This window comes from Catharus ustulatus, chromosome 9, assembly GCF_009819885.2.
Source record: "Catharus ustulatus isolate bCatUst1 chromosome 9, bCatUst1.pri.v2, whole genome shotgun sequence".
NCBI lineage: Eukaryota > Metazoa > Chordata > Aves > Passeriformes > Turdidae > Catharus > Catharus ustulatus.
In genome coordinates this window covers 29099973-29222210 of record NC_046229.1, presented here as the reverse complement: position 1 = coordinate 29222210, position 122238 = coordinate 29099973, and the positions used below count along the sequence as shown (strand labels likewise).

The window sequence follows — 122238 nt, the reverse complement described above, 5'->3', positions numbered from 1 at the left end:
GTGTGGGGACAGGGATAACTTTGAGCTGGGTTTATGGAGTGGTCAAGAAAACACAGGAAATTGGCTGCAGCTGAAGGTCCTCCTGCCTGGAGACTGCAGCAGGGACGGGAAAATAGACAAGTGATGTGTCATGGAGGGAGCAGACAGCGCCCGATAGCAGCAAGGTATGGAAAGCCAAGGAGGGTGCCAAAGACAGCAGAGGGTTGTCCCAGTTTGATAAGGCTCTGGGCAATAAAAAATGGACTTTATGGGCTGTTGGAAACCTAAGGCAAGGAACCATGTGGAAATGCCAAGCCTGTTAGGAAGGAGAGCAAAGAAGTGGATACAGATTGCTGAGCTAGAACTGGATGAGGGATAAGGAAAATGCTTTCCAGGCCATTAGGAAAGGAGGATGTGAGACAACAGCTGCTAGAGAAGATATTTTAAAAATCCTTAAGCCTGGATAACTCACACCCAGGGGTCCTTTCAGGGCTGGCTGGAGCAGGAGCCAGGATCCACAGGACTGGGAGAGCTCTAAAGCAGTGCTCAGCACTGGAAAGGGCTGGGGTCCCCGGCACAGGGCTGGGAGGCAGGAGAGGAGCAAGCAGAGGGAAAGAGTGCAGCCACAGTTCACGCTGGCTGGAGGTCTCTTTGGACCACTGGGATTTCTCTCCTCATTGTGAGCAGCCATTTGGCTGCAGGAGCCCGTTCCGTAGCGGGAAGGGATTTCACGTGTTGCTTCATGTTGTTCGGATACTGGTGGAAAAAGCAGCAAAGGCATCATGCTGGATCCACAGCGAGCACATCAAATGGGCTGTGAACTGGGGAAGTGGCCAAGCAGCATCAGCAGGGGCTGCCAGCAGGTCTCATGTCCAGGCACAGGCAGGATCCCCATGGTGCTGGCAAGCAGACCCGTGTCCCTGGTACAGAGCAGACCCGTGTCCCTGGCACAGAGCAGACCCGTGTCCCTGGCACAGAGCAGCTGTGCTCCCTCTGCAAACCCACAGCAGGAACCCAGCTCTGTGCCAGCCTTTGGGTCCGTACATCCTGGTCATAGCTGACTTCTCTCAGGAACTCAGCCTTCTCCCAAACAGCAGTGCCGCTTCTCCTCTCCTGGAGCCCCAAGGATTAATCCCTGGGATTGCTTTATTTCAGGGTTATACACCTGGGACCCGAGCTGGCTGCATCACACCCTGCTGAGCAAGAGGCAGGCAGGAATATCCACAGAGCTGCTGTGCCAAACCCTGCTCTCCCATCGTCCCGGGAGCTGTTCTGCCTGCAGCAGAGCTGTGTTTGTGCCAGAGCTAAAGCTGAGTTTTGCAGCAGCTCTGTCCACCGGGTGTGGGAAGCTTGTAGGGCTTTCCCAGGGGTTTTTGGCTGGAGCAGGAGGCACGTCCATGGCTCAAGGAGGTGACACGTGTGGGCCACTGCCCAGGGGAGGCCAGGAGCCCTCTGTGCCCTGAGCCACATGCAGTAGGTGGAATCAGCATCGGGACCATCGGTGGTCTGGGAGTTGCAGGGACATCCAGGGAGATGTAGGGCGATCCTGAGACATTCAGAGAGATGCAGAGACATCCAGGGCGACGCAGAGACATGCAGGGCGGTGCAGAGACATGCAGGGCGGTGCAGAGACAGCCAGGGAGATGCAGGGACACCCAGGGATGCCTGGGTGATGCCCAGGTACATCCAGGGACACCCAGGTACACCTAAGCACATCCAGGTACATCCAGGGATGCCCAGGTATATGTAGGTACATCCAGGAATGCCCAGGGCCATTCAGGGCCACCCAGGTACACCCAGGGACATCCAGGGACACTCAGGAACGCCCAGGTACATCCAGGAATGGCCAGGTACATCCAGGGACAAACAGGCACACCCAGGGCCACCGAGGGCGACAGGCGGGGCTGGCGCGGCCGCAGTGCCTCCTCCCCGCGGCCAGGGGGCGCTGGCTCTGGCGGGCGGCCCGGAAGGGCGCTCCTGCCGAAGCCAAGAGCGGCGGGAACAGCGAGATGCGGCAGCAGCAGCAGCAGCAGCAGCGGCAGCAGCCCCGGGAACAGCCCCGGCAGCGGGGCCCGGCGCTGCCCGCCGCCGTCGGGGCGCTGTGCCGGGCCCTGCCGCCCCGCGGCCGGCCTGCCCCCGACACCCTGCGCCGCGCCAGGTTCGACCGGCCGCAGGCGGTGAGCGCCGCTCCGCCCCGAGAGCCTGCGGGGCACCGGCACCGGGCAGGGGGACCGGCGGGACGGCCCGGTGCGGCTGGGCCCGGGGACAGGGCCTGGTGCCAGCGCCACGGGCACTGAGCCTTGCTGCCGTGTGGTGCATGTTCTGTGCGGACCCTGTTCTGTGTGAGCCCCGTTCTGTGCAGTCCCTGCTCTGTGTGCTCTGTGCAGTCCCTGCTCTGTGCAGTCCCTGTTCTGTGTGTTCTGTGCAGTCCATGCTCTGTGCAGTCCCTGCTCTGTGCAGTCCCTGTTCTGTGCAGTCCCTGTTCTGTGTGTTCTGTGCAGTCCATGCTCTGTGCAGTCCCTGTTCTGTGTGTTCTGTGCAGTTCCTGTTCCATGTGGTCTCCGTTCTGTGCAGTCCCTGCTCATTGTGCACCACCTGACCCGTGTTAGGGAGCTCTCAGCAGACTTTGGGAAGGGCCGTGTCCTACTGTGGTTGTAACTCAAGCCCTGGTGACCTTTCCCAGTGGTGACCATTGCTGCCCCTTACCATACCCCAGCTGGGTCTTGCTGCTTTGCCTCCAAGGCTTCCAGCTTGCACACAGGGTACCTCCCTTCCTCAGCTATTTTAAGGATTTTGTGAGTGTTGACTGAAATTCCAGCTGTAAGAATCACTATTTGAGTTTGTCAGCATGCTGGCCTTGTGCGGCCAAGAAATGATTCCCACTTCCAGCTCCTCCTGTGGTGCCTCTTGTTTGTGAGTTTCTGGCACTGTCATGGTCAGATCTTACCAGTGTGTTCTTGTTTGACCAGGGGTGAGCTGTGCCCTATGTAGTTGTTTCAGAGCAGATTTTAGAACACTCTTCTCACGTGGGCCTCACAGTAGAAGTGCTGGGTGTACAGCCAGCATAGGCCCTTTTCTTTCTGGGTGCTCCTTTCTGTAGATTCTGTGTTCATGAGGCAGGTAATACATGAACCTGCCTGATCAGATGGTGCTGGCTGGGTCAGCAGGTGTGCTGTTCCATGTGTGGTATTCAGATATAGCCTTAATTGCCTAACTAAGCCTAAGTAATATGGCAGATATTTTTCCTGCTGATCTCCCTTCCACCCCTCTCTTTTGCAGAGCCTGGACTTCTGGAGATTGCTGTATGTGCTTCTGAAGCAGATCCACGGGGGCAGGTGGACAGAGTCTGATGCCATAGGTAACATCATTCTGGCTGACTGCAGTTTCCATCTGTCCTGGGGAAGGACTGGCACTGGTTTTGTTGGTTTTGTTGACCTTTGGCTCCCTGCTCCCAGTCCTTAGTGCTCTGTTTTGAACACCTGTGCCACCAACGTACTGGGTGTCAGGTTTACTGATGAGTAAACGTGCTGTGAGGCAGGTTTGCTACTCTTTTGTGTGCTTTGTCCTGCAAACTGGGATGTTTGCACAGGCTCTTGCATCCCTGTGACATTTTATTGCAGGTAAATCTCTGCAATGATGTTAGGCATTCTCAGTATCTGCAAAGACACAAGCAGGTTTGGTTTTCCTTTGGTTCCTCCTTTTCCCATTCCCATGATTCTGTGGGTGCTTTTCCATCCAGGCCTGTGTCAGAGCCAGGAATTGCAGTGTGAGAACCATAAAGGCAGTGTTTTGAAGTTCTGCACAAAACAAGAAATAGACTGTGTGTGATTGTTTTAGGGGGACTGTGAATAATGGCTTTATGGACAGGGCCACTGTTCCAGGGGGGAGCTGAATGCAGATTGGCTTCTCAAAATAGCAGAAAACTGTTTACTTCTTAAATGTATGTTATTCCAAGTACAACACTACTCCCCATCTTCTCTCTTGAGACATGTCTATCTAGGGCCTTTTCATTGTATGAGAATTGCATTGTGATGAATCAAGGTCTCCTCATACCAAATCCACTTAATATTCACTTTTGCCCTTGAAAGCCAAACAGCCTAAACAACGCTGTATAAGCCCCTGAATAGCTGTGAGGCTGGTGGCTCTGTAAATGGAGTTAAGGAAGGTTAAGCACTGTGGAATGCAGAGCAGAACCAGCATAGTTTTGCTGGTAGCTCAGCAGGAAGTCCTGTTACTCGCAGGACTGCTATTTTTCATTTGGCTATTTTTATTTTTCCACTCATCCACAATCTGCTGTGTATATGGCAAGTCTGTTTTATTGACTGTCTCCCACAGCATTGTGGATGTGGTGCTGCACATGTGCAACCTTATTGGATCCTGGCTGCTCCCATACTAATTGCCTGTAGCATTTGGGGACAGGATTTCCAAGTGCATGTGGCAGGTTCCTGGCTCTAGAGAGAGCAAACACAGCCTCCACTGGTGTACTGTGGGGGAGCAATGTGTGGTTCTGCTGAGAGCTGCCCAGCTGATTTCTGAGAAACCTTTTTAGTCTCAACTTGGTGATTAAAGCTGAAATTCAGGCTGGAGAGCTGTACTGTTTTTCAAATGACACTAATTACTTTTGCTTGGCAAGTGAATGAGTTGTCTGCTGTGAACACAATCAATATTTCACTGCTTTTCTTCTCTGCCCCAGCTCTGTTCTCTTGTGTATTTAATGCAAATGAATTAAGCCTTGGGCATAAGCACTAAATAACTTTCTCAGATTTGTGTAGGATCCTGTTACACAATAGAGAATTGAACAGATTCCTCTAATCTGAGTCTAGTGCCTTGGTCCACAGATCAAGCTTTCCTTTCCTTTGCTATTTTTGTACAACCTCTTAATTACCTTGGTTAGAACAAGGAGAGCAGCAGTTGCCAGACCCCAGAGGAAGGCTGTGAAGACTCCTTTGGTGTAGGGGTTCTGTACATACAAACAGCTTTCTGGAAAAGAGAAACCATTCTCCAGTGATCTTGTACCCTTCATTTTTCAAAAGGAAACATTGATCTTTGGCTGGTTCAGGAATGCCCCTGAAGCCTGCCAGTCAGTGGTTGTAAAATTCTGCATCTGGCTCCTGGTGTCTTGTTCTGTGAGAATTTTTTCTTCACACAGTGAAAAGCACTTGGCTGTAAACTCTGGTGTAAACTTGCTGTAAAATCTAGCCCTTTAAACATGTCACAGCAGTTTACTGGGCAGTGGAGAGTCACAGTAAGCTGTGTGAATACTTTGGGCATAACCTTGTTGATGAAATCATGGCTGAGGGTTTCATGCTGTTTGTTCTTCACAGTGGCTGATGAACTTGGGTAACACCCTGACAGCCACACCAGGTAGCAGTGCAGTATGCATTTGGATAGTTGGAGGAAACATTTCTTTGCTGGAATTGCTGTTCACTTTTTGTAGCATGGGAAAGAGGTCTGAAGCTGCAATAGATTTTTGTTTTTTTGACAAGTGTAGCAGCAAACATTCTGAAGCAGTGATTTCACATAATGCCACTACCTATGCATGTGTTTCTTGTCTGAGTGCATGAAGTAATGTATCTGTGTTTGTGCTTGTGCTTGCTTCTTTTCCATTTTAGCCTGCCAGGCTAATGCATAGCCCTTATTAGAATATAATCTTGTGAATCAGTGAAAATATTTGTAAGAACTCATGGTGGAAGAGCACAGCTTGTGTGCAGTTTGAAGTGAGCTGACCTCTGAGGTTCATCCCCAGCTTGATCTTACTTGCTGAATATACTGTTATGAATAATATCTGTGGAGAAGGGGATTAGTTGGAAGCCTTGTGAAGGTCTTTCTGTATAAATTTCCAAATCCTAATGCAATAAGAAGATATCACAGAGGTGTCTGGTGTTATCTTCCATCTGAGTGATGTTTTATCCTCTCTCTTGGTTGCACTTTACAGAAGAATCCATCTTGGTCCTGGGTACTCACATAATGTTTATTCCCTTTATACTTTTGCCTTTTAACTTGAGCATTCTAGAGGTGAGGAAAACTAAGGGACTTCTCTAAGGTCACAGGAAGGTTCTTTGAGACCAGTTCCAGACCCATGCCTTGACTGCTCACCCCCAGTTCCTGCCTGGTACACCTCTCTGTGAGGGCAGTGTGTTGCAGAGGGAGACATGAAAGAAGGAGAGATAAAGGACCAGAACAACACAGAAATTCAGGTGAATTGCCTTGGTGGGTCTGGCCTGATGTATCAGAGCAGGGAAATGGTGATAAAAGAAAAAAAAACAACACCTGACTTGCGCTCCTTTCCTCCACTTTGATATGTGTTTTTTTTGAGGAGCTCCTTGAACTGCAGATGGCAGCATGTGATGCTTATTTGCTTTGAAAAAGGAGGAAAGCATGGACTGATCATCCTTCCTTTTGGAGTATTTCTGCCTTTACCTGTTATGGCAGTTCCTTTCTTGACAAATGCACACACAAAAAAGGAAAGGAAGACATGAAAACCCTGCTCATGTAAGAGTGTTCACGAGTGATCAAAATAAAATCTGTAATACCTCTGTGCTCTTGTGCTTGAGGGACTGGAGTGGACAAATCCTACAGCAGGATTTTTAGCAAGCCACAGGCATTTCTGCCACCCTCACAGGGGGAAGGGAAGCTGCTTGTTTCGTTCACAGGGTTTGTGGAAAGAGCAAATTGAGTGATTTAGGTCTTTTGCTTTGTCAGAGTGCCTGAACTGCATGAAACTGTAGATTGCTCTAGCTCCACCCAGCTGTGACAGCTGTCAAAGTGAATGCCCAAGGGAAAGAAAAGAGCAAATCTAGAAGGATGCTTTCATGGCATGGGGGAATATTCCTTCAGCCTCCAGCAGCTCACATCTCAGACTTTCTGATCCAGAGAGGATATTTTTGTGTTTCATAAGTTTCCATGAGCTGCTGTTCTGTAAATCCAGTTCCTCCTTGAGCCCGAGTGACTCCTGGAGAGTCCACAGTGTCCCACAGTGAACAATTTCAGAATTTTGCTATATGTGTGAAGAGCACCTCTTTTATCTTGTTTTGACTCACATGCTTGCTAACTTTGGTGCCTCACAGTTCTTGTGCTGAGTGTTGTGCAAACAAATCATCCACTCTTCACCCACTGCACAGCACTCAGGATTTTGAAGAGTTCTGTCATATCCATTCTTGCTCATCTTCTTGCCCTACTTCACTGCTTCTTACAATGCAGCTGTTCTGGGCTTGTGATTGTACTTGTCCTTTCTCTTTATTTCTTTCCAAATTGTCTGTAGCCTTAATGGGAGTGAAGAAATAGGGGTCATGGTGGGTAATTGCGTTCTGTTCAGTGTCCTTGCTACGTTTCTCACACCGAGTTTGCCTTTGGATGCCTGTCAGAACCAATTGTGATACTGTCATTAAAAACCTTATCATCTGAGACTGTTTTCCTGAGTCTACTGAGCAGTTCCAGGTCCAGTCTTATGTTGTAAGTCAGTAAAGTTAGGAACATGTCTTTCTCTGTGCACGTAATTTTTCATTTTTTTCTAAAAATACTTTTATCTGTCTTTTTAAAGCTTGGGCTCAAGGTTCTGCAGTCCTTCATGATCTGCCTGCATTCTTTACTACTATTATCACATCAGCACCAAGTTTTCTATCACTGTCACATTCTCCAAGTGTCATTTGGAGCTGTTTGAATAGCAGCTGTTTAGCACAGAGCCCTCATGTGAAACCACTATTTGTTCCTGCCCTCTGGTTCTTGTCTGCTGGGCACTTGTCATTGATTCAAGGGCTTTTCCTCTCCCTCCACTGCAGTGCCTTGGTTTCTTTGTGCAAACTGAATCCCACTGGGAAGTCTAAATGGCTTGATTTGGTTGAATCTTCCTTAATCACTTGCTTCTTATTGCCCTCAGAGAGCTCCAGAAACTTTTTGAGCAGGTCTTCCTTTTACAGCTGCTGGTTCTTAGCCAGTATGTGTTGTTTTCACTGTCTCCCTAATTAAGTTCTTTATTCTGTTTTTGACTTAGTACAGAGCCAAGGCTTACTGGGCAGAACCTTTTTTAATAATAACTTTCTCTGTGTTTCCTCAGTATTTTGCAGTCCTGCAGTGCCTGTCTTGTAGCTGTCAGGTAACATTTGGTGGTGTGAAGGAATATGGATCAGAGCCTTCCTGAGAATTTAATAGCCCATGTGCTGTGCTGCATTATCTCTGCTCTCTGGTGCTCAGAGATTTGCAGCAGGCTGTGAAACTCCTATCTCTGAATTCCAGTTCAGTTCAGGAGTAAAGTGATTCAGAGTGTTTACTAATTCATAGCATGCTTGGTGACTCATAAAAAATGAATAGGTGAGTTGGAGTCCCATTCTAGTGGGGATGGCTAATTACCTTTGTTAATTTGTGAGAGGCCATTACTGGTCTTGATCCCAACTTTGAATTTCTTCTTTCCCCTGAGCAGTAGTTCCTGTAATCAGAACGGGGCACTTTAAAGAAGGCTTTTACCCTTGCCCTCCTGTCCTTCACCACTTGTTTATTGTTGCATATGGGTAAAACCTTATAAAAAGAAAGGCCTTATAAAACATGCTTTAAACCTTACTATTCTGGCCAAGCTAACCTGTAAAGTTCCCATGAGAAAAAAAAAAATCAGTTTACATAACAATCTATTCTTGCGAGAAAACAGTTCACACCTACTAAAATAAGAAGTCTGTCCTGTGAGATTCTGTGAAGAAAAAAAAATAAACTATCTAGAAAGAAAAAAAATTGATAAACATGTACACTAGCCATCACCAAACAATCAACTGAGTTTCAATAATTTGCTAACCTATTCAATTCAAACACCTTCTAATACTCTATCAGAGGAAGCTATGTACAATAAAGATTCAGCTGTTCTGTTAAAAAAATCCAAGTATCTCATCCATTTCATTTCTGTCTCTAATGAAAGGCTACAACAGTTGTTAAAGAATCCAGTCTTCCTGAGGCTGGATTAAAAACTCTGCCTGAAACTGGTTAGCTTTTTTTCTTTTGGGTTTACTCAGAGTTAGGATTGAATGTTTAAGAGACAGATTTTTTGTTTGGATTTGGTTGTTTATTAAATTTTATTTAAAGTACAGAGAGTTCTTTAGCTATTAAGCTAAAAGTGAGAAAATGGAGATGAATTTAGTTAGTTATAAGGTTTTTAAAGGCTAATTATCTAATTCAAAGTTAACATTTATATTATTTATACTTTTGACTTAATAACCAAACACTTCTGCCTCTACTGCAGTAATTTCTAACTAAACACTATTATTTGAAACTAAGATGAAGAAGGAACAAGAAGGAAGGGATAATGCATTTTGTTCTATATTTATTTCTGTTCTAAAATTCTAAATTCAAAACCTTTCACCATGTGAAAGGTGAATAATTTCTATTCTAACTATACACCAGTGATTTAAACTCTGTTAATTAAATTTGGAAGCCTTCTCCAAGGCCTCAGGTCAAAAGCAGTGTTCTTTTGGGGATCAGTGTCAGAAAGCACAGAAAGTTCAAAACTCCCAGGTTGGAACTTCAGGGCTCCAACATCAGCCCTCGGAGGAGGCTGCAGCTGTGGAGCTGGAGGGATGAAAGCATGACTGCAGGGTTCACTCTGGGCTGTTTTGTTCTTGCAGGTGACCAGGTGAGGTTTGTGAAGTGGGCTCTGTGGTACCACGGCTACGGGCGGCCCCAGCTGCAGCAGCTCCCTGCCGATGGCTCCGCGGGCAGCCGTGAGCTGCTGCTGGCCTTCTCCTGGCTGCTGCACAGCCTGCACCTCCTGGAGCAGCTCCTGGCTCGGAACAGGGTGCAGACTGGGGATGAGACCTCTGTGTGCATGGTGAGCATGTGTCCTTCCACCCTGCCCTGTCATTGGTAGCTCCTCACAAGGGTGTCCTGGTTTGAAAGACAGGTGTCTGCTAAGAAAGGTGGAGCCTCTCTTTGAAATTGAGAATGTAAACCCCCTCCCTCCAAATCATTATAATTTTGAAATTAAGGGCTCTTAGGCAAAGATATGGGAAATAAAGATAACAGTTCTTTATTAGAAAAATTAAAACAGAAATACAGTATTACAAAGAACAAATCCAACACACTGCCAGAGTCAGAATCCAGCCTGACACCCCGTCAGTCAGTCAGGGTGTTGGTTACAGTCCTATTCAATGGTGGCTGCATCCTCCTGCAGTGACAGATGTGGTTCAGTTGGAGCAGTGCTCCTGTACAAGGTGCAGTTTTCCTCCAAAGGTCCAGTGATGATGTGGAAGGGTCTGGTTTTCCTCTGGAATCCAGTAGAAAAAGGCTGCTCTGATGTTCCAAATCTCAGATTTTATCTGGGTAGGAAATGCTTGGCTCCTCCCCCTGGGTGGAGCATCTCCCAGTGGGATGATGGAATTTTATCAGTCATGCACTGGGACTCAATGGCCATTAACAGGAGAGATCTCCTGGAGGGAGGATGGGGTGTGGAAAAGATAAAGAACACTGCCCCATCTGGTTTAACAGATGGTGATAGAATACAGACTTTTGGTCATATCTTGTATTGCAGCCTAAGACAACAGGGCACCAATGTGTCCTTTCACCCTGCCCTGTCTGTTATTGGTAGCTCCTCACACAGGGCACCAGTTGATGGTGGTCTCCTGACTGATGTTAACCATCAGTCTCTTATTGTCCTACAGTAAAACCTTAATGCCTTCTCTCTGTAAACGTCCCACAGGCAGCTCCACACAACACTGATTCTTCCTCTGACAGCCAGCTCCTTCCTGTTCCTCACACAACACCCTAACCCTTCCTCCTCATAGCACCAGGAAACTTCAGCTGGCTAACTCACTCCTCTATAAAACCCATCCTCACTGCACATACTGGGCCCTGCTAAGGGCAAGGCTGCTTGCTCTCTTTGGTAATCAGTAGAGCTGTAACTCATTGGGGTGAGATTGCCTTCAGCACTGTCTCTATTCTCTTACAATCTGTCCTCCCATATCTGTCCACAAGTCACCTGTAACAGCAGCTGTGTTACCACCAGTGTGTGATGGGTTGGCAGATGGGTGATTTCAGCTTTAAAAAAGGCCAGCAGCTGTTTTCTTTCTCTTCTCTAAGCTTTCTGTGTGCAGCTCATCTGTGTTCTTTCTCTTTATCAAACTCCCACCCCTGCCTGAATTCCCTGATTTCTGTTTCCAGTATAGGTGAGACCACTGTGGAGGAGTGCAGGTAAGTGAATCTCTTCAATCTCTCTGCTGCTGGGTTTTGGGCTCCAGACTGAGCTGTGAGTGATTCTGCAGGGCAGGCAAACAGGTTAGCAATGAGTGCTGGGTGTGCTGGCACTGCTGGCTAGAGCAGGTAAGGGAAGGCAAACAACAAGGTCTCAAATGGCAGCTCCTGCTCTTGAGGTAACTAATGACCTTGTAACCTCTTTGAGAACACAGTGGAGTGTGTTGGTTTTTTCATTAATAAAAGCTGTTAGCACATAGAAAGTCTGTTTTGAAGTAACCATCATCTAGTCAGACACTAATTACTGCTCAGTCTGCTTCAAAATGACAGGCTCACAGTATTTTAGCTCTTTGGGAAAGGACATTGAAGGTGGGAAATTCTACCTGCTGATAATCCTGTGGTCTTTCATGAACCCATATATGCTTTTCCCCCGGTTTTCTAGAGCCTTTTTAGGGGGCAGCAAAGCAGGAAACAAAAGTTTGAAAAGCTGTAATATAAAAACAGTGTCTTCAGAAAGAAAACACTTGTACAAATGGAAAACAGTTCAAAGGAAAGAACCCTCTTTGAAGCAACATTACAAGAAGTATTTTGAGGAAAGGGACCACTCTTGCTGCACTACAATTATTTGCTGCACTGAAGAGGGAGCACAAGAGGCTGAGCTGAGTGACAGTGCCATCCACTTATGTGAAGGGTGCCTTGAGATTTCAGAAAAAACACTGCTGTAGAACTTTTTACTTTAAACTTCTCTTTTACCTTTTCCTTGTTTTTCATCTGTGGTAGCAAGGGTTTTTTTGTGTCCTTAATTTCTGTTATGAAAGAGTGACAAGTGAAATGTGACATGAATTCATGGACTGGGACAGCACCTGTATTATTTTCTCTGAAGGCTTTAAGTTTTGCATTTCCCAAAAAGGGATGAAAGAACTGTGGTAATACAATGTTATCTCTTATGGCCACACATACTGGTGTGTCAGTTCTCACCTGCTTTACTTGTGTTTCTCAAAAAGCATGGAATGCATATTAAATGTTTTTTACTCAATAACTGTCCAAAACAGTGTTTGAAAAGGCTTAAGAGTCTGATTTTTTTTTCAATAGACCAGACAAAAATTTTATAGACTGGAAGTTGGAGTTGGCTTGTGTATGTAAAGCTTGTGTGAATGGAAACATTTCTTGTATGGTTGTTCATCCAGCAGTGTTCATGCTCCAATAAAAACAGATAAAGGGGGAAAAAAAAAGAATGTAGCTACAGCATCACTAGTGGGTTTTGTGATTCTCCATCACAAGAAGGTTAAAACAAATGGAATTTTGAGTGAGAGGTCTTATCTTTTATTTGATCAACTAGGCATTGCAAAATCAATAAATTCAGCCTTTAGGAGCCAATCAAATGAAGATCTAGGGATGCAAGGAGGCAGTGGAGGGTGAGAAGGAGATTTTAATCATTTTAATCAGTGAATTAGCTCCTTGTAAACCACTCAGGAAAGCCTGTTGTTTGGGTCACAGAAGTGTGGAGTTTTGTTTTTATATACTGTTATTTGCTGGCTGTCATTATTTTGTGAGATAACCATGTGGGAAAGCCTGCTCATCATCCGGTGCTCAGCAATAAAATCCCAAAATCTCAGTAGGAGAGGGGGAAGGTGAGGTTGTCACTTTGCTACCTGTCATCATCTAAATTAGAGGAGAGTCTCTGCAGTCTTAACTCTGTTCTACTTCAGTAAAGTGAAGGAAAAAGGTAAAAGAAGAGGAAAAAACCTTCAGTCGGGAAAGATCTGTCTCAAAAAATAGAAGAAAGAAAAGGAAATACTCTTTAAAACAACTGAAATGAAATTCTCAGTTAATAACTTGAAAAATCTTCCACTGAATGGCATCTTTAATGATTACAAACAATTGAAAATATTTTCCTGAAGTGAAAATGTGGCAAAACAAAAACCCACACAATACATTTGGTCTTGTGCATGGCTGAGATCTCTGCCAAAATGAGCAAAGTGTGAAAGCCAGTATTTGCTGGAAAAGTACATCTGTTGGGCTACCAGTGAGAATAAATTCAGACAGAGCCCTTACCCTTTGTCTTCATTTAAAAGGAAAGGAGTCTCAATAACTGTAGGCATAGCTCTAGTTCAAACTGATATTCATGTGCTTTGCTTTTAAAATTTTGTCTGAAATCCACAAAGATGAACAGGGTCTGTTGTGTGAGAAAAGAGAATGGAGCTAATCCCTAAATTAAGTGTGCAATCATGTTCTGACTGTTCTTTCAACCTAAGTTTAAAACAAAGCCTGCTGAATTGCAGATAATGTGCCAAATACCCAACATATCAAGGGCCAATTAATTTTAATAATTTCATTTCAGGCTACCACACTCTGGCCTTTTTTTCCTTTGCAGTTCCTTAGCAACACAGTTTTCCTTCCCTGCAAATTGAACACTTCCATCAGCTCTAAAGGATTTTTGGAGGTACAAGGGTGTTCATGACACATGATGGACAAGCAGCTCAATCTCTGCATGGAATTCTTAATCTTGTGATCCTGGGCTGGGGAAAGCTCCCACAATCTGACTTTTACATGCACTTACATCTTCAGAATCAAAAGTTCAGTGATTGCTGAAATCATAAACTCTAAGATGATGGAAGGAGGTAGTGCTGCTGCAGTCAGAATTTACTGTGAGGTAGTTGTGGTGAGGACAGGCATGGTTGGTAGCCTGGGGTGGTGCTGGGACTTGGCTGCTTTGGTGTGTTAGGCAAGAGATTCCTTCCTTCAGGGCACCTCTAGCTCCTGTTTTTTTGGCAGGGCAGTGCTGCAGTCTGTCCTAAGCCAGGTTGCCCCAGTGAGCAGGGCTGGGGAAGGATCCTTCAGCCCTTCTCCAGCCTCTTCTGGCATGTGGAGTTTATAAACCTGGAGGGGAAACAGCTGAAGGAGCAAGCTGTGTTGCTGTGCAGGAGGAGGGGATCCATAATCCATGATAAACTTTAGAGCTGGGCTGCAGCAATTCAGGTTCTCTGGATTTACTGTGCTCATCTGTCAGCAGGTTGGTGACTCCAGAGGCAGCAAAAGTTCAAACCTTTCATTGGCCAACTCTTTAGAAGAAGTAATCACTAACTCTGTTAGATCTATAAAGACTTAAGTCCAATCTGAATTGGAGGCTCACATCCATCTACTGAAGTGTCTGCTTGGGAATTCTCCCTGCTAATTGCATTAAAGCACTGGGCCAGGCATTGAAGGACGTGGTTTTCAAAGGCTTTTGACACTCCTTGTGGTTTTCCATCTCAGATATGCATTGTTGTGATGTCTGTCTCAATGTCTTCTGTTGCTTTGGTGATCATGTACAGGCGGATTATTCTCAAGTGCCATTTATTGATTCCTATTCACACATAACAAATCCTAGTGTACAAGACACAGCTGAAAAAAACCTGTACTGAAACTGTCTCCTCCACTGAACTTGCAAGGCACACCTGGGGAGTTCTCATTCTCTCTGAGAAGCACATAATTGATATAAACTTGCCTTTTTAGCACATTCAGTATTTGACTAATTTGTATTTACCTTGCTTTTTACATTTCAGTGATCTTTCTCCAAATCTGTGATGGTTTGGGCAGGTTGTGAGCACGTGTTCTTTGTGGTTCCAGGGAGGACTGCTGCCTTTTTAAAATGCTTTTATTTCTACAGCTGCAATTAATCTGTGTGCACTGTAATTTAATTATGTGTGGAGGCTGTTGAGCTTTTTAAATGGGCCCAGTGATGTTAGATCCCTCATGATCATCAGGAGATGTTGTACAAACACTGGTTCTTGTTTCCACTAATTCCCTCTGTCTGCTTCTGGCCCTCTGAGTGAAATTGGATGCCCCTCCCCTTTTGTGAATTTGCAGTAATCAACAAATAGAACTATTATGCCTCTTGTGCTTGGAATTCATGCATGTGTCACTTGGCATGCCAAAGTGAACTCAATTTAATTACTTCTGGTGGGCAAAAATGAAGATAAACATTCCTTCTGACCCTTAGGTTTGCAGTTGGATTAATCTTTCGTTTGTCATGATCTAGTTTGGCTCACTTGCTATTTCCAGTATGGTCTAAGGCTTATGCTTGGTCTAATCTTGTTGTTGAAATGCCTTTCTTTAACAGAAAACTTGACAGTCACCACTGTTCCATAAACCATGTTATTAGAGAGTAGTTGAAGTAGCAGCCAAGCTCCCTGTTCCCCCCAGCAGAAATCCAGGAAACCTTGGGCACTAGTTTCAGTGCAAAGTAGTTTTCTGCATTTTTTCCCACGTCTTCATCAATTCCAGCGAGGATAGAGGAGGGAATTTTATTAACCTTATTGATTCTGACTCAGAAGCGTAATTACTTTCCAGATCTTTATGGGCTATATTAGTCTGTCAGCTTTCATTTTTTGGTTTTCCTCCCTTATTCCCTCAGCTTACGCGTCTGTTCTCTTTGTCCTCATGTCTTCCTAGTAACTGTCACCATTTATGTTTTTGCCCTTTTCCTGCTATTACTGTTGCTGGATTCAGTAGCTGCTAAGGAACATTCTTTTTTAAAAATCCATCTGTGAAACCTGGGCAGGATCCCTGAAGTTTCTCCTGCAGAATTTTCCTCACCTCAGTGTGGCTGACAAGTCTGTTGTGGCATATTTTGAACTTGTCGTGGTACCTTCTTCCTGTGCTGTGCTGGAAGATGTGCAGTTACCAACATTTGTCTTGGCTTGACACAGTGAATGCACAATTAAGAAGTGTTTTGTTTTTTGTTTTTTTTTTCAGTCAGCATGTCAAAGTAAAACACTCTAAAAGACAAGTCTGAACTCATCAGGAAGGCTTATAATTTATTGAATCTGGTAATGTCTGAGTTGCAGAATTTCTTGAACTTGACATTACAGCTGATGTGTTCTGGATGGGGTTCAGCAACAGGCACTGGAGCTGTGTGAGGAGAAGATGGTAAGGACTGGTGTGCTAGCAGGAGGGTTTACCATGGTCATACTCTGCTGAAATCCAGCACAGGGAGCTCCTTCCTTGGCTGCTGGGGAAACAGGAGGGATTCTGAGATGTTCCCAGTGCCTCTCCTGCCCTCCAGTGCCAGGGAGCAGCCAGTACCCTTGGTCTGTTCTGATCATCTTCACAGCCTTTGGAGTTCAGTGTGAACATCTGGTTTTGGTGTCCCACTGCAAACAAGCTGGGTTTAACTCACTGGAGAGGATCCTTTGGAATGAAGCACCTTTCCCTCAGCAGGATTTTTCCCTCAGGAAGGTGTGGAGAAGGGCATGGCAGAGCTCTGCCTCCTCCCTCCTGCAGGACAGTTGCTGTTCCCCTGTGCTCCTCCAGCTCCAGGTGTGCTGTGTCTGCAGGGAGCTGCATCTTTCTGCCTCCAGGGACTGCCCCTCTTGCCACAGGGGAGCAAGGGGAGCTACAGGGGCAGGCAGGGGGGAAAAAAAAAGCAGTGCAAAGTGATATCCATGTCTTGCATTTCATGAACTCCTCTCCCAGGTGAGGTCTACCCTGTCTTACCTATCTAAGGTCCGCCCTATCTTGGTCTTAGGGTTTTTAGTTTCCATGTTTTGTGTGAATATATAATGCAGTGAGCATTGAGATTTTAATGTTCTTTTAAAACCTTGCAGCTCCAAAGATCAGGCAGCACTGCTGAGCACTTTTCAAGGCATCATGCTTTTGCTGTACTGCAGAGCTCTAAAATAACCTCCCAAATGAGTGGGGAGGGATGGGATAAAGGACTGACTGCTCCAGTGCCTCAGGCCTGTGGCTACTGCCAGAGAGGCTTGTTTGAACAAGGCAGGCATGGGTAAGAGCTGTGTTCACATTTTCTGTCTTCCCTCAGCACCTTCTCTTTCTCACTCTTTGCCAAGAGTAAGCTCCTGGGAGTGCTGTTGTGAGTAGTAATTCTTACAAAAGGCACAGAAATTTAAAAGCTAAAAGGCCTTGCGGACACACAGGACTTCACTTTTTAAATTTGAATTGCTGGATGCGATATGAGCGTAACTTGGATGTTGTGAGCGCTTGTGGTTGTGGAAAACTCACTCTCCTATGCAAATATCTGTTTAATTGGTATGTGCACCATGTGGGAATGGGTTTTTACACCATCTATCTTTCCCTGCATAAATCTAATCTGGATCCTGCCTTGTCTAGGAGGAAATCCATTTAGTGTTGTTTATGATGCTATTAATGAAAATACTGCTGTCCCTTTCATGTTCATCTGTTCAGATGGTTCCTTTTCACATTTTCCCCTCCTGCAGATAGATATATGACTATATTAATTAAGAGAGCATGTCTGATACTGTTATTTCTGGCTATGGTGTTTAATTTAAAAAAAAAGGATGTTCTGTTTAAAGATGTGTAATTACAGAAGTTAACATATGTTATGTCACATCAAAACTACCGTGTGAATTATGAGCGGTTCGGAAGGAGCGCTCAGTAAAAGCTGCAGGAGCACTTTATTGGCTTGATTTATGTGATTGCCTTGCTTTTCCTGAGCCCTGCAGTGAGCATCTAAATATGCTCCTACCCACCTTTGTGGTACCAGACTGTGTGCTTAGTGTGGTTAAGATCTGAGTGCTAACTGAGGGAATATTTTCTGTCTGGTCCCAGGGTAAGCCCAGTGCAGGTGAGCAGTGTTGCTTTGTGTTGCTCTGCTCAAAGATTTGACCTAGTGCATCTATCCATGGGTTAAACACCTTATCCATGTTCCAGCAGGCTTGTTTCCCCATGGGTAGCACGAGCAGCAGATTGCTTGCTGCTTGTCCAGATGTGGAGGCAGAGAGCTGGTGCTTGGAGGGGTTTGGAAGATGCGTGGGAAAGGCACAGCTCGGTGGGGATGAGCTGGGGTCTGTCCTGGGCCGACAGGTGGCAGCTCACAGTCAGAAAAGAGCATCTCTGGGGGAGCCAGCCCTGCCATTGCTGTGTTTTACAGCAGTGCAGGCAGCACAGCCTTTTCTTTCCCATTGCCTGCACAAGGCACATGAATTTATTATGGTAAGGATTTATAAACCTTAAAGATTCCTATATCAGTAGGAATAGTACAGAAAGTCCAGATGAAGTTGCACAGCAGAGTGTTTCCTCTGCAGTCCTGCTTATGGCATATCGCCAGATCTGCAAGGAATTTTGCATTAAATCAGTGTTTGGAGTTTGTGTAATTCAAAGTTATGAACAGAACAACATCTACTCTGTACCAAGTCACTAAAATCCTCAAATGGAGCAAGTAGTTGAAAAATGCTCCCTTCCCAAGTCTGCAAACACACTGGTTCCCATGTTGTTCTTTGATGAAGTATTTATATGATGAAGTACTTGTTTAATTTATCTCCATCCACTGTTGGTACACCTGCTCTCTGATTTCTGATAACGTGGGATTGCTTTGTATTTCAAACCAAAAAGAATAGCTTCATTTCTGCTGTTGAAGTTGAAGCTTCTTAATCTTTAATTTCTCTCTAAGCACGTTGCATGCAAGTTGTTTCCTCAGATGTATGGAATGTGACTGAAAAGTGATAGAGCACCATGTCTTTTTCACACCCTCCTTTCTCCCACCCCTTATTCTTTTCCTCTGAGTACTTTCATATCTAAAGGCTTTTTTAGTTCACTGTATTTCATGACTCTGACTTGTCTGCTCAGAGAAATTCTGCCAGGAGGACTTGGGCAGTGTTGGGAGTTTTTTATGCACTTGCTGCACTGTCTAACCACAGGCCTATTCACACTTCTTGGGAATGATCTGACACCTTTTTAATTTTTTTTTAATTATTTGACTTGAAATAGTGTGGGATGGACTGTTTAGGGCAAAATGTGTGTGTTAAAAACTGAATTTTAGGCTGCCTTGCAAAAATCGTTAAATCTATGCTTTTGGGACATAAACCATGTTTAGGTCTGGCTAAACCAGAGGTGTGTTTGTGAGCCTGGGGCAGGTTTTGTAGTTTGTGAGCTACCTTAACTGGGATGGTGTTGGGTGTTGGCTTGGAATGTGTATTTGTTCTGGGGCTTAGCTGTTTATTTCTCCTGGATCTTTTACCCCAGGAGAGCTGGTTCTGCTGAAGTGTGGGCAGGGTGATGGTTCAGAAACTGGCTTGGAGAGAGCTCCTGTAAATATATACTTGTCACTTTGATCAGTCTTTTCTTAGTCTTGCCAAGGAATGGATACTGAAAAGTTCTAACTTGGAGCTTTTAGGATAGAAAGCTCCTTTGGGGTGAGTTATGCTGAGAATGGAAATGAGGAGCTTCATTCCATCTTCTGCTTAATCAATTTATTTTTATTATTTATTACTTTTTATTTTAATTATTTATTTTATCTTCTGCCTAATCCTAAGTTACACTGCTCAGGGGTGCTCTGGCAGGTCCCCATCACCCAGTTTGACCAGACCAGCTCAGGTATCACCAGTAATGGGAAAAAACCCAGCATGGTGATGAGGGCATTGATGTTTCCTTGTATGACTTTTGTACTGCAGATTCCTGCAGCTGACCCAGCCACATCCCTTCCTTGAGATGGAATCAAAGAGAAGCATTAATTGCAGCAAACAATGAATTGCAGAAAATGCTTCTCTGGGAAGTGGCTGTGGAATGGTCTGTTCCAAAAGTGTCCTGGAGCGTTCCAAGTGTGGGAGGGCTGCTGAGATCTCTGGGTGGTTGCCTTGGCTGCTCTCTTTGTGAACTGGACTGAAAAAATCTGCACTTCTGTATCTCAGAGTGAATGTAGGTGTGTACCTGGGTTGCTGCATAGATTAGATAAATTCACAGTGATATTTGAAGCAAAGCCTGTAGCTTGGGCTGGTGTTTTAGTGATTTTTCACCCACTGAGAGAGCAGTAAATAGTCTTAGATTGTAAAGATGGGACTGGAAATTGAGGTCACAGTATAATATGCAAGACCTTTTTTTTTTCTACCTTGTTTACTTTATGCCAGGCTAAGTATTTCATAGCAAAAGTAAATTTTTTGTGCAGTTTGTGAAATAAATAATGGAGAGATCCTGTTAAAAATGCATTGGCTGGCTTCCTTATTTTAATATTAATAAGGTAGGTTGCTACAATAAAATTAGCTCTGCATGGTGTTTGTCACTGTACTGCCAAAGCAATCCAGTCTAATGCCATTCCTTCCTGAAATAAATCCCCAGGAGAGCAGTATTTGTGCTGTTCTGAAACCTCTAACCAGGGAAGCTGGAGTAGAACTGTAAATTATGGACAATGCAGATTTTAATCTGGGATTCCCAGGTCTGTCTTTGGCCTTGTGGCTTTCTAGCTGCTTCTGTGAGGTTTTCTAATGTTCTTTACATGTGGGTTTTCTCTGCTGCTGTGACTAATGTCCAACAGCTTGGCTTATCATGCTAATGGACAGCTTGGTAATCATATCTGCATGGTTTCCTGGTCCCTCCTTCTTTCTTTCCCTCCTTCTTTCTTTCCCTCCTTTTTTTTTTTTGGTTAAAGATGAATCTGTGTCTTTCAAAGGAGAAGCCCTTTACCAGCCCTGCACCTCTGTGATTTATAGCACATGTTTATCTGAGCCACAGAGCAAAAGGGAACAAACCTGTAATACTGATACAGTTTGGTATGTGACCAGAACAGCATTTTTTTGTGCTTATAAATAATGGGAGCACTCAGTGTAATAGAGGCCCTGTCAGCTGGAGATATTTAGGGTAAAACAAGAGTTATGGAGTTATTTGATCATGGTTATGGACATACTTCTATTGAAATCTGCATTTAAGGCAAGATTAAATCTCTTCATTTTACAGTTTGCATTGTTAGTTTAGGATCCAAATTGGAACTGCATTCAAGCTTTGCCTGCCAACTGGATCCTTTTAAGGTTTTACTGAACGTGGAAATCTGTGAAGCAGGGAAGCACATATGTTTAAATACCATCAAGGTCTGTGGGTCCAAATATCTGCTGAAGTGTTTTCTTGAAAACAGTCATGTTTCAAGTAGGCTTGTTAAATTTCCACTTTAAAGAAATGTCTTGAGAGTCTAAGAACTGGGAGACACCTCCTTCCAGAATGGCAAACATCCATTCTCAATAACCAGGTCTTTGCAGTTCTGTGTTATTCCTATTTCTTGTGACATGTTGTAGTGGAAACCTTTGGAATGATGGGTTGTGTTTATTGTGTGTCATTCCTATGGATTGCATGAAATGGGAAGCTTCACTTTAAATGGTATTACTGGCATCAGAAGCAAAACTACCCATGGCTTCTTCCCCTTTGAATTTGCAATCTGCAGGAGTCTCAGCTGAAAAGGGAGAGATCTATCTGTACATGTGAATGATCTCTTTGTGCAAGGGGTTGGGGAGGTGGAATTCCCTGTGTTCCTCAGGAATGAGAGACAACAGAAATGTGCTGCAGGAATTTCATCTGAAGACGAAGGTGTTGGCTGCTGCTGGTTTTTTATCTGCAGCAGAGGGAAAGTGGGACAAGATGAACAAATGGAAACTCTTTCCTTCTCTCTTCTTTGTTCCAAATTACTCTAGAAAAAGGCAAAACAAGCGAGAGAGATGATACAGCTGTAGCTGGCAGTGCCTCTGTGGAGTCCTGGCCATTGCCAGCTGCATGATTTTTCCTTTTCCTCAATCCTGCCAGACGGGAAATGCTGGATGGAGAAAAGAAAATAGCTGGGTGAACACAGGCCCACGATTTTGTCCCTATATAAGTTATTGATTCACAAAATAGGGTCTCAGGAAGACACTGCAGGAGCTAAATCTGTTTTTTATGTTCTTTGACATATTAGAACCTAGTCAAAATACAATTTTTCCCATCTGGGTAAAGAACATGCTTGCTGTCCAGGAACGTCACATCTTCCTGGGTATGGAAAATGGAGGATGGGAGAGGAGACAGCTCACCACATCACAGCTGAGAAGATGATATTTATTCCACACTTCTCTACTTGTTTAGGCTGTTTCCAGTCTTATACTCTGATTTCTCTGTACTGCTGCAATCGGCTTCATTTTAGGGCGATTTGGCCCACATATCCTGTAAATTCACACCTGAATGACTTGAACGTGTTGAAACTCATGCAAACCAGTCTGGTATTGTTTCCTGCTTTCAGTGTGAAGATGCTGTGCCCAGCAGCCAGGAAGGTACAGGTGAAGCAGGAGCTGAGGACAGAGTGGATGTTCGGTACCTGCAGTGGTTAAACGGGAAGCTGAGGTTGCAGTGGCGCGCTTTGCACGCTCAGCACCAAGAGCACTGCAAACTTTTGCACAAGGTAAATGATCCTTTTAACTCACTATGACATAGTTTATTATTTAAAAGCCTTGTCAGCTAGAGCTAAACGTACAGATTATTCTTGTTTGCTAGTTCTGCATTTTCTGTAGATAAGAGTGAATTACTCTGAGCATAAGCACCTCTGTCTTTCCCCAGTGTGGCAGAACCATGAGAAAATGTAGTGTGTTCAGTGTTTGTAAGGTTGCAATTGTTTTGCAGGTTGGCACATTAGTCACTTCTGCAACCACAAGCTGCTGCTGTTTTTTCTCAGAAAATGCCTGGTAGAAACAAGAGAGACCATTCTGGATCCCCAGACAAGAAGTAGCAATGCAGAACTAAAAGTTCACTGGAAATGTGCATTCAGAATGTTAAGCATAAATATTGAAAGTAAGAGCAAAATGAAATGCAAAATCTCTTTGCAAAGTGCTAGGGTACATCTCAGCAGAACCCCAAATTTACCTGCTTTTAAATCAGGAATCAGTAATGGTGCCTGCACTGCTAAGGTTCCAGTTCTCTTCCCATTTATGAGTGTGCAGATGCCTGTCTAATCACAGACATCTGGGAGCATTCTGTGTTTAGGATGGAACCAGCCTTCAGTCCCAAAGTTGACAGTGATGGTGGCTCCAGAAACAAATTTAAAATTACAGTTCTTAAGACTGTATTCAGTTCTTAAGAATTGCTTTCCCTAGGTCCCCTTTCTCCATTTATATCTCTTTAGATAACTTAAATGGAGCCAGCTATTACTGTACTCAAAACCTTCACAGAAATCCTTTTTTTTTTTTGAGACTAAAAATGGTTTGGGGACATTTTTTCCCAAAATACACATCAAAAAGTTGTCAGAATCATCTTCACCTTTGAATGAAGATGCCTTCTTGGTTTTCATCCTGTGTCTGGCAGAGCAGTGCTAAAAACTATAATGAGGTTACATTTTGTTCTTTCCATGAACTGATTGCTAGGGCAGACGTCTGATTGACAGCCCTGGGGAAGAGGGCTCAGGTGCTGTGTGTGCAGCATCTAAAATAACCTTTTGCTTCTCACTGGCCACTGCTGATGTGCTTCCCTGCTCTGGGAACAAAGGTGGCAATTCCCTCTAAGTGCCCAGGCAGTCCTTGGCACTTTGCTCTGTGATCACACAGTAGGAGAGGTGAATCTCAAATGGAATGATTGGCACCTTCTCCCCCTGCTAAACCACCTCTGTTGAAGGTGTGCTGCTTTTTCTAGTAGGTGAGGCAAATGCCTCCATAACTCATCATCAGTGCTGTGATTTATGTGAGGCTTGACAGTAACAAATCATTAGGCAGCTCCAGTGCCTCAGCGTGCAGTTAATGAGGCTGAGGAAGAATTAAGAGCAGGTCAAACCTGGGAGCTGGAGCACAAACAGAGATATTCTCAGCAGTCCAAACAAGGCACTGAGGTAATGAAGACATGTGCTGATGGGGCAGCAGGCTAAACTTGTTGACAGGGGAGATGAGAGATGGTGACCCTCCTGTGGAAGTTGTACTTTGTGATAAACTTGGACTTTTTTTCCCCTTTGCGGCTATCTAAGGCAAAATGTGTGCTAAAGTTAGGACAGTCAGACAACTACAAGAGACAGATTAGTTGTAAAGGTGGTATCTGCACCACTTAATTAGGGGTTTGTCTGCAGTTTCTTCTGTCTTTACTCAGAGTCAGGATTAAAAACACGAAGGAGAAGAATTTCTCATGTTCGGGCTTGGTTGTTTATTAAATCTTATCTAAAGTACAGAAAGTTCTGCAACACTTCCAGCTACCAGCTAAAAGTGAGCAAAATGGAGCTGAATCTGGCTAGCTACAAGGTCTTTTAAAGCTAAACAGTCCAATAGAGAATTAACACCTATATTATTGATACTTTTACCCAATAACCAAACACCTGTGACCTGCAGTTCACTGCTAACTATCCAGCCAGAAACTATTACCTGAAATCATGAAGAGGAAGGAAGAACACAGAAAGGAAACAACACCCAAAATATTATAAAAACCCCAAATTCCAAACCATCACCATGTGAAATCACACACTTCTATTCCAACTACACACCAGTGACTTTAAGTGGGGGTCAGTGCCAGAAAGCTCAAAACTCCCAGATTTCTGGGATCCAGCAGTTAGTTATGCTGCAGGTTATGCTGGGCCATGATTTCCAGAATCTGGAGGAATAAGTAGGAGGGTGAATTGTGTCTCTGTTCATGCAGTTTCCCAAAGCTGTCATTAGTGCCTTCTCCAGCAGTCACTGCTGGGCTGAACTGGTGCTGGTGGTGATTGTCACAGTCAGAGCTGCCACCATGGGGTGCACAAAGGAGGGGGGAACTGAGCCTGGTTCCTTCACATGTGAACCCACACTGATATTGTGTTTGGCTGTGGGAGTTCTCTTCAGAGCTGTAATAAAGTGCAGTGCTCTGATTTATATTTTAGTCTGAATTAAAGGTAGGAGAATGGAAAGGTAAATGTGGCTTTGGAAGGACTTCATTACAGAGCCACCTTAGTGTTAGCATTTACAGTAACACAAAATATGACATACTTCCACAATTTAACAGCTGTATAAACAATAATTGATATTTCCTGACTCTTTCTAGAGAAATTGCTTTTACTACTGCATTAATTTCCAAACTTTTTAACTATTCTGTGTGCTAGAAGCCTGAGCTGCCCCAGTGTGACCTCTATATGAGCTGCTGCTTTCCTCTAATAAAGCATAAACACGGTATGCAAGAGGCTAATGAGTGTTAGGTTTTTTAATTATGCTGACAGATTTACTGAGGGCTTTCTCTACAAAATGATAATTACAGCTTTTACTGGCTCTGTTTATAACATACCAGGTTATGTGTCTCAGCTGTGGACCAATCTTATTTACTGCTGATCAGGAGCTGTAATTTGTGTCAACTAGTGGCGACACTTCTGCAGATTTCATTCTGTGACTCACACAGGCTCTAAAATGCCATCTTTTCTATTTGAAAATCTTCTCACTCAGAGGATGACTGCTCTTCCTTCCACTCTGCATCTTTCAGTACAAATATTGCTGTGTCCTCTGTCTGCTCTGTCCTGCCTGAGGTGGATGGGATGAAGTTCTGCAGTCCCCAAGAGAAGGAAGCCTCCCTGGAGCTACAGCTGGTCCTGTGCTGGGAATTGCTGGTTGGGTGGCCCTGCCTGGCCGTTCTCTTTGCTGACTGCTCTGATGAGTGCTTTGCAGTGCCTTCAGCTCCCAGAAGGCATGTTGGAGCTTACAGAAGCACACAGGTCCTGCTGTAGGAGGAAGGCTTCCTGAGGGAAATCTTAACCTCTCTGTTTCTGAGGAATTTTGCAGCCCGAGGCTATGAGCTGTTGAATAACATTTTAATGGCTTCTCAACACGGCCAGGTTGGCTGGCTTTGAAAGTATAATGTGGTAATACCATTCTAATTCCCTCCAAATTCTCAGTGGTACATATTTACCTGGTATGCCTTCAAATACATGGGAACGTGGAGAATGAATTACTGTGTAAGGCACGTCTCTTGCTTCCTTCTGTTCTCTTTCTTTTTTTTTGTTCTGTCAATTGCCTGGGTTTTGATCCCCCTTGAATCCATAGGAGAGAGCAGTTGTTTTTATTTAGTCTTTGCCTTAAAAGATGTGAGAGCCCTTGCATAGTTTCAGCAAAACAGGAACCTATAGAGTTTGAAACTATTATTTTTGGGGGGCTCTGTTAAATGCACTGTGCCACAATTGGCATATTATAAAAAACAGGTGATGGATTTCCTGGGGGTACTTTCAGCTATCTTCCATCCTGAAGTAGTGGACGGTTAGATCAGGTTCAGAGATGTTGTTTGTTTTTTTTTTTTTTTTTTAACAGGTGAATATCTGATTATGGGCTGTGTGTATAGGTTAGTAAGAATAAAATTATATTAAATGGAATTCTCGATGATAGAAGAAGAGTTTAACATAATTGGAATTATCAGATCATGGTAGAGCAGTGATAATGGTTTCAATATGCTTGGAAACTAAGAGCAAGAGTTGTATTGTCAGTAAGAATGCAGAGCAGCACTGGGAATTACCACCTGTGAGTGGAGTGGTTTCTTGTGTCCCCTCTAAGATCAACAACATAAAATAAGATGTAGTGCAGTGGATTGGCTGGGTTGTATCTCTGTATCTGAGGTAGTAAGAGCAAAGGGACAAGGACAAAGTCTTGATCTCTGAATAATAGAGGGCAGGGACTGGTGCTGGGTAATTACCTCATTGTCAGTAATTTATGAGTGAGCTAAACTGCAATTGTTGGATGCATCTGTATCTTGACATGAAAAATCTACCATGTTACTCTGGGAATTGCTACCTTGTTTGTTTATATTTTGGTTGTTTGGTTTGAAAACCTTAGCTTTTTTCCCCAAGGTGAATTTGCCTTTAGATCTCTGAACCACATTATTTAATGCAGCACAATTTTTTCCTCTCATGCAAATGTGTGTGAACCATGAGCAAGCCCCCTTTCCATCTTCTCTAGGTGAATTAGGCACTCTGCAGGGAGGGCAGCTTGTTCTGAGCTCAAGGACATTTGGGAATTGGTGCTGGAAACTGCCCAGAAGTGGTGCTGGGTGTGGGGGGCTGTGCACAAAGGTTGGTGTGAGTTAAATCAGACCTGCCCCCACCTCACTGGGGATTCCAGTGCCAGGGAGCAGCAGCTGTGCATGTTCTGTCTCTCACCCTCTCACCTGCTACTCCTGCTTTGGTGCTCTTCCCCTCTTTAAGCCTTATTTACCTTCTAGCAGTTATCAGAGATAGCAAAAGTACAAATAGTGGATTATTTTGGTATCCATCCAGTCTGGTCTCAGGGGAACACCTCACTCCTCTGCTGTTCCAGCTTTGCTGTGTTTGTTTTGGGCTTTACCCAGGGATGCTGCTGCCACCTGCCTTGGAAAAGGGGCTGAGATTTCACTGCTGGTGCTGGGGGCCCCAAGGTTTGGCAGCCAGAGTTACACAAGAATGCAGCAGGGAGAGAGAGGAGTGGCAAGTGGAAAGGGAGAACATTGTGTGGGGAGGTGCTCTTTTATTTTTAAACTCGCAGAGCTCTGCACATGTGACAGATGGTTGTCACCAGCAGCGAGTTTTGGGAAAGGAACGCTAAAATATTCCAGAGTTTCAAGGAAGGGTTGATAATTACCCAGTGCCTGTCAACTTTAAAATAGTTGTCAATACCCAAGTGTGTGATAAAGTTCGTATTAGAATAAAGGAAGAAAAGCAGGAAACATTCTCTGTCTTCTGGTAGAAATATTAATGAAATATGAGTGATTGTCTGACAAATGTGCACTGCTATCTTATTTGGCAGCTGCAGTTATTACAGTAACAAAGGGATGAGCTCTGAATAGGAGGAATTGCTTTTTATTGTTCCCTTGACTAACTTGGGAAGCTTCTTCATGAAGTAATTGATGATACTATCACCAGTGCAGCTGGGACAAGGTCTTGGTAAGCAAAAGCCAACAGTGTAGAGCAGCAAAAGAGAACCTTACTGTAACTAGGTGGCATTTTCTACTTAAAAGGAAGGAACAAAAATTGTTCTGAGAGTATACTTTAGCTCAGTTAAGACTGCTGCTATCTGAGTAAATGGTTTCTCCTTTCATGCCATGCACCAGACCATGTGTACTGCAAGGAAAAAGACTTCAAGACAATTTTACTGTGGCAGCAGTGGTTGCAATTCCTGCACGTGGTTCTGGCAAGGCTGGACCATTTTGGGAGGTGGTTGTGTGCAGGTTCATCCTGTCCATTCTGGCAATACTCACACTTGTGCATGTCCCTTGGGAAAGGGTTTGTACCCACTGGTCACATCACCCTGCAGCTGTTGGGTGGTAGTTAATGATGTTAATGATGTTCATGATCTGCTCCTTGCACTGACAAATACCTTTTGAATCAATCTGTTCCAGATCCATTTATTCACAAGTGGCTCCCACATGGACCAGAACCTTGGGCATTTTTCTGTCACAGAAACAGATCTCACTAGACAACCAGAGAAGTACAAGCAGGTAATGCTTCTGCTGTAACTCTTGGATGCTCAGGATGCTTTACACGAACATTGTGAAGACTGCATTCCTTATAACATTTTTTAAACTTAGTTTCCAGCAGAAATAAGGGCTTATATATTGAATTTTCAGTTTCTTCACTTATTTGTATTCACCAAATCTGGTTTGATAGAGCATAAGCCCAAAGGTATCAGGGTAAGTTTTATAAAACCTGATAGACAAGGAGTGGGAAGAAACCCTACTGAAAGGGACCCTGGAGGAAAGACTTGTAGAATAAAACACTCCAGAGAAGTTGGCTGATTTGCTGTTGTGTCCTGTCAATAACCACATCTGTCAGGTGCAGTGTCTGCCTGTGGCCCTGCCTGAGCAAGACACAACCTCTCAGGACAGCATCATTTTCCCCAGTGTTCTGTTTTACCCTGAAGGATAAATTCCTACTGCTCTCAATTACTCAGTTATCATAGGTGTTTCAGTTCATTATCTGAAATAGTTTAATTCACTTCTTTTAATGCAGTATAATACATTTGTTTTAAAAAATCGCTTTCTAAAAGTTCATTCAGTGTGCAACTGAAACAAGATGGAAATTTCAAGCTCATCCCTAACAAAATCAATATTTGGCAAATTTCTGCAGTCTGTCCAGACCTGTTTGCTCAAAGAAGATAGTCTTTCTGCTGTTTGCTTAAGAATGAAAGCGGGCATTGTAAATATTCCACACAAAGAAATTCAGGAAAGTAGATTTGAAGGTGGGAGGATAGTTTTATGGTCAAAGCTCCTAAAGTAAAGTGCACCTTAATCTTTCATTGCTGAGCATTTCTTGGATGAACAGTTCATATCCAAACTCTTGGTAAGATTCATCTGTATAGAATATTTTTCTGGAAAACAATTTTTTTTTTTCTGAAGCAAATGGCCTTAAGTCACCTTGAGATTTCTTTTTCACCTGTGCTTCACAGCAGCACCTTGCTCTGAAGTCTGTGGTCCTCCAGATCTTAGCAAATGCCTGTAAAGGTCTGGCAGGCTGCTATTAGAAACTTCCAGGCTGTGCAGAGGGACTTTGCAATGACCTTTTTTCCCAAAGCCTTACCCTGAGTGTGTCATTGATCTGTTGCAATAAAGCTTAATGATGCTCTTGGCATTTGGTTTTGGCTGCTTTGGTAATGAATCATTCCAGGAGGTTTTTTTCTTGCTTTCTGCTCCCTTTCCTTATGCTTGCTCCAGGTGTTCTGTTCAGGGGAGGCTCAGGATAAAATGGAAGGAGTTTTTCTATATTAGGTCAGAGTGCTGTAGTCAAGAAGGTTTAGTGGGCAGCTGTGTTGTTTAGTTAAAATCAACAATTTTAACTAAAAATTCCACCTTTCCCAGGCTTGAACAGCAAATACATGAAACAAAACCAGGGTGATGACTGAGAGGCAGGGTGACAGAAGATGTTTTCTTTAAATAAACTACAAGTGGCCTCAGTCTGTCTCAGTTTCTGGGCTCTGACAGGTGCAGTCCCAAACAGGCTCCAGCCCCAGTGTCTGTGTGTTGGAAATTCCTTTCTTATGTCGCTTACTGCTCAGACTGATCCAAAACTGGAATTATTTGTCAGTACAACCAGCTGTGAAATTCTGAACCTCTTAAAGCTCTCAAACATATTCAAGAAAGGAGTTCTAAGCTGCTCTCTTGTGCCTGATTCCAAAATAAAGAGGAGAAATTGCAGGAAGTCATCACAACACTTGAGTTTAGATGCTTCTGAGAGCCTTATAATTGTTATGGTCACCATCTGAACATTCTTTGTAGATTTTGTCTGCCCTTACTCTTATTTCCCAAAAGTAGCTTCTGGAAGTCATATGTTCAGTCTGTATGAAGAGCTTGGTATAACAAGGTGGTATGGGCTTGAAAAGGCTTTGTTGTTTTGAGTGTCACTTTTCCAGATGGATCTAATACTCAATATGCAAAGTGATGCTGCTTTGGAAAAATGTAATAAAAAGCATCTAATTTCCAAATATCTTGCTAAGATTAAGTAAATTATGAGCATTTGAATGGCTTGGTTTTCAAATATTGGTGCAGATGGCAGCACTCTGCCAAATGTTTTCTCCAAAAACTGTGAAATTGGTTTTTTTTCCTTTTCAAGTAAATGAGACATTTCTCTGAATGTTACCTCAAGTAAGAGCCTGCTGCGTGGATCAATAAAAAGAGCAAGCATGTCAATATGCTTCACTGTAATGCACCCCTCTTGGTGGATGGGGTTATGAATTCCCTCTCATCCTGGGTACCCTTCAAAGCCTAGCCATGCAAAGTGGGTTGCAGGATCAGAAATTTGCTGTCACAGAAGGGACTCGGGCTCTGCTTTTTTAAGCCTCGAGTTCATTTTCATCAAAAATACCCTGAGAGAGGAGTTGCTCTGTTTGCATCCAAACAAGAGATGTTTAGTCTGACAGGAAAAGTGTGATAGGATACAGATAGCTGTGAAGTCAGGCTCCACTTTATGAGATGTAAAAGTCACGCTTGCTCCTTTTCTATAGAAGATGCATATTAACTTATTTAAAATGTTCTTTCCTTGGGTTTTTGACTATAAAACACTTTTAGTGCTTTTATGTCCAGGGATATTACTGGACATTATTATTCTTCTATCATCATAAATGTCTTTGGCAGATTCATAGGGCTGGAAGTTTTCCAAACCTAATGGTTTTAATTATGTTTTTCTCTAGTGAGGCATGATCAAAACTCCAACTTTTCCTGCAGTTTGGCTGTGGTTATATATATGTGTGTGGCTGTGAGCTGCAGCTCACTGCTCTGCTTGACTCCTGTGCTGCCTGGGGCTGTCAGTGGTGTTATTTGAGCTGGAATTCAGTTTCCAGTAGAAGCACAGGAGTGCCTGGGTCAGTGGGGATAGTTCTGGAGCTGTCTGCCTGAGGCTGTGCTGGAGCACACAAATCAGGCAGCTTGGGGGGGTCATTGCAGCTTTTCTTGAAAATCTCTTGCCCTGATCACTTAATGTCCTAGAATATAGTGCAGAGCACCTCGAGTCTCTTGGGTTCTGATGCATTTTCCAAGCTGATGGGTACTGCTGGACATGGCCTCATTCCTCTTTCTTGTCTATCAAGTCCACTTCTCTTGATTCTGCACAGCAGTGCTGCCAGTTCTGAAGTCTACCTTGGGCTCAAAAAAGTGTATGTTGCACTTGAGTCATTAAATTAAATTTCTTACCAAATTATTACTGTGTAGAGATCAATGAACTTGAAATCAAAGCACCTTAGTCCTTCAGTTTCCTCTGTCTCTTCATGTACTGCTTTGCATGTGGAATTCAATCTTAGGAGAGATTAAAAGTTGAAACTCAGGTCATTGGTGCAATGTTGGCAGTGCTGGAGTGATCACTGAAATTGTAATGAGTAAAGATGACACCTTTAAATGCCAGTAAATCAATTTACTGAGTGTGACAGCAAATAAATAATGCAGCTGTCTGCCAGATGGACATGCAGTGAAATTTATAGAACTTGGACATGAATAGCCAATAATTTTGTTTCAGAATTTTATGAAGAATGTTTATGTTTGATCATTAACATGTTTTAAAGGTGATTTATTTGGCTTAAGAAACTGAGGTTCTTGGTAGCAAGTAAATGGGAGCAAACAAAGTCTGTCTGACTTTGCATACCTAATATTTGGTCAATTCTATGCCCATAAAAGATCCAAGCAGCAGGGGTTGGGTGGGATGGGATAGGATGGTACAGGCATGGCACTGATCTGCTTTCTGCACTGCTGGCTTATCAGGAAAGGATAAATTTGGTTTGTCAGGAAAGGATAAATGTTGGTTTATCAGGAAAGGACACCAATGTGAAGTATCTGTATTGCTTCCTTCAGCCAGGTGGGATCCGTAATTTCCTATTGGGTCATTCAAGGGGTAACTGATTGAGATGGGAGGTGGGGTGACAGTGAACCCTAAATCTTATGGCAGTTTCCATTTCAAACATCTGTCCCAGATGGCTGTTACAGATGGGTGGCACAGCAGGTTTATTCTCTGTGAGTAATAGCCCGTGGTTTGAATTCGTGCAGAGCACTAAAGAGCTGCTGTTCTTTCCTGAGCAAGTGCATTCATATTGGAAACATTAGGAGCTGGTAGACTTGGAATCTCAGAATTGCATTTGAATGTGCATTTAACAGTTGCTTTTTCATGAAAGCTGAGTCTTGGAGTCAGGGGCTGTGCACTTGCATAAAGTGCCTTGTATCTGCTGAAGTTTTTATCTGCAAGGAGAAACCAGTGATTTCAGTGCCTGCAAGGGACAGCACCACCTCCTGGTGATGCCTTGGGTTTTAACTTTTATATTTTTCACAATCTCTGCTGCTTAGTGTGTAACTCTGAAACTTTATATTAGCTGTTAGCAAGTTCTCTTCACAGGGGAGTTGGACAAAACAATTCCTTTCTAGCTGGAGAGTCAAGGACAACTGGTACCCAAAAAGCAGAAACAGTGAGGGAAAGGGGGCAAGGCAGGGGCTGAGACTTCATAGCCTGAAGCTGTGCTTGGATAATTGACCCCAATATATAAATGAACCAAACCTTATGAATGTGTAAAACTCATGACCAGGATCCAGCTTGGATTTGATTTGGGTGTAGCCCTGGCCAGACTCTACGACTGCCCAAGGTGGATCCTTTCAATAAATACCTGTTTTATTCCTTTTGCTCTGTCCAATCTCTGTTCCAAATCAACCTTTCCAGGCAAAACTGGAATGTGTGTGGGGGCAGAGCTGCAAAAGCCAGCTCTGTCAGCTAACCTGGGTTATTTGTCTGGCTGCTGAATAATCCCTGTGCTGTTGTGTTATCTCCAGAAATGCACCCCAGGTTGTTCACCCTCTTGGTTGGAAGTGGAATATCTGTGGCAGGACAGCCCCAGCTGCTGTGTCCCAAGCTATATTTGGTGTCCTTGTGTTTGGGACTTCCTGGAATGTTACTGGTGATGACAGGCACTAAATGAAAATAAACAGTGAAACCCCTGTGATAAGCCTGACACCGTGTCACGTTATTGATTTGACACAGACCTGTGCTGGTATTTCTGTAATCAACCCTGTTGTGGTCTTGTATGGTGAGGTGAAGGATATGTGACCTTATTTGAATTTCAAAGAGCCTGTTAGGGAGCCATCTGATATTTTATAATGTCCTTCCATCTGGTGTACAAGAAGCAGTTCAAGCAACACATTTCTCAGAGTGTAGACACCAATGGAAAAAAATGACATTCATCCTATAGACTGTGATGCTGCTGGGCAGAAGATTTAAGTCAGGAAACAAAGGCTTGTACTGCATGTAAATTCCAGAAAAAAGATTGGGTGTTTAGTGAAAAAATGACCTTGAGCTTCAAGGACAATCTGCTTTCATTGGTGTAAATTGTCATAGATTCATGATCTTCTGTGCTGCTCTGGCAACTAATTCTGTTTGGTCTGGCCCTCAGCTTTTTTATCTGTTTATTGTTTCATTCCCTTGGTAAAAGCCATAGTTCTGTCATTTGGAATGGGATCAGTATTTTGTGTAGTAGCTCCTGTTCCAATTAAGGGCAGCTTTGCCTGTTTGTCATCATGTTTTACTTTTCTGGAAGAAAAAACCAAAAACCATTAAAATTTCTCAAATGGCTCCTGTGTAAAAAATAATATAGCATAAAAGTAGCTGCACTGGGGCTTTTGTTGTGACTTCTGACTATTTACCAGATCTGCTTTCAGGGCTTCAGATGGACCTGAACTGTTGGATTTTGGCATTATCACATTTTCAGGACAACAGCTGAACTGCTAAGTTCTGTAGCAAGAACATTTTTAAAATTTTTTTTAACAGCTTTTTAGAGCTACAGGTTTTGCTAGTCCAATGCATCCAAATTTTACCTGTTTCTAAGTGAGTTTGTTTTTCCTTGATTGGTGATGGCTGTATGCTAAATAAGTTCTTCAGTGATTAAATGAAATTAAGTTTTAGAGCTGCTGACCTTTAATAAATTTCAAGGTTCACCAAAGAATTGTATGTTAGGCCCATGGACACACGTGTTTTGAAAAGGTCAATTATGACAAGTTTTTTGAATTTGCATAATTACGCTCACCACAGCACTTGGGATAAAAATAGCAAATGCTTTGTCCTTTTAAAGTGTTTTCCTCTCTTGCTGTCTTTAACTTGCTTTTACTAAACCATTCCAGCATTATTCATCGAAGAGCACAGGGAATGTGGAAGGGATAGGATGGATTAGGGAAGAACTTTTTTCCTCTGGCTGAAGTCAGGGGCTGGGAGAGGCTCATGGAGAAGTGGCCTGAATGAGGGCATTGTGGAAGCAAGGTAGCTCTGATCTGAAAGAATTCACAACAAAAATTGGGAGAGGAAGGAAGCCTTAGCAACTGAGGCAGTTGGCCTTGGTGCTGGAGTGCTGCCACACTTCTGTGCCTTTGGATTCTCAAGTTACCCTCAATAAATTGCTTAAACTGAACTTCCCATGGTGGGCTGTGCAAGTTGTTGAGCTATGCTGGGTAGATGTTTCCATGAAGGGCTTTAGTAACTTCTAAACTTCCTGAAAATCATGTCTTGGAAGTCTCAGTTAAGGCACCCAAAAGCAATGGAAGCATTTTACTTACATCTCCTTGTTTTCATTTCCCATTTGCAGCACGGCAGCAATGCTATTATCTTGTCTCACATGGGTCATTAGGGAAGATAACTTGTTTATCTTCAAGATAAAAATCCTGCCTGTAGAATGGGGTTTGAATGATGTGTGACAAATAAGGCTGTGGCTTCCCTCTGAAGAACAAACAGAGTAATATGCCATTTGAAAGGAAGAGGAATAGCATGTGGAGTGAGCACCAGCCAATCTGTGCCCTTGGTGAGACAGACTACAAAGGGAAACATTTTGGTTGCATAATTCTAGCCCTTCTGCACATGGGAGGGTCAAATTAGTGTTGTTCAGGCAGCTTGAATTCTGGCACTTTTTAACTTTGAATGCTGCAGTTTCCAACTTTAGCATTGATCCTGCTGGGCTGTGCATTAGAGGTGTAAAACACGCTCAGTGCCATGTGCTCTGAGCAGCACTGCCAGTGAAAGGCAAATGCTTTTTTCCCTCCTGTTAAATGACTTTAATGTTTTGTGTTGCCCTTCCAGCCACAGTTACTTTAGACATTTTACATGCTTGGTAGTCAGGTTGGTGAGAAAGAACATGGGAGCTGGCATTAATATTGCAGAGGAGAGCAGATCTGATGATGTGTTGCATTATAGATGGGACTCCAGCACCTAAATGCAGGAGGCCTGGAGGCTGACACAAGAAAACTTGAGGGAGCTGAAGGGTGCAGAGAGCTGGAATTGTGATGATGGCTGTTCAGAGGAGGTTGGAAGGATGGGTTTAATGTGAAGGTCACCTGCAGGCTAAAAGGAAATATATCCTTGATGCTGCTCTATGACCAGGAGTGTAGGCAGCCCTTTTCTGACCCTGACAGACACTGCTGGGCTGCTGCTTTCTCCTTGGTGCCCTGGCATCACTCAGATGCATGGTGGAGCAAGAAATGGCTTTAAACTTCCCTGGGTTGTTTTGGTTGGAAGGTTTATTCTTTCTCTCTGGCTGTCTCTGGTGTTTTGGTGGTGTAATGTCAGGAGCAGAGTGGCTGCTGTGGTGCTGTGCTGGGATGGGTGCAGTTCCAGAGCCCCCAGGGAGGAGAAGCTCTGCTGGAAATCCACGTTTATCTATGTGTGAAGATGCTCAACACAGTCCCTTGAAGTGTTGTGTTTTCTTAGTGGGGCTGCCTTGATCACCTTTAAAATTCAGAATAGTTACAGCTTGTTGCTTTTCTGTGAGAGGGCTGTTGGTTTGAAGCTTGTCACACTGCAGGCTGTTGGGATTGGGAAAAGCACTGCTGGGTTTTGTTCCTTCTGCCTGTGTGCATGGGAACCCCTCCCCACAGTTCTGAGCAGCAGTGGGTACTGCCTTACAAAAGGGGTGACTCTCATGAATTTCCTGTAGAACAGGAGAGTGGCAACTGAGAAAACAATTTAAAGCAGAAATCCAAAGAACACTGGGCAATTCGGATATGATTTTTCTTCCTCACATTTCATTGCAAGGCAGGAGTAAGTGCTAAGAAAGCAAAGGAGCTGTCAGTGACAGCATGTGCTGCCCACCCTGTGCTACATGGCAGGTACAAAGAATATAATTCCTGCCTTTTTTAATGATTCACTTTACAGGAGGAGAGGGTAGGCTGCCATGTCATCTTCCTTCCGAAATGCTGCAGGCAAATGGTTTTCACTTCGTTTCCTGACATTTCTCACACATAAAACATGGTTTGCTGTAGGAGTTATTAAAACCTCTTGGAAACGTGGATCCAGGTACTCATTTGCAAAAATGAGGCAGAACAGATTCAACCCTTGTCATCTGAGTAAAATCAGGAAGAATTACAGAGGTCAAATGGCTTCAAAGCTGCTTTTAGACAGTGTCTGCTTATAGCCAAGTTCCTGATCCTTCTGAAGAAAGGGAAATATTGGAAATCTCCAGCCTGCTGTGCACTGTGGAAGCAGGAGCAGTCAAATTGTGTGAGATAATGTATACTGGGAGTTTGCAGACTCAAATCAATTTTAGAAGGGAAGGCTGAAAAAAGGTTTTAATACAAATGACTTTGAATACTTTGTGTGGTCTCCTTGTGGGGCAGGCAGTGGGCCAGTTGTCTTGGGTGAGGAATTCCTCTCCTACCCTCCCTGCTCATCCCAGTGCTGCTGCTGGAGGTTTTATTTTTTACTCACCTGCCAGAAGCAGCAGGCTTGGCTTCCACATCATGTCTGGAAGATGGACAAGCACTGTCCAGAGCCATGAGGTAGGTGGAGGTCAGAGTGGATGTTTAGGCTTGACAGGAAAGAGGAGAGTTAATTGTGGCAGATTGGAGAGGCTAGAAATGTATGAATGACTCTTCCTCAAAGGAGCCTCTGCAGGAGCTAAACTGCTTTAAATCTCAAAAGGTGAATATGATCAAAACAATTCTCCTTCCCTGCAAGTGGCTGTGGCATCAGATGGTTTCAGCTGCTCTGATGCCTGCTGCTCCCAGCTGGTTCAGATCCACCTGCTCTGGGACAGGCACTTCAGTCCCCTCAGATGCTGCTGCTGCTTCTCTTTCAAAGCAGTGTGGGGTATCCCGTGCCAGGAGGAGGCAGGGATTGTCATTAAGGAGCTTTGGGAAAGGCAGGAAGGCACAGAGAGTTTGTGTATCACTAAAGGACAATCCTGACAGCCTCGTGGCCACATTGGTTGCAGAAGGGAGTGGTGGCACTGGAGGAAACTGTTTGGCTGTTAGTGGTCACTGTGGGGTCAGCCTGTGCCCTTCAGCAGCACCTGGGGGCTCAGGGGGACACAGGGGTGCCCAGGAGCCAGCAGTGTGCCCAGGCAGCAAAGGTGAGTCCTGCCCCTCTGCTAAGCCTGGGTGTTCAGTGTCCCTGTCCCAGCACAAGGACCAGGAGCAAACCCAGTGAGACCCTGAGGTGGGCAGAGCTGGAGCACAGACCAAACCCTTCTCAGAGGTGCCCTGGGACAGCAGGCACAGGTTGGAACATGAGAAATTCTGCCTGGGTAAAACAGGAAAAAATTACCACGAAGTGATCCCAGAGAAGGGGTGACATCTGTGGTGTTGGGGTCCAGGACTTGCTGGGCTGAGCCCTGAGCACCTTACTTTGAGCAGGAGATTGGTTTAGAGCCTCCAGAGGTTCCTTCCCACCTGTGTGGTTCAGCAGTGTTAGCATGAGAGCAGCTCCTTCAGCTCACATATCATCAGCCATGAATCATTTAGCTGTTGGACTTTTTACCCAATTTCACTTTCCCAGTGCCCCTTCTTGGGAAGGATGCTCTGGGTTTTTTTTTTTTTATTACTTCAGACAGGTTTAGTGCTAATATATTTCTTTAGATATTTTTTTAAGCAAGGTGGCCTCTGGCTGCAGTTAGTGTCCAGTTGGAGGGAACTGGCAGCATTATATAGCAACACTAAAGCAAATCATTCTACCTCATAGCATTATTACCTTGATCTGAAAATTTCCCCAGGCTGCAGTTTGTCACTAATATTGCTTTCAGCTAAACTTATCCATACAAAAAAAAAAGGAGTTAATAGAGCTGCAGTTCTGTAGTTGCCATCACCATTTTTTTGGGGATGACTTATTGCTTAGTACATTTTACTGACCAAGCTTATAGAGTTCTTGGACCTTGAAAAATGATGCAGTGGTTTATCATGGACTCCATAAATTGTTGGACTGTGTAGCAGCAATATGTTAGAGTCCTCCAGCCCAGGAAAGGAAGGTGTCTCTGGAACACAGTATATACATTCTGCACTGATGTGAGCACGTGCCTGTGGTTGCCAGCAGCAGTGACAGAATAACACTGAGCTTCACTGCTGCTTTTGTGCTTTTGCTTGTTTTATGCCATACTTAGCATAATTTGAATGCTGTGACAGTGACAGTGACAGTGATATACTATAATATAATTCCACCTGAGACAGTGCAGCTGGAATTAATAAGCTGGAGAGACAAGGCTGAGGTATTTTGTCATCAGCTGGCATTTGATTTTATATTTTTTTTCCTTTTCCTGGTGGAAGTGCTATAAATCCAGCGTGGGGAGCAAGCAGTGCAGCTCAGGTGATGCTTTGGGTCAGCACAGGGAGGACAGGCAGCCACTGGGGTCCCATCCAGTGCTACAGCAAAAGCTGGACCAGAATCACACAGTAAGCTGAAGATGGAATTGCCACTGACCAGCTGAGGCTGGTGTGGTGAGAAGTGTGTCTGGTATCCACCTCCAAACCCCCTGGTCATGCTGGGCTGCCTCCTAACTTTGTCAGAGGACACCTCAGAGGGAGAGTGCCTTACTTGCTGAGAGATTTTGGTGATGGAATCAGAAAAGGTCTTGCTGGTGTAACCTAGTGGATCTTACGTGGGCTACTGGATCCTGAAGGAACAAATTAAATATGAGGGAAAAAAAAAAGTTTGGGTGAGGAACTTTAAAACTCCTGACTCATCTCTTGAATTGTGCCTTAAAGCTGGCAGTAGCCACTAGAAAGTGCAGAGCTGCCAGTGGAGGGTACACTGTTGTTGTTTTCATGCCAAAGAGAAATGAGTTATCAGCTTGTGACAGAAAAGACTTCTCACTCTTCTTTTGTGCCAAACTGCAGCTGTTGGTGAGGGCTGATCCTGAAGTGCCCCAGAGCTATGATGATCTTGTGATCCCTAACTGGAGCCTTGTGTTGTGCTGCACCCACCTCTGAATCAAAAATTCACTTAACCCATGCAGAAGTTCAAGCAGGACAGGACCACTGCATTCTCCAACCCCACTGCTCATGAAAGAAGCAGAGCACAGTTAAATTCATATATTGCAATGGCTTTGGCCACAACTGAACTGCTGCTGGAGAGCTGAACTGAACTGGATGTGAGAATGCAGCTCAGATCGTGAGGAGACACTGGCAGAGCTGTTTTTATAGCCTTGTAAAATTAAACTTTGTGTGCAGTTGGCTCATAATGTTAACTCAGCTCTACTGGCAGGTATTTTTGTTTTTTTAAATAGCCAAGGAAATAGAGTTATAAAATCAGCTGTTACTCATATTTTGCAAGAGATTTTGGATTTGTGGTTCTTTTTAAAGTCTGTTGCTTAATTTAAAGGAGTGTGAAAGAGACTAGCAAGAGAAATTAATTGACATGAGGAACTCTAGCAGACTTTAAATTAGTAGTTTGTCTAGTCAGTAACACATTTTAAAATGTGTGAAGATACCTGCATGCACAAATAGTCTGTGATGGCTTGTCAGAGAGCTAGGCTGGGAGGAACTGTACTCATATCAAATTGCAATCTTAGGCTAATCCACATATTGAATCAATTTTTAAATTAATTGTCTGTTAAAAATACGGGGAAATGGGCAAGTATACAGGGGGAGAGGAAAGGAAAAAATGAGTATGCATAATGCTTTGTTCTGGGTACAGAAACAGTCTGAATAAAAGCAAAAGAATAATGGTCTTTTTTTGACATCAGCTGCATGGGGGTTTTGGTTGGCAGTACAATAATAACAGCTGTCAGGCAGTACTGTGATACAATTTGATGCTTTTCTTTGAAATCCTCTAGCTGAGATTTCTCTAAAGTAAATTGTGATTTTTGGTATCTGCTGGATGTGCTTTACTGAGCTAGAGGTACTTAGTACTGCCTGAAAATTTGGCTCTTCAGGGATGCCAGGTTAGGCACCCAAAATCACTGGTACCTTTAGGGGATGAAAATGTGTACTTTTTTCAATCTTACATATATTGATCTTGGCTGTTGAAGTATAAAACTTCAGGCTTCTTTTTCCTGGTATTTTTTTCCATGTTTTAATAAATTTCCATGGGGAAAATGCCAAGCTGTCCCTTCATTGACCCATTCCTCTGCAAATGAATGCCATTAATACCTCCCAGTTCACTGCCTATCAATGTGAAAGCTGCAATACAATTTTTCTCTGCCAAATGCCCCATTCTGTTTGTTTGAAATATCATTTTCTCCCAGTTGCATTTTAAACAGCTGTTTTCTGAATCCCTCCACAAATAGCAGTTACGTTTTATAACGATGATCTTTGTCACTTAAGTTTTAAACTAGTGCTTTGATTTTTCTGCTCTCAGCAGTGTAAAACTGAGATAGCTCAGTTGGAGTTGGAGCTGTGGTGGTATAAAACTGGCCTTGCTGGATGGAAAAGTCAGGTATTTTGGTTTAGGTGTTGGAGATTTTGCACATATCCAGGCATCTGGAATGATCTCCTGCACCCAAAACTGTTGTGTTTTGTATTTTATGTATTGTGTCCTCTGCACAAGATTCAAGCCCTGCTTTCCCTTGCAGCACAACCCCCACCTCACCCCCTCCCAGCATTACAATTCCAGAAGGGGTGGTGCTCAGCACACACAGAAATACCATTTTCTGGAGCCAGAGGTCTTTTCCTGTCCCTGCTGGGGTGTTGGTCAAGGTCCCTCTGGGGGATAGAAATTCTGGTGCTGGAAGAAATTCTCATCCACTTGTGTTTTCCAAGAGCCTTTCAGATCTTGGCTCTCAGTGATATTTCAAAGCAGAGAAATTAGAGAAGGTCTTTCTTTGCCTTGTGCCTAGAGGCTGCTTATTGTTCTGTAGGTTTGTGCTCTTCAACTGCTTGTATTTCACACTACTCTAGCGTGACTTTCTGCTTTTCAGGCCTGTTTATATTTGTTTTAGCCTTCAAGGGGTGTGTGGCAATGTCTTAAACCAGCTTTGCTTCTGGAAAAATCACAATGTGGAACTGAAACTTGGAGCACTGAGTGTGTCCACCTACAGTGTTGTTTTTGTCCCAGCCTGAGATGCTTGTGATACTGAGATTTTCTCAGTTTCTTTTGCTGAAGGGGGTCTCAGAATTTAGCCTTGCCAAAGTTCACTTTGGACTGTGTGTGCCATTTTAAACCAAATTTAAACGTAAAAAATCAGCCTGAGAGGTTCTCATTAGCCAAGGTCTGCAGGTTTTACAGTTAAGGGAGTTTTGTATTGGTAGAGATGTGTTGATTTTTTTTTTTTTTGTTTCATCTAGTGCTGAGTTAGGTCTCTAAAACCTTAATCCCAGTTATGGTTTACTTCTGGTACCATAAATGGTGTAACTTCCATGAATGTTTACCCCTTTTCTTTGAATTTTTTGGAACTACCTTCTCTACTTAGCTTTTCTCCTGTGCTTGTGAGATACTCAGAACTAGAATTCAGATTACCCAAATGCACATTGAATAAAGCCATTCCCTATTAAACAATCATTGAATAGTCTAGTTTTTAATTTCTGCACATAAGCTTTCCTGCTAAGCCAGCCCTGTCTCAAGCCTTGGGTAATTCTCCAGAGATGTTGGCATTTGTTGGCATTTGTTGGCATTTGGGTGAGGTTTGCAGGGCTCAGGAGCCCAGTGCAAGTTTCTTGTCTGCAGACATGTGAACAGTGATGAATTAGCAGTGTTTTGTCTCCAAGCCAAGAAACCGAATTTATTGCTGAAAGACCTTTTTTTTTTTTTTTTTTTTTTTTTTTGTCTGACTAACAATAAAATGATTTTCTGAACATTTAGGCAGAGCAAGTTTTGATTAAAAATAGTTTTGCCAGTGCTGTGGTAGTTGAATTATGAGCTGTGGGCATCGGAGATTAAACACTTGTTGCAGGGAGCTCTCTGGAACTGAGCCTGTGAAAAGGGTGCATTATGCTGCAAATTTATTAAATATTGATTTCCATAACGGTCTACAGGCACTAATGATTTTTCTAATATGGTGGTAAATAATACGAAAGAGATTAATATCTCTACAGGAGTAATTGCAAATATGTTTAAACAACATACAAGTTACACTTGTGGATGCTGAGAAGATCCAGCTTTGGCCTCCTGTTGAGTCTTGGTTTAAAGACAGGTGTTTGTTAAGAAAGGCAGGAGCCTCTCTTGAAATGGGCAATGTAAACCTCCTCCCTCCAAATTATTGTAATTTTGAAATTAAGGAGCTCTCAGCCAAAGATATGAGAAATAGGAATAACAATTCTTTACTAGGAAAATTAAAATAGAAATACAGTATTACAAAGAACAAACCCAAACACTGCCAGAGTCAGAATCCAGCCTGACACCCCGTCAGTCAGTCAGGGTGTTGGTAGTAGTCCCATTCCATGGTGGCTGCATCCTCCTGCAGTGACAGATGTGGCTCAGTTGGAGCAGTGCTCCTGTACAAGGTGCAGTTTTCCTCCAAAGGTCCAGTGATGATGTGGAGGGGTCTGGTTTTCCTCTGGAATCCAGTGGAAAAGGCTGCTCTGATGTTCCAAATCTCAGATTTTATCTAGGTAGGAAATATTTGGCTCCTCCCCCTGGGTGGAGCATCTCCCAATGGGATGATGGAATTTTATCAGTCATGCAGTGGGACTCAGTGGCCATTAACAGGAGAGATCTCCTGGAGGGAGGATGGGGTGTGGAAAAGATAAAGAACACTGCCCCACCTGGTTTTAACAGCTGGTGATAGAACACAAACTTTTGGTCATATCCTGTACTGCAAGCCAAGACAGTATCACAGGACAGGCTGGGTTGGGAAGGACCACTGGAGGCCACCTGGTCTCCCCTCCCTGCTCGAGGAGGGACCAGGTTACTCAGGGCTGTGTCCAGATGGCTTCTGCACATCTCCAGGGAAGTGTCCAAAACCACCTAGCTCACCTTGTCACCTCTCACTTGTGCTGCTGAAGTTCCCACTGTTTCCTGAGGTCTGTGATCTGCCTTTGGAGGTCACAACCATGTGCTGCAGGAAGCAAGGCAAGCTCTTTGCAGAGCTGGCATCCTTCTGCATCACACTGGGCTTTGCTGGCAGCCTGCTCAGCTAGGCACAGCTCACCCTCTGTGGCAAAGCTGCTACTTGCACTAGGGGTGGTTTCTTTACAATGGCTTAAAGGAGTTGCTCCTGCAAAGCATTTGCTCTCAGCATTCATTATGGAATTGCCTCTCCACAGAGATTAGCAGTTTGAATTTGTCATTACTTTTTCAGCCAGTGTAAATATTTTAGAGCAATAACTTCCTCTAGAAGAATGAAGGAAATGGATATGGTTGTCTTAATTTTGTGTAGAGGGAAACACAATTTTCAGGCATTATCCTTAAGCATCACTTAGATACCCACGTGAGGCACTTTTTTGACTTGCTGCTTCACATTTTTCATGAAACAAAATTCATGCTCTTCTAGAGACTTCAGTCTTTTAAATTTCATTAGGAGGTGTGACATCTGGTCCTTGAAAATGGGCAGGCAGCTTTAGTTACAGCTTGGGAATTTGTTTTATATTTTGAGACGTTTGTGTAACATCAGAGGTGGAACAGCTCATGGCACATGTGTGAACTCCTGTTGGTAGTAAATGCAAGAGAAGTGGTGCTGTGTTTGGGGGGGAATGCAGAGGTACAATTTGGGCTTTAGTTTCTGAAACAATTTGGTTTCTGAAATACCAGCTCTGTGATGTGTGACCTGAGAAAACAGACCATTGTGATTCCTTAAGTTTGAGCTTTCACACTTCCAGGTTCTGTACTGCATTAGTGTGTGACTCTGAACTCCACACAAAGTGTTACAAGTTCTCCTCCCAGCTCAGGCACACAAAACAATCCTTTTCCAGCCCCAGAACCAAGGACACCGCTGCAGCTTCAGCCCCAAAAAGTGCAAACAGCAGGGAATGGAGGAGAGAATCTGGGAGGGTGGGACTGCAGAACCTGGAGCTGGAATTGGACAATGAACCCAATATGGGAATGGACCCAAACTTACAAAAGTGTGAGAACTCGTGACTCTGAGCCCACCTTGGGTGTAGGCACAGCCGGGCTCTGGCACTGCCCAAGGTGAATCCTTTGAGGGCTTTTAATAAATCCCTATTTTATTCTTTTAGCACTGTCCAGCCTCTGTTCTAGGCAGCCTCTCCAGGCATCACTGTGGCCTCAAAGTCCCAAAAAGCAGAGTTTGTTAAAAAACTCAGGGAAATGCTGTGAAGCTCATGCAAAGGATGAGGCTGGGGAAAGAAGCAGCCTGCCAAAAATGTTCATTCCTAAGTGTAGGCATGTCTGAGTGAAAACCTGTCACCCCTGGGGCATGTGGACACTGTCCTTGTGACTCAGTTCAAGGTACACAGACATACAATCCATTGTCCCTTCCCAGCCTTGCACATCTATTTATTTTTATGATTTTTGTTGAGGCATCTCAAGGATATTTGTAGTGCTTTATTTCTTTATTGCTTTCTGCTTTATTCTCTGTGCTGCAACAGCATCAGAGCCTTGCAAGGCCTGTGCAAAGGATGGCAGAGGATATTGGCATTCAGGAGCAGTGCCTGAAGTCCCTCAGGTGGAAACTCAAATGTTGGCTATTGCAGGCCTGCCTGAGGTGTTCATTCCTCAGTGAAAGGTGAGGATGCTGTAGGTAGGTGGCTGAGTCAGATTCACACAAGCTGTTCGAGTTTTATGTAAGTAATGAAGCAGTTAAAAAAAAAAAAAAGGCAACAAAAGCACCCAAATACAGAAGATCCCAAAGGGTTTGAGATGAGGAGGCTGCTCAGCAAGCTTTGATTGTTGTTAAGGTGAGTTAACTGCAGCAGAGCCTGCAGAGGTTTGGTGACGTTTTAGAACCATTTCCTTTCAGTTGTGCTGTGAAAGCAAGTGGCATATGGTGCTTCTGACATTCCAGTGAGAATAAAGATGATGCCTGTGCTTTTGTTAAGATCACTCTTCTTTTGGAGGCTCAGAATGAACAGCTCCCATCCCAACCTTCAGCCCTCTTTAGCTGTAGTGAGACGTGCTCATACTGCAATCACACTCAGCTCATGACCACATTACAAAGCTACTTTAAAGTCAAGGAACTTCGCTGTTACCTGAATATTTAATCAACTTTTTGGCTGGGTTTTATTGCAAGCCTCAGATTCCATAATGTAAGCCATTTGTGCTGTAGATGTACCTATGAAAAAAAAAGAAAAGAGAAAAGGAAAAAAGAGACAGAAAGCCAATTCTTCCACCTTTTATATCCCAGCTGAGCTTGAAACTAGCAGTCATTAAGTGTAATGCCAAGTGTCTGGTGTGTGAGCAAATGTGTAATAGTTGTATTTTGGATCCAGCAGTGTTTTAGAGCAAACTCAGTATAATTTCCAGCAGTTACTCTTGCAAAGTGGTTTCCTTTCTCTGCTTCCTTTATCTTCAGGTAATATCTGCATAATAAAATTGCAAAGTCAACTCATGCTTTGCATTTACTTAAATTACGTTATGTACTAAGTAACTAAAGCAAACTAAGCTAGCAGAAGATAGTTGTCTGTATAAAATGGATTTAGCTGCTGCTGCTCTGGTCCTTATCATTCTCCTCAAGGCCCTACACTCTTTGTGGTCATCTCAAGAAGTTGCCTTTGGTCAGATTGGTGTGAAAATTCATGTCAAAGGTATGGTCAAAACCAAAATTGTTAAAGTTCACCAGATTTATAGCAAATTTATTTGTCTTATTCTTTACCAGAGCTTTTTTTTTTACTGATGTGTAAATATTTAGTCTTGGAATGTCTCCTTCACCATATATATGTGTTCATACACATGTATCATGGATGTATTTGTGAAAAAATATAATTTGTGTAGCTATAATGCAGCATCTCTGCTCTGAGTGCTCTCAGGCAAAGGGAGAGATTCCTCATGGAGCAGATCATACCGTTTATAAAATACAATTTAGAGGGAGTTATTCCATGCTGTTTCAGAATGAAGGGATAGATGGGGAAAAAGTTTGGAGAAACAGCTTATTTTTGTGGTCAAGAAGCACAGATTTGAAGCTGGTTATTCACTAAGCATGTATATCAGAGCTGAGTCCCCTTGTTCCCTCAAAACAGTGTGGAAAATCACATTTATCTGTGGAAAGGCTGATTGAATTGGTTCATTTGGGGTGAGGGATCAATCAGTGATACTGGGAGAAGTGTTTTACTTCACCTTTCCCCATCTGTTTTTACAAAGTTCCTGTAAAGTGTTGTCCCATGTGCCACTCACACTCTGTGTACCTCAGGCCAAGCACACAATTCCTGGATCTCTCAGGTGAGCTGATTTCCTCTCCTTTCTCTCCTTTCCTGCAGCTGTTCCAGCTCCTGGAGTCTGAGACCATGCAGCTGGAAGCCTTTCTGGAATGGAAGCAGCTGGAACCAGTGTACTGGCAGTGGATGGTAAAAAATCCAACTGATCTTGAGGGGTGCATCTTTCTTGACTTTAACATAGCTTCCAAAGAAACACCCTTAAGTCCCACAAAATTAAATATTACAAACCATCTGTTCAAAAAGGAAAAAAAGTCTCAGTAAAGTAAGGGATGTTTTCATAGATAGTTCTCTTTCATTCCTGTTTTCTTCAGTAGGACTCACCCAGCTAAGCTGAAGAATTGCAGGGCAGAATGGCAGAATTTCATGTAGTTAACACAAATGAAAAGGTCTGATCTCCATCTTTTTTAATAGTTTTTAAACATAGCAGTCGCACATTTTTGCAAAATTAAATGACTTTTCAGAAGAGGGCCTCTAAGCTTTATTGCAGTCTTGAGAACAACTAAATTTGCAGGCAGCTGATATTGAAAACAACTTCATTTTTTCCCAGCCAAATAGTGTGTTGACATTGCTGATTTCCCCTTGAACTGTGTTGAATGATCATAGGAAAATCAATAACCCTTTCTCTGTGCATCTTAGGATTTTTCAAGTGAGTGCAAACGATGCCATCCATCTCACTTCTCTCTATGACTTTTGCCCATTCAGTGTTGCTGAAATAATTCTTTAGCACACCACATTAGCTGTATGAGCTTACAGAATTTTGAGAATCAGTGAGCTGACTGCTAATTGCCTTTTTCTACACTAAAAACAAGGCAAAGGGCAGTGTGAAATTACCTCACCTGTCCTGAAGGATGCTTCCAATTTCCATTAGTTCCCTAATGGTTTTTGCTTTACATGTTTACCATCTTATGTTTTTTTGGAAAGCATCAACATTAGCACAGGTCTGGCTCCCAGTAGATAAAATATAACTGCAATTATTTCTGTGTATCCACCAAAACATTTGCCTGTGACATACTGAAGAGTGTTAGCCTGCTTGTGGAGTTAAATTCTAAATAAATACTTGAAAACTGACCAGCAGCATCTTTTTAAACTATTCAATGTGCTGGATAGTTAAAAATTTCCTTTTTCTCTTGTTTCACTGATGGTGGTGGTTGTTCCTGGATGCAGTAGGATGTATGGGAATGAGATGTGTTTCAAAAAGAGTAGTTTTCTCTTTTTACCAGACTTGTGTTTTGCATTGATTTGATGGATGTTCTTGTACAGCTGCTGCCAGCTCTTCCTGCTGGTGGGGAGCACAACAGAGCATGACATCCCTGCAGGGGCTGGAATGGCTGCAGTAATCACAGAATACCCAGAATATCCTGGGAGGGATCCACTAGGATCAGTGTGCCCAGCTCCTGACCCTGCACACGACAGCCCCAAAATCCCACCACTTGCCTGAGATCATTGAATGCTAATGTTACTTTACAGTTCTGTCATTTAATCAATTTTAGAATAAGGCAGAAACAGAAGAGCCCCCAAAGAGCCAAAGCCCTTGGCTTTATTTCCCTGTTGGCTGTCATCCTGTCCATGTCCCTGCCATGTCTGTGTTCTGTGAGCTGGGCCAGGGGTCAGCAGGAGCTTTTGCAGGGTGTCCTGTGCCATTCTTAGCTGTCTTAGGAAGCTTTTTCTTGCTTGAGCCTAAGAATGTCTTGCTGTGAATTAAGCCAGAGTTTTTAACCTACCTTCTGAGAAAAGAGAGAAAGAGGAGAAAAAATAAAATTTCCCATCCTCTTTTTAGCAATCTTTTATATAAGTGAAGGCTGTTAGCATGTCACTGCCTTCCCAGTCCCTGTCTCTAGGCTAAGCAAAAGTTTTGATGTCTGTGTGTGTCCTTGTAGGCTGTTCATTGGAGCTTTTGATGTTTGCTGCTGCTCTCATCTGGGACTTTCCCTCCCCTTTGTCTGTGTTTAACTTCAAGTGCCTCACCTGTATGTCAGCATTGCAGTCACTCTTCTGTCCCTGAGACTTGGTGACTTCAGCAGTGTGACATTGGTGACTTCTGGCTCTCTGGTGTCTCCTCCAGCAGAGTTGCTGCTGTGCCACTAATTATGCACTTGGTTTTTCCTTGCTGGTGTACAGACCACGCTGCTCAACTGCTGAATTTCCTGCCAGCATTTCTAAATTACTCCTTCAATTGCTAAAGATAATTTTGAATGCAAATGATGTCCTTAAAAGAGATTATGACCTCTCCTATTGAATGCCTTCTTGATAACAGTATGGAAATAAATGTTTAATACTCTGTGAGTGAGGCCTATGTCCTTTAGTTATGCTGTGCTGTTCCAGCTTGAAAAATGTGTGTTTCTGCACAGTCTGTGCACCAGAGTGTATAGATGGGCTCTGATTTTTGGTTTTGATTTTGTTTTTTTTTTTTCCTTGAGTATTTGAAATAGCAATTTGAAATCGCTACCTTGGAAGGCAATTGCAGAGTTAATTCTCAAACCAGCTGGATGGTCATGGGTCATGGTCAAGCAGAGCTGCCAGCTCCTGGCCAGTCTGGAGCAGGGATCTCTGGATGTTCCTCTGCTTAGGGAGTTTTCCATGGGCACAAGTGATGCTGTGGCTGTTGGAGCAGTGTCAGCATGCACCTCCTGGGCATCCCTTGGTTACAGAAAGCCCTAGAAGTGCTTCCAGGCTCAGAATTTGGGAGGAAGCTGCAGTGCTGATCACCTCCATCTCAGGAGTGTTACTTTATGCTTTAGTGCAGTGGAGAGTAGCTGACTGTGCAGTGCTTTCTAAAATAAGCTAGGTTAGCAACATAAGTTTTCTGTTAACTTGGAAATATGTTATAGTGAACTGAGGGGGTTCTCTCTTAAAATAACTCTGAAATTGTGGAGCAACTGTATATTGAGATAGCAGCAGTGAATTCCTAGCTCTGAATTACCAAGAGGATGGGGGAAACCATTTTAGCTCCTGCCGGAAAGTAACTTTTATTGCTTTTTGTTTAGGAAACTGTGTTGGATAATATGGCTGAAGAGGGCAATATGTGTGAGTCCCAGGATGCACATGTGGAGAAAAGAAGGCTTCCAGAGGAGATCTCCTGCTGCCCCTGGGCTGACAGGCTGGCTGGACAAATGGACAGATTATCCAGAGAGCTGCTGGCTCTCCAGGAGCAGCTGCAGCAGCTCGTGGCTCAGCGAAAGGCTGCGTGGGGGCAGAAGGTAAGGCAAGGCTCAGGGTGCACTCATGAGCACTGGAGAGCTTTAGGAGCCTGCATTTTTCAGCTCTTTGCCCTGGGGCAGCCTCCCTGTGCCACCCTTGCTGCAGAGCTGTGTTGATGCCCACAGCATGCCCAGTGCTCTTTTCAAACACAAATCTGTGTGCTGGAACAAAACAAGTGTTCTCTTGGAAGGGCAGGCTTCAAAGGATAGGCACTGCAGAGGAGAGGAGAAAAGAGAAGAGGAGGAAATCATGGCAGCCCCCAGAGGGGATGGATGCAGCAGTAATGGTTACAATGAGAAAATAAAGTATTTACAGGGAAAGAGGCCAGAGCTTGTCAACTTTCATTGAATTAGGAGGCTTTGAAATGTCTGATGGGGGAAGGAATAAGGGGAATTTGAAACCTGTGAAGCGAGGGAAGAGACTGAGCACAAGATTTGATGGCAGAACAGACTGGCTGTGGGAGGCTGGCTGTGCAGGAAAGCAGGTGATCTGAAGGAAGTGTGCTGGTATTTGCTGTGTAGGGATGGGGAGACACTGGGGAGTTGTGGTGGGGCATAAAAAAAGGAGATGGTAATGCAGATGTGGAAGGTGAATCTGAGTATCACCATACTGGCACAAGGAGAGCAATGAGGATACAGGCATAGAAAAAACAGGGATTTTTTGCAGGCAGCAAGTGGAGAGAAGGCTACCAGAGAATCTACAAAACCTGTGGATGGAGAAAAGGTGAAAGAAACAGCTGGGACAGACAGAGCAGTAATAAAATTACTGTATCACCACTTTGTGTCTGTCTTAACTCAGGGGAGGGCTTTTTTAGCCCAGAGTATTTGATTTTTTTTTCTTTTCAGTGATTTTAGACAGGATTGCAGATCAGCTGACAGAATGGAAACTGGCAGGTTGTCAGATCAAAAAAGATTTGCCCAAGAGTTCAAAAGGTGTCTGGCATGGGAAAAGTGTGTGGAGAGCTAATTGCTCTCTTCCACCTTAAGCACAAGGAGCTAATTAGGATCAGTTGGATAGGGAAGGCACAAGGTGCTGCTGCTTCACACAGAGTACAAAACTTCTTCCCACAGGGCACTGTGGGTATAAGCAGTGTACACGGATTTAAAATCTGCTGTGCACATTCTTGGGAGCTGAAATCCATCAAAGACTATAAAATATGCAGATACAAATTGCAACCTTATGAGTTAGTGGGAGAACAAATCATTGCAGGCTGAGGGAATATTCTGAGGAAGTACATCATGTATTTACATTTGTCTTAGAGTCTTCTCTGGGCACTTACTGTCACTCACTGTCAGTGATGGGGTTCTGGACTAGGCAGATCTCTAGAATCATCAGATTTGGTGGTTCCTGGGCAAAATGGGCATGACTGTTGCAGGACAACTCAGACCTCGAATTCTAAAAATAAAACTTCCAATGCATGATTTCTAAAGCAAGACGTGCTCTGACTTCTCTTTTATGTAGCAATATGTATGCTGTTAAATATGATGTTAGGTGTTATGTAAGATCACACTGATTTTAATTTTTTAAATTTTTTTTTAAGTACTTAAATTTGAGGTATAAATCCAGAAAGATTTAACTGATGATTTCTTCTTTGAAATAGATGCACTGATTGGCTTTGAATAATGGTTGGTCATGTTGCAGTGTTTCTGAGGTTCTCTGGACGTCATACGAGTTTGTAACTGTGATAAATGGAGTGCATCTTCAGTGTGCTGTTAAAAGGCTGGTTTACCACAGATGCCTTCTCTTCTACATATGCCCTGAAACAGAATTGTTTTCTAATGCTACATGACAGCGTTTTTTGGAATGCTTGGGGTCAGATGAGTCTCCATCAATCCTCTTTATACCAAGCCTTGCTTTGCATAGTGCTGCTTGCATGATGCTTTCTTCCTGTGGTCTGTCTTTTTTCCCCACAGCCAGGATGCTTGCTGAATGCAGCCTCCTCTATCAGCTGTATGTTTCTAACCCCTTCTTTTCCCTGGAGAAATAAGCTTATCAAATCTTTCCTTCTGTATTATTTTTTTAATCAAGCAAAGAGGAGATAGAGCAGTAGCCAAAGCCATTATCGCTAACTTTGTATCTTGCAATACTGAGACATCTGGAAATTATCTTGGCTCTTACAGGCATGTCCAGCTGAGGGACAGCACAGTTTATTACAGCTCTTATGTCCACTACCTTGTACTTGACAAAGAACCTGATAATCCACAGAGTGTTCCTGTCTGTGCCAGGCAGCTGGGGAGAAACTGTTCTGGACAGCACTGGGGGCACCTGATGGAACATGCCCTGCTGGGGGAGAGACAGCACAGCTCCTGCAGAGGGAAATCCTGCCTGGAGTCTGCTGGAGCTCTCTGCAGTATCAAGTTTTTCATGGGTTCTGGGTCTTCAAAGAGACAAGAGCAGTAGTTGGTTGTTGTAAAGTTATTTATTGCATTAATGCACCGGTTTGGAAGGTAAATAGTTCAGAGTATTAAAGTCTATGCTAAAGCTTTCTGGCATAGATTTCCAAGTAGAAGCAGCAGCAGCAGCTCCCTGGCATTTCTTTTTCTTCTTTTTCTTCTTCTCTTCCTCCCCTTCTTCCTCCCCACCACCCACCCCCTGTCTCTCTCACCCCAATACAGGGGGTTTTCTTCATAAATTATCCAATGAGCTAAAAACACAGTTCTAAAACATTCCTTCTACAATTATCAGAACCTAACTTTAAAATAAGAAAATAGTGTCAGTCCTTACACATAATTTAGGCATATAATTCTCTCTGTTCATGTAAATGGTTCTATCTGTTTTATCTAGAAGTGCAAGCAATGTCTGCTATGTTTTCACTATGTCTGGGGCTAAGTTACTGAACTTCAAACTAGGCTTTAGGCTACTGAACTTTAAACTAGGCCTTAGGGCTTTTTATTCTCTTAAGGCACTTCAAGTACATTCCTACTTACTTAAAACTAAGGCTTACACTTCTACTTTATGTCTGTGTGGCTTAATATATTTTAATTCTTTTAAAGGCTTTAATTCAATCTCTGTATTCTTTTTTTTCTCTCTGAAGGACTCAGGCTTCTATTTTATACACTCCAACACTGCAGGGACCAGTGAACCTGGGGCCAGGGGCAGCTGCATTGGTTTGCAAATGGCATTTGATGAGGGCCCTGAAAAGATTCTCAGCAGAAATAAAGTGCCCATGTTTGTCTTCCCTCTCCCCCTGGAGCAAACAGCAGCAGGAAGCCAGGAGGAGGCAGCTGGGATGGGTTTGTGGAGATGGTCACTGGTGCAGCCAAAAACCAGACCATGCAAAACCAGCACAGGGCAGCATGGTGAGGTGCCCATGTGGAGAGAGGAGAATGAAACCTAAAAGGATTCAGCAGCAAGGGGTTATTATTGAGGATTGTGCCGAGTAGTGAAGTGGTAAAACATCAGAAAAACCACGTGGAGATAAATGCAGGCTAGCACAGCTGAAGGGAGCAGCACAGTGTTACACAGTTCCTTCGGATTTGAGTGAGCTCTGTGGAGATGTCAACAGTCAGAAATAGGAAACTGGCTTCTAAAACTGTTAGGGAAAAAGCAAAAATGAAAATATTCCCACCCATTTGTGGAATGCAATGTGTGCTGCTAATCCCGTTCATAAATTAAATAAAAAGGTGTTTGTGCTGGAAAGTATCAGTGGCACCACATATTAGTGGCTGTCTTCTTTTTTCTTCTGCCTTCAGTCAGTCAGGGTTGAAAGCACGAGAGATGAAGTTTCATGTTTGGACTCGGTTGTTTATTAATTCTCATCTGTAGTACAGTGAGTTCTACAGCACCTCTAGCTAACAAGCTAAAAGCAAGAAAATGGAGCTGTGTCTTACTGGTTACAAGGTCTTTTAAGGCCTAATTGTCCAATTAAAAGCTAACACCTATATTATTTATACTTTTGACCCAATAACCAAACATCTGTGACCCTCACTGCAGTACTTTCTATCCAACCAAAAATTACTGCCTGAAACCATGAAGAAGAAGGACCTAGAAGGAAGAAGAGACAACACCCAAGAACATCCATCTTGTCCCATATCTGTTACTATATTCTAAAAACCCCATATTTCAAACCCTTCACCATGTGATATTGCAGGCTTCTATTTAACTACACACCAGTGACTTTAACTCTGTAATTTAAATTTGGAAGCCTTCTCCAGGGTTTCATATCAAAAGCAGTGTTCTCCTGGGGGTCAGTGCCAGAAAGCTCAAAAACCCCAGATTTCTGGGATCCAACAGGAAAGGAACAGGGAGGGGATGCAGTCATGGCCCAAGCTGGGAAAGAGTTTTTCTTAGGAAATTTACTGGGCTCCTTGCATGAGAAGAGGAGAGATTGGAGAGGGTATCACAATGGAACAGGAGGAAACATTTTTTATGTTCTTCTGATGCTCCCTGGTTTTCATGATGGGTGAACCTAGAGGAAATTACTCAACCTGTTCTAAGACTGTGGATTGGGCTTGCACCCCTGTTGCAGTGTCTTTCATTTAGGAAAGCCTGCAGTTGGTCCATCTCTTTATTTTGGGCTGTGTAGAGGTATTTGAGATGTGTTAAAGTCATTGCCATGCCACAATGCCTGCTTTGCACCACTAAACATAATTTCTTATGGTTCAGGGTGTGTTTTTTTAGGGACAATGAATCTGTTTGGTTGCAAGTTTGATCACTTGCACACTGTTGTTCTGGTAGTTAAAACTATCCATCTTAAGTCTCTTGAAATTAAGGAAATTATTTTGCTTATTTTCTTTTGTTTCATTTTTCATTTCCTTGTTTTCTTTTGTTTGTTTCTGCCTACCCCCAGCTGTTTCTTTGGTTATGTGCTTGGAATGACTCTGAAATGATTTAACCTTTCAGGGACATTCACTAGAAGACATTTGAATGCTGCCATGGGATTTGGGTGATTTGTGAAACCCTGATTAATAGGACATTTTAACTGATACCCATCTCTAGGCAGCAATGTGTTCAGTATCTTGGAGGAGGAAAGGCATATGAGAGAGGTGTGATCTGAATATGGGGCTTGCTTTCTGTTAGCTTTGCTCTTTTCTGTGCAGTGCTGGGCAAATAATCATTTCTCTGGTGACATTTTGGGGATCTGGGAATGATCAAAAAGGGGAGGGAAATGGTCAAGCTTTAAGAACATTTCTCCTCCCAGAAACAAATTTAACTGTAAAAGATGAAATCTAATCCCAGAAGAGAAGTTGTTTGTTTGCTTTTTCATTTCTGTGTATTCTGTTACCTGCTCCTCTATTAGAGGGGAGGATTTGATTTCAGTCTGTTAAAACATTTGGCATCCACAAGCTGGAATACAGGGTAACAAATGGTAATTGTTTCAGTTTTCATCACTTAAATGCTTGTACCATTCCCAGCTTTTGTTGGAACTTGGGATGTTGTGTCCTGGGACTCTCTGTGTTCTCTTGCATTTCCAAGCAAGCCAGACTCCTTTAAGATGGCAGCATGATTTGGATGGAGCTTGCTCATGCATAAATCTCTGAGGCACAGACCAGGAAGGCTTAGAGCCATCAGTCTGAGCTGGAACAGGCTCTTTCCACAGCAGAATCCCACCCAGCAATCCTGGTGGCTGTGCTTGCTTGGCTGCTGGTGTGTCTGAGTACCCAGGTGAGGCTGCAGTCCCTGACCCTGATTATGGGCCAGACCTCCAGGGAGAGCTACATTTTGTCTTTCTTTCTCTATTCTTTTCCTGATCATCTCCTCCCCTCCATTCAGAAATCCCAAACCCTTGCAGCTATCTCCTGGGTAGGGATGGGAGGATGCAGGGCTGCCCAGGATAAATGCCCTCTGAGTTCACAGTGGGCTGGGGAGGAGCTATGCAGGACAGAGATGTTTTGGTTTCTCTTCCTGGGCAGGATGGGATGCAGGTGAAGGTGGTGGGGACTGAAACACAGAGGCACTTTCCCTCCATCCCCAGAGTTCTGTGGTTCACAGAATATTTTGCCATTGCCAGCTCATCACAGCACACTGCCAGAGACCTCTGAGAGTCTACAAAGAGAGATCTTTCCTCTAAGGTTGTTACATTTATAAAAGACTAAATGGGTTTTGATTCATTTTGATTTAAGGCTTCAATATTTGGAGTAGGGAAGCAGCTCCAGAAGCTGATGCTGGAACATGGTCTTACATCCTTGTTTGTGGTTGGGTTTTGTTTTCTGTTTTTTTTTTTTCTTTTTTGTTTCTCTTACCAAGACTGAGTTGAATTTTATCTACTCACAGAAATGCACTACCAAAGTTTTTCTTTATGTCTCATAATGATTGGAGAGGGGGGTGAGGAGCTGTGGGTCCCTAGTAGCCACTGCTAGGAAAAGATGAAGTCTTGTTGCCACCTCTAGGATAAGATAAAGTCTTCTTGCTTGCTACAGCCTGGGAATGATGTGGGGCTGGCTTGGCTCCTGGTGGGGCTGGGTTGTGTTTCCTCATTGAAGAACTCTCCAAGGCTTGTCAAAAACCCCTTCTTTTTCCCCTGTGTATTTTTTATTTTGTTGGTTTTTTGTTTGGTTGGTTTTTTTTGTTTGTTTGTTTGTTTTGGTTTTGGGTTTTTGGTTGGATTTTTTGGGTTTGGTTTTTTTTGTTTGTTTTTTGTTGATTTTTTTGTTGTTGTTGTTGTTGTTGTTTGTTTATTTTTTTGTGAGCACACTGTTCCCATTTCATGTTTGCTGTTGCTGCCCATTCTCGTTCCCTGGGCTTTTTGCTAATATGAAGATGTCAGTGTAGCCAGCGGTTAATTATCTGTGCTGTCTGGGCTGGAGGAAGTGGAGGAGTGCTGGGGAATGGTTCAGTGCTGGTGTATCTCCTCAGTCAGCATTTTCCCTTTCCTGGTCCCAGAATGTTTCTGTGCTCCACTTTGTATTTGCAAAGCTCCATCTGGAGCCCTGAGCAGCTGTCATGGAGCTCCTCATGCGAAAAGGAATTGAAAAACTAGCAGCACCAAAGAGCAGCTTTTGGAAGTGCATGGTTGGCTGGGCCCAGATGCCTGGGATGGGGGAGAACCCACAGAGATCAACCAAAACATCCATCAAAGGGAGGATGGCAAGGAGGGACGATTCTGCTGCCTCTTATGGGCAGTTCCTGCTTAGTTAAGTGTAGGATTAAATCTGCTGCTGGTGGAATTGCAGATTTAGCCTGTTAGAAAACGTGAAGCTGCTGTAAACAGCAGGAAGTAAATACTGATCTTTACATTCACTCTTTGCTTTTGGATTTTCTTGCATTGATTTGTTTCTCATTCATCAATATTCCTGGCAGGAGATCTGAGGCTGCTTGTTTTTGGTGAGTGCCTGTGGAGATCCAGGTGATTGTTGATGAATTTCTTCTTGTGCTGGAAGGAGAAAAGGAACCACACCTGTGCACCTGGGTGTCCTTTGGACAGCAGGATCTCAAACATGGAGCCTTGAGTTAGCCTGGTTTAGGGCTGGTGTGCATGTGAAAGTTACTGTACATTCTGAAGATTGTTTGAAACACTCCTGCTTGCTTCTGAGAGCTCTGTGTGGGCTGGCCAGGCTTGAACAGTCAACGTGAAGCTTGCAGCATACAAAGGGTTGGAAAGATAAGTGTTTATTCTTCGTTTGCAGATGCAACTTTTTGTGCAGATTGCTGAGGGAGTGACGAGCTGTGTGAGACACAGAGGCTCTCTGTGTACCAGTGGCTAAATCAGCAAACTGATTTCAACCACACACAAAAACCAGAACTGGAAATAAATCACCCAGCCTGACATTTTTCATGGGGCTTATGTAGGCTAAAAGACTGCAGCTCCTTAGGGAGGAGAGGAACATTAAAAACTCGAGGGCTGTCTCCTGCTCTGAACACAGAGGGGGTTTGAAGGAGGCGTGGGTGAAAGTTTTTCTTGCTTCCCAGAAGATGCTGCTTTCCCTCCCTTTGCTAGAATGTTTGCTCAGGTGACAGGATCAGTTCAAGCACCATAAATAACCAGTGTTAATATTTTACTTGCATTATTTACGAACATGTTGGATACTGACCAAGGCAATGAAACATGTAATAAAGGCAGCTGGAGAATTACACACCAATAAATTTCAGATGAGCTTTGTTTAATGATAAAGTAAAAAAAAAAACCCATTGCAAGGAGAGAATGTGTTTTGTAGCCACTGTAAATGTTTTAGTGCATTTTTAAGAAATAAGTGTAGCACTTAGGCTCTCACAGTTAAAGCACACAATAAAACAGGGAAGAAGACTAGGAATGTCTGCAGGGCTCAGATGCACAAGATATGGAAGCACAGGTCCCAGCACCACCATTTTTTGGGAAGCTTCAAGGCTGATGGCTGGGATTTGAGGTGCCAGGAGCCACAGAGCTGCTGGATTTTACCTTGCAAGTGGTGAGGCACAGCAGCACCTCAGGGTCTTGTTGGGATGGTTGTAATTTTTTTGTAACTTAATTAGTGGTTTGTTTGAAGGTTCTGTTTTCACTCAGAGTCAGGATTAAAAACACAGGAGACAAATTTTCTTTTGTTTGGGTTTGGTTGTTTATTAAATCTTATCTAAAGTACAGAAAGTTCAGCAGCACCTCTAGCTATCAGTTAAAAACAGGCAAAATGGAGAATAGAGAAGAATGGAGAGAGATCCAGCTAGCTTCAAGGTCTTTTAAAACCAAACAGTTCAGTAGAGAATTAACACTTGTATTATTTATATTTTTGACCCAATAACCTCACTTCAGTGCACTAACTGTCTAACCAGAAACTATTACCTGAAATCATGAAGAAGAAGGAAGATGAACATAGAAAAGAGACACCACCCAAAATCCTCCATCTTGTCCCATGCCTCTTACTATATTATAAAAACCTCAAATCTAAAACCCTTCACCATGTGAAATCCCACACTGCTATTTAACTACACACCAGTGACTTTAACTCTGTCATTTAAATTTGGAAGCCTTCTCCAGGGTTTCAGATCAAAAGCAGTGTTCTCCTGGGGGTCAGTGCCAGAAAGCACAGAAAGCTTAAAAACCCAGATTTCTGGGATCCAGCAAGGTCCCAGCTCGTTCTGGCTGGCAGAGGCTGTGTTTTGGATACCTGAAGCACTGTGAGTGTGTTGTACTGCACCTTGCAGAGTGCATTTTGGGGACAGGAGCTTCCAGGAGGTGCCAGGCTGGCTTTGCAGACTGTGGGGATGAGCTCCCCCTGAGCACTTTGCAGCACTGCTTTGGGTTTTTGTTGTCTGGTTTTTGTTCTTGGTGAGTTGACAGAGGTGTTTTTAGAAGGATTCTTTGCATCCAGGCGCTCAAAGCTTAGCTTTGTTTCCTTTTTTCTTGAAGCCTTGGCCTTGTTCTCTCAGCTGCCTGCCCAAAATCAAGGGTACTTGATCATAAGAGAAGAAATATCCACCTTGTTTCTGTCTTTGTCCCTTGTGCTCGTGGAAGAGCTGACATAAAAGTACATCTGTAATTTAGTGTTGTCACATGTCTTCTCTCCAGCCAGAAATGCATCTAAATAAAGCCTTAGTACTCTTCTGAGCTCCAAACTCCCCATTTTTTCCTTCATTTTCCTGGCTCTCTCTGAGCCCTGGGAGCTGCTGGATTGTCTCCCTTTGCAGGCTGGCTGTAGCTCTGACCTTTAGCTGCTGTCAGAGTCACAGGGGCTGTGCAGGCACCTCACATCCAGCTGCTCACCCTCAGACTGAGATAGCAGACCCTGCTGAACTCACTGTGACAGTACTGCCTTCAGGAAATGCATGCACTGAACCCCTGAAAGTGTTTCTGTAGAAAATCTACACCTGGGAGTTCAAGTTCCTTTTTCTGGTGCCAGAGCTGTGTTGCTGGAATGACCTCTGCTGCTCTGGATGCAGGGTCCTGCCTTCCCCAAAAGCTGGGATGGGATGGGAGCTGCAGGGCTGGATGCTGGGGTGGTCATGCAAAGCCCCTGGAAGGAACAAAGAAGCATTTTCCAACTGGAAACAAAACCAGTTTGGGGGTGAAGAAATTCCCTGGGCTTTCTTTTTATTTGTAATCCTTGGGGAAGAAAAAACCATCTTCTGAAAATTTGTATGACTAGGTGATGACTTCCTCTCATCTCTGTGTTTTAGGAGTGGTTTGTACCAACACTGCTTTTGTTGGCTGCCCATGCAAGGACCCCATTGCTTGAATTTCGAGTTTCACATCCTGTTCTCTGGAAGCAGGATGATGTGAGTGCAAGGCACAAGCAGCACTCTTTCTCAAGTGCCTGCTTTCATGTGCAGTGATGAAAGTGTTCTAAAAGCAAAGTGGGACCCTCCAAGCCTCTGCAGGCCACTTAGATCTGAGATGATCTATCATCAGTGTTTGTCTCTACTGCCCAAGATAAAAGTTTGGTAGAACCAAATTGAAAAGTAAGTGAGCAATTTATTATCCAAAGCAATACTTGTCTGTTGCCTTCCTTTGTAATTTGTAGTTGTCAGGGTCTTTTTCAGAGTGTCTCTGCAGCCTTTTTGCAAGTGTCTAAATTACTTACACTGACATATTCTGGTTTTCATTTCATATATTTTCAGTATGTGCCTATTCCTACTTTAATTTCTGTGATCTTCTAATTGAATTCAAGGATTTGGGAAAGTCTAGAGATAAAAATGTAGTTAAAAAGAAATGCATTATGAAAGGCTGGAATGGTAGAATGGAACTTTTAAAATTACTGTAAAATGTTCAAGATTTCTAATTTGGAGAAGAAAATAGGTTTTTTTAAAATCTTATTTCCTGTGGTCAGAATTGGGTGGCAGATGAACTTTTATAATCTGGACTGTGTCTCCTTGCAGTGCTGGTAGAGAATCTGCAAGTTTGCTGGTCCTGCTTGGAGCTGTGGCACTCCTCAGGGCAGACACTGTCCCGAGGGGCAGGCTTGCACATCTCTAAGAAATAGGTGTAGCACTTAGACTCTCACAGTTAAAGCACACAATAAAACAAGGATGAACACTGGGAATGGCTGCAGGGCTCAGATGCACAAGATCTGAGTGCACATCTCTGAGTGCACATCTTGGCAGGGAGCTGAAGAGGTTCAGGTGAGCTCCTCCAGGGGGATTCTGCTCGGCTGGGATGCTCTTGCTGATGTTTCATGTCTGCTCTTTTTGTGCTGGCATCCTCTTCAGATGAGCAGAGGTGGTGAAGAAATTTCTTTGAAGACCATTTACTGTTTTAAGACCTGTCCTTGTCTGGATCTGCAGTAGTATAATTACATTTTTGACTCCTATTTGGTTTTTTTCCTTTGGTTTGAGTTGTTCTCCTCAAAAGTAACTGGGAAGCAAGTTACATATGCCAAAAATCAGAAACAGAGAGCACAGAAAATACTATGGAACAGAATCATGGAATCATAGAGTCATTGAGATTGGGAAAAACCTGCCAAGATCATGGAGTCACTGACAAATCCAGCACTAAACTATGTCACTTAGTGCCACATCTACGTGGGGATGGTGACTCAGCCACAGGCACTGCTTTTATCAGTTGTGTGCCCTGCTATTGCTGTTTGGAGGGGTGTTTGTAGTCTTCTGGTGGATACCCTGAAAAATATTAATGTTGTTCTCCTTTTTTAGCCCTGTACCATTTTCCTTTATCTTAAGATAAATTGACTTTTCTTCAGTTCTTTTATTGACTCCTGTCAATAAATTTAGAGACACGAGTCTTAAGTACAGAGCCACTGGATTATCTGAAAGAAAAACCAAAGTGAAAAACTCCCAAAGCAAACCAAGCAAACCCCAAGAAAATATGTCCTCCATCCTGACAAGATCAGGTCACTCCTCATTATGAAATTATCTGAGTCAAATGCTTTAATTAGCATCGAGCTTTCCATTGCTGTGCTTCCTCACCATCTCTCCATCAGAGCAGTGTGGATGCTGATCTGGAAGTGCTCTGCAGTATCTGATGTTTAATTGAAGCAGGGAGCAGCAGTGCCAGCTCTTCTCAGATGCAGCTCAGGGTGTTGTGGGTATTAAAATGATATTTTTAGTTATCAGATCTGTTCCTAGATAAGATAGGTAACCAGCTTCTCCCTGGCTTCCCTGTCAGATTGTTTTGGAATGGCAGGAGGTGCACCAGGAGCCAGCATTCTGATGGTGAATGTCTTGCTTTAAAATGCATAAGATTGGAGATGCATACATTCCTCCCTAATTGCAGGAAATTGCAGATCTTGGCAAAATTTGGAATGCAGCTGCTTGTATAATTACATCTTCTGTCAGTTGCTATAGCTCAGCTTTACAGCCCTTCCAAAATATCTGCATAGTTTATGGGACAAATAATGCCCATAATACTTTGGGATCACCCCTTTCATTTATTCACCACCAGTTCCAGAGGACTGAGATTCTTCCTCCTGCTGAGCTAATAACAAGTGTTACAAATTAGTGATTATATTAAGGTGACATTTTGCTTTAGCTGCTGTAATTATTGTTGAGCCAAAAGACATCATTTAAGTTTCTTCCTGTGGCTGGGGTTGAGTTTAGTAAGAAGTACCAACTCCTGTGCCTCAGGTCAGCTTGATTTTGATAAGGGTTTTGATAAAACCTTTCCATTTTATGGCCTTTGGAAATAGAGGGTAATGGGTCATGGAAAAGTTGTTAGGTTATTGGAAACTAAGTGTTGCTGTCTGCCACTGGTCACTGGAGGAGAGAGAAGAACACAGATCACAATTCAGAGTTTAATGAAATGTGTGGGCACCACTTACACCACCATCACAGGTGGGAAATGCTTGAAAAAAATGGTTGGAAAGGATTACCAGAAGGGTAATAAAGGGATTAATTGGGTCTGGCTTTTTGGGAAGTGACAAAAGTGTGATTTAACCGAGGCAAAGTTCACAGCTGCACCACGTTCTGCAAATTCCTAGGCAGAGGTGGAATTGTGAGAGTATTGGACTTTAGATGAAGGATGGTGAGAGCAGACCCAGGGGCTGAGGTGGAACCTGCTGAAAAGGGATGTGTTTTGAACCAGAACTGCATTTATTTTCCTGCTGGGGTAGTGCAGTGATAGGGTAGTATTTTCATCTGCTGGAGTCTGTGTTTAGAAACGCCAAACTATATGTTCCTAGTTTGCCAAAACGTAGCAGAACATTGCAGAAATTACCAGGTGAGAGACTGTAGCCTGTGCTTTGTGATAGGTTAGACTATTCCAACAGTTTATTATGACTTTAATCCTCAAATGTATGAAAACTGGCATTAAATGGGCTATTTCAAGTCTCTTTGTGTACAATCAATGCTCTCACGAGGAGAAAGAAACCTCATTTAGGCAGGACAGTGTGGGAAGTCTTCAGCTATTAAAATAGAAAGTGATGGTTTCTAGCTCTTTAAACTGGTTAGTCTTGAGTGTGTAGAAATTGCAGCAGAAAATTAAAACCCTTGAAAGCTGACAGCAGAGAAGCTTGATTCAATGAGACAAGGCTTATAGAGCTGCAGGACTAACTCTGTAACTTTCTTACAGCCTTGAAATTACATTTGGGCAAGTTACTATAAGACATGAATTTGAAATTAGGGTGAGGTATGTTTTATAGTAAAACACCTGCTTACTCAGTGCTGTAGTGTTCCCAGAACAGCTGATTTCAGATACTGCTTTTGCTTTAGCTTGTGGGTTTTGTATATAAGCAGCAAATGCCTTTAGATTATTTTCTGAAGGTTGGGGGCCTGATTTTCCTTCCCAGCAAATATTTGAACTTCGTGGGCTCTGCAGGGTCCTGTCCCGCCTTGCTCTGTAATTTTTCCCAGCAGTAGGAGCTGCAGGATTTGATTTTTCTCTCCATTATGCACTCACAGCATCCCTTGGAATAGTGCCTTTCCCTACTCCTCTGAGGCTGACTGGGTCACTCTCTACAGCTAAGGAAGGAAAGCATCATTCAGAAAAAACCAAACAAACAAAGCAAACATTTTTGTTAAAATATTTGTTAAAATAAACTTGTGCCCCAGCCAAATTACTGTTTATTGTTAAAGAAAGCCAAAGCCCTCAGCCTATTTGTGTGTGAAAAAAGCTTTGGTTTTGTGTCTTTGGGGTCACCCAGGCCTCTTGGGTTGCTGATTTTTGTTCTGTACCAAGAGAAGCAGTGCTGGCATGTTCAGTTCCTGCCCTCTCTGATGATATTTGAGACAAACTGTGCTTGGGCACCCTCTTTGGGTGCTGCTTTTTGTGGCTGCTCTTGGGCAGCAAGGTGCAGAATGAGTGAGGAAATCCTTGTATAGGAGCACAAAGGGCCTCTGGGTGGGAATGCTGGGATCCCTCTGGCTGGTTTGGTTATATCCTACATTCTTTTCATATTTATAGGTATTTCTCCTGTGCTTAGAGTGGACTCTGCTCTTCCCCCTGCTATGTTTTTGATACTTCTGCTTATTGCTTCCTTCTGCTCATTTCTTTAGTACTTGGTGCTGTTTTATCAGTGCTGACAAGGAGGGCTTTCTGAAAAGTGGCCTGCAAATCCTTGTTTATCCCTTTTTCTGTTTCCCAGGTAGGCTGTCAGCTGGGATTGCAGCTCTGCAAGGCATTTCTTGGGGGGTGGCAGTGAAAAAACCACTGAACTGTGAGGCAGCACAAGGTGTAAATAATGATCCTGTATAGAGTGTTTGTACTGATTAAAGACAAGTCCTTGTAAGGTTCAGCCCCTGGACTGATTTGGAAACAGAGAGCTCCTGAAGCAGTGTTAATTTGCCATGAATTTCCTGGTTTCCAGTGCCCAGCTGTCAGGATTTCTGCACAGCATCCATCCCAGTGATATCCCACTTTTCATTTTTCACTTGCAGGTCTTTATCCAAAATTGGTGCTTGTCTGTTGGAAGGAGCTGTTGGGAGCCAGGGTGGTGAGTGCCCTGAGTGGCCTGGCAGTTCTGCTCTGCCCCTGCAGTCTGACCCTTCATTAACCTTCTGTTGCCAAGCATGTAATATTTCACTTCATCCTTTTCCACTCCCCAGGCCTTCTCAGACATGAGGGGTTTAAAATAAAACTCGGAAATGAGTGTTCTTTAGGAGTACAAAATTCTGCAAGTCAGATGCTGTTTGGTGTTTTCAGAGTTTATGAAATGTGTTGGGTTTTTATGCCCTGATGGCAAAGGAGCATGGCTTGGTGGCTTGGATATTGTGTCTGTTTATATTTCCTAATTTCCTTTCACTCCCCAACCCCAAAAGACAAGATCTGAGATTTCTCTGTTTGTTCCTTGTGTCTGGGAGCACAAAGGAGGCTCCCAGGCTCATTGTGTTTTCTGGCAGAGGCAGGCATCACAGTTTGTAGAATCTGTGCAGCTTGGCAGGGATCATTTGTATTTCATCCTCTATGCTTATGGGATCTTCTCCCTGTTCCTAAGGGAAATATGAGAGGAGGAGTGGGCAGATAGGAGTGGAGACAGAAAATGTGCCATTTCTAGGCTTGTGCAGTGTGTTTTTCTGAACAATACTGTTCTAGCTGTTCCTGCAAAACTCCTGGAATAATATGAAGAGATTGTGATTTAAAAGTAATGACATGATTCTGGTCTTTATCATCTACTTCAAAAGAAATTCCAACCATTTGTTTGCTATTCCCTTTTTGAAGCTGGCAGCAATACAGTCATAAAATGGAAATGCTCCTATGATTCCCCCTCCTCTTCCTGGAATTGGATGTTTGGACCTTTCCTGGCTGCTGCTTTTTAAACCCTCATCTCTAGGTAGTGGCTTCCTTCAAGGATGCAACTGCGAGGCTTTCAGGCTGCCATGTGAAGTTTTAACAAGCTGAAATGTTGACTTCCAGCATTTGGGAGATTGTCACTTCAGCTAGGCCATTACTGGGAATGATTTAAGTAACATGATGGGGTTATCCAGATCTCTTAGCATCTCTTTGGGATGTCTTGCGTGTTGGTTACATTCTCTCCGAATGAATTCATGGTTTTTGCTTTTCAGCAGAAAAAGAACTAGTTTGTGTGTCATTTTTACTGCACTTCTTATTAGTTTGTTATGAAAAATGGGAGAGAGCTCAGTCTCTCTGGCATGAAACCTATGGAATGAAACACAGGGCTTTGGGAAGCTCATCAGCAGAAAGGCGCAGACAGCAGGTGAGGGAGCTGAGGAAGGTCTCCTTTTGAGGAGGGACCAAGTGAGCTGAGTGTGTGGGGCATCTAAGCACTGATGGAAGCAGAGCTTCACTAGATGGGCAGCAGAAAGACTGGGGCAAATCGTCACAGGGTCAGGGGAGGTGAATGTGGCTGTTGTGGCCTCAAAGCTGTGGAACATGAAAAGAAACTGGAAGGCAGCTCAAACTCAAAATATGCAATGTTACCTTTGCCACGATTTGCCCACTGAAGTCATTGTTACCAGATTTAGTCAAAGCCAGAGGATTCCAGGATTTTCAGGACTGAAAGTAGGTGAGCTAGTACTGGCTGTTCTTTTCATTTGGCCAGCTACCTTTGGTTGGAAGACACTTCAGAGAAGGCTGGGCTGAGGAGGTGCTGGGGGAGTTAATCATGTTGTTTGCAGGCTCAAAGCCTCTTGTGTGCATTGGTGCAAGAGTTAATCCACCACGCTGGATTAACCAAGCTGCCTGCTCAGCTTAGTGTTTGGATGTGCCTCCCCTTTGGATGTTCCCCTTCCCAGCTCTGTACTGGGCCCATCCTTTTCTGCTTTGGCTTGGCCATTTTCCTCAGTCAGATGCCAGCATCCCAGGGAGATGGTAAATCCTTTCCATACCTGATGGGTATCCTGCCTGCCTTGGTAACACCATGCCAGGGACTGGAGGCACCATCTCTGCCCACCTTCCAGCCAGTGCTGAAGAGGTTTGTGTTATCCTAGTGCTTATTCCTCTGCACATCCCTGCCCGTGGATATGCCAGCAGGATCTGTGCCCTTTGGTCCCTTTTCAGCCTGATCCCAGATGCAGTACTGCTCCCTGCAACTCCACTGGCTTCTTCTCAGAACATGGGAGGTATTACAGTTTTCCCCTTGGCTCTTAGTTCCTAATGCCTTCTCAAGACTGAAGTTATCCAAAGGAAAACATCTGGGCACACTCAGGGCAGTTTGGCCACTGTCCTGTCCCAAAGAAGAGCTGGGAAGGGAGAAGCCAACCCACTGCAGAGCAGGATGTGTGTCAGTTTGAAGAGGCTGATCCCCTCTGTGCTTGGAGTGCTCAGATTTCTCACAGTGCTCCAGGTCCCTTTGGGATGAGGATGGTTCTGTGCAAGTGGAAAAGATGATGATCATGTTGTTGTATTTATTTGGAGAGGATGTGCAGCAGCTTTCAGACAGCACTACGCACCTAATTGGGAATTCAAATTCCAGCTGGTAGATTGAGGCTGAAAGGCTGAGCTGTGGGATAGAAACGGGCAGGCACAAAATGCTGAGGCTCCTAATCTTTTACAATATGTTTGTTTAATACAAAGTGGTCTATTGAGATTGTTTTGCAGAGTAGAATAATCATTGTGTGCTGACTAATGGGAGACAGCAAGCTGTTAAAGAGCATCAATTAACCATACAGGAGGAGATTATTGAGTATTTTCACAAGCATTCAGGATATGAGGAGTAAAGGATATTGCTTGAAGGTAACCCTTTGAGATTTTTAGCACTTGAAATCTATAAACTGCAACAAGAGTATTTGTGGCCATACATATGTTTGCAGAGCCTTCCAAAAAGAACAGAACTGGAGTTAGCTTTCCAATTCCAGATTGTGCTGGTAGGAAATAAACAGTGCTTTGCTGAACTTGTTCTCTTATTTAATATTGATAATTTTTAAAATTTCCCCTGCTAAGATTATCTAATGTTACCACAGGAAATACTGGTCCTCTTTATAGAGGATAGCTGGGGGTAGGTTCTGTTCTGTTCTGATACTTGGGGGTAGGTTCTGTTCCACTTCTGTTTTCCTGGCTTGTCCTTGTCCTTCCAGGTGTTCCTCCTTCCCAAATCCTATCCCTGCTGTTGCTGTGGGTTAGAACTGGATGCACTCAGTGCTGAGAGGAGCATGCTGCTCCTCCATCATGTGCCTTTGCTTAATGGATAATAAAATTCTCCAGTTTTGACTAGTGGAGGGTATGAAAACCTATGTTTCATTAAGAATGCTTTTATACAGCCTTACTGTGCTTCTGCTGGAGTTTAATGTGAAAAATAAATAACATCTTGTGAGCTCTGTTTGCTGAGTGATGTTGTTGTTTGTAACTGATGGGAAATTTTTCCCATCCCGGATTCCACTGTAAAATCCACTTTGTGCAAACATCATTTTCCATTTATTCATTGGCTGTGGGGAGACCAGATAACATTGGATTTATTTTTTCAGTTTTGTTCCTTCTGAAGTGGTGTTAGAGAATCGCACCTCAGTTATTCTTGCAGCCAACAGCAGGAGATGTCCCTGGGATTCCTTGGGGATTATGATAAAGAGGGACCCCTGGTTCTTGGACAAGGACAAAGATAGACTTCTCTCAGCTTCAATTCTCTCTTCAAATGCCTTAATCAGCAGAGGTCTCCTGTAACAGATGGTTCTGCATCGATAAAGCCTTTAATGTGTTAGTAAAATTTCACAGAAATTTACTCCTTTTCTGATTTGATTGATTTTCTTAATCTCCTTTAAGCAAGGCTGAGGGGTGAGAAGAACTCATCAGGAGACTATGGAGAGGATTAATTACTTGGCTGCAAGACTCATGAAGATATTCTAGAGGAAGATGTGGCATGGGTGAAGTTGGTGTCATTTCAGGAATTTAATGTGGCTGCAGCTGTCACACCTGCAGTGCTTCACTGTCACAGTGCAGGCTGATCCCCTGCCTGTCATACCCTGTTGAACTGTTGCAGTAATAAAACCTTCCCCCTGATCTGGGGGATAAAAACCCCTTTTTCCTCCCAGACAGCAGCTGGTCTGACCCTGAGCAGCTGGAGCTTGGCAGAGGGAAATGCTGCAGGTGCTTTGCTACCTCAGGACTCTTGTCCTTGCAGCTGGGGCTGCTTTGAGCTCTGCCTGATCTCTGGTGCTTCAGAGAGCTGCCAGAACATCCCTGACTTTACAGGGAACTTGTCAAAGCCCTGATGTGTGAGGTACCGATATCTTAATGCAGATCTGCAGATTTGAAACCCCGAGGAGTTGTTGAGCTTCACCCAGGGAAGGGAGGGGTGTCATTAGCACTGAGCTTGACCTGAGCTGAGCTTTGGCCAAAGGATTCATCCCTGGAGCTGCAGTGAAGCATTTCATGGTTCATTATCCTCACAGTAGGAAACAATGTCTTACTCTGGAGCTGAATATCTTAACTCGAATTTTCATCCATTTGATCTTCTTATGGCTTTGTCAGCAAAGTCTGATCTTTACACCTCTTTTCCCCCACTGCATTTGGAAGTAAAACAAGCTGTATGTCTGTCTCCATGATTGGAATATTTTGCACTAAGTTCCATACTCTGAGATTTGTTTCCTGGGCTGTGGGACACTGGATGACCTGCCTGTGAATCCTACTCTCTGCTTCCCTGTGGTTTTTTGAGGCACAAACTCCAGAACCGCACACAAATCTCAGGAGGGCTCTGGGATTTGTGCAGGTTGCAGAGGCAGCATCACTTTTGGGATCTCTGCTGCTTTTAGACTGAGTGGATTTGGCAGCTTTTTGCCACAGCAGAGACAGAAAATCCCATTGGGCCAAGAACCATTTCCCTGAAGGCCTTAGCAGGGAGCCTCTTTTACAGATGTTTCCCCACTGACAAGTGCATTTTGAGATGAGTCACTGAATTCATATTTAATCCACTAGTAAAATTGGCAAGGCAGTTACCATCTTGCAAGTTCTTCAAATCAAATTGTTAGAGAACATTAAATCAAATGCTTTGGAAAAATCCCAGTATATACAATTGCTTTTATAATCCAGACTGTGATGTTGTCAGAAGAAAAGCTTTTATTTTATTGGGGCCTGTCTTCAGTGAAAGTGTGATGCCTGGTACTCATTTTGGTCTTGGCCTCTGCTTGACTCTGCTCCATTATTTTCCTTTTCCTAATTGTTACCCCATAATGAGAAGTGAGAATTAAGGAATTGCTCACTTGCTGTTGTCACCCCTACATTTCAGCACTGCCAAGTGCAGAAAGCGTTTGCAAACCAGAATAATGCTCTTATTCAGGAGGCAATTAATCTGTTATGACACCCTGGTGGCTCAAAGAGAAGGTCACTCTGTGGGTCTCCCTTTTTGCTGCGTGTGTTTTGCTCTGAAGCCAACCCACCCCTCCCCAATGCGAGGGAAGCTTGTGTGTAAACCATCCCAGAGGGGCTGCTGAACTGGGAATCTGCAAACCAAGGACTCCAGGCAGCTCTCTGGGGACTGAGGTGCACATCTTGGCTTCATTCAGCTTGCACTACCACACTCACAGCTGACTCTTCTTTTTGGGATGTCCTAGTCCAAGTATGACGTTTTGTGTTGTTAGGGGAGGATTTCTTTCACAGAAATGCACTCTTCCCTTCCTGTTCTTTTTCTTCCCTCTACAGGTGGCAGCAGGAGAAGAACTAGAGAAGGAGAGGTTCTCTGCCACTGCTAGGAAGATTCAGGAAAGCGTTGAAGTGAAGCTGAGAGCTCTCCCATGCCTTCGTGCTCCAAAGAAAAACAAAATGCACGGTTCATGCAGGCTGGTGCTGAGGAACAAACGCCCTGCCAGGCAAAGGGGCACTGCTGGGTGTGTGCCCAAGGAGGCTGTACCAGCTGTGAGCGCTGCAGAGGTGGTCAGGGAGCTGCAGGTGAGGGAGGCCAGCCTGCAGAGAGAGCTGCAGCAGCTGCGGGAGCAGTGCCGGCGCCGGCTGCATGCAATTGCAGAAGGCTGGGAGGGAGTGATTTGTATCTCCCCTTGAAGACAGAAACCAAGCAGAAGGCTTGGAGGGAGTGATTTGTATCTCCCCTTGAAGAGAGAAACCTGGACTGGGAGAAGCAAAGCAATGGAGTGCCTTGGTCACATTGTGAGAGCTGAGGAACCAAGTGTAATTTCTAATTCTTTAGCCTGGGAACCATAACTTGTTACTGCTTGTAGTGGGGCCACAACCTCAGTGCTCTCTCTGCAGCCCCTTTATTGCTAACCTTGCCAATTAAACTCTGCATTAGGCCTTGGTGGGAGTGTGCATAAATCTCCCTTTTATCTTCTGGATTTCTAGTTCTGCTGCCAAGCACTGGGCTCTTTTACAGTGCTCAGCTGCGAGGCACGGCGTGCATTCAGGCTGTGCATTGAAGTACTAATTGCATTCAATATTTCCCAGCAATTGGAAGAGTTCATTAGTCAGAAAAATCCAAGTATTGGAGAACATGAAATATGCCAAGAGAGATTGGAAATGCTCAAGAAAGTGTGTTGTTTTAATACAGCTGCTTGCAGTATTTGTGGCGGCTATAATGTAGTCACAATAAAGAAAAACAAATACCCAATAATAAATAAAGCACTGCACTGATTTCATTTACTGGTGTGATGCACTTGGAGTAATTGGGTTCTCAAAGAGAACAAACTAGAAACCCATTCCATCAGGTTATGAGTCACAATGAGATGGATAACTTATGGATCTGCTGTAGGAAGTTTCTGTGATGCAGAAATACAGCCTTAACTTCCAAGCCTGAGGAGTCTCCAAGCTCTGTCTCTGAAGGCTTCTTCCCTTGGAACAGTGAAATGTTTTTCCTTTGGCCTTAATTTCCTACCCTTTTCTGGTTTGCTTTCACCAAGGAATATTTTTATGTTCTAGTTGTACACTTTGAGGAATAAATAATATTTAAATAAGCCGGTCTGCTTTTCATTTGTGACTTGCTATGAGCAGTGGGATTTCTCTTGTCTGGGGAAGCAGCCCCTGGGAGCAGGATGTTTGTGTGTGTTGTGCAAGGCTGTCAGTGACAACCAGTGCTGGTGCAGGCAGCTGGCACTGGCAGTGACACTCAGTCCTGCAGCAGAAAATACCTGTGGGACTGGCAGGATCCCTGTCTGGGACAGGTGGCCCCAGGCTGCTGCTCCTGGAAGAATCTCCACGGCTTTCAGAAGCCAGTCCACACCACTCTGCTTTCCAAACCATCTCTGTAGGTGCAGGGTACCCGTTTCAGGCTGGGACAGCTTTGGGCAGGTGTTGGCTCCAGGACTGCTGACATTTAATGCACGAGAGGGCTCACTCAGACACAGGTTTCACAGAAAATTATTCATGAATGGGAGCGAAGCAGTATATCTCAGAGCTAACAAGAGTGGCAGCACCAGTCTCTCTCTTTGAGCATTTTATATCCTCCTTTAGCTTTTACACAAGGAAATTTTCATACTGCATCACATTTAGGTTTAAAATGTTGCCCTCAAAAGATCTTTTCTTCTCCTCTGATATTTGGCAGAGAAAAGCAGGCAAATATTCTTGAGCATGGCGAGAACCCTCAGATTCAAGGGTAGGTCTAGCTCCTGCCCTACTGGGGCTTCTCAGGGCTGGCTCAGTGCTGGATGCCAGGATTTATTATCCTGCACCTAAACTGGCAGGAGTCACTTGGGGGTGACTGATGTCTTGGGAGCAGCCCTTTGTCACCACACTGTCACCCTTCAGTGTCCACCCCCCTGCAGCAGGACTACAGCTGGCAGCACCTTGCCCCTGAGGAAGTGTTTTTTTCTCAGGTGGGATGTCAGGAATGGCAGTGCTCAGTGTGCCTGTCCAATGTGTGTGTGATGTGCAGAAGTGCCCACAGTGGCTGGCAGAAATCTGCGTGGCACAAGCTGCTGTGCTGGAGTGGCCACGAGGGAGCTGGCAGGAGAGCCAAAGGGCTGGAGCTGGAGCTGGAGCTGCTTGTCCTGGAATATCCATCATGAGGGGCTGCAGCTGAGGCAGCTGGGGGGTTCAGCTTTCCAGCTGGGGTGCTGTGCTGGTGTCAGGGGCTGCACACCTTGTGCAGAGAGCATGGACGAGTCCCACGTTTATCTTCTGGCACCAATTTTGCACTGCCTTTTGTTCCAGGTACCAATTAGCTTAATCCAGAACAGCTACTCTGTGCTTCCTGGTGAAGGTCAGCAGTCTGTTCTGAGCTGGCAGTGGTTTTAAATAAAATATTGCAGCCTCCTCTTTCCTTTGCCTCTCTTCTGAGCACAGAGTGCATGAAGTGGGATGCTATAAGGGCTTGGTGCTTTCCCACACCGAGTTTTGGAGGATCATTTTTGCTTTTAAAAATCATAGCACCTCCCCAGGAGCAGGACACACAGGGGCTGAGCTCTGGGTGTGCCTTGGTGACTGGTCACAACTTTTGAGGCATATCAATATGGCATCTGGAATACAGCTCTGCAGTCCTCGTGAGCTAAGTGAGCCATCAGCTGTCTCTCCACTACTGCTGGGAGATGATGAATGATAAACACCCTTAAAAGCCTAAGAAAACATCCCTGGATTAACACCAGCTGCAGTGAGGGCAGGCAAGTGAGCTGAGTGACCAGAGTGACACTGACTGTGGTATAACATAGGAACAAAGAGATGTTTGTCACCTCACAGCGTTACCATGGCATTTGTGGTACTTTCCTTTCCTCCCTGGGGCCGGGCTCTGTGTCAGCAGCTGAGGATGCAGAAGGGGGAATGGCTGCCCTGGGAGAGTGTGACAACCACCATCCACGTGCCTGGCTGGCCTGTGGCAGATGCTGTGACAGGAGGAGGGTGACTAAAGCAGTACATGCCATCCATGGGCTCCTGCACGCTCCTGAAATGTTAAGCATTACTTCACAGCAATTGGAAAGTGCTGTAAACAACCCACTACAGGCTGGAAACAAAGGCAGAAGCTGTCAAGGGGTTTGCCCTTTGCCACGTGGTTGTTGTGAAAGCAGGAATCTGCCCTAAAAGTGCTGATGGAATTGAGCAGAGAAGAGCATGGGCTGGGGGAGCTGTGTGAGTGTCACACTGTGTGCACGTGGTTGTTGAACCCAAGTGGTGAGGGGGGGCTGGTGGGGATGCTGTCCAAACATCTGGGGTAGGCAGCAGGGTTTGGTGTGCTCTCTGCTTTGTTTGAAGCAGTTCTCCTTGTTGGTGCATCCTGAGGGGTGTAATTTGGGTTTGGATCCAGCTGGGGACTAAGTGATGCTGGGAAAGAGAGGAGCCTATGCTGGGAAAGCTGGAAAGCAGGGATAAAACAGCACCTGGCAGAAGTGCTTGTCAGATAGCCCTGTGTCTGTATTTGGCTTGCAAAGCAGGATGTGACCTAGAGTTTGTATTCTATCACCAGCTGTTAAACCAGGTGAGGCAGTGTTCTTTATCTTTTCCACAACCCATCCTCCCTCCAGGAGATATCTCCTGTTAATGGCCATTGAGTCCCACTGCATGACTGATAAAATTCCATCATCCCATTGGGAGATGCTCCAGCCAGGGGGAGGAGCCAAACATTTCCTACCTAGATAAAATCTGAGATTTGGAACATAAGAGCAGCCTTTTCCACTGGATTCCAGAGGAAAACCAGACCCTTCTACATCATCACTGGACATCAGGAGGAAAACTGCACCTTCTACAGGAGCACTGCTCGAACTGAACCACATCTGTCACTGCAGGAGGATGCAGCCACCATTTAATGGGACTGCTGCCAACACCCTGACTGACTGACGGGGTGTCAGGCTGGATTCTGACTCTGGCAGTGTTTTGGGCTTGGGTCCTAGTAAAGAACTGTTATTCCTATTCCCATATCTTTGTCTGAGAGCTCCTTAATTTCAAAATTATAATAATTAGGAGGGAGGAGGTTTACATTTTCCATTTCAAGAGAGGCTCCTGCCTTTCTTAGCAGACACCAGTCTTTCAAACCAGGATGTGCTGGCAGGGTGAGGCAGGGAAGAGCTGTCCCAAATGTTCACCTGGTGACAGCTGACAGCACAGCCTGGCCACATGAAGCCCCCACCACAGCCACCCCTCCTGGCCTTTTGCTTCATTCTCTGCTGATGCTTCACTGCAGGCAAGCTGAGATACTGCTGCAGTCTTTAAACCACACTCTGCTGATGGATTGCTTTCCAGCAGAGCCTTACAGAAGTTTTTACAGGACTTGTGTGTGTGCAGGCTCTGGTGGGTGTTTGTAGGAGAGTTTAACCCATGGCTCTGATGTAACTGGTGCTTGCTTTCCAAGCACCTCGCTAGAAAAATGGAATTGGCCATAAATACTTAATTGGCTGATAGCTCTGGCTCACACTGTGTAGCTGGAAATGTTCCTCCCTGAATAACTGAGCATCACTTAGCTTGCAGTCAAAACAGGAGGCTCCCCTTGCACCCGCAGTCGCCGCTCCTGACAGCGCCGTGCCTGCTGGTAAGTGAGGGCTGCAACCCATCGTCAAAAATAAGAGCTGCTGAGAACAGTGATTTCCAGCCTGGAGTGTTTTGGGCTCCCTGGGGGATTCCTGCACCAGCTCCTGCTGGAGGATGAGCTGCTAGCAGTTGGTGTGAGCGTGTGTGTGGTGCAGCTCCGTGGGAGCTCACACATGCCTGATGGTTCAGCTCCCTCTCCTCTGACCCTCAGCCTCTTCCAGCGAGAGCCTCGGGTCTTTCGCCCTCACGCTTCGCCTCCTGGAGCCAACAGCTCGTCTGGAGCAGTCTGACAGTGCTGCTGCTCCTCAGCTCCCAGCCCAACCCTGCTCACTGCTGTGTCACCTCCAGGCTGGGAACATCCTTGTCCTTGTTCTCCATGACCTGTGTCCCAGCCCTCAGGCCATGGCCAGATCCCTGTTCCTAGCCCTAAACTGTTCTGTTCCCCTGCTGCTCCAACATGGGAGAACAAAGGTGTGCACCCCCATGTGAGCGTGCAGTCCCCATGAAAGCTCCTGGCCCAGGCTGGGATGTCTGGCCCAGCCCCAGCTCCTGTCTCCGATGGGATTTGTGCTTCCAAATGGCTCTGCCAGCCACACCATCATCCCCAGCCATGAGATGAGTGTCCCCATCAGCCAAGGAGCTGTCACCTTCACTGGCAGCTGTGTCACCTTATTTCCCACCCTGGATCCAGTCTGCATCCAGTCCTGCTGGTTTGCTTCCTTCCAAAGGGCTGGAGAGCCCTTTACTCACCCAGAAATACCCCTACCCACAGCTAGGCACCGAACCTGCACACAGGGAATGCATCAGCAGCCCTGTGTGCCCTGGGCACTCGGAGGGTCAGCAGGAGGAGGGGACAGGCACAGCCCCAAATCCAGCCTGGGGCCAGGAAGGAGCTGAGCTCTCCGTGGGGCTCCTGCTTTCATTTAGCATCAAGTGGAGCTAAGGAATGCTTGAGCGTGGCTGCCTGCATCCATCAGGGACCAGCAAACAAGGGATTCACTGGGGTCGAGTCAGAGCAGGCTCTCAGGCCCCTTTAATGCTCTTCTTCTCCCATCTGACCTTATTAAATCAGGCTGCTTGTTTCCCCACACGCCTGCTTCGCCTTGCAGCAGCCCCCAGCTGCTCTGGAGGGAGCAGAGCTGCGGATCCTCTGGGAAGAGCACATGGCTCAGTGGAGCAGTGCAGGGATGTGGGGGATGAGCTGGCCCTGGGGCTCGTCCTGCAGGAGCCACCAAACACCCTCTGTGTTACAAACACAAATCCAAGGCACAAAGCTGGTGTTTTCTGCCATGGGCTCTGAGCACAGCTCATCCTGTGGCTGGCACAAGGATGCCAGGAGTAGCCCCTGACCCCAGTGAATGAGCCTTGTGCTTCACTCTGTAGGAATGCTTCACAGCCCCAAGATGTGATATTAATTCATTAGTGTCCTCTAAGTAAAGGAGCTTCCTAATTAATTTTTATACAAGTATCTTTCTTGTTTACCCTGATTAATATTAAAAATGCTAATATGTGTTTTTTAATGCTAACCACTGGCAAGGAGACGGCGCTATCACCCTTGATTAATGCCAGCTCTCATGGTGTTGACACAGTGCCTGCTTGCTTCCCAAACCCCTTTTAAAAGTGAAAATAAAGCCCCCAGTGAGGGGCCCAGGCTGCCTGGGGGCTGGGGCAGATGTGCTGGCCGAGGCTGTGTGCCTGCTGGGTGCCACCCCAGGGGACAGGGCAGCGTGCCCAGCCTGTGCTGTGCATGCTGGTGTCCCCTATTAAACCCTGGCTCCCTGCAGTCTCAGGGCATGCATTTATTCAGGCTTGTAGAGGTTTCCATTTGTATTCCCCCATTTTTGTTGCTACCCTCTTGAGGCCAAGGCCAGCAACCAAAGGCATCATAACAATAAAGCTCGACTGCGAGTTATTTGCTTGGCATCATTGCATCTGCCAAACAGCAGTATTAATTTTGTCTCTCAATGAAGGAAATATTCTGCTGATTAGCCACGGGGGCAGCATTTGTTCTAGAAATCAGCCTTTAATAGGCCTTTATATCACGCTGTAATTCATGATGCTGACTCAAGAAGAGCCTTTCATTGACACGCTTGGGATCTCCAGCTCCCAGGCTGGGCATGGGATGGACACAGATTGTGTCCTGGTGGAAAGGCAAATGCCATGGTTTGGGATGTAAGGGCTGTGGGGAAAGGGGGGCTGCAGGATGGGGAGGGACAGTGTTACCCCAAGGTGCCGTCCCTGTGGGGACAGCCAGGGATGTGCTGCCCTGCTGCTCCCCTGGGACCTGCCACGGGGACAGGGACAGGCTCTACCCAGGCGGGGAAGCTTCCCAGGGAGGAGATCCCAGCCCTAAGCGGGTTGGAAAACATGTTTTGTGCAGGAACACTCTGCTTCCCACCAGCCATGGCCATGCTCCAGCCCCTGGTGGCACTGATTGTGATCCCACAGCAGGGATGGGGTGGCACTGATTGTGATCCCACAGCAGGGATGGGGTGGCAGTGATTTGTGATCCCACAGCAGGGATTTCTCGCTTGCCTGTGCCCCATTTGGTGTGGAGATGATGGTGCTTTGTTAAAAACCAGCTGTCTCCCATCCACTCCAGGAGAAAACCCTGAAGTTTCCCAGTGTTGACACAAGCTGTGAGTACTTAATGTGGGCATTAAACACTGGACCTGCCCTGGGGAGCTCGTGGGGACAGTCCCCCCCGTGCCAGCTGCAGTCAGCATTGCTGCCTGCATCCCCTGCTGCTGCTGTCACAGGAGCCCTGACTGCATCTGCACTGGGCCAGGGCAGCACTGCTGGGTCTGGAGCAGCTCCCTGCATTCCCCTGTCTCTCAACACCATTTTCTCAAGCACAGGAATGTGGCACCAGGCTCTGAGCTCTGTTTTTCTGCCAGGGACCCTGCAGAACATGGCAGTGCCTGTGGCAGCCTGGGGGTGGGCACAGGTGGGAGCCAGCTTCCATCCCCTGGCTGCTCAGGGGGAGGTGAATGCCCTGGGCAATGCTGAGGGAGCAGATGGATTTGAATTTATAAGAGTAAAGATGCTTTTTAAAGTTGGGGTTTTTTCCCTGTCAATTGCTCAGAAATTGTCTTGAAAAAGTGGGTTAGAACAGAGCAAGGAACAGGGATTTTGCTGTTTTGGCTGCAGGGACTCTGTGTGCTGATAAATTATCCAAAGGGGCTGTGTTCCCCCTAAGAGTCCTGCTGTGGGAGAGGCTGTGACTGCCACTCACCCCTTCCATTGCCACCTCTGGCTGTGGGGTGGGGTCTGTTCCCTTAGGGTGGAAAACCATGTCAGGATGGAGAGAGGTCTGTCCCTGTTCACCCATGTCAGGGTGGAAAAGCAAGGGGATGTCACCAGGCTGCCCCTCCAGTCCCCTCCCATGTCCACACTGAGCTGTGTGCTGCTGGGGAGGGTGGCACAGGGTGCCCCAGGAGTGCCTTCACCTGCTTTGTGTCCAGCCAGGGAGAAGCTGGCACCCAGCCTGGGTTTCCTCTCTCCTGCCAGAGGCTGGCAGGGGATCTGGGGTGAACTCAGGCAGATTTTGGTGCCACTGCATGGGCTGGAAGTGCAGGCAGAAGGCTGCACTCAGGTAGGAGCTCACGTTTCCTGCAGTTGGAACATTCCAGCTTTGCTCCCTGGGAACATTTCAGTGATATGTAGGTACTGGAGAACCTCCAGAATCCACTCCTCGAGATGAACATTACATCCACAAAGTTATTGTTTCCTGAAATATTTCTGTAATAGTATGAAGTTTTAACACAGTTCCAAGTGTGTTTTTGTGTGGGAGGCACAGACTTTTAGGGATGCTTATTTGATAACAAAGAGCTCCTGATCTGATAACTTAGGACCTTCCCCAGGGTCATGCAGAGCTCCCAGACAGCATTGTGCTCATGTTAATTTGTTTTGGGCTCTGTGCAGAGAATTAGGCAGTGTCAGCCTCTCTGCCTGACACACCAGTGCAGGCTCAGCTCACTGCTCCTCCAGCCTCCTGAATAATCTATATTTCACTCCTCATCCTGCCCCTCTGACATTCAAATCAAGAGAGAAATTAGGAATTATTTCAGATGGACCTGAAGTTTTTAATCATTTCAGTCTCCAAAATATTCAGTGGAGGGTCATCTAGATAACATCCCCAGAATAGTCTGGTAATATGTAATCATACAGTCAGGTAGCCTGCTTTTCACTTGGTGGATCTTTTTTCCTTTTTATTTTTGGATATTGCTGCTGCCCTGATCCCTCTCATTCTTACACTGTGTGTGATGACACGTTCACACATGAAGGGAAAATCCCTGGCATCTCTGCTGGAGCTGCACATCCCTGGCACCCCTCAGCTCCAGAAACAAACTCACACAAGATAAAAGGGAATTATGGCTCTAATAAAAAGGATTATTTTTCCACTGGCCAGGCCGGGAGCCTCTAGCCCCGTTCCACAGAGCATCTCTGAGCCTCACTGAGTGTCAGCTGAAAAGGGCTAATGAAATGGATTAGGATCTTAATAGCACATTTGATTAGTGGAGCTCTCACCTCCGGGCACTCTCTCTTGTGTGTTAATGGGCGCTGCGGGGCACGGCTGTTAATGAGCCTGTTAATGAGCAAGGGCTGATGCCAGAGTCCCCGGCAGCCTGTGGGGAAAGCCGTGTGTCTGTCCTGCACGGGAGAGTGCCCTGCAGTGTCGAGAAAGGGGAAAAAAGGAGAAATACCTTTTCTTTATAGTATTTTATTTGTTATAGAATAATATAATATAGGATATAATATAATATATTGCAATATAACATAATCTAACATATCATATCATATCATAATACTATTTTGTCTGATGGTGTGTCCTAGGTTACAATGTAAAGATATGCCCAGGGGTATGTATTCTATCACCATCTGCTGAAACCAGGTGGGGCAGTGATCCTTATCTCTGTGGGAGATATCCTCTGCTAATGGGCCAGCTGTTAAACCAGGTGGGGCAGTGTTCTTTATCTTTTCCACAACCCATCCTCCCTCCAGGAGATCTCTCCTGTTAATGGCCATTGAGTCCCAGTGCATGGCTGATAAAATTCCATCATCCATTGGGAGATGCTCCACCCAGGGGGAGGAGCCAAGCATTTCCTACCCAGATAAAATCTGAGATTTGGACCACCAAGGCAGTTCTTACCCACTGATTTCCAGAGGACAAGAGCTACCAGACCTTTCTACAGGATCACTGCTTCATCAAGATCACTTCATCTGGCCTGCTACCACCCCCCTAACCAGCAGGGTGTCAGGTTGTATTCTGACTCTGTCAGTGCTTTTTCTTTTGTACTATTGCATGTATTTTATTTTTCTCTTTTTTCCTATTAAATTGTATTTCTGACTTGGAGTCTCTCACTGGTTTTGCTTTCAAACCATTACACGGTGAAAAAGAAAAAGGCCAGTCTGTTGGAACCCTTGAAACTGAGAGTTTGGGCTTTCTGTGCTGGCAGGCACTGACCCCCAGAAAAACACTGCTTTTAACCTTAGACTGCAGAAAAATCTTCCAAAATTAAATAATATAAAATTTGGATCACTAGCATGTAGTTTAAATAGAAGTGTGCAATATCGCATAGTGGAGAACTAAAATTTGAAAGTTGTAGAATATAGTAATATATAAAAGGCAAAATGAAAGTTTTAAAACAAAAGTTTTGTCTTTCTTCTTCATAAATTTAAATAATTTTATAAAACTAAATTTAAAAAATCTGCACTGTGAGCTGCAAATAATTAATTATTAAGTTAAAAATAAAAATAATTTGTGTCCATTCTTAATTAAACAAGTTTAGCCTTAAAAAACCTTTTTAATAATACATCTCCATTTTTAACTTGTTAACTAAAAACACTGTATAACTCACTGCAATATAAATAAAAATTAATAAGCATCTAAATTCAAATTTAAAAATACCATCTCTCATGTTTTTTGGGTACCAGTTGTCCTTGATTCTCCAGCTAGAAAGGAATTATTTTGTCTAACTCCCCTATGAAGAGAACTCACTAACAGCTAATATAAAGTTTCAGAGTTACACACCAAGCAGCAGAGATTCTGAACAATATAAAAGCTAAAACCCAAAGAATTATTTCCCCCCTGTAGAGGCTTGACAAGGCCTTTACCTTGTCAAGTCTCTGTTCTAAATATCTATTAATAATAGGTATTTAATAACAGATATGTATCTAACAATAGTAAGTAACTAACAGCAGGTAACTATCTAATAGTAAATGAATATCTAACAATGGGTAAGTACCTAATGACAGTACATATCTAACAGTAAATATCTAATAATGGATAAGTATCTAACAGTAATTAACTAACAATAACAATAAACAATAATGAACAGGAATAAATATCTAACAGTAGTAGTGCTTCGTACAGTCGAGTATTATGCAGAGTAAAATAATTATTATCATGAATAGTTCTTTCAGAGACACAGTAAACAAGGCACAGAAGAGGAATTATTTAAAATATGTTTTTGTCTGCATCAGTCTCTGTTTTTACAGTTGTTTCAGGAGCAGAAGCTTTCTTAACTCTGGAGAAGAGAATTTAGGATGCTTTGTCAGTAACTTTGCAGTGAGGGTGATCAGCAGGACTTGGAATGGTTTTCTTCACTTGGCTTGTAGAGGATCACTGTCCCACCACTCCACATACACCCAGACTCCAGGAATTGTTTTGTCACTACCCTGTGACGAGACCTTACTAACACCTAACATGAAGTTTCAGAGGCACACAACAGGCAGCAGAGAGTCTGAAAAATATAAAAGCTAAAACACAACTCTCAGCCTGCTGTGGCATCCTGAGAGCTTGGAGGAGGATGGAGGGATGCAGGGACACAGAGAGGGATGCAGGGAGCGATGAAAGGATGCAGGGATACAAGGAGAGATGCAGGAATTGGGGAGGGATGTGGGGATGCATTGAGGGATGCAGGGATGCTGCAGGCTGGGCACCAGGGGCTCTGTGCAGCACAGCTGTGCCCCTGGGGCTCCCAAATAACTCCTGGACAAATGTTCCCAATGTTCCTTGTTTCAGTGTCAGGCAGTAAATAACACAGAGCCATAAACAGTTAGGATGCTGGCGGGAGGCAGGAGCTATAAATTGCTGATACAATAAGCTATCACATATCCTTAAGGAAGGGGTTTAAAATATGTAAGTGAATAAACATACAGAGCTGGGCTGCTTGGGTTTTGTGGGGGTTTTTTGTGCGGTTTTTTTGGCTGGTTTTTTTTGTTTTGTTTTGGGTGTTTTGGGGTTTTTTTTGTTTTTTTGACCATAAAATAACAAACACCTTTTTATGGTGTTTGCTATTTCGAAACAAAATAATTGAAAGGCCAACCCCCTGAGTGCCTCTCACGTCAGCTCTGGTGGCAAAGTACCTTCTCCTTGGAGTTTTGCCTTGTTCTGAAGTCTGATGGATGCTCTGCAATTATGCACTGCTGGGATAACCACATCCCAGACACTGGCTGCCTTCACTGCAGGCTGTAGCATCCTTCCAGTACCTGAATTTACAGCATCTTTCCAGTACTTATAAAAAAGAGGTAGAGGGATATTTGATTAGGGAGTGGCTTCAAAATGAAAGAAAGCATGTTTAGATTGGATATTAAGAAGAAATTGTTCAGTGTGAGGGTGCTGAAGCCCTGGGAAGCTGTGGCTGCCCCTGGATCCCTGGGAGTATCCCAGACCAGGTTGGACTTTGGGGCTTGGAGCAGCCTGGGACTTTGGGAGGTGTCTCTGCCCCCATTCTCTGACTGTGCCAGAGGCAGCAATGGTTCTGGCAGCATCCTTGGGCATTAGGAGAGGGCAGGCAAGTGATGCATCAGCTTTCTATTGAAACTGAGCTGTCTCTGCTTCCTCTTTGGGGTCTGTGGGTGCCAGCCCCGGAGTGCACTGAGGGGTTGCTGTTCCCTCTCTGAGCTGCCCCTGCCTGGAGGGGTGCTGGGAGCTGGGAAGGGCTCTGGAGCAGGAGCAGAAGGAGCAGCTCCCGTGAAGGACAGGGACAAGGAGGCACTTGCCATGTGTGCAGCTTCCAACGGTGTAGAAATGGCCACAGGGGCAGCAGGAAGCAGCGTGCTGGAAAGCTGCACTGTCTGGGATGACAGGATCCTCATCCTAGGAGCCTTTGGCTCAGAAGAGCCACAGAGAAGGAAGAGGCATGAAAGGAGAAAAATGAGAGAGAAAACTGACTGCTGTCTGGGCTGGAAAAACAGGAGCACCTCTGAACTGGAGTCTTGGCACTACCCAGGCAGCTTAAATAGGTACAAAACAGCTCTCAAGAAGCACAGAAAATTAGAATTTAACAGCCCCTCTGTGCCACGCAGCCAAACCTGGGCAGGAGTCCCCAGCGGTGTCCCTGCAGTGAGGAACACCTTTTGGCATGTGCCTGGCTGTTAGATACGGATCTCTGGGGCCTGGAAATTGTCTCAGTAATTTGGCTCACCGTTCCTAGAGCAATTAGTCACTGGAATAACGTTAGCAGTGGCTGATGTCAGCACAGTTTCCATGGCAATGGGCAGATTCCCCAGCAGACAGGAGTGTGAGTGTGTGTGAGTGTGCAGGGGGCTGGGTGTGTGCCCTGGGTGTGCAGGGAACAGCCCAGACCCTTCCCAGCCATCCCCAAGCTCCAATCCTTGGGAATTTAATGGGAAAATGATGGCAGGAGGGAACGTCTCCCCAGGGTAAATGCCTGGAGGGACACTGTGTGCTCTGCAGCAGCAGCCCCAGAGCAGAGGGAAGTGACAGCCTATTTATTAATGGCAAATGTCACCAGAAATTATGTGGAAAGCAAGGCCAGGTGAGTTATGGCCTGACTTGTGTCATATTTCAGCTCTGTAAGAACATTTACCCTGCTCTTTGTGTTGGCCTCCAGGTGTGCCCTGGGATGGGAGCAGAGCCAGGCTGAGCTCAGGGCAGGAACAGCACCAAAGCCTGGTCAGGAGAGAAGATTGAGGAAAGTGGTGTGGCTGCACCCCTGCTTGACAGAGAAACTCTGCCTGTGACAGGGGTGAGCTGCACCACCTCATTAGTGGCTTGTCTTCTTTTTCCTCTGCCTTCACTCAGAGTCAGGGCAGAATGCTCAAGAGATGGATTTCTCCTTTTCGGACTTGGTTGTTTATTAAATCTTATCTAAAGTACAGAGCACTTCAGCACTTCCAGCCATCAAGCCAAAAGTGAGAAAATGGAGATGGATATAGCTAGTTACAAGGACTTTTAGAGCTAAACAGTCCAATTAAAAGCTAACACCTATATTATTCATGCTTTTGACCCAATAACCAAACACCTGTGACCTGCAGCGCAGCATTGACTGTCCAACCAAAAATTACTACTTGAAATCATGAAGAAGAAGGAATAGAAAAGAGAGACAATGGAGACAATGCCCAAAAACCCCCATCTTGTCCCATACCTGTTATTAAAAACCCCAAATTCCAAACCCATCACCATATGAAGTCACACACTTCTATTCTAACTACACACCTGTGATTTTAACTCCCTCACCCAAATTTGGAGCCTTCTCCAAGGCCTCAGGTGAAAAGCAGTGTTCTCCTGGGGGTCAGTGTCAGAAAGCACAGAAAGCTCAAAACTCCCAGGTTTTTGGGTTGCAACAAGCCTGGTCTCTCTTTTCCCCAAATTAACCCTTGGGGAGGCAGGGTGAGGATCTCTGCCCAGCCTGGCTGGCTCCTGGCCCTCCCCTCCAGCCTGCTTCACGAGTTTGGGAAACCTGGGAGAGCCAACTTGTCCAATTAAGAAAAGTTACTTAAATTATTTTTACTTTTAACTTAATAACTAATTACTTGTGACTCACAAGGCGGATTTTTTAATCTATTTTTTTAATCTATTACAAAAGTACTACTTAAACCTATGAAGAAGACAAAAAAGAAGGAAACCTTCACCCTAAAACTTCCATTTTTCCTTCCATATATTGCTATATTCTAAAACTTCAAATTCCAGGTTTTCCACCCTGTGATATTACACGCTTCTACTCAAACTGCACACCAGTGATTCCAGGTCCATCACTCAATTTTGGAAGCCTTTTCTAAGGGCTCAGGTGAAAAGTAGTGTTTTCTTTCAGGGGGTTAGTGCCTGTGAGCACAGAAAACCCAAAACCCTCAGCTTCCAGGGTTCCAACACTCAAAAGGGGTGAGTGATGCACAGCTGCTCTTTGTAAGAGCAGGACATCTAAATTTTGGGGTTTTTTTTGTCAGAGATGCAATTTTTCTGTGTGCTGGGCACAGAGCAGAGGGCTCACTCGTTTGGGCTGGGGGCCACACTGGGAATTTTCAGCCTGCTGAAAATTGGAATTTTTGGAATTGGAATGAGCTGCTCCCTTTCCCACTGTGTTTAGAAACAGGGACAGGGGACAAGAAGCAACTCCCAGCAATTTCCAAGCTCTCAGTGGCACTTGTCACAGCCTGGGTCACCACAGCCACACCTCAGCAGCATTGGTGCTGTTGGGTTTTGGATCATCCTGCCCTCCTGAGACAACTTCCAGCCTGGAATCTGCTGCCAGGATGCAGCAGGGGGTGCTGGGGGACATCACAGTGTGTTATGAGGAAAGCTGGAATTGAATCCCATTGAGTCTGCCTCGGGATCAAGGCTGGGAGATGACAGTGTGATGTATTCAACCTGCAGATCAGGAGCCAGCAGCCAGAACAAAGTGCTGCTGTTTCCTCTGGCACACAGGGATAGGACTGAGGAAAGGGATAAGGGACACCCCAGAGATGCTTTTTTTATGGCAAGGATTCCATGCGCGAGCCAGAGAGGACCTGAGCTGCTACCACAACACAACCTGATAGCTTGAGGTGTTTCTGTACCTGTAGAGAAGAAGATGATGATTATAATAATAATAAATAGTAATAGTAATAAGAAAAGCAACATGAGGAAATAGGTACTTAATGCTCTGAATGCACTGTGAGGCTGATCCTGTAATTTGTGTGGGAGCTGAAGGGATGGCTTGTTCCTGGTGCTGGCCCTGGGTCCCCTGAGTGGGGCAGTAGCTTTGGCTGACAGAATCGGTGCCTCTGTGGCACAGCACAGCTCAGCACACCTGGTGCTGATTTGGGTCAGGACAAGGGTCCCTGTGCCACCAGCCAGGTCCATCCCAGCTGTGCACAGAGGGACAGAACCAGGGCTGAGCTCAGGGATGAGTTGGCAGCCACACAGACCATGGGGCAGAGCAGGCAGGTGATGCCTGGAGAGGGTGCCTGGAACAGAGGCTGGACAGTGCTAAAAGAATAAAGCAGGGATTTATCAAAAGCCCTCCAAAGGATTCACCTTGGGCAGTGCCAGAGCCCGGCTGTGGCTACACCCAAGGTGGGCTCAGAGTCAGGAGCTCTCACACTTTTATAAGTTTGGGTCCATTCCCACATTGGGGTTCATTGTCCAATTCCAGCTCCAGGTTCTGCAGTCCCACCCTCCCAGATTCTCTCCTCCATTCCCTGCTGTTTGCACTTTTTGGGGCTGAAGCTGCAGCGGTGTCCTTGGTTCTGGGGCTGGAAAAGGATTGTTTTGTGTGCCTGAGCTGGGAGGAGAACTTGTAACACTTTGTATGGAGTTCAGAGTCACACACTAATGCAGTGCAGAATCTGGAAAATATGAAGGCTGAACTTAAGACATCACAGGGAGAGGCTGGAGATCTCTGGGACAGCAACATCTTGTGATATTTATCCAGCCTCTCCTGTTCTCATCCCAGAGCACCTACACTGACAGCCCTGGCTTAAAAGTCACAGGCTGTGAGATTAATTGGGCTGTCAATTCTATTTTCCAGCAAATGAACTATCCAGAGAGTCTTTTCCAAGGTCCTATTTTCAGTGGGCAGAAATGTCATTTTAACATTTGGAGAGAAATGTAGGTGGGAGCTTTGTGAAACAGAATTTATATCCCACTTGCTCTGTTTTAGAGCTGGAGCTAATTGGAGCAAGCCTTAATGGCCAAGGAGAGGATGTGTTTGATGGATTTGAATTGCTTCATAGCTGTAGGGTGAGCCAAGCACTAATTGATGTTAGTTCTGCTGTGGGGTGAAGGGAAGGGGGATGAGACCTCCCATCTGGGAGGGGAAGTGGGCTCTTTGGTGTCTAATATACTTTAGATTTCGGTCAAAACTTTCTAACCAGCCCTTCCTCAGCCTGCTGTTGTGATGTGCTTCTGCCCAGCCAGGACCTCAGCAGAGTTTGGAGAGACTGGGGGGAATCTGTGCTGGAAGGTGAGAGGAATGAGGGATTTGTCTTTACAAACAAGCTCTGGGTCTGCTGGTAGATAAGACTAGAACTGAGAGATAAAAAAACCCAAAAAAAACAGAAAACCAAAAAAAATGGGAAGGATTCTGCTGGTTGATGAATGGAAAAAAAAGATACTTGCCTTTACAAACAAACTGTAGGTTTGCTGAGAAATGAAACTAGATATTGAAAGATGAAAGAAGAAATGGGGGGAAATCCATGAATTCTATAAGAATTAAAAATTTAAAAGGGAGGGTTGTACTAGAGGGGAATCTCAGGTATCAGGTGTTCTGGGAAGTCTATGCCTCTCAAGTACCTCAGCCCATGGGGAAAGAGAGAGGGAAATCAGGATAAAAAGGAGGCTACAAAAATTGGAGAGATCCCAGGGAATGCCCCATGGCCTCTCCCTTTTATTAGAATAAAGTTACAGGACTCCTCTGTCTCATTTTTGGACATAAACCTCTGGTGTTTGTGAGTTAATTTTCCTGACAAAGGGGAGCTCTGATCCCCTCTTTTCCCATCACTGCCACAGAACCTGCCTGCCTTCTGCAGCACCTGAGCCCTGCACGACTCATCACATCCAGTCTGTTAATAACCAGCTAGAAATTAAGTTTTATTAGCTTAAATGCAGATGCATTTTCAACAGCCCACTAACCTTTCCATCTGGAGTCTTTGCTTATGTCTTAAAAATCCACTTTTAGTATAAGACTGTCAGATTTAATCCTTTTTAAATATCCTTTTCCCTGGTGAGGCAGCAAGATTTCCCAGGCAGCCCTGAAACTTGCAGATAAGATTTTACTGCAATAAGACATCCGGATGAAATGAAATCTCTATTTCAAGCAGCCTTTTGGGGGGTATCCCACTTTGTGTTTGTCTAAACGTTTGGAGCGCCTGTTTTCTCACAGGGTAGCTCATTGAGGTGTGGTTGCACAAAAATCACAGCTCCTTCACCTCACAGAGGGTCCTGGCAGCTGCTGTGTCTCTGAGAGCCACTGCTCTTGGGCAAGCTTCATTCCAAAGGGCTCTGCTGGGATCTCCTGGGCTTTTCCTTGTGGGTGAGACCTTGAGGAGCCAGAGGAAGGGATTTTAGGGTAGCTGTAGCACGAGGCTCCACTGGTGAACAAGCCCATGCTGGTCACACCATGTCCTTCCCCAGCTCCCCGAGTTTCTCCTCCTCTTTCAGCACACCACTGGGACATGAGGGTCTGTGTTCATCCTGAGCTCTGGGATCAGTGGGAGCAGCCCTGGGTGTGCTGGTGGGGACACAGGAGGGTGCTGGGACAGCAAGGACGGGTTGGGATCACAGCACAGAAGGGGAGCAGGTGGGTCAGGCTGGGCTGGGCTGCAGTGGGGCAGAGCAGAGACCTGAGGGGCTCTTCCCTCTGCCCTGTGCCTTGTGCAGTGCTGGGAGGGGGCTGTGCTGAGCCAGCAGGGTGGGGGGCTCAGCAGCAGGAACCCCCAGCCCTGCCAGCTGCCAACAGCTGGGGCTGCCAGCTGAGCAAGGAGATTTTCCAAGGACAGGTAGGTTTGCTCCTGTGTCTCTCTCTCTTTGTGTGTGCGTTATTTATTTATAAAAAATTAATTTTCCAGCCAAGTGTGGAGCTACCTGTGTCTGGGTCACTAAAAATAGCTGTGAGCAGGCTGCTGAGGAAGGGGTGAGCAGCAGTGTGGCTGTGTGCCTGCATTTCAGGGATGGCATGGCCACTTAGAGATGCACACCACAGCTGGGTTAAAGGCTTAATGGCTGCAATTAAAGTTCCTGCAGGAGTGATTTCCTTGCTGAGCTTCACTTGGCGTTTCTCCAGCAGAGAGGAGGTGAGGAGGAAAGCCCAGCAGGAGCCCAGCCAAAGGTGGTGCCTCTCAGGGTTGAATAAAAACCCCTGCAGCTATTCCAGCAGCATTCCTGGTGCACCAGATGCTCTGCAGGAGTAAGGAGATATGAGGAAAAGCAGTGGGCAGGTGCCATGGGGCAGCCTGGGCAGAATCCACCCACTTCCAGCAGCTGAGGAAAGCCTCTCCATTGGAATGGGCTGAGGTTCAGCTCAGAGCAGGGGGAAAGGGGCTGGTGGCCACACAGCTGAGCACCTGGGCATGCAGGACACGTTCTGGGGGCTCCAGCTACCTCTGCAGCACGAGGATGAACCAGCAAAGAGCTGCCCTACCCCCTCTCAGCTCTCTCTGTAGAAAGAAATATATATGGAAATAGATATAGAAAGCCAACTCTCTATTCAGTGGGAAGACCAAAAGAAAAAATGAGGATTCAACCAGCCAGGCTAGAGCAGAGCTTTGGGAATATCTTTGCTCAGGTGGGCACTGAGGAGCAGGACAGCCTTGGAGTCTGCTGGACAAGCTGGTTTGGGGTAGAGGAACACAGCAAAGCAAGCAAAAGCCACATTTCTGCTCACCTTTACAAACAGGGCTGCTGGCAGAGAGCTCTGTTGTGAAGCACTTTGCTGTCTGAGGGTGAAAATTGCTGGATGAAAGCTTTGTGTATAATTTTTTCTTCGAGTACAACTGTTATCATTTTAAGTCATCTTTAGTGCCTGATTTTGACATCTTCTTTTCAACCTTGGAGACTTGTTTTCATTGGCCTGAAGAGCAAATCTGCCCATTTCCAAGCTGAAACAACTTTCTGGTAGAAATTGCAGCCAGGTCAGAATTGAGGCTAACACAATATTGTTTGGGGCTGTTGTACAGAAATGGTGTTCAGGTGGAAACAAATGAGATGAGGGCCCCAGAGAACAGCCAGAAAGTCACAGCACTGAACTGCTCTCTTTTTTCACTGCAGCAGCAGTGCTTCCTTTGAGCTGCCCATTCATTTCTAAGTCTTTATTAAAAAAGAGGAAGAAGGAAGGAGGTAAGAAAAGAGGATCAATAAAACCAAAGGAGTGAAAAGCAGCGAGACCAGGCTCATATGGAGGTTAATGTCCAGCTCTCAATAATTCCACCTTCACTGCTGTGGCACATCCAGAGTTCAGCAAAACAAAGACCCCTCATTAACTCGTGGCTGCTCTCCTTGGGATCACAGTGGAAAGATGTGAACCAAAATAAAACAGGATGGAGTTGTGCTGGCCCAGCAGGAGAGGAGGCTGGCTGAGCTGAGGAGGGGATGGCCTCAGCAATGCCAGCAGTGCTCCAGAGGAATGTGGGACAGGCAGCTGCTCTGCCTTCTCTGGTTGTAGGGATGCCTGGAGATCCATGGAACAGAGGCTGGACAACAGAGAGCTAAAGGAATAAAGCAGGAAATTATTAAAAGTCCTTCAAAGGATTCACCTTCACAAGAGCCTGACTGTGGCTACACCCAAGGTGGATGATAGGTCACACATTTTCACACTTTTATAATTTTGGGTCCATTCCCATATTGGGTTCATTGTCCAATTCCAGCTCCAGGTTCTGCAGTCCCACCCTCCCAGATTCTCTCCTCCATTCCCTGCTGTTTGCACTTTTTGGGGCTGAAGCTGCAGCGGTGTCCTTGGTTCTGGGGCTGGAAAAGGATTGTTTTGTGTGCCTGAGCTGGGAGGAGAACCTGTAACACTTTGTGTGGAGTTCAGAGTCACACACTAATGCTGTACAGAACATGGAAAATATGAAAGCTAAACTGAAGGCATCAACAGAAACCTGAAAATCAGGGCAGAGGGGTGACCAAGGCTTGGGCACAGCTCTCACCATGGATGGAGTTCCCAGCCCCCAGTTTCCCTCTGCCTGTGCTCCAGCCAGGTTCAGGCACTAAACCTGTGGCAGGAGTGACCTGGGCAGGGCTGCAGGCCCCAGAGAGGCAGCCAGCTAGGTCAGCCAGTTTTAAATATCCTTCTTTGGTGAGAACAGAGGAGAGAGAGCATCCATCACCTTCACTGGTACAAATGCATGCCCTCCTTCTTTCAATCACACCTGCCCTCCTCTTCCACAGTGCCAGCCTCCCCTTCCCACAGGAGGATCCTCTGCCTCTTTCCTCACTCTGTTTAAATTCTCCTCCTTGAAACAGTGGCATCTACACCAACATTTTATTATTACTTTGCTTCTCATCCCAATTTCTTGTGCTTGTCATGGCATCTTCTTCAGAGACCTTTCCCTTTCTGTTTCTCAGCTATTGTTTTCTGATTTCTAACAGCTGTCAGGCTAACTTCTGGCTAAATTGTTCCCTCACTGTTTCTACAACACTTCCTAAAGAGCTCTTTCACTTCCCATTCACAGCCATTTAGTTATTGTTTTTTTTCCACCCAGTCAGTTTTGCTGGTAATTTCCCTTGATTTATTTCAGCATTTTTGGAGCAGTGAGAGGCTCTATTGCTGGCTGGGGCTGCCCTCTGCTCCTGCTGACTATAATCGGATCATGGGCACTACTCCCCAAGCAATTACCTCTTCTTTAGCAATTAAATCAATGCAGCATCCTCTTGCATCTGGATTAATGCTTTCTGGAGCAGGATATGTCCATCTGAACCCTCTGGAAATTCACCCCTGAGAGGAATGTTGGATTTGTCTTTACAAACAAGCTCTGGGTCTGCTGGTAGATCAGACCAGCACTGAGAGATAAAAGAAACATTGGGAAGGATTCCACTGATTGATGAATGGGAAAAAAAGATGTTTGCTGATAAATAAAATTTGGTGATGGAAGATGAAAGAAGCAATGGGGAAAAACTATGAATTCTATAAGAATTAAAAATTAAAAGGAAGGGTTGTACATTAGAGGGGAATCTCAGGTATCAGGTGTTCTGGGAAGTCTGTGCCTCTCAAGTACCTCAGCCCATGGGGAAGGAGAGAGGGAAATGCAGATGGGAAATTGGGATAAAAAGGGAGGCTGTGTCCTCCAAAAACCTGAGAGATCCCAGGGGATGCCCCATGGCCTTTCCCTTTATTTGAATAAAGCAAAAAGGACTCCTCTGTCTCCTGTTTGGACATGAACCTCTGGTGTTTGTGGATTAATTTTCCTGACACCCTGGTCCCACACATCCCCAGTGGAGCTTTCCCCACAGCATCACAACCCTGTGGGTGGGAGGCTGCTGGCACCAATTTCTGCTTTAACACAGCTGACTTTCCCCCTTCTTTCTTTCTCACTCGCCAAAAAAACCTGAATAAATCGCAAACTGCTGGATGCAGCCACCTGCAGGGAGGACCAGAAGGGTTTTATTGCCACCCCTGCTCCCAGGTGCCCCCATTCCACAGCCCTTGGATGTTCCAGGCACATCCAGCAGCCTGCAGCTCAGACATTTCCCAGGTGCTGTGTGACTCTCTCAGCCATGGAGCAGTGCCTGGGCACCTTTGCCCGGTTATCCTGGGGCAGTGTGACCCCCCCATGGCACAGAGGGACTCTGAAGTGCTTTTGCTGCAAGGCTGGAAGGAGAATGATTTATAGCCCAGGGATCTGGGGACATCTTTTTCTTGTTAAATCATCTCTTTCTCACCCAAGGTGTAGGACTTGGTGTCTTGGTGACAAGAAAAAAATCCGCTTTTTTGTCTTGCTTTTTCCAGTCTTAGAAGGCTCTTTTTTTTTTTTTTTCTGGTGCGTCTTCAGCACAGATTTTGGCTCCTGCTCCTCAGAGCTGAGGTGAAACCTCACCTGGCTGTGCTGCAGAGAAACCCCCAGGCAGAAAGAGCCCCAGCCCCAGCCCTGCTCCTGCTGTGCTGGGAGCTGGACCTGCCTCTGCAGCTGCTCCTTCCCTGCGAAGAAAGGCTTTGCAGAAAGAAACTGAACGAAAAAAAAAAAAGAAGAAAAGAAATAAAAATATAAAAAATATAAAAATATAAAAGAAAACTAAAAACTAAAATAAAAAATATAAAATATAGCAAAAAATAAAATACAATAAAAAATTAAAAAACTAAAAATAAAAAATAAAAATATGAAATATAATAAAAAAGAAAAGACAATAAAATATAAAATATATAAAAATAAAATAAAAATATGAAAGATAATAAAATGAAAAAATTAAAAATATTAAAAAAAAGAAAAAGAAAAACTGAAAACTAAAAACTAAAAACTGAAAACTAAAAACTAAAATATAAAATATAAAATACAATAAAGCAAAAAAATTAAAAATTTTAAATATAAAATATTATAAAATATAATAAAATATAAAAACGAAATAAAAAATTAAAACCAAAATAAAAATATAATATAATATAATATAGTATAATATAATATAGTATAATATAATATAATATAATATAATATAATATAATATAATATAATATAATATAATAAAAATAAAATATAATAAAAATAAAATAAATAAAATAAAATAAAATAAAGCCTGCTTTGCCTTTCTGTCCCAATTTCAAGCTACCTTTAGTGCCAAGAACAATCAGAATCTGTATTTTTTGCTTTCTGCCTTACCCTGGTACCAGTCCCAGAGTGGATGCTTTCAGCCCCTGCCCCTGCTGGGATTCCTCTTGTCCTGCTCCCTGTCTGTGCCCTGGGGGGATGTTTTGGGAGCAGCTGAGGGGGTTTCACCACTCCCTCCATGCCAAGGCCATTGCCATCACATTTTCCACACGGCTCAGTTTGTGTTTGCAGGCTTTTGCACTATATATTTTCATTACTGGGAAGAGCTGAGGGCTAAGGATACTTAAACTGTAATAAATACATAAATTGTGTCTGAAGACTCCCAAAGAGCCTGATGGAGGCCTGGGGAAGACACAATTACCTTGCAGTGTAATTGAAGCCCTCGGAGAGGTCACTTTATTTTCACAGCCCTTAATTTTTTATGACGAATGGTTCCTAATATGCAGCTGCCAAAGATGCTCGTGTGGTGCTGCTAAGTGAGGATATGAGAAAAGGGAGGGAAGGTGATTCTGGGGATGCAGAGTGACACTGTGCCTCTCACAGCAGCTCTGCCACTGCTCCCTGTGCCAAAGGCTGGGGTGGGACAGGGCAGGCTGGCTGTGGCAACAGCAGCAGGACTGCACCTTAAACACTGGGGACCTTAATTAGTGGTTTTTAAAAATAATTTTTAATTTTTAAATTTTTAAATTTTTTTTTTTAATTTAGAGTTAGGTTTTAAAGCCATGAAGGAGATTAAATTGTTTTTTGTGTTCAGGTTTGGTTGTCTTTCTATTACTATTATTATTATCATCATTATCATTATTACTATTATAATCATTATTATTATTACTATTATAATTGTTATTATTATTACTAGTATTAGTAATCATTATTGTATTTATTTATTTATTTATTTTAAAAAATACTTATCTAAAGTACAGAGAGTTTTGTAACACTTCCAGCTACCAGCTAAAAGCGAGTAAAACAGAGGTGAATTTAGCTGGTTACAAGGACTCTTCAAGCTAAGCAGTCCAATAGAGGACTAACACCTATATTATTTATACTTTTGACTTAATAATCAAACTTTTGTGACTTGTAGTGCAGCACTAACTATATAACTATAAGTATAACCAGAAACTCCACCTGAAATCATGAGGAGGAAGAAGGAAGAAGAAGGCAGAAAGAAACAACACAGAAGAACACACACATAAGAAAAAGTAAAAGAAGAAAAAGTAATTTAAAGTTTTCTATTCTAAGCTTTATATATATATATATATAATTTCTAATAATAAAGTTTCTCTTTGTACCATTTAAAGTTAAAGCTGTTTTACCTTCCTCCTAATCCTATCTCACACACACAAAAAAAAATTCAAATTAGTAAACCAAAACCACTGCACTGCTGCATTTATCTGCTGCATTAACTCCTTGGAACTACAACTTATTGAGCTTTGAAATGGAGCTGGGAGTCGGGATGGAAGGGACTGACAGCTCAATTTTTCAGGAATTTATTGTCCCCAGCATTAATTATATGACCCACTTTGGCTGCAGGCTTTTATCTTTGCCTGCCACTCGCTTTGCTGTAAATCTCTGTCCGGGCGTTTTGGCTCAGGGGGTAACCACATCATTTGGTTCTGTGTATTCATTAGCACTTTCTGATACCACAGTAAAACCTTTTTGCATAAAAGTGGCTATTCATTTTCCGGCAGCGAGTGTAAAAGACGACCAATGTTCCCCATAAAAATAGCAGTTTATTCCAGCGGCGTGGGAAGCAGAAGGATCCCTGCCAGGCCAGCTGCATGGGGTGCTCAGAAAGGAAGGAAAAGCGTGCTCTGCTGTGTCCTCCTGCAGAGGGGATGGCTGCCTGGGGTGTGAGGCCACCCTGGGGACCTCAGCCTGACACAGAATTCCATGTTCTGTTTGTCCCTGCCCTCCCCAGCCCGGATAAATCCAAGGCGCTGTGTCCCCAGGCTGTTCTGCACACTCTTTGTTGCTGTCTCCCCATCCCTGCCACAACAAGCACTTCCCATTTTATCCCAGCTAATAAATGACAGGCTCTATTATGGGGCTCATTACCCAGGCAACCTGCTCGTGTTCTGGAGCAGGGATGCTGCTGAGCCGGGTCCTGCTGGCTCCTGGGGGCAGGAGCCTCCCTGCTCCCCCAGCCCTCATCAGGCATTCAGGAAGGGCTCCTGTCAGAGGATGTAATTCCACTCCCACACGTTCCCCGGAGAAATGAGAGTTAAACAATGAAAAGATTGATTTTCCAATGAATGTCAATTTGTTTTCTAACTGAAATATCAAATTACGGAGAGCTGGGAGGAGGGGAGCGTGGCTCAGTGCAAGAGGGGACTTGTTTTAAATGGGCAAACAATTAATTCCCAGATTCATTACAACGATTCTAAGTGAGGGTACATGAAACAGTAAATGCATTTAATTTGGAGCCCAGCATTTCCCCTGATGAGCTCGGCAGCTACAATATGCTCTCGCCACTGGAGAAGCTCCCCTTCCACTGCAAGATTTAATTACCTCTTCATTACCCCAGGAAATTGATGGGAGACTGATGTAAGGCTGGAATCTTCACAGGATGCTCTGTGAGCTGCCTGCCTCACCATGGGGACTGCACACCCCAGATATGGGATCCTGGCAGTGCACCTCCCTCTCTGCAGGGACAGCATCCCAAAGGTGCTGTGCAGGGATGGGGACCCCAGCAGAGCAGGGCTGGGTGCCCCACACCAGCTCCCCAGAGTGCCCAGGACAGGACAGGACACACAGCACCAGCCTGCAGAAGGGCACAGAGAGGGTGGCTGCTGCTGTCTGCTCCACCAGAGCAGCTCAGTGCCTGCTGACGCAGATCCTGAGGATGCTCCTGCATCAGTGCTGGGAGCAGCTCCTGGGCCCGCCAGGAGCCAGCAGGATGGCTGTGCAGTAAATGAACACATCCAGGCAAGCCCAATTGACTGCCCAGGTAATTTCCTAATGAGCAGCTGAGAGCAGCAGGGCAGAGAGAGCAGCAGCAGCATCCTACACATCCCAGGCATGGCAGGAGAGGTTTGGGACATCATGGCACTGCCACCTCCCCCTGCTGATGGACTGGGAGGATCCAGGTGCCAGGCACTGCTCCCAGAGCAAGCAGGATGCAGGATGCTGCCAGGGGTACCCAAGGCCCTTTGGACCCCCTGGCACTGCTCAGCAGGGACAGGTTTTGTCCAAAAAGGATAAGCAGAGCAGAGTCCCTTGACTCAGGTGCTGGTACACGGGTTTCAAGTGCAGTTGCTCCAGTGCTTTTGAGGTGCTTCCCCTGGAAAATCAGCTGCAGACAGAGCTGTCAGCACTGCCAATGTGATAACAGCTTCCCTTGGCAGTGCTGGTAAACAAGTGCCTTGGAAACCTCTGCTGAAAATAGAGTTGTGGCTGTCTCCTGCTCTGCTAAGGAAAAAGGAGTGTTTCCCCAGAAAGCCCCCAGATCGCTCAGCCTGCAGGTGAAAAATGCAGCAGTGACATGGCCCAGGTGGAGCCCAGGACCTGGAGCCTCCCCCAGGGATTACCAGGCTCCCAAACCTGCACCAGGGGCCAGGCAGAGCTCAGCTGAGCTGCTGATTACCTGCCCATCTCCTTAAAGACAGATAATCCATTTTATGGGCTGCCATAAAAGCACAAGGAAACTCACACAAATCAGGCAAAGCTGCCATTTCCCCGGAATGATCCTTTTTTTTTTGCTCTCAGCAGCAGGGACCCACGTGGAGCCCATTAGCAGCACTCCTAGGAGATGCTGGGGAAGCTGCCAAAGCACACAGGACAGGTCCCAGAGTGTCAGCAGAGCTGGCACACGCAGCTCCCCAGGGATGAGCAGGCAGCACAGGCACCCTGGATGCTCCCAGGGGTACCCAAGAGCCTTTGGCTTCCCAAAACCAGGTCCCTGTCCTGCAGACTGACCCTTCCAAACTGCTCCTTCTGGTACCATATATCGAGTACAGCAAGGTGATTTGAGGTGCTGGAAATTGCCTGCGGTTTGGGGAGAAGGCATTTTCTCAATTCTTTGTTTTACTGCAGAGTGAGAGGTGAGATTGCCCCTGAGGTTCCTGCCCTGGCTCCCCCAGCTTTGCTTTTACCTTCCAACACTGCAGACGTGTTGAAACTCTGAGATGTGAGGCCAGCAAGACATGATTCAGCAAGAACACTGCTGCACCTTTTGGGTACAAAATTAACAGTCCCTAATTAGGATGGCAATAATGAGAAGTTATTTAATAATTCATCCCTCCCTATGAATTATTCGATGTGTTCTTAACTCCAGAGCCCTGGTACTTGGCAGAGAACACCTCTGAGCCCTCCTGGGGCATCCTCTGGGTGCTGCTGGCAGCAGAACCCCCTCCCATCAGCTCCCCGAGGGCCAGAGGGGCAGCCTGGGGAGCTCTGAGCTGCTTCCCCAAATGCAGATCCCTCCAGCACAGAAAATCTCCTTCCAGGCAGTATTTCAGCCACAGGAGGCTTCTGTGGAGGGAGGAGGGAGCTGTCATCTGCATGCTGGTGTTTATGGTTCGAGCCTGTTTGCTCTTGTTAACTCCAAGTTACTAAATTTATAAGGGAGCATGTAAATCAGCTTTGGCCCTTTGCAGGGCTGGAGATGTTATCTGCAGGGTTATGCACAGCGGCTCTGAGCTCAGCTTTCACAATAAATGAGTTTTGGCTGTGGCCACGGAGCCATCTGTCCTGCCAGGCTCCAAACCAGGGCAGCATCGTGCTGGGGGCTCGTGGGTGATGGTGCCAGCCCCCACCCTGTCCACAGCCTGCCCTTGCCCCCTTCCCTGGGGCTTTCTGAGCCCCTCATCCCTGCTGCCTTGGGCAGGGTCTCCTGGGGGAGGTGCTGACAGCAGCTCTGATTGCATTTCTGATTGCATTTCTGGCTGTGGTGTTTTGCCTGCCCTGGCTGGAGCTCCATGCCAAGGATCATTTTTTGAGAGGCAGATCAGCTTCTCCCATGGGGCTGGAGCACAGTAAATCCATCACCCATCACTGACCCCAAAATGCCAGCCCTGTTGCCATGGCAGGCTCTGGCTGCCCATATCCACTCCCCTCACCCTTCAGAGAGGTGGCTCAGGAGATTTCTGCCTCCATCCAGAACCCTGAGCCCCAGGACACTGATAATTCCTCCCTCAGACCCCTGACTGACTTCCCTTGCAGAGGGCACACAGCCCTGGCCCCACCTGAATTTCCCCCCTTTTTTTTCCCAGCCTTTCTGTGCAGGCTGAGCTCCTGGCACCCAGGGCTGGCTCAGGCCACAGGGACACTGACGATGTGCCACTGACACATACTGGTGGCCACAACACGCTCCATTGGCATCTCCATCCCCATCACATTTCCTGGACCCTGTGGGAAGATGGGTTTGGAGCAGGGAAATGCTCTTCTGGCCCCCAGTGGGTGCTGGAAATGCACAGCCACAGTTCCCATGGTGTCCTGGGCAGCTCTTCTCTCTCACACAGACATGACTCACTAGCAGAGCACGCCAAAACAGGCTCAGTCTGTTCCTGGGATTCCCCCATTCAGGTGTCTCTCCATTTCTGGAGTTTTCACAGGGACTGCAGAGGGACTATTCACCTCCTGGCTTTGCAAAATGAGTTGTGTTGGACATTTGCACCATCGTTACGTTTTCTTTTTCAGACTTGTTTTAATTAAATGAATTTTCCTTTCATTTTGTCTTTTTCTGGCTGATCAAGAATAGCCTTGAGAATCCAGACAAACCCAAGAGAAAAAGGTCATTTGCAAAGCAATAATTTTATTTTTTCCACCTTCTTTCCCACTGGCAAGGAATCAAGCCACCACCCACGGGCTGGTTTCAGTTTGAATTTTACCAAGTGCCAGTGAAGTGCCTCCTCCTCCCACTGAAGGATTGCTCCTGCTATTCCAGCAGGCATCCCTGCAGTGATAAAAATGATGCTGCCAAGCTGGGATGCTGCTTCTGGGATGGGCACAGGGTCCCAGATGGGCATCCTGGGGCTGCCACAGCAAGCTGCCACTCTTTCCCCCCTCCACATTTTGCTCAATTTTGTCCCACACAGCTGGCACCTGGCAGGAATTCCCTAAGTACCAGCAAAGCATTGATTTTTCCATTCTCAGCAGTGCATTTCCTCTCTCCAAAGGGCAGTGCATCCCACGGGAGCTGAGGCAGCAGCTGAACCCAGGCCAGGTGCAATCAGCTCTTGTCCCCCTGCTGGTCCTGCCCCTCTCCTCTCCTCTGTGCCATTCCATGCCACTCCTCCGTGCAGGATTGCCTCCCAGCAGTGTCCTTGCAAAGGGCTCTTCAGCCTGGCACGGCTCCTCAGCACCACTGCCTTACAATGAGCTTTGCTGAGCTATTAGATGGCAAGGGTTTCATTTTCCTGCCTTTTTTCCCCCTCTGCCTTCTGGAAACCTTCACCTGCAGCATCCTCTTGCTCCCTCCCTCCTGAGTTTACGTCTCAGTGACTGTAATAAATTGCAATGGAAATAATGCTCTGCACTTCCAGGAACTAATCAAGCATGATTGTGCAGCAGCAAAAAGCCAGGGCAGCTGCTCAAAGGAGCACATATCCCAAGGGAAGGAGGGATTGAAATCCCTGTCTGGCCAGGAGAGCAGGGAGGATGGAGGGGAATGCTGGCAGGGATCATATCCATCCCTCAATACCCCAGCATTAGGTACAGAGAAAAAAGCTCCCCCTCACTTTACCCAGCTGTTAGCCATTCATTGGGCAGAGCTGGTTGCAGTCCAGGCATGCCATACATAGGAGAAATCATCCCATGGAGAGCCTCTGAGAGGAATTTGGGGCCAGAGAGCCGCTAATATCAGCACCAAGATGAAAAGACTTTGTGAGCTGTGTACGCTGATGTCAATCACGCTTCCCTTCGGTGCTGCCCTCCCTGCAGGAAGGTGCAATAAATCACACACATTTTCTGACTGCACTCCTCTTCTGCTTGGCCTTGGAGGCAGAAGATGAAGCCTGAGCAGCAAGTGGGTGGGAAAAAGCAAGGACTCCTACGAACATCAAGGAAAACACTTACCCACAGCTGGAAAGTGGAAAATACTTACCCAGCCATGCCTGAGCCAGCCCAAGGCCCCAGCCAGCCACAGAGAGGCTTGAAAACGTCCTGGGGAAGAAGCAGCTCTGCCTAAAGCCATGCATTATGTATTTCTCACCAGTTTGCATGAGATCAAGGCAGCTGCATCCCTCAGCAGGGGCTGGCTCTTTGATGAGCATCCTGCCTGCTGCTGGGGCTGGCAGGGAGCAGCTCCTCCTTGGAGGCACAGCATGAGGAGGAAGGTGTGCCCCAAAGCTCAGGGAGGTCACCTGGACATTGGGATTGTGAAAAACGAGGTTCACTTTCCTGGTAGGTTGTAAAAGGTTTAATAAGAGACAAGAAAGCAAAAGGTTACAAGGGCTGGGTGCTCAGCATCCAGCCAAGAGCACTCCTTAACTCAGAGAACACTTCTTTAAATGCATCAACCTGCTGCATATTCATAGACCTTCATGCATAATTCAAAATCACCCCCTCTCCCAACCTGTAAATCAACATTTTTTACCTTTTTTTTTTTTTTCCTTGTGGCTCCTTCTTGATAACAGAGATCAATAAATTCCTTCCCTGGGGTTCTGGTGATCATCACCCCTGTCTTCATCCAGATAGGATAATCCAAGAATGTGAAAAGTTTTCTGATTGTCTCTGAATTAGCTACATGAACAAAAGCTTTTTACATCACTATGTTATAGTCCAAGAAAAAGATATCTTAATCACCCTACTATTTCTAAGTTTTGTTAATAGCAGAACTAAAAGGAACTCTATTCACACAGCAAAGTTTCCCAAGACTATACATACAGCATTCATGTTAATATTTGCTAAAAGCCAACAATATAAAATGTGTACATATTGTTTATATGTATATATAATATAATATGTACTTATAACAGGATGCTGCTCTGGGTTAGGGCACAGAGCTGCTTCTCTGCAGCTGCTGAATGCTTGGCTGTTGTTTATGGCTCTTCCCTGGTATTTACACTCCCAAGGAAAGCTGGGCAGTGACCCACAGCCTGTGGAACACCCTGCCATGCTCACTGTACCTGATTTAGTGCCTGCTAAGCAACAGGCAGGAGATGGGCTATGGGCTGCTTCCCATTTCTGAGAAATACAGCACCCTCCTGGACCACAGCAAACTCCTTCAGGGAATGAGTTTCACGGCTTTTCCCAGCTCATTGTTCCAAACATTTCCCGTCAGGTGTCTGATCAGGGTTTCACAGGCTGTGTTGTGATATGAGATCTGCTTCTGACGTGGGCTGTGGCAGGCAGAAGAGAAATGCTGGCATTTAAATGGAGAGAGCAGTTTCATCTGTTATCTGGGGAAAGAAAAACCTGCTGGGGGAAGCCCTGAAGGCAGCAGAGGGGCTGCTGGCTCCCCAGCCCACCAGAGAGGGGACAGGGAGGGGACCTGGTCCCTCTGAAAGCACTGGCAGGTCTGACTTGACTTGACTTTGACACTAAGACCCACGAGCAGGCTGTAGAAGAAGAGACAAATTGAAGTTTTTGTGTAGGACTTCATGCTGAACAGGGAGACCCTCTGGGAGTTTGCAAATGGTGCAGGAGGAGCAGCAGCAGAGGGCTGGGTTTGAGGTGAAAATCATGGTCTGAAAACAAGGCAAGAAGCCCTGCTTGTGTGTTCATTTTCTGCTTGTCTCAAGTGCACACCTATGACAGCCTTGAGACCTCAAAGTTGGATTTAATTTTAAGATGAGGTTAGCCTCAGATCTGTCCAGATTTGCACTGAGAAGTTTTTAAGCTTATTCCTTCTTAGGTTTTGTGATTTTTTTTTCCCCTGCTGCCTGTAGTTGCATAAAAAAAAACCCTCAACCTAAAAACCAAGCAAAGTTTCTGATTAATCATTTCTGATGTTTGAAGAAGAAAGGCTTTGGATTCCTCTGAAAACAGAGTCCTTCCATGCTGGGCAAACAGAGTTACCCAGCAACAAAAGCAGAGGCAGCAGGATTTGAGGGGAGAGGAGCAGAGCCTGTTCTGCTCTGCCCTGTGCTCTCCTGGGCCACCAGCACCGCCTGCCAGAGCCCAAACAGGGATGAGGGGCTCCAGGAGGCTCTTTAAATGCTGATTGTTGTATCCAGGTGATACAGTAATTTATTTATTGTTTAAATGCTGTTTATTGTACTCAGATATACAGAAATTTATTTATTGTTTAAATGCTGTTTATTGTACCCAGATATACAGCAATTCAGGGGTCATGGGTGACAAGAGCCCAGCCCATCAGCTGAGGGTTTGTCTGAAGCCAGCTCTAGTTCTGGTTACAGTGCATTATTTACTTTTCATTGTAGATCATCTCAAAACATGACGACCAATCAATACCTTTACTATCACCTAGAGCCTGTCATAACCACTGACATTACCATATTCATGTTGCTATGTTCCAATCTAAAAAAGTTAGTGTGTTACAGTTTAAGCTAGAAGTTCCAGTTTTCTTGTAGTGGAAAATTTTGAAATCTTTCTACTTGCAACATTGGCATTTTTGTTTGCCTGTGAAAATCTTTTTGCTTGGTAAAAACATCTTTTCTTTGAGGTGGATTTATCCTTTGCTTTGAGTCATAAAAGCCCCTTCCAACTCATATTACCCTTTGTCTTCTTATCAAAACCTGCTATCATTTCTATTCCTTCTTCAGCTTCTACATTCAAAGATATTTCTGCTGTACATACCTGAGACCTTCCTGTCAAACCCTCATCCTTGCCAACAACCTCCTGTCCTCCTGCACAGAGCAGTGCCCCAGGAGACCCCCCAGGACCCTGCTGCCTCCCCATCATCTCCAGCTTGTTCCAGACACTTTGTTCCAGCTCCACCCTGGCTCTCTGGAGAGTCATCAGGATCTGTCTTTGAAATGCCACATGATGAAACAGCTTGATTGGAGTTGTGGTGGAACATCTGAGGGTCAATTACACTCACTGCATAAAAAACATTAGGGCATCCTGTCCTTAATCTTTTTTATGGCTTTGCCTGCTTTAAAAGCCCTGTATCTAAACAAGCCTTTAAATAAATAGACTTGGAAGCATAATCTCCTCACACAGATTTTTACAAAACTCTGCTCAAACCATCTCAATCTTCAGGACAAACTAAATGGGCTGAAACCATTACGTTTCTCCCTGCTAAGTGGCTTTTAGAGATGACCCTTCTTTCAGTGCTCTGGGTTTTCCTACAAGTGTTTATAGATGTGTAGGCAGATCAGTAAATGCCAATACCAGCCATATCTCCCCTCAGCTTTTTCCTTTTTTATTGGTCCAAAGATCTCACCAGTCCATTTGTGCACAGCATTAAACTCCTCACGAGCACTCATAATTCCTCTGCCTCCTGACAGTGCCTTCACCCACAGCTGCACAGCACTTTAGAAGAATTACACTGCATTTGCTACCTGGCTGATCAGCACAGTCCTCACTCATTAATAAAAGCCTGCATGATCAATGCCCTGTTGGATCATGAGTGGGGGATTTTTACAGGGACAAGCCTCTAACAGGGGCTTAGGGCTAACCTGTGCTCACCTGTCAGCACAGAAAGTCTAAAATTCTCAGTTTCAGGGTTCCAACACCCAAGTAGCAGCTGGAAGCTGTGAGCTTCTTGCTCCTGACCAGTTCAAAGTGCTGCCTCTACCCTTTGAGCTTTTGTTGGGTATTTTTTGCAGTAGAGAAGTTGTATGGTTGAGAGAGGGGTCGGACACAAGATTTATGGTAAAACACAACTCACCTTCCCACCTGGTGGCTGCTGGGAGTGCTGTTTAAAGAGAAAGAGATTGCAGCAGGAGGGGTAGAAGCAAAAACCCCTGTGAGATGCTCTGCCAGCTCAGGAGGGGCAGGAGGGAGGGAGCAGAGATGTGGAGGTGATGGGAAGCACTGCATTTCCTTTGGGTCTGCTCCTGGGGAAGCTTTGCTCTGAATTTCTCTGTGTGGCATTCATCTGTTCCCTCAATAACTCTTCCATTTTGTAGTTGCAGCCAGCAGCAGCATCCCCCAAACCTTCTGGTGCTCTTGGTCTCTCCTCACCTGTGCTCAAAATCTTGCTGGCCTCCACTGGGCTGGCTCCAGTAAATCCACAGCCTTCCCATTCTGCTCCTTTTCCTTGTGTGTCTAGGGCAGAAGTGCTTCTCTCTGAGCCCTGCAGCCATGCAGCCAGGCCTGGTCTGGAGAAGAAAGGCTTTCCTGAGAGCCTGCTGCTCCTCATTGATGTGCTCCTTGTGTTTCAGCCAGTGTCAATGAGCAGCCAAACATCAGGAGAGGAAAATCATTACAGTGCAGCAGCCCCTGCTCTCTTTTACTCAATGAGGAAAAGATCACTCAGGCAGCAGAGTTGGAAGCAGTGTCCTGTACTTGTGGGCAGAGACACAGCTGAGTCCTTCCTGGGATGAGAACAGAACAGCCCTGAGCAGCCCAGTGCTGGCACACCATCACACCTCCAGCTCCTTTCAGCCACTGTGCATCTCCTCCCCTCCCCAGCTTGCCTCCAGGGAAAGGGAAATCATCTTTTCAGTCCCATGGAGGGTGCCAAACATGTGTATGGAAGCCTATATGCAACTCAAAAGTCATTATTAGCCTTGTTCATTAAGCCATTAATGATGCTAAAGCATGCAAAGCACATTAAAAACCTCTTCTTCAACAGCAAATACACCCTGTGGCTTGTAGGGCCAGTGCAAACTGATATATGTGGCATTAGTGCTGCTGCAGTGCTTATTCTTTTCCCCAGTGTATGAAGTTACACAGATCTGACCACCTCAGTGAATAAACAATTCCTTATCAAAGGAGCCATCTGGCAAAAAAAACCTGAAAAGTTCACTTGTATGGGAATAATAAATACATCATGCCAAGCTTCTTTTGGGGTCCTCTGTCCCAATGCCCTGCAACAGAATCTGGTGAGATACTGAGGTACCTTATCCCATTTTCTCACCACCAGGATTTGGAAGGGACATCAAATGGCTGGGAACTGCAGATCAGGATGTCTTCAGCTTGTGGGGATGCAGCAGGGGCTTGGCAGTGCTGCCCACCCAAGGAATTTGGTGTTCACTGTTCCTGCCTTCCCCTTGTTCTTTGGAGCAAGCAGAAGGGGAGGCAGAAGGGGAGTTTGGCCTCTGCCCCATGTTCCACTCTCAGGTGATGCCAAGGTCATTTCTGTGGCACTCACAGCAGCCCTGGGAGCTGTGACACCTTTCAGGCAGCACCATCTCCCCCCTGGAGGCTCAGCCTCTGTGCACAGTGCCTAAACCAGCTGGTGTCACCTCTGCCCCAAGCTTCCAAAGCCACCGTGGTGCTGGTGAGGGCTCGGTGGCTTGTCCCAGCTCGAGATAAAAGTGGTTTATTGCACTGTGCTAACCATGTGATTTGTTCACACATTACCCAGAGGTGGCACAATCTGTGCTGGTTAGAGGGAGATGTTAAACCTGTCACTTCAGCAGGAGACATTAGAACGTGCTAAATGGGTCACGCTGTTAGAACAAAGATCCCCGAGGTGAATTTATGAAGTGCTGCAAAGGGACAGATCTGGGAATGCTGCAGCATCTCTGTCATGTTCCCACAGGCCCTCAGTGGTGGCCACATAACCCTGCTGAGTTGCCAGCCAGCTGGGGTCTGACCCAGCCCACCAGGAGTGCAGGTGCCACCTCCTTCTCATCCAGCACAGATGGGGAGATGCTGCTGGTACCCCTAGAATTTCTCATTCTCCACCTCTTCCACAGGAAATAAAACCTGTGGGTAAAACCTGTCAGGTGCTGCCCACGCTGTGCCTTGCTGGAGGGAGCAGAGCTGCAGCCCCGAGCTTGTGTGAGCCACACTTTGCCTTCCCCTGCTGGCTGTGCACATCTGACCTGCTGATTCCTCCCTCAGGCCAGCTCAGCCCAGGTGCTCCCACATTTAGCCCTTGCTGCCCATCCATCAAAGGGGCAGGGAGAGCTGCTGCCTGTGGGAGGGATCCTGACACGGCTCCAGCCAGCAGTGCTCAGTAATTATGTGGAAAGATACAGCAAAAATCCTGCTGCTCCTGAGATAAAAGAGTCCTCAAGGGTCCTGCAGTGCTCCTGCACAGCCCCCCTGGAATCTGAGCCAGGCACTCGAGCTCTGCCATCCCCATCAGGTGCCTGCTTTGCTTAGATTAAAAAGGGAAAACCAGCTCCTCGTGTCCCAGCACTCCAAGGACAGGGCTATTGTCTCTTTACCCTGCAGCCAAGGGGTTTGCCTCATTTTCTGGTGTAGGAAACTCTGGGAACTTCTCAGGCTTTCAGCCCCTTCAATCCATGCTGGACCCCAACAAGGTTTGTGCTTTGTGATGCTGGGGAAGCAGGAATTGGAGCCCTGGTCACCCTGGCACCATCCAAGGGTCCAGGGATATTTCTTTAATGTCTTCATCTATCAGAAGGTGCAGCTGAACCTGCACATCTCCCCCCCTCCCACCTCCTTCCTTTTCCTGTGTTACAGCTCTACTGTCTGATCTTTTCTTCTGTGGACTTGCCCATGGAAGTGATGAAGGTGCTGTGGCTGGGGGCACAGCCAGGTGCAGCAGCTGTGGGTATCCTACAGGAACTCTTCCAGGCTCTCTGCAAATCCCAGCAGCTGTCTCCAATTCAATGACACATGTTTTCCGTGCTGGAACCAGTGGCTGCAAAGCAAGAAGAATTATTATGGCTAACAGAGAAGGTCAGAGGATGAGGAAGAATTTCTGTTTCCAATGCTTGGCAACCAAGGAAGAAATTTTTCATTGTGTCTAGTCTAAGCCTCCTCTGGCACAACTTGAGACCATTTCCTTTTGTCCTGTCACTGATTACCTGAGAGAAAAGCCTGACCCTCACTTGGCTCCTTTAAAGAATTAGTAGAGAATGATAAGGTTCCCCCCTGAGCCTCCCTTTCTCCAGGCCAAGAACCCCTCGGTCACTGCTCCTCAGAGTTATGCTCCAGACCTTCCCCAGACTTTTGCCCTTTGCTGGGCCCTCTGCCATGCCTCAGTGTCTCCTGCCCCTCTTCCCAAGATTGTCCAGGTCCCTCTGATACCTGGAGGGGCCACCTAGAACAGAGGCTGGACAGAGTTAAAGGAATAAAGCAGGGATTTATTAAAAGTCCTTCAGAGGATTCACCTTGGGCAGTGCCAGAGCCCAGCTGTGGCTACACCCAAGGTGGGCTCAGAGTCAGGAGCTCTCACACTTTTATAAGTTTGGGTCCATTCCCATATTGGGGTTCATTGTCCAATTCCAGCTCCAGGTTCTGCAGTCCCACCCTCCCAGATTCTCTCCTCAATTCCCTGCTGTTTGCACTTTTTGGGGCTGAAGCTGCAGCGGTGTCCTTGGTTCTGGGGCTGGAAAAGGATTGTTTTGTGTGCCTGAGCTGGGAGGAGAACTTGTAACACTTTGTGTGGAGTTCAGAGTCACACACTAATGCAGTACAGAATCTGGAAATGTGAAAGCTCAAACTGAAGGCATCACCTCTGGATGGCATTCCTTCCTTTTGTTGAGTCATGAGCTGCTTGGCTTTGTGTCATCTGCAGACTCACTGAGGTGCACCCCATCTCACTGTCTCTGCCATTGATAAAGATATTAAAGAGCTCTGCTTCCAAGACAGAGCCCTGAAGGGCTCTTAATATAATATAAAGCAATCAACAGCAATAGAAAAGTATCTTAAAACCAAGTATTGATTTCCTGTCCAATGAGATATATCTCAGCCACTTCCAGGCTCCCTGAAGCCACACTCTGGGGCTGTGACCCCTGCTTAGGCTGAGCAAGGAGACCCCTGGCTCACCCCCCTGTCTCCCAGGGAGTTAGATCAGAGCAAAACAGGAAAAATGAGATGAGGTCAGCTTCAAAAGTGTCAGGAGGAGAAGTCCCACACCAATAGCCACAGTCTGGAAACAATATTTTAAAGTAAGAGTCATTGTCTACAAAGTCCCCAGTTGCTTTCTCATCTATATCTGCAGTGCCCTGCTCTGTTAGGATGCAAGAGCCATCCCCACACCCTGCCTGTCCCAAGGTCCTGCAGATCCACAGGATCTGAGCATCCATAGGGGCTCTGTGAGTGTCTGGGACAGGGTTCTTTTCATTTCCTTAGGAACATTCGCAGGCCATGCAGATGCTCAGCACTCAGTGCACCCCGTGCTGCTGGCTCCACTGCTTCACTCCCTGTCATTGGGGACGGGTCAGAATGTCCAACAGGCAGGGATTTGTCCTGCCCTCCCCTCCCTCCCCAGCACAGGCTCCTGGGTTGGCCCCTGGGACCACACTGGCACACACAGATGAATGCTTTATCCAGAGGTCTTACGGCTGCAGCCCTGCCCAAGCAGAGCACAGAGTCACTCCACACCCATTTATTATTGTCACACCAGTGCAAAAGGGCTATTTCTATTTTGGGAAATCAGGAAGTGACTAACAGACCGGCAGAAAATGCAAAGGGGCTCGTGTCTGCTGCCCATCATTTTCCTGTTCCACCCTGAATCCACCCATTCTTGGCTGCTCAGGGTGCAAACAGCCATGCTGGATCCAGAAACCTGGGAGTTTTGAGCTTTCTGTGCTTTGTGGCACTGACCCCCAGGAGAACACTGCTTTTGACCTGAGACCTTGGAGAAGGCTTCCAAATTTGGGTGATGGAGTTAGGGTTATGTAGTCACAGGTATGTAGTTGGAATAGAAATGTGTGATTTCACATGGTGAAGGGTGTTAAAAATTAGGTTTTTATGATATAGTAATAGGTATGGGACAAGATAGAGGTGCTTGGGTGGTGGGTCTTCCTCCTTCTGTTTCTTCTTCTTCCTGATTTCAGGCAGTAATTTTTGGTTGGACAGTTAGTGCTGCACTGCAGGTCACAGGTATTTGGTTATTGGGTCAAAAGTATAAATAATATAGGTGTTAATTCTCTATTGGACTGTTTAGCTTTAAAAGACCTTGTAACTAGCTAGATTCACCTCCATTTTGCTCACTTTTAGCTGGTAGCTAGATAAGATTCAATAAACAACCAAGCCCAAACACAAGAAAATTCATCTCCTTCATGTTTTTAACCCTAACTGAGTAAAGACAAAAAATCCAACTACAGACAAGCCACTAATTATGTGGTCCAAGTACCACCTTTACAAGCCAGGGCCAAAGAGCAGCACTGCTGGGCTGCTTTGTGCATGCTCTGCTTTCCTGGCAAGGCCATGAACCAAAGGAAGAGCTGCATCCTCTCTGATGCTCACCTCTCATTGCCACCCAGGGAAATGCCTGCCACTGCTGCAGGATTGCAGGCAAACTGGCAGGGATCTCTTCCTAGGCAGGGCAAAACATAATTGGGATAACTGTCAGCATAAGGAAGGTCTTTATCAGTCCATTGATCAGAAAAGGATTTCTAGCAGTAACTTCTGGGTTGCCAGCATGCTAAAAAAACCAAAAACCCAACCAAACAAGAGAGAACAGAGTTTTCTGTTTTTTTAAATATTATACTGAGTGTCACTTAAAATGAATAAGGATGCATATTAGGACTTGGGTGCATACCTGGGTTCAGTAAAGCAGAACACCATCAAAATATCTCAGAGCAGCTGGAGGCATTGAAGGAAGGCTAGGATTTCCTTTTTTATTAAAACTGATCTAGGGCTTCTAAACCTTGTGTTGGGGGCGGTGTGGCACACTGAAAACACTTTCCCATGGGCAGGTGTCCCGTGTTCTACCTTGGCAGCAGGCATTTGTGTGTGTAACTCAACACATAACAGGTCAATAGAGTCCTTGTTGTTGTCTTGTTAGCAAACAGCCTCTGCTGCTGCTGCTCTGCATGACACAGTGCCCTGGAACCCCCACGGCGTCCCTGTCACTGCAGGGCACAGCAAGGGAAGCAATAAAAGGGTCAGAGGATGCTGCTCATGAGCTGCTGTCCCTGCAGAGCCCAGCAATGCCCTCACACAGCAGGCACTGTGATCCTGCCCTGGGCCAGGGTTCTGCTCCCTGGGCTGCACCACAGCCAGTGCAGGGCTGGGAGCTCGGCCAGACCTCCAGCAAGTGGCCCCAAGGGACAGCAGAGCTCTGCCCCTCTGCTGTGATCGGGGAGAAAAATCACTCGGGCTTCAGAGACTGCCTGAGGAACTCTATTTTTAGTGGAGCCTCTGAATTATGCATGAGAGAAGGTGGCATTTCAGAGGAGACTGTAGCATGGGGCTGCATCAGCCCCTTCTTAACACAGGCACTGGGGATCCAGGCAGGACCTGCAGAGGGTGGAAGGAAAGGTTTGATGCAAGTACACCCTCCAGACCCTGCCAGCCACAAGAACAAGCTCAGCTTCAAGCACAGGGGAGCTCAGAGGGCAGCTGTAAAGGATCAGTGGATGGAGATGTGTCCTGGTTTGAAAGACAGGGAGACACCTGGCAGGAGCTTCTCTTTGAAATGGAGAATGTAAGCCCCCTCCCTCCAAATCATTATAATTTTGAAATTAATGGGCTCTCAGGCAAAGATATGGGAATTAGGAATAACAGTTCTTTACTAGGAAAATTAAAATAGAAATACAGTACTACAAAGAACAAACCCAAAACACTGACAGAGTCAGAATCCAGCCTGACACCCCATCAGTCAGGCAGGGTGTTGGCAGCAGTCCCATTAAATGGTGGCTGCATCCTCCTGCAGTGACAGATCTGGCTCAGTTGGAGCAGTGCTCCTGTACAAGGTGCAGTTTTCCTCCAAAGGTCCAGTGATGATGTGGAAGGATCTGGTTTTCCTCTGGAATCCAGTAGAAAAAGGCTGCTCTGATGTTCCAAATCTCAGATTTTATCTGGGTAGGAAATATTTGGCTTCTCCCCCTGGCTGGAGCATCTCCCAGTGGGATGATGGAATTTTATCAGTCATGAAGTGGGACACAATGGCCATTAACAGGAGAGATCTGGAGGGAGGATGGCTTGTGAAAAGATAAAGAGCACTGCCCCACCTGGTTTAACAGCTGGTGATAGAATACAAACTTTTGGTCACATCCTGTATTGCATCCTAAGACAGGATGAAAGGCTCCCTCTGCTCAGTGGACACAGGGACAGTCCCAGCAAACGTGGATTCCACTCATCTGAGCATGCAGGCAGAAAAATGTGCCAAGGAGCTGCCTAACCAGGCATGGCTGGAAGCAGCACTCAGCAGGGATTCCTGGCTCTGTCCTCCAGGGCTCACTCTGCCTCGGGGGAACCCCCCCAGCTGGATCAGGAGAGCTCGGCTCCCAAGAGCTGCCTGAGATGGGTCCAGCTGCTGCCTACCTGGAAACACATCCAGCTGCAGGCAGGTTTTCAGCAGTGGTGATGCCTTCAGTTTGAGCTGTCATATTTTCCAGATTCTGTACTGCATCAGTGTGTGACTCTGAACTCCACACAAAGTGTTACAAGTTCTCCTCCCAGCTCAGGCACACAAAACAATCCTTTTCCAGCCCCAGAACCAAGGACACCGCTGCAGCTTCAGCCCCAAAAAGTGCAAACAGCAGGGAATGGAGGAGAGAATCTGGGAGGGTGGGACTGCAGAACCTGGAGCTGGAATTGGACAATGAGCCCCAATATGGGAATGGACCCAAACTTATAAAAGTGTGAGAGCTCCTGACTCTGAGCCCACCTTGGGTGTAGCCACAGCCGGGCTCTGGCACTGCCCAAGGTGAATCCTTTGAAGGGCTTTTGATAAATCCCTACTTTATTCATTTAGCACTGTCCAGCCTCTGTTCTAGGTGGCCTCTCCAGGCATCAGTGGCCATGCAGGCTGCAGGGATGGAGATGCTGGAGGAGTCTGTGGCTGGGAAATGCTGCAAAGTTCCTTCTCATGTGCTTCCCCAGGGAAATGACCAGACAAAACAATTTGCTACAAGACAGAGGTGATTTTGGGATCCTTTTCCTTTTCCAGCTACACTATTTGAAAAGGTTCAGCCCTGCTGGTTTGTTTTCCTTGATCCTCCTTTCCCTGTTTTTCAAGAGGCAGGAAACTCCTAGAGCCAACTTCCAGACTCAAACACAGACCTGGGCTCTGGGAGCAGCTTTGGAGCAGCAGATCCAGATCAAGACAGGCAGGAGCATCTCCTGTGGAGCTGTGACCCTTCCTGGCATGGCACAAAGCCCACGGGTTTTGCCCTTAGAAGAGAGTTTAACTTCAGAGCTTGGAGCAAACCCTCCCCACACCCCCCCTGGAGGCAGAGAGAGGGGCTCAGCCACGCTGTGAGCACTGGTTTGGGGCAGGGGGAGTGAGGGCAAACACTGGGAGAGGGGCCAGGGGCATCCCATGTGTCCAGGAGATGGACAAGGATGCCAATGGAATAAGCAAACATGTTGCTAGGAGACACCAAATTTGGGATCAATAATTCATGAGATCCCTGCAATGGAGTGAATAATTTATGGGTGTGGGAGGCAGGGGGAGAAATGGGGAAGAGGTTCAAAGCCCTCCCCAGGATGACTGGTTCCCTGCCTGCACATGTTGCCAAACACCAGCCACCCTCTCATGGGTGGAGAGAAAGACCTGGGGCTCTCTCCATGCCTGGGAGAAACATCCAGGACAGCAGCTCAACCTCAGTGTCAGTGGGGCCCAAAGAAGCTCAGAAAACATGGCCATCTGTTCAGAGGCTGTTCACCATTCCAGGCTCCCCTAAATGACTGTACATTTGGCAAAGTGTTTTTCCTTTCACCAAACGTGGTAGTTGCTAAGTCATAATGTTAAATAGAAACAATCCTGAAAGGCTCCAGTGATCTATTAGAAATGTTTCATTTAGAAATCAAGCTAAATTTAAATGAGAATGGGTTTGTTCTGCAGTACTTACCAACGTGTTTGCTTATGAGTTGAATCAAGTGCTCCATTCAATGTGAAATTTGATGTTTTTAAACACATCTCTGGTCACTGAAACAGTAAGATTTTATTTTTTTTTCTAGAATGCTTCTTAAAATTAATTTCTGCAAATGGGTTTAGGGAGGGAAGCTGGCTGATAACACATCCGTGTTTGGATGCTTTCTGAATACAAGCTCAAGATTTTTCCCAGACTCTCAGGAGACAGGACTCAGCCTGACAACCAGCTCTTCCCCCAAGCACCCAGGCTCCTGTCAGCTTCCCTGCACCTCCCTCCCCAGCTTGGCAGCCACTGGAGGAGGAACCAGCTTCTTTTTCTTGGGAAAGGCAAGGTGCCCTTGGGTGTCCCAGCACAATGTGCAGAACTGGGGAGCTGGGAGCCATCCTCCCCACTGCTGTTTGAAAAGCATGCCTAAGCTAGGAGGGGAAAAGAATCATCTTTCCCCCAGCCCTTTTAAGAAAGCCCAGTATGTTGAACCTTCTGGGAAGCTGTCTGTAAAACCCAGTATTCATTAGCATTCAAGGGGAAAATCTCCGTTTGGAAATGCCTCTGCTCCTCACAGGCCAGAAACACAATTGGTAGAAAACAGCCAGAGTTTGATTTGCTCTGAAATGGAATGGACTTTGGACAGGAGCTGGCTCCAAAATTGCCGGTCCTACCCAGCAGTAGCAGTGAGTGAGTGAGCTGCTCACCAAGCAATGAAGAGGGTGTTCTCCCCCACAGAAACATAATTTCACCACTAGCAGAGCCTTTGTGAGCAAGGAGGGTTGAATACCATTTCCAAACCCAGTTATATCCTACTGCCAGCCTCGGGATCAAGGTTTTTGCACCCTGCAGCCCTGAGCTGGGCAGTGGGGCTGCTGGGCACCCCTGGGAAGTGCTTTGGGAAACACTTGAAACGTAGAGAAATGATTTACTCAGAGCCTGGCAAACAAGCCAGTGACCTGAGGGGCTTTCAGTAACAGAGAAACCAATTTTGCTCTATCTGCTCTGTTATATTCCCTGACTGTGGGCTTTATGGAGTGCTGGGCCCTGAAGAGCTGACCTTTTCCTGTGAACGTGTTTTTGGGGATAGAACCGCGAGAAGGCTCCGAAGCGCAAATTAAACAAAATAAGTACTGATGTGCTTTTGGCTCCGAGAAAACTGGGAAATACCGTGGCAATAACTCCAATTTGTGCATCTGACAGGAGGGAGAGGGCTGGGCACGAGGTGCAAACCATCTCCTGCCAGCACCAGGGCTGGCACACAGCTTCCAGCAGGGAGATGCTGTTGGAGTCTGTAAATCAGAGTCTGAAGAATTCAGAGAGAAATCAGAGTGCAGGGATTGAATTGAGACCTTTGGATGGATTGAGGCATATTAAGCTACTTGTACATGAAGTGAAGGTATAAGTTTAAATTTTAGATAAGTAAGTAAGTTTAAGTAAGTAAGATGTTTTAAGTGCTTTAAGGAGTAAAAGTCTTAGATGCCAGAGTAGAAGAGCAAATTATAGTGAAGGTTGAAAAACATAGTCCTAGATACCACTGTTGAAAACAAACTTCTGTAGAGGCTCCAGGAACATAGTTTTAGACATAATAAAACTATAAAAAGAATATTGCTTACATTTTTTAGATAGAACAAGATAGACCATATGCATAGTTTATACGTAACCTGGCTAAGAAACTAGAATTCTAAGAAGTGGTTCAGGTTTTTAACTTGTTGGGTAATTTGTGTATAAGAATTGGTGGAATTTGTGTTGGGACTTCTGTCTAGGACTCTACACTGAAAACTTTTAGCATGGACTTTAATGCTTGTGACTCTGTGCCTCTCGAGACCAATGCGCGTTTGCAATAAACAACTTTAGAGCAGCTAACAACTGCTCGGCTCTTTTAAAGAGAACAAACAGCCCAACAAGATGGATCAGCTCCCAGCCTGCAAGGGCAGAGCTCAGCTGGTCTGAGCAGCCCTTCCCTGCACACATTGTGGCATGGGCACAGTACAGTGATCTGCAGGATCTCTGCCTGGAGCCCTGCCACGTCCTGGCTGCGTTCCCAGAGGACACAAAGGCTCCAGTGGTCCGGGGCCACCTTTCCCTCTCCCCATTAGCCCCTGTGCTCCTCCCTGCTGGAGCCCAGAAACCTGGGAGTTTTGAGTTTTCTGTGCTTTCTGGCACTGACCCCTAGGAGAACACTGCTTTTGGCTTGAGGCTTTGGAGAAGGTTTCCAAATTTGGGTGATGGAGTTAAAATCATAGGTGTGTAGTTAGAACAGAAATGTGTGATTTCACATGGTGAAGGGTTTAAATGTGGTAACTGTGTTACTTAACTAGTGGCTTGTTTTAGTTTTCTTTTGTCTTTACTTAGAGTTAGGATTAAAAACACGAAGGAGACAAATTTTCTCATGTTTGGGCTTGGTTGTTTACTAAATCTTATCTAAAATACTGAGAGTACTGCAACATTTCTAGCTACCAACTAAAAGGGAGCAAAATGGAGGTGAATCTAGCTAGTTACAAGGTCTTTTAGAGCTAAACAGTCCAATAGAGAGCTAACACCTATATTATTTGACCCAATAACCAAACCCCTGTGACCTGCAGTGCAGCACTAACTATCCAACCAAAAATTACTTCCTGAAACTAAGAAGAAGGAAGAAAACAGAAAAGAGACAACATCCAAAATCCTCCATCTTGTCCCATACCTATAACTATATTCTAAAAACCCCAAATCCCAAACCCTTCACCATGTGAAATCACACACTTCTATTCTAGCCACACACCTGTGATTTTAACTCCATCACCCAAATTTGGAGCCTTCTCCAAGGCCTCAAGTCAAAAGCAGTGTTCTCCTGGGGGTCAGTGTCAGAAAGCACAGAAAGCTCAAAACTCCCAGGCTTCTGGGTTCCAACAGTTTCCAAATTTGAGCGATGGAGTTGGAATCACTGATGCGTAGTTAAATAGAAGTGTGTAATTTCACATGGTGAAGGGTTTGGAATTTGGGGTTTTAGAATATAGTAATAGGTATGGGACAAGATGGGGGTTCTTGGGTGTTGTCTCTTCTTCCTTCTTGGTCCTTTTTCTTCATGGTTTCAGGTAGTAATTTTTGGTTGGATAGAAAGTACTGCAGTGAGGGTCACAGGGGTTTGGTCATTGGGTCAAAAACATAAATAATATAGGTGTTAGGTTTTAATTGGATAGTTGGCTTTAAAAGACCTTGTAACTAGCTAGATACACTGACATTTTGCTCACTTTTAGCTGGTAGCTAGAAGTGCTGCAGAACTCTCTGTACGATAGATAAGAATTAACAAACAACTGAGTCTGAATGAGAAAATCCATCTCTTGTGCTTCTATCCTGACTCTGAGTGAAGGCAGAAGAAAAAAGATTAGCCACTAATATGGGGTGCTGCTATTACCCCCCAAAGGCACTGTTGTGTGCAGACATCCATCCCCTCAGGAGCAGCTCCTTGTGCTGACAGAGCAGCACGTGTCGAGGCTGGTTTGACTTTCACAACAGTAATTACTCCACAAGGAGCCTGTCAGTCACTGTGCTCCGTGGTAATCAAAACCTCCACTTTGGGAAGGCAGGGCGGATTCCCGTCTGTTCCTGCTCTGCTCCGTGTGGGAAGATCGCTCGTTCCCGGCTCTGTCTTGCAGCCAAGCCATGACAGATGGGTGGGCTGCAGAGAAACGCAGGACATGGTGACTCATGGAACTGTTCCAGCAGCTCAGGGGGGGCACTCCCCATCCCAGCACCCCAAATTGTGCCATGTCCCCCCTGCAGCAGCTGCCTGCCCCAAAAGCTGCCCTGTGACCACTTCATGGGGGGCTGGTGGGCTGCAGGAGCAGCCAGCCTTGCAGTCCTTGCAGCACCTTGGCATCACAGCAGCAAGGAGCTGGGAAGTCATCACTGGTGATTCATGCCCATGATGGGAACACGAGCAATCCTCACCTGTCTAAACCCACAGCCAGCTCCATTAACTCCCAGCTCCCTCTGCCCCCGGATCAATTGTGAGACAAAGCTGCACGTCAGCACCTGGCCATCTCCTGGTCCTGAGCCCAGCCAGCTCCCACACATGGCCTGACAGAGCTGGCTGAGAGCCCTGTCCCAGCTAGGGAGGGGTCTGCAGGGTCTGCAGGGTCTGCAGGGTGCTGTGGGGATCTGTGAGCAGTGCCAGGGCTGAGCAGGGTGCTCTGAGGGTCTGTGAGCAGTGCCAGGGCTGCACAGGCAGCTCACAGGCTCTGGGATCTGCTCTACACCAGTGACACAAACCCCAGGGTCTTTGCATCCCCAGGACCAGGTATGACTGTCCCAGCTCACACACCGTGCCCACCCCAGCTCCTTGTAAACCTGGAGATGTTTGTATGAGCTGAGCATTCCCAGCAAGACACATATCCCACAAATCCAACCTTTTCAGCCTCCAACCTCGGGGCTGAGGGTTTTAAAACCCCAGCTTCCCTTGATGCCTTCAGTTTGAGCTTTCACATTTCCAGATTCTGTACTGCATTAGTGTGTGACTCTGAACTCCACACAAAGTGTTACAAGTTCTCCTCCCAGCTCAGGCACACAAAACAATCCTTTTCCAGCCCCAGAACCAAGGACACCGCTGCAGCTTCAGCCCCAAAAAGTGCAAACAGCAGCGAATTGAGGAGAGAATCTGGGAGGGTGGGACTGCAGAACCTGGAGCTGGAATTGGACAATGAACCCCAATATGGGAATGGACCCAAACTTATAAAAGTGTGAGAACTCGTGACTCTGAGCCCACCTTGGGTGTAGCCACAGCTGGACTCTGGCACTGCCCAAGGTGAATCCTTTGAAGGGCTTTTGATAAATCCCTGCTTTATTCCTTTAACTCTGTTCTAGGTGGCCTCTCCAGGCATCACCCTGAAAGCCATGGCTGCTGCTGGGGCTCTCAGTGGCCACTGAGTGCTACCATGGTGATCACTGAAGATCTTTATTGACCAACTCAGTTCTTGAAGACTCTGGCTGAAAGGTGCCCACAAAAGTTAATTTTTTATTTCCATGCTGGAAAATTGCTCTGCTGTCCCTGAGAAGGGCCCAGCACGTGCAGGAGCCCAGTGAGGCAGAATTTCCATCTGACACGGTGCCAGGCGGGAGAGCAGCAGCAGCACTGCCACCAGAGCCAAGGCACAGTGCTGTGGTTGTCTGGCTACAGGTGCCTGAATCTAATTAGGTATCTCAGCACAACCATCATTTTAATTAAGTAAAGCCAACTGCCTCTGCTGGATGTGCTAGTGCCCAAAATTCCCAGGCAAGTTTCCATCGCATCTCCCCCGCCCTGTTCATTTCCTCCGCTTTGTAAACACAGAGACTGAACAAAAATCCGATTTTCCCCTCAGGTACAACACAGCAAAATCCGGCCCCAGCACAGGCAGGAGGCTCCTGAGACAGCAGGAATGGGCCATGAACTGCAGATCAGGGGCTGTGCACGCTGTGCAGAGTTTGTGCAGGGCTTTGGTGCAGGCTGCATCCCCTGATCAGAGGATGAGGTCACAAGGGCAGCCTCTAACCCACAGCATCAGCTGCAGTGGGTTTCCAGCTATAAAGAGACTGACTGGAGCCTTAACCAGTCTTTATGTGACAGTGAAAAGCAGCAGCAGGAGTAAGAGGCATAAAACACAGACCAAAAGCACAATTCCTTTAAAGAAGTCTCACCTTTAGAACTGATGTAAAAAAAAATGGAAAAAAACTGTGAAAGAAACAGCTTTAAGGACTCAGTCCAATTTCATTTGGGGGCTAAGCCTTTGTGAGATCTGTGGTACAGCTCATTTAACACCTGCACTTCCATGGCATCCAGAGACCCTCTCCATCCCCAGCAGCACAGTGCCAGGGACCCCAGGAGCTGTGCTAGCCTTTGGAATTTGCTGGCTGTCCCACACTTCTCCAGGAGCATCCTCACCTGGGGGCTCAGTCCAGAGGGGCTCCATTGAGGGGGCTTTTTTCCCCCTCAGTGGATGTGCAGGATCTCCTCCTGCAGATCCCCACCTCCCCAAACCCGAGCAGCACCTCTGGGGACCCAAATCTGTCAAATTCTAAGGGAACAAATGATCCACAGGCAACAGTTTCTGCAAGAAATAAAATAAAACAACAATATATGGGAGACCACATGCCTGAAAAGAAATCGTTGGGGCTGCTGAATTTGTGAATCCAACCCTGCTTAACTTTTTTTAATTACTCCCATAAAGCCAGCAGTTTCGAGCACACATGCAATACTGCGAACAAATCTAATTCAAATCTAATTAGCTGTGCTCACGTTAATTAGATTCATTGTGTATTTGATGCTCAGCTCTTCCTTCAAGTTTTATCTTGGAGCATGTGTTCATAATTAACCCAAATTTAGTGTGCAGTTAAGGCCAGCTCCCTAAGAAAGGCTTTGCTCTCCCTTTCCCTGTGGACAGTCCCTCTCATTTGCTGGGATATGGGAGGGATGCAGAGAATGGATCCTGCAGGGAACGTGGCAGAGCAGTGGCTCTTCCAATCCTCACTGAGGTGTGGTTTGGGCTGCAGGGAAACATGAAACAGAGAAATAATCGAGTTTAACGAGTTGAGCCAGCACAGCCCAATGGAGAGAGCCCCAGGGGAGATGCTGGCACCTCTGGGTGATGAGTGCCAGGGCAGACCCCCTTCTGACCCTGCTTGTGGCTTCTTGAGGCTGGGCACTCAGCCTTGGGAAGGGCTGTGCTTCCCAGACCTCACCTCTGGTGATGCCTTTGTCTCTGCCCCTTCTAGATTCTCCCCCCTTGGGATGAGATCCAGGCCCTGTTTACAAAAGCCTGGCTCAGACAGCTGGGTTCAGCCTTGGTGTCTAAGGAGAACCAGGAGAGCACAGGGATCCTGGAATTTGGTTTGTCTTTCTGCCTGGGAAAGTGTTGAAACTATGCTGCAATACGAAGGTACAAAGCTACAGGTTTATGTGTAAAGGAGGCAGAAAACAAATAAAAGGAAAAAAGGGTCAAACCAAAACAGCATCACTGGCATGTGGGACTAACTGGTGCTGCCCTGTGGACACCAGGCTGGCCAGAGGGGACACAACATCTCCATGAGCTCAGGGAGTGACATGGCTGTTGGGAAGGATGTCATTTGTGTAAAGCCTGGTCAGCTCTATTTTAAACATAAAGCTATTTTTTTCCTCATCTTGATTTCATTAGCTAAATATTTGCTCCTACAGAATGCTTATAGTTAGATTAATGTGTACTGCTTGCTGATCTGAGGGTGGGTTTGGTGGGCACAAAATGAGTGCCTGCTGGTTTTCCTGGGGTATTTTTTCTTTTCTCTTACATTTACATGTATCTATGTACACAAACAACAGGATGGGAATGCTGGAGCAGCCAGTTTTCATTCCATCACAGCCATCAGTCTCATTTTACAGAACCAGGTAAGGGTGATGGAGCAGCTTCAGCTGCCTGCACAGCAGACCAAGTTCTCTTTGTGACAAAGTCTTTTAACAACTTCCTAGACAATAGCATCATATTAAAAGCATTTGCTCAGGCCAATTAGTAAAGCTGCATGTAAATCTTGCTTTGAACAATGCTTACAATAGCTTAAAACAATGGAAAAAGCTTTATTATTAAGCTTACATATTTCTCCTATCTTGCTTAACAGATTTTCCTGAGGCCTAGCTCTACACAGCTCACAGCTCTATTGTTTCTTGTCCTTGCAACTTCAGCATTCTCACGTTTCTCCATCCTGAGATTTGCTTTCACTCAGCTTTCTGAGAGTTTTACATCTTTTCTATTTCCCACATATACCTGTTAGTGCTGAGGAGCAGCAGCATTTCCCTACAGCTGTCCAGGACAGAGGAGGGACAGGATGGAGGGGATGGAACAGATGAAGACCTCAGCAAAGCTCCTGGAATTGCTTTCCCAGGGATGGAAGAGATGCAAGGCAGCAGCAAAGCTCCTGGAATTGATTTCCCAGCCAGGGGTTCCTGAGCACTGCTGCCCAGGAGAGAGGGAAACCTTGGGCCAAGTGTCTGGGAGGAGAATTTGGGAAGTTGGATTTGCCTCCTCCTGCACAAAGAAGAGAGAAAAAAAGTGGTGAAGCATCCATCCCTCCTCCTGTCCCCAGTAATCTTTCCTTTTGCTTTTTGAATTGGAAGCAATAGAGCTCTTGGTTCCATTTAAAGGAAACCATAAGGGATAGTGACAAACTGGTCACATTGGAAAGCCTCTTTCATTTTGGAGTCAAGGAAATGGTTTCTTGAATAATGGTATGACATTATTAAATTACTTGCTGTTTGCAAGCCACAGAAGAAGCCACAGTTCTGTTTTGTTGACAATGACACAGAATAACCATGACAGGTCATTCCTACCCTTCAAAATTATCAGAGGGGAAAAAGAGCGGAGATTTGTTGACTTGTCCAGCTCTGCATCCAGAGAAACCAAAGTGGTGCTGAGGCAGAGGTTCCATCACTGGGTGAGGGCAGAGCACCTCTCTGAAAGGTAGTTTTTAAGAACAGCATTACACAGACCAAACCAGAAAGTGCTGACTTTAAAACTTATTTAAACAGAAAAAAAGAAAAAAGAAAAAAGTCTTGTGACTTTAAAAAAAAAGAAAATAAGGAAATAAAATCCTTTGAAAGGACAGCCCCTTTATTTTTCTTTAATATCTGTAACGACACCTTCCAAAGTTCAAGGCATTTGGCTGCTGACAGATTGGGGCTGTCAAAGGGAATTCCTGCCAGCTGGCAGAGTGCAGGCAGCCCCAGCCCAAGCAGAGACGAACTGCACTGCAGGAGCTGCAAGGGTGGGCAGGCAGCAAAACCTCGACCCTTTGCAAGGAAAGGATGGAGTTTTCTGGAATACCTTGGGCTGGAAGGGACCCTCAAGGATCATCAGTCCAGCTCCTGGCCTTGCCCTGAGGGCTGAATTTTCCTGTTCACCCCCAGGACACCTGCTAAGTTCACTAAGTTCAGTATGAAGTTTAAACAAATTATGAGTTTGACCTTTTCTTACCACCCCTAAAAAAAAAAAAAAAAAGAAA

The 122238-nt window shown here is 45.5% G+C and overlaps 1 protein-coding gene across 1 annotated transcript; it reads left to right on the top strand.

Moving 5' to 3' along the window:
- Window positions 1-1988: 1988 nt before the first annotated feature.
- TEDC1 (tubulin epsilon and delta complex 1) lies at window positions 1989-71532 on the top strand. Its single transcript, XM_033067604.2, has 8 exons — window positions 1989-2156; window positions 3259-3337; window positions 9582-9784; window positions 22130-22288; window positions 28177-28275; window positions 46792-46878; window positions 49734-49946; window positions 70271-71532. The coding sequence occupies exons 1-8, from the start codon at window positions 1989-1991 to the stop codon at window positions 70625-70627; spliced, it is 1365 nt and encodes a 454-aa protein (XP_032923495.1). The 3' UTR covers window positions 70628-71532.
- The last annotated feature ends 50706 nt before the right edge of the window (window positions 71533-122238 follow it).

Coding starts and splice junctions, on each gene's coding strand:
- TEDC1 (XM_033067604.2), top strand. CDS start 1,989: ATGCGGCAGCAGCAGCAGCAGCAGCAGCGGCAGCAGCCCCGGGAACAG. Junction 3,338..9,581: donor GACAGAGTCTGATGCCATAG/GTAACATCATTC, acceptor TTGTTCTTGCAG/GTGACCAGGTGAGGTTTGTG. Junction 28,276..46,791: donor AACCAGAGAAGTACAAGCAG/GTAATGCTTCTG, acceptor CCTTTCCTGCAG/CTGTTCCAGCTCCTGGAGTC.